Source organism: Tenrec ecaudatus, chromosome 14 (assembly GCF_050624435.1).
Source record: "Tenrec ecaudatus isolate mTenEca1 chromosome 14, mTenEca1.hap1, whole genome shotgun sequence".
Classification (NCBI taxonomy): domain Eukaryota; kingdom Metazoa; phylum Chordata; class Mammalia; order Afrosoricida; family Tenrecidae; genus Tenrec; species Tenrec ecaudatus.
The window spans coordinates 7,899,565-8,039,734 of NC_134543.1; the positions used below are offsets into that span (position 1 = coordinate 7,899,565).

Consider the following 140,170-nt stretch of genomic DNA (forward strand, 5'->3'; position numbering starts at 1 on the left):
ACAGACTCAGCTGGAGGATGGAAGTGTTGGCAGAGGGAGGCTCCTTTAGGGACAGAGTCCCTGAACCTTCGGCCTTACCCAGTCTGCAGGCCTACAGAGTTTCGGGGGGCCACTAGCCTGTTCCCTGCTCCCTGAGGACTTGGGGTGCCCACGATGCCGAAAACCGAGCATGTTGAAGAGTAAGCAGGACAGAGGCCACTGTCTGGGAACAAACACCAAGGCTTAGGCAGTTCGAGGCCTCTGGGGAGGGGCCCCACAGACAGGAGCTGTCCCCCCTCTCTGAGGTCTAGCCTCATCCACCAGAAAGGGTGGACAAGGTCATGGTTACCAGCCCAGCCAGCCCAGAAGTTGAGAAGGGCTGGAGATTGAACCGGAGGTCCCCACAGAGTTGAGGGAGGTGGGGGGAACAAATGGGGAACCCATGTAGTGTCTGAATTGGGGTTGTGGGCACATTTCCCAGTTCCTGCTACACCACCCCACCCCCGGCCCCAGCAGCACACCTCCACCTGGAGAGGTTGGGCAAAAGGGGACAGGCGATCAAAGCACAGCCATCCTGGCCATGGTGATTGGTGCACACATACAACCAGGAACCAGCCCGAAGACCCCCAGCCCCAGGACCCTTACCTGTGTAGGAAGCCTGCAGGGAGGGCAGGATGTGGGAGAGAGAGCCCCCTGGGTCCAGGTTAAAGAGGTTGCTGGCAGCAGATTTGCCCAATGCATTGTGTTGTGTGACTTGATGGCTGTTTCTGTGTGACAGCCATGAGTCACCGCTTCCCTCCATCACTCACCCTTCCAACCACACGGCACATCTTCTCCACCCTGCGTCCCTTCGTGACTCCATTTGTCCAGTTGGCCACCTCCCATCCCTCCACTCACCTCCCACCTACTGCTGTTGGTTCATTGCTGGAGAGGCCATAACCCGACGTGAACATCAAAAGAAACTGGCAAGAATACACAGAGTCACGGGACCAAAAGAACCCGTGGACAGGCCACCATCTCAAGCAGCAGCACGTGAGCAGGAGCCACTGATAGTGAAGGATGAAGCACAGGCTTTCGCCAAAAACAAGGCTCCAGGAACGGAGGGACCCCAATTACAATGTTTCCAATAACTGATGAAGCACCCCTCATCTGGGCCAGGAAATCTGGAAGGCAGCTACCTGGCCAACTGACTGGAAGAGATCCCTGTGTGTACCCATTGCAAAGAGTGGCCCCACAGAATGCGCAAATTACAGAACGCTCTCGTTGATCTCACATGCAAGTAAGTTTGCTGAAGATCACCCAGTGACGGTTACAGCAGTCCACTGACAGAGAGCTGCCCCGGGCTCAGGTCGCATTAACCAGGGACGTCATTGCTGGCGTCCGACGTCAAGGCAGAGAAGACCAGAAAGATGTTTGCTTGTGTTTTATTGACTATTAAAAACGCATCTACTCTGTGACTCATAACTAATGATGGATGACTTTGAATGGGAATTCCAGAACACTTGGTTATGTTCAGGAACCTGTGCACGGATCCAGAGGCAGCTGTGTGAACAGAACAAGGGACTGCTACTGCCTGGTAGAAAACCGGGAAAGGTGTGTGTCAGGGTCGTATCCTCTCACCGTACTCAGTGCATCCGGATGTGGGGCAAATCAGAGGGGTTGGATTCTATGGAGGAGCCTGGCCTCAGGATTAAAGGAAGGCTCGTGACAGCTGCTAAAAGGGAGGAGGACTTGAAGCACCTGCTGAGGAAGCTGAAGGAGTGCAGCTTCAGGGTGGACCACGACTCACTGTCAGGAAGACCCAAATCATCAGAACCGGACCACAAGGTAAACCTGTTGACTGCTCTTTCATGATCAAAGGCGAAGAGGTTGAAGTTGTCAAGGATTTTGTCTTGCTTGGATCCACCATCAATGCTCATGGAAGCAGGCGGCAGTCCAGAGATCAAGGACACACCACACCGGGTCAACCTGTGTCTCCAGACCTCTCTAGGGGGTGAAAAGCCAGGGTGTTCCTTTGAGGACTCAGGGGTGCCTGACTCAAGCTATGGGATGTCAGTGGCCTCCTATGCACGTGAAAGTTGGACTTTGACTCAGGAAGACGTAGAAGACTCACTGCCTTTGCATGATGGCGCTAGCCAAGAACATGACAGCACTGTGGTCCGCAGAAGAACCAGCAAGTCTCTCTTGGAAGAAGTCCAGTTGAAACGCTCCTTAGCAGCCAGGAGGACAAGAGTTCGTTTGGCTCACATGCTTTAGACGTATTAGGAGAGCCCCGTCCCAGGGAGAGGACGCCATGCCTGGGAGAGGGCGAGTGACCAGGCTCCGGAAGGCCTGGACGAGACTGACTGTAACGAGGATGGCTCGGGAGCAGTTGCTGTTTCCTTCTGTCGCACACAGGTCATCCAGCATGAGTCGGGGCCGACTCAACAGCCCCTGACAACATGGTGACCCTATGTGTGCTCCATGGAGTTTCCAAGAAGATTGTCAGCCCCCAGTGTGCCTCTCGGGGAGTGGGTGGCTGGGGTAGTGATAATATTTCAAATCACTCACCAATCGCTGAGCCACAATGAGACTCCTAGTCAACCTCGAACTCATGCACCCACCCTCCTTCCACTCCTCCACCCCCAATCACAGTGCTGTCTTTCATTCATCCCCTCCCCCCCTACCAAGATCACAAGGGCGGGAGGAGGGGGCCTGCATGGAGGGTGGGAGACTAGGAGCAGCCGTGGCCACCTCTGGAACTGGAAAAAGTGTGTGTCCCCTAACTCCCAACAAGTTCCCAGACAAGTGCTCCAAGGTCCTAAGCGCAGGAATGGGGAGAGTGGGGGAGGGAGCCAGCCGAGAATGAGCTCCCTGAGGGGACAGCGGGGCGGGTCTGCAGGGAGCTGTGTAACCCCACCCTGCGAGGTCACGTGCGCCCTGCAGGGCAAAGTCTCCTGTCTGCTAAGCTGGAGGAAGACCATGGGTGCCCTGGGCCGGGTCCTTCTGTGGCTGCAGCTCTGCGGTAGGCCAGGCACTGGGATAGCCCTGGTGGGCCAAAGGGGAGGGGGGCGGCTCCTTGACTGCTGGCCAAGGACCCCCAACGGGGGAGGGTGAGGTGCTGGTGCTCTGGGTACAGGGGCAAGCGTGGCTCCCGCCCTCCGGGCCTGTGTGTACTTGGGCCTGGCTCAGCCCGGCTGGGAGTCTACCTGGCCTCAGGTTCCCTTTCTGGGAAAGCATGGCAGTGGCTGATGTATGCACTCCAGCCCTCTGGGTCTCCTCAGCCCACCCCCCAGTGCCCAGGTCCTGAAGTCTCCCTTCCCCTCAGATGGGAGAGCTGGTCTCCCTGCCACCCTCCGTTTGCCCTATTGGAAGTGCAGTCTGCACAGGACCAGGGACGGCTGGGTTCCTCCAGAGACTGCCCGAGCTCACCACGCTGGGACTGTCGCTGCTCTGGATGGGCAGGGTGGGGAGCAGTGGCAGCTGGCTGAGGGGCTGGCTCTTTCCTGGGCTGTGTGTATCTCATAGGAGTGCCTTAGACCTTGAGATGGCCAGGGCCCAGGGCTGACCCAGGGGCCAAGCTGACCCTGACCAGGGCCACAGCCTGGTGGGCACTCAGCCATCCCCCTCCCCAGCACTGGCCCAGGCTGCCTACAAACTCTGGGTCCCCAACACCGACTTCGACGCTGCCTCCAACTGGAGCCAGAACCGGACCCCATGCCCGGGAGCCTCCATCGTGTTCCCAGCCCACAAGGTGCCTGGGGTCCCCCCCATGGGTCGGGGGAGGGAAGGCTGCGGAGGGGGTCTTGGCTCCTCTGTCGGGCAGGCTGGCCGAGGCCAGCTTTCGCTGACCTTGCCCCTTCTACAGATGGTGTCTGTGCTGGTGCGGGGGAGTCACAGCGTCTCCGACCTGGTGAGGGGGGCTCAAAGGGAGGGGGTAGAAGTGGGCGGACTGAGTCTCCTTGAAGCCCTCTCTGGCGTGGGGTGCACCCCTAGCCTTTGGCCACCAGCAAGGGCTGGGGCGGGTTGAGGCTTGGTGTGGTGGCCCGGGGTGGGGTGGGGAAGCCATCCCCCATCAGAACTCAGGAACACCGTGGAGCGGTGGGTTTCCGGGGCTGCCAGGCGCGAGGCCATCGGTTGGAAATCGCCAGCCGCCCTATGTCGGGAAGAGGTTTCCTCCTCCGTGGAGTTCAGGCCGCGGAAACCCACACGGTTCCCTACAGCGCCGCTAAGTCGAATCGCCTCGAAGGCAGTGAGTTTTCCGGGAACAGTGGTGCCCCTGGAATGATGGGAAATCAGAGGGTTGGTTTGCGGGCCGGCGATCGATCGGGACCCCCGGAGGGACCCTGCTGGCGGCTCCGGCCCAGCCTCGTGGTCCCCGCCCTTGTCCTTGGAGAGCTCTGGAGCTCAGGTCACCAAGGCCAGGCTGCAGGAGCCTCGGGCGTCACCGGGCGCCCCGCCCGGGTCACGCCTCCAGCGGGCGGAGGTCAGTCGGGAAGGTCGCTGGCCTCCGGCAAGGGCCGCAGCGGGAGGAGCTGGAGCCCTGCGTCCCGGGCAGGACCTGCCCTGCGCGCCCACCGTGGGAGCCTGGGGATCCGCCCGGCCCGTCTGCCCAGACGCCGCCTTTCCCACTCAGCCCGGCCGGCCCGAAGGGGACGCGTGGCCATGGTCACCCGGGCAGGGTCCAGAGTGCTCGCGGGGGGCGGGGCGGGGGCCCCACAGGGTGGGGTCAGAAGTGTGGGGTGGGAGGGTAGGGGCGGAACCAGCGGAACTCCCAGTGGGGTGGAGATCAGCGCAGGATTCCTGGGGCTGCAGGGTTCCTGGGGCTTCAGGGTTCCTGGGGCTGCCAACTGCAGAAAGGCGGGGTTTTCTACTGCCTTAGACAGTCAGTCTGGGGTGGGGGCGGCATTCTACCGGTCCGATAGAGGGCCCCTCTGGGCGGACATCGATTCCGGGGCAGTGAGTCAGAAGAGGCTGGGCAGAATTGCTTCGTTCCTTGTACGTTTCTGGGGTCCCTCCAGCCTGGACTCTCCCACCCAGCGAAGCCCCTCATGATAGCCCCTCGCCCACTTCTGGGTGGCTGCTGAGTGACCATTGTGCAGCCAAGCCTCCTTAGAACTCAGTCACTGCCCTTCGGTCGGTTCCCACTCCCGGCGACTGTGCGGGAGAGGCGAGAACTGCCCCCATGGGTTTCTGAGACTGTAGCGCCTTTTGGGAGTAGAGAGCCTAGTCTATCTCCCACATAGCCGCTGGTGGATTCAAACTGCTGACCTTGAGGTTGGCAGCTCAAATCCTAACCAACTGTGCCACCACCAAGGCTCCTGAAGCTCACGTGTAAATTCACTGTGATCCTCACAGCTGCCCTATAGGACAGGGTAGAACTGCCCCTGGGGGAGTCTTAAGACTGTAACTGCTTACTGGAATAGAAAACCTCATCTTTCCCACTTGGTGGATTCGAACTGCTGACTTTGTGGTTAGCAGCCCAGTGGGTAACCACTGTGCCATCAGGGCTCCTCAGGATCTTGTTTAGTAGTGCTTAATTTGTAAATTCTTCATAGGCTTGGTTGCTATTGTGAATGGTGGCCTAAGTGAAAAAGATATATTTTTTTACCATGGGGGGGGGGGAACCCACTGCCATCAAGGCAATTTCAACTCTTAGCGACCTTATAGTGCAGAGTTGAACTGCTCCTGAGGGTTCCCGAGGCTGTCATGCCAGTCTTTAAGGGAGCCCCCAGCCTCATCGTTCTCTTGAGGATCAGCTGGTAGGCTTGAACCACTGACCACATTGTTAGCAGTCCAACATACCACCTCAAAAAACCCTGCTATCGAGGCCATGCCGGCGCAGAGAGTACTATAGGGTAGGGGACTCACTCTTTGGGTTTGCAAGACTCACTCTTTGTGGGAGTAGAAAGCCTCATCCCAAGGAGTAACTGGTGGTTTCAAACTGCTGACCTCAGTTAGCAGCCCGACTTGTAGCCACTTTGCCGCCCAGGCTGGCTCCTAACAGCACTGCCAGAGTTCCTTAAACCCACTGCCTTCTGGTGGATGCCAGCCTGCTCTGGATAGGGCTTCCGGAGCAGACAGCCTCATCTTCCTCCCGTGGAGTGAGTGGCTGGTGGGTTTGAACCATGGACCATGCGGTTAGCAGGACATCGCTGACCCCAGAACCTCGCCAGGGCTTTCTTTGGGTTTGTTTTTTTAATTCTCAAGTTGGTTCTGCTTTTAAATAATTTTCCTTCTTCTACCTTAGTCGCCACTCCATTCAATTCTCTCTCCCCGTCAAGCTCTGATCAGGGCTCATCCATTAATCAGAAGCCAGAAAAGGCTTCGTTCACCCCAGTGCTAAGCAGACGGGATCTCCAGTTATTCTACCCAAAGGACGGGTTGCTGCATAGGAACTTCATCAAGTTGAGGAAATTCTATTCTTGTCCCGAGCTCGTCAGCAGCTTAAAACAAAACAGAACAAAACAAAAAGATAACCTAAGCGGACTGTGGAACTTTCTCGAAACTCGCTGCCATCGAGTCGATTCAGACTCACCGTGACCCTGGAGGACAAGGCAGAGCTGTCCCTGTGGATTTCCCAGGCTGAGTGAGAGCAGCCAGCCTCCTCTTCCTGCCTTTCTCTCCAGGAGCTCCTGGTGGTTTCGAACCGCTGAACTTCTTGCCAGCAGCCCAGTCGATGAGTGCTTGTCCTCCTGTGGCCTGCGAATGAGGCTTCCTGAGGTTGAACTGCCTGTGTGCAGCTCATGTCCTCCCCATACCTTCCTGTGGGTTGCAGAAAGGCCACTTCCTCTTGACACTTCCCAGGGCCAGACCTTCCTTCCTCACCTGGCCGGCCAGATGAGGCTTCCGGCAGAACACTCTCTCTACTGCCATCTTCTGGAGAGTGGATGTAGTGGATTGTGCCACTCTTCGCAGGGTTTCTGAGGCTGCCAATCTTTACGCCGCCGCTTGTCTCTCAGTGTGTCGGACTTGGTGGCTTGTGGGCTGCTGGAAGCTGGGTCACTGGTATTTCAAGGGACATCAGGGTCCCCCCCACGTGAACAGGTTTCAGAGGAGCTTCCAGACTGAAAACAGACGATGAAGACGGACTTGTCTCCCCGTTTCAGGGGAAGGAGCCTCCGAGAACGTTAGGCACAGCTGCCGGACGTTGTCAGCTATGGAAGGCCCGGTGGATGGAAGCAGCACATGGTTGGAGATGGTGCCAGAGGGTGGGCCCCTCAGGTACAAGGGGACTTGCATTGTGACTGTGGAGAAGCCGCTTTCTTGGGAGTGGAGTCTACGTGGCAGCTGAGTCCCATAAAGCCTGCGGCAGTGGAGCGAGCCTTCAGGATCATCCTTGCTGATGGGGCACGGCTTCAGGTAAGGAGGAACAGCTGCACCAGTCTGCTGATGATTGGAGCTTGAAATGTGCAGAGTCTGAATCTAGGAAAATTGGAAGTGGTCAGAAATGAAACGGAACGTGTAAAGATTGAAAGCCTAGGCGTCCGTGGGCTGAAATGGACTGGAATGGGCCATTCTGGGTCACAGAGTCATGTGATTCACTGTACTGGGGATAACACGATCCAGAGACGTGGCTTGGCATTCACTGTCAAAAAGGACATTGCAAAAGCCACACCCATCATGCAGCGCGGTGCTGCCTGTGACGGACTGCCTCTACCGCCTTCAAGGAGACCCGTGCAGCGAGATTTCAAATGCCACAAAAGCTAGTGGTGTCCTGTCTTTCCTGTCTTTCTAATGACCTCCTTTCTTTCCTGTCTTTCTAATGACCTCTTGCTCTCTTTATGAGCGATGGCCTGGATGCCCTCCCACAGCTCGTCGGCCTTCTGTCATCAGTGGCCAATGCATAAATCTGTTCCTGAAATGTTCTCGAGTTTCGGGTGGGAGAGACTCCAGGAGGTATTTTCACTCTTGGGGGACTCGTTTATAATCTTCTTCAGCTTCAACCTGCGCTTAAATTTGAGCCGATTGCCGGTCTGTTCCTCAGTGACCCTGGCCTGGATTCAACTGTTGATATTTAGCTTCTCCGTGGTCTCCTCCCACAGGTGTAGTGAGCTGAATTCTGTGTATTCCATTTGCAGAAGTCCAAGCCTTTTGTGTTGTCAAAAAAAGATACTTGCTATGAGCAAGTTGGTAATCTTCCAAAATTCTATCATTCCATCTCCAGCTCCATTTCTATCACCAAGTCCATATTTCCAACTACCATACTTTTCCTTCCTCTTTGTTTCCAAATTTGCATTCTAATCACCAATAATTATCAATGCATCTTCATTGCAAGTGTGATCAACTTACGACGGAAGCCATCGGTAGACTTCTGCAACTTCATCACTAGATTTTGTGGTTGGGGCATACATCTGAATAATAGTTGTACTGATTGGATCTCTGTGAAGGTGGACAGATAATCTGATCACAGACAGACAGCATTGTACTTCATGATGGATTCTGACGATGAATAATACCATGCCATTCCTCTTGATTGTGTTGTTCCTGGTATAGTAAATCACATGATTTTCTGATTCACAGTGGCCAATACCAGTCCATTTCAGCTAACCAATGCCTAGGATATCAATCTTTATGCGTTCCACTTCATTTCTGATGACTTCCAATTATCCTAGACTCAAACTTTGCACGATCCAAGTTCCAATCATTAGCAGATTTTTGCAGCTGTTTCTCCTTATCTTGAGTCATGCCCTATCAGCAAGGGAAGAACCGGAAGGCTCCCCTCCCACCTGACTCACATCAGCCAGGATGGACCACAGTCTGCGAAATCAGTGTCTCCTCAATCACGTTTCCAGTGCCCTCTGACCCAGTGCCCTCTGACCCAGTGCCCTCTGACCCAGTGCCCTCTGACCCAGTGCCTAGGAGCTGTATCGGCGCCATCGCCAACAATGCTCCGCTTCTATTCCTTAGCCCCTCCGTCTGACAACAGTTTCTAAGCTTCGCATAAGATATTCAGGAGCCCCTTTCTCCAAAATGGGCAGCCGATTCCTTCTTTGTAGTCTGGTCTGAGTCTGGAAGCGCCACCGAAACCTGCTCACCTTGGGTGACCCTGGCATTTGAAAGACCAGTGACGCAGCTTCCAGCATCACAGCAACACACAAGCACCGCAGTGCAACAAACTGGCAGACAAGTGGTGGAGCCTTGAGAGCAGTGATATTTTTGTTGATGTCCTAAACTCCTTAGGGTCTGGGTCTGCTCTGATTTAGCAAGTTCCTTAGTATATGCCCATGTCGTTGTGGGCGACACCTTCCATTTCCATGACAGCTTAGCTTTAGATTTTTCAGCCTCCGCTTTTAAAAGGACAACCATAAGCTTCCCCCAGGTATTCCACCTACCTCCCTTCCCATGATGCTTTGCAGCTTCCGGATTTGTCTCCCTCTTTCTCCAAGGCTTTGTGTGGTAAACTCAGTGCTGACTCAGTGTCCCCTGAGAGGAGTAGAAAGCCCAGTGTTTCTCCAGTGGAGCAGCTGGTGGTTTTGAACCGCCGACCATGTGGATCACAGCCCAACTCGTAATCACTACGCCACCAGGGCTCCATCACACTGAGCAACACCTTTCTCTTTGGCCTGAGGCTATTTTACGAATATCCTTGTTTTTGAAGGACAGTCTGTAAGTAAATATGTAGAATTTCCTCCACCTTTTCTATTTAAAAGATGGCACTCTGGACCTTTTGTATTCATTGTTGAGAAATATGAATTTTAAAAATTCCACACTCCGTTCTGGTGGTGGTGGGGGTTCTGTTCTCTCTCTCTGAAGTTTCCTGACTCTTCTTCTTGTCTTTGATGCTGTATTGGCTTTATTTCCCATTTAATACTCTGAGACTTTTCAATGTGAGGTTTCCCAACTTTTTTCAAATCTGAAAAATTCTTTTTTTAAATATCACAATCATAACATTTTATTTATTTATTTATTAAAATCATTTTATTGGGGGCTCATACAACTCATTGTAGCCCATATCTACATCCATTGTGACAAGCACATTTGTTGCCATCAACATTCTCAAAACATTTGCTTTCTACTTGAGCCCTTGGTATCAGCTCCTCATTTTTCCCTTCCCCCATGAACCCTTGATAATTTATACATTATTATTTTCTAAAATTCTTTTTTTCTCTCTTGAAACATTTCTTCATTCTGGGACTTTCCGTGGCTGAATTTGGGCACTGCAGTATCTCCGCTTGTCGTCCATCTCTCCCTCCTGCTGTCCTCTGGGTGGTTCTTGCTGGGAACCCCATAGCTCATGTCCTTCCCCTGGCTCACTTCCTTAGGACTGATGTCTCATTTTTTTCCATTTTCCCCTTAAGTTTCCTGTCCATGCTGCGAACACTTCCTTCTTCCTGAACATATTTGTAGGGTGGGCTACTGCAATCCCACCTGTCTTCACTCTGCCTAGGTGGTCTCTGGGGGTGGGGTCACGGGGCGGGCTCAGCTAAGAAGTGAAGGGCAGCCATCGTGGTCCCCGATATTGCCGTGGGGTGGGTGGGCATTCCCTAACAGTGCTGACCTGGCACCGAGCAGCCCAGGGGTCAGCTCCCACCCCTATCCCTGAAGGAGCCTCCCTTGAGCGAGAGGCAGTGATCCTGGGCTGGAGAGGCAGGATGGTGGAGTCAGGGGTGGCTTGGTGCTCCATGTCCCTCTTTCACCAGAGGCCTGGGTGGTGGGCTGGAATCTGTGAGCCCCAGGCCCTGGAAGTCGCCCCTTCCCGCTAACACACTTCAGAGGCTCCCGGGATTTAAAAACAGACTTCCTGGCGCTCACCACCCGGTAACTTTTTCTTCAGTGGGTGAGGGAGCGGGGATCAGGCCCCAGGCCTTCCACGCACGCACGGTTCCGGGGTTCCCTGAGCAGTCACCGCACACCTTTCCTGTCTCTCTGCTAGCTGGGGAAACTGGGGGAGCGCGGGCGGGACCCCCTCAGCCTGTGCCTTCGCAGCTCCTGCCGACGGATGGAGAACTTGTACTGGCCCCGGAAGCGGCATTCAGCGCCTCAGTCACCCCCGGGGACCCGGACTGTAGTCCTGGTGAGGCTGGTGGGCAGCAGGAAGGGTCCCCTGGGAGGGCTCCAGGGAGGGACAGGGCGTGGTCACGGGTCGGGGTGGGGCTTGGGTGGAGAGGTTTCTAGGGGTGCCCATCCTGGGGCGGGGATTTAGTGGGGCGTGTCCTTGGTCAGCCTGATAGGAAGGAGGAAGCACCTGGGAACAGCTCCTGAAAGGCAAGGCTTCAAGGAGGGCAGGCTCAGGGACTGGACTAACGGACGGCACAAGGGCGGGGCTTCCAGGAGGCGTGTCCTGGGCGGGGCTCCTGGAGGGGTGTTACCGTGGGTGATTTGCTGGAGGCGTGTCGGGGTGAGCAGCGTCTCACTGGAGGTGTGTTCTGGGCGGGGCTCCCGGGAGGCGGGGCCGGGTGGCTCTGTCTAGGCCCGGGAACCCCCTGGGGTCTCAGGATTGCTCCCCTCCAGGGGCCCCTGCACTCTTCCGAGACCCTGACCGCTTCTCGTGGCACGACCCGCGCCTGTGGCGCTCCGAGGACCCAGCACCGGGCCTCTTCTCCGTGGACGCGGAGCGCGTGCCCTGCCAACAGGACGACGTCGTCTTCCCGGCGACCAGCTCCTTCCGCGTGGACCTGGGCCCGGGCGCCCGATCTGTGCACAGCGTGTCGGCCCTGGGCCGGGTGAGGCTGGGTCCGCGGGCGCCCCGCGCCTGCTGTCCGAGTGCCTGGGCTCCGACTCTAAAGCATCCTGTTCTCGCGCTGGTCCGCAGACATTCACGCGCGTCGACGACCTGGCCGCCTTCTTGGGGTCCCGCGCCGGCCGCTTGCACTTCCACGGGCCAGGCACGCTGCGGGTAGCCCCCGAGGCTTGTGCGGACCCGTCCGGCTGCGTCTGTGGCAACGAGGAGGTCAGCGGGACTGGGGCACGGGCGGGGCTGGGCAGGGAGACGGGTTGGAAGGTTCGCAGTCATGGACCTCGCGGCCCCTGCCATTCCCGCCCGCGCCGCAGGTGCAGCCGCGGGTCTGCGCAGCCCTGCTCCAGCCCCTGGATGGTCGCTGTCCCCCGGCCGCCTGCCATGACGCTCTCCGCCCCGAGGGCCAGTGTTGCGACCTGTGCGGTGAGAGGGGTGCCCCACCTGGGCCTGCTGCGCGCAGGATGGCCAGGTCTCCCTGGCGACCGCGCTGAGCTTGCCCTCCCGCGCAGGAGCCGTGGTCTCGCTGGCGCACGGCGCCGCCTTTGACCTCAAGCTGTACCGCCAGCGGCTGCTGCGCACCTTCCTCGGGGTAAGCGCGCCTCCACCTCTGCAGCTCCGTCCTATCCTGGGGAAAACACCCCCGGCGGGGACCCCTGAGTCGCACTCCCCACTCCTCCCTGTCCCCGGCGCCCCTGTGGGGCCGGCGGGAGTGGCTCTGCCAGCCCTGTTCCCTGCCGCCAGCCAGAGGACCAGGGGGTGCAGGTGGCCGTCTCCAAGGTGCGGCGGCGCACGCAGCGGACCAGAGAGGCAGCAGGTGCGGGGACAGACACGGAGATCCAGGTGGTGCTGGCGGAGACTTGGCCCCAAGCAGGTGGTGCCAGGCGGCTGGTCCGGGCCATCCTGGCAGACGTCTCGGAGCACGGTGAGGCCAGCTGGCCCTTCAGCCCCCATCCCCACGGCCCCGAAACTTAACGGCCTCTGCTTCCTAGGCGAAGCCCTGGGCATCCTGTCAGCGACGGCCCGCGAGTCCGGCGCGCCCATTGAAGGTGGCTCTGCAGGACAGGATGGGCCTGGATACCTCGCGGAGGTGGCGGGCGGCATGGCGACCGCGGTGCTCTTAGCGGCGGCGCTGGCAGGGCTCGTGGTACTGCTGCTGCGCAGGTCGGGGAGGCTCAGGTACAGGCCGCGTGGGCAGCTCAGGAACTCTACTACTAGGTTGGGCTTCGGGGTGGTGGTGGTGGGTGTGTCCGTGTCAGAAACTGTTAGGCAGGCATATTTGCATACACCAGGTAGGGCCAGGTGCGCTATTCTTGATCCCCACCCAGGTGGAGAAGGCATGAGGACCAGGCCCCTGGGCCAGCTGAGCGCCCCCTGGGCTTCCAAAATCCAGTATTTGATTTGGCAGGCTCTGCCGAGCCGGAGCAGGTGAGCTGCCAGCACCCAGAGGGTGGCCGGGGACAGTACTCCTTGGGGGGTGCTGACTCTGCCTCTCCCTGTAGACTGCCACCCCGAAAAAAGACGCTGTGAGCTCCAACTACTTCATCAACCCGCTGTTCTCTGGCGATGAGGTTGAGGTCTGAGGGAGCCTGGCTCCCCACACTTGCGGCCAGGCTTGACCAACGATCTACAGAAAACTGGCTTCCCCGGAACCCCCTTCCCACCCCCAGGTGGAGGCCAAGAGCTGGGTGACCTTGTTCAATAAAGGAGTGGCCAGAAGCCATTATGCTCTTTCAACCCAACCTATCCCCCACCCCACCCCACCCCCTGCAAGGCAGCAATGCTCATGCTTTGCAAACCAGTGCCCATGACGCCTCCTGCTGTGGCCTCTCTGCCTTCCCTCGACTTTTCCCCACTCCCATTAGTTGGCCCCCCCCCCTAGAGGAGAGGTGGGCTTGGTGTGTTTCAGGAGCCCCAGTGGCTGTGGCCACACCGAGTCGCCACCTAGGTGGGCTGGCCGTCCACTCTTGGCGTCGTCTCCAGTGCTGCTCCCCGATCTCTGCTGGCAAACAGGCTGTCCTTGGGGAAGTGACCCTCAGGGCTGGTGACTGTCCCTGAACCCAGTGTCTGGCCTGACCTGGGGAGGGGGTGCAGCTGGGTCTGGGACAGCCGTGCCGCACATGCAGTCAGACCCCGGGGCACATTGGAAACTGCTGGCCGCCTCTTTATTGACAGGTGAATTGTCCAAAGTGTCCCCACGACAATAATTACAAAGACTCAGACCACGTTAGAAAAGTAAAAACCAGAGCCCCCCTCCCCGGGGGGTGCCAGCCCCTCCCCTGCGCCCACAGAATGTGGAGAACAGGGGCGCTATGACGGGATGTTCCAAGCTGGATGACGGCAGTCAGCTGCCAGATAATTACAAGCCTTCAATGTCACAGGGTCACAGCCCGAGTACTGAATGTGGAGACCAGGAGCGGGGGTTAAATATGGGGCCGGCCAGCCGGCCAGCCTGGCCGAGGCTGGGAGGGACCTGGAGTGTATGGGTGCGTCTACGTGATCGGCTCAGGGGACGGATCACGGGGTCTCCATGCGGGGGTCTGCGCAGGAGGGGGGCCCCAGCCCCTGTTGTCCAGCTTCCTGGCCAGGGTGGGGCCAGCAGCAGGAGCTGAGAAACTCGTGGGAGATGGGGCACAGTGGACACTGTAGTAGGGGCCACTGGCGGTCCTGGTCCCTGGCTGCAAGGCTTGGGACAGCTCCTGCAGCTGAGCCCCGCAGCGACTTAGCAACAAGAAGGCCACACAAAGCCCCTTCCTGTGTCAAACCTGGGCAGCGCTGGGGCCCCCAGGTCCTGGACGCAGTCTTGGTGGGCAGCAGCTGCTTCCCAGCCCCACAAGGGGCCTTGGGATCCCAGGGGGGTGGGCGGCATAGTCACCGCCCCAGGCAGACAGGTGGGCCTGGCCATGGCTGCGGCTCCCGTCTCCCCCGGCCCCCGATCCACGCCTCCTGGGACGACACAAGGGTCTGCTGGTCTTGGCACGGCCGGGCCTGGCATGAGCTCCGGCTCAGGCATCGCAGGCGGGCGGCTCCAGGCCCTCCAGGGGGAGCTGGCTCCGGTGCGGGGAGTTGGGACTCGGGGGGCCACTGGGGTTGGAGCTGTTGGACGGCGTGGAGTGCTTGGTGGAGTCCGAGTCCGGCTGTCAACACACGGAGGCTAAGTGAGCGCACGGTGGGAGAGGCCCAGCGGACACCGCACCCTTGGGATGCACCGTCTATATGCCACTGCTGTGGGACAGCGAGGGCAGCCTCCAAGTGCCAGGTCACCGCCGTCCCATCCTATGGGAACCACCTGGCCTATCGGATGCCAGAGCCTGAGAGCTGGCTTCAGGAGAGGCTACTGAGCCCACAGCAGGCACGGAAACGGGGCTGCCCAGAGAGGCCCTGACCACCGTGTGCGCAGACAAAAAGCTGTCCAGTGTGCACACATTGCCGTGAGGTCGGAAGGTGCCCAGACGGGAGCGTGCCGTCTTACCTCTTTGTCGAAGTCTTGGTCCGGGTCGGACAGACTCCTCAGGGGCACAGCCATACTGGGCTCCGACCCACCTGCAGAAAAAGGCGTCTCAGGGGCGTCTCTGCCCACCCACCCCCTTCCACGTGGGGCGGTGGGGGTGGCTCCATACCTGAGGAGGGCCACGAGACGTAGGGCTTGTTCCTGGGCGGGGGCTGCCGGGCTGTGCTGGCGGCTGTGGGGCCGGGCCGCTCTTCTTGTGCAGACGGCAGTGAGCTCTGGGAGAGAAAGCAGCCCCGTGAGCCCCTGCTGGGCGTCCAGACTGAAGCAGGGAGGCCTGGGGGCGGCACTCTGGCCACTTACCAGCGGCAAGTCCATGAGCACCTGCAGCCCGTCACCCGGGCCCATGTGGGCCACATGGTTGAAGTTGGTTGGGTTGGAGATCATCTTGGACCTCAGCTCAGGGTCTCTCAGCATCTCCCTGGGGCAGGGGGAGGAGAGAGGCTATGAGGGCCACACGTACGGCCCCCCTCACAGGAACCCACCTGTGGCCTTTCCTGCCTCCTCAGAGAGCCCGGTCCCTGTGGACCCGCTACCTCTAGGCTGTGCCCTGGTCCGTGCGGACCCCAGGAGCCTACTCGGCACGGCCCTCACCGCCTCTGCTGTAGCCGCTCCTCCTCGGGGACCTTGAACACGAACCACCGCTTGCTCCTCGTCCGCAGCATCTGCTTCTTGCTATTGTCCGAGGTGTCAGGCACGTTCAGGACAGAACCTGGGGGAGGAAAGGGCCCTGGGAAGTAACGCTGGACCTGGAAGCTGCTGCAGAGGGTGGGCCAGGCCAGACCACCGGAAGCCCCGTGCCTCCCGCCCAGAGCATGGCTTACTGGAGAAGCTGCTCTTAAAATAGATGAGGCGTGGCGGCTCACAGCCCAGGAGATTGAGGCTGCCCTCCGGGTTCAGAGGTCGGATCTGTCGGGAGGCAGAGCAGTGACATGGCAATCTGGGGGGCAGTGCCCCCGGGGGAGCCAGGAGCCACCCACCAGCCTTACCCTCCGCAGGCCGATGGTCTGTACCCACTCCATGGTGTGCACATCGAAGACATCAATGCCGTACTCACTGTACACAGTGACATGGGAGGGGCTGCAACCTAGCGTGGACAGAGGGACAAAGCTCTGAGTGATCGGGCGGTAGCCCTCGGGCCTGCTGCCCTAGCCCGGACAGACGCCAGGGCTGTGCCACCTCAAGGCAAGTGCCCTCGGCCCTGGCAGCTCAGTGAGTGTTGGGCCGGAGTGGGTTCTTCCTGCTCCTACTCTGGAGCTAACTGCAGTTACAGTGGTAAAGATGTGGTACCCTGAGGCCCTAACATACGGAGTAGGGGGTGAAGATGACTTTTCAGGGTCACCTTTCTGTTTTTCGGTTTCCCTACAACCTGGGGTTATGGAAAAGCTCAAGAGCTCAGACCCAGTAGTTAGAATCCAGTGGGAGCTGGAGGTTCTAGCAGACGCCTTTTCCAGGAGACACCAAGTGATGATGGAGTCCTGCCCACCCAGGGATCTGGACCTGCCCTGCAGCCGGCCTGTCTGGGTGGACCTTGGAGGACAGACGTTGAGGAAGAGTGTGCCCTATTGGGACCAGCAGTCCCTGCGGCACGGCCCGCCTCTTCCCTCAGAACCCAGACAGCACCGGCCCATCGGAGCACCCAGGGAGGCACCAGCTGGCTCTGGCCCAGTCCAACTTGCCAAGGAGAAAGGTTGACTTTGCTCCTGTCACACCTCACTGGCAGGTCTGCACGAGCTACGCAGCAGCACTGAGTGCCGCAGAGTTCACACGGCTGCCCTGCCCGCTGTCCTCCTGAAGAAGGAGAGGACGGCGGATTGAGGGGCAGACAACCAAGGATGCGGAAACGCTCTGGCCACAGTGACACTGTGAGCATGCCCGGGAGGCCGGCCTCAAGGCCCAGCCCACAGGTTGCTGGGACATTCCTTACAATGGGCTGTATTTGTGGGAAGCTATCTGTGCGGGTGACTGGAGGATAAACCGGGAAACGGAGGCAGTGCTGCCTTGGGAAGAACGGGCATAGGGCCCGGCAGGCCTGAGTTTGAACCAGGGCTCCTCCCGACTGTTGAAACGCACAGCAAGTCTCCTGGGTAGCAGTGCCGGCGCAGCGGGTTAAAGTGCCAGCACTAGGCTTGGAACAAGTGGGCGGGAAAGAGCGCGCGCGTCTTTGCCCCAGGTTAAGTCCCGTAACTCTGTGCCTCCTGGAAGCCCACAGCACCTGTGTTCTGCACAGAGCAGGGCGGCGGCGCCCGCAAAGGGAGCCTCCGAAGTGTGGCATGAACTCGGTGGGGGGTACGGGACGGGACTGAAAAACCTCAGTGCATCTCAGAACCTCCGTGTCCTGCAGAAAGACCCTGAAGAGCCGGGCCTGCCCGGCACCGTGTGCAGAGGGAGGTGGGAGCGTGAGGACAAAGCAGCGGGCGGTGCAGCCCGCCGGGGTGAGCGTGGAGGCTGCTGCAGGCACACAGGAGCACCCCTAGCCGCCAGCCGGAGCCAGAGCACAGCCAGACAGTCATGGTCCAGTTTAGGTAATTCAGAACATGCTCCTCCCTCCCCTCAACCTTCAGACCCTGCAGGCTCCCTAGGGTGGCCCCCAGGTGGCAGCCAGCAGCTCGCCATGGACCTTGGGCCGGGGCCTTCCCTTGTAGAGACCACCCAGCATGACGTTCACAAAAACGCCGCCAGAACCAGCAGCCCACTGGTCCCCAGGGCAGTCCCAGCATAGAGGCTGAACTGCAGAGCCGGGACTGACTGGCCAAACCCTGGATCTTGCCGAAGTGTGGACTAGCGCACCACTTTGCCTTGTGGGGGACAGACATGAGCAGCCCTTCGCAGTTACCACCCCCACCGTGGACCCTGTGCCGGCCAGCCTCATGCTCCCGGGTCGGAACCACTGCCTGGAGGGCGGACCTGGCTGCCGGTGGGAGACACCCATGGGGGAACGGCAACAGAAAAGATATACATACTACAGGCGACAGGGGCCGCGGGCCACATGAGCTCCTGCACGCGTGACCTCCGGCCGTGCGAGTCCACGTAGAGTCCCATGTGGCTGAAGCACAGCAGGAACTCCTCGCTGCCGACCTCCACGGCACAGAGCGCGTCAAAGGGCTGCTGCGAGAGGAAGGCCAGCGAGGGGTCGGCGGGGCTCACCAGGCTGAGGACGTGCCCGTCGCCCCGCGTGCTCAGCAGGGCAAACCCTGATGGGTAGCCCACACAGAGCCGGTCCCCGAGCACGGCCATCCACTGCACCGGGCCGGGTGCCACCAGCTCGCCCAGTTTCCGGTGGAAAGGCTTCGTTCTGTGCAGTTCGTAGGAGAGCACCAGCCGTTTCACGGCCACAAACAAGCAGGTGGCGGGGCTCTTCTTCAGGGTTGCCGTGGCCAGAAGCTGGCAGCCTTTGGTTTCGGGGAGCTTGATGTCAAAACTGCCCTCAGCGCCCTCTAAGGCCGACCACGGGTGGAGGTGGACGTGGTGGTTCCGGCCGCACAACAGGATAACCAACTTCTCACGCGGCACCAGAGCAACCTGGTGCACCTTCTTACAATCGGCCGCTCTGACGATCACTGCAGGGAGGACACAGGTGAGGACCGGGGCCAGCGCACCCTGCCGGCCCGCCCGCCCGCCACGCGCCTCCGTCCTGCATGCAGAGCAGCGGGCCCTTGTGTGGTTCCTGGCACACCTCTGCCCGCTATCCTCACCCCTCCCTGGGCAGCCTGGCCACCCGATTGGGACATGCGGGAAGGCAGGGTGTGCGGCCCTGAAGGACAGATGCACAGCCTCACCCCTCAATCTGTACTTGGGAAACGGGGTGCGCTCTGAAAGCATTGCCGCACACGTGGCCCCCCCTGACTAGAGTCCCCAGGGTCCTTTCTCTGTGGACACACGTGGCCCTGGGATACAAGGTTGCACTTGTAATAGCTCACCTGAGCCCATGAGGAGAAACTACTCTGTACAGCACCCCCCACCAGACTGCTAGGTTGCATCCCCATGCTCCCCTCCCGGCAGCAGTCTTCTCTTCCCTCTTTATGACCCCCCTGCAGGGTGGCCTGGTTTATGGGTGCTCTGACCGCCGGCTTGTCTCCCTCACCATCGCGGTTCAGCTCGATGACATACAGGCCTTCTTCCAAGCCAAGGGCGATCTTGTCTCCATCTGTGAGAGCAGGAGAGGGAGAGCCGTGATCCACCGCCAAATTCACTCAGAGGCACAGCAAACTGGAGGTGCTGCCCACCTTTCCGTGAGGGGCCAAGTGTGCCCACTGCATACTCAGGCTGCTGTGGCCCGCCTACCCGCCCAGTGCAGTCCTCACGCGAGGACGTACCCACTATGGCGGCCGCCAGGGCGCCCTTGATGAGCGGCAGTGTGCTGTCATAGGCCTCCTGGGCCACGTGCACGGCCTGGCCCCGCAGCTGGTTCTTATGCAGGATGGACCGGAGGCCCTCGAGAATCCCAACCCACTTCCTCTTTTCATTCTCGTTTTCTGTTAGGATGAGCAGTGAGCTGGTCTTCGAAGGTGAACCTAAGAGAGAGGCCGTCACCTTCACAGCGGGAAACAAAAACAGACAAGAGGACAGCCGTGAGATGACCAGACGCGCCGGGCCAGGCAGCGCCCATGCAGGGAGAGCTGGCTGTAAGTAACTGCGCTCCTGCCATGCCCAGACCAGCCATGCACTGGCTTTCGGGAGCTCTGGCGGTTCCCTGGACACACGGATTCCAGACCCTGCCCAGGAGAGGCCGGCGACACACACCAGCATGCTTCACACGTGCCCACGGGGCCATTCTTCCTTCCCAAACGCCTGCGTCCCACGCCGTCTCCCTCCACAGACCTGGTTTGTTGCTAAGCCCCAGATTTCACTGCTTGTGACATTCCCACAGGGGTGCAGGTAGCCTGCTTCCGACCCACAAAGGCCAGCACACACGCTGGCAGAGCTGTCCACTAGCCCTTGGCTGGTCCCACCCTGGGCAGTGCTCAGCCAGGCCACGTGTTGTGGCCCCTCCAGCAAGTCTCCCCCCAGTGCTAAAAGTCCCGTGGACAGAGGTGCCGGGGCCCAACCTGGGGGCAGTGGGCTGTGTCAGGGCGCGCAGAGGCTGTGGCTGTGCTCAGGTCCCAGGACACGATGTCATTTTTTTAAATGAAGAAATGAAATGGTCTCTAATAAATAGTAAGAACTGAGGGAAACCATACCCTGAATATACAAGGAATGTCTCGGCGTGTAGCATGTATGACGTCTGAAGCCAGGACTGGGCTCACGGAAAAGTCCTCGTCCCTGTGGAGAGAAGATGCGAGGATGTCGCGCAGGGAACGCTCCTGAGGCAGCCTTGTGTGCTGTCACACACCCACATCCACATGCGCCTCTCTCTCACACACCCACACACAGCGTCCCAGTGTCCAGGTCTCCCTCTGGCCACAGGTGGAGCGTTAGCTGGCCCACACTGCCCACAGACCTGAGGTCCAGGACCTGGCTGGCCACCACGCCAGGCTGCGTGGACTTCCCCTCGGGCAGGTCGTACAGGAAGAGCTTGCAGTCACAGACCACCGCATAGGCCCGCTGCCAGCCCTTCTTCACCCCGGTGGGCTTTGGGACCTGCACAGCAGCAGATACATTTCAATGGGCAGGGAGTCTCCCCAACTGGCCTCCAGTGCATTGAGATCAGCCCCACCAATAAGTGAGGGGCCCCAGAAGCCTGGCTCCAGGGCCACCTCATGACCCCAGAGCTGTGATTGTGGGCACTGGGGTCTGGGGGCAATCAGGCCCCAGGGCACCAAGCAGAGTGGCAGAAATGTCCCTCCAACACCCCCTACCTTGACGTATCCTTTGTAGGCAGTCCCGATGCCTCTCTGCACGTCTACTCCGAGGGGCCTCTTGGACTGCTCCATGGGGATGGGGCAGACCTGGGGGGCGCTGTCCTTGCAGGCCACGTGGCAGGCGAATGAGCACACTGGCAGGGGAAGGAGAGCACGTGATGTGAGCCACCAGCTCCCACAGGCACCGGTCATTGAGGGTACCTGGGGGGGGTGTGGACCCATCACTGTGGACGCCTGGGGGGGGGACGGTCACTGAAGGTGCCTGCGAGGGACCCCAGCAACTATGGGCACCTGGGAGAGGGACCCTAGTCACTACAGGTATCACAGAGGGGTGACAACCAGCCCCAATCATTTCCTGGACAATTAGTTCTGAATGTGTGTGGGTCCCAGGCCTGCTGCAAGTCCTTGCAGGAAGCCAGCGTGCTCAGAGTAAGCCAACAGGAGATTCTGCTACCATGTGCCCTGCCCCCGCCCCCGCCTGGATGAGAGAGGAGGGGGCTCAGACACGGCACCACACTGCGGACAAGCCAGGCCCTGCAGTGTGGGGGTCAGGATCCCACCCCACAGCCCGGCCGAGCATTGGCCAACGCGAGCAGCGCAGTGCAGCGGGTGGGCGGGGCAGTGGCACTCACCCTCGCAGGCGTAGCCCTGCCGCAGGAGCCCGACCATTAGCGAGGTGCAGTGGCTGCACTGGGTGGGGCTGGGGAAGGACTTGATGCTGAACTGGTGCGCCTTCGGCTGGAAGCAGGGGCAGAGCAGCACGGTGAGCCCACTTTGGAGGCTAGGGCCACACAGGCGGGTTCCAGGACACAGATGGCCCGGGGGTTCGAGGGCTGGCCGGGCAGCCACCCGGAGTGGGCTAGTGGACACACTGTGACACGGCCGCACATGGACCAGGGCAGGTGGTCGTGGGGGAGAGCGAGTCGCCCATGAACGACAGGCAGCACGTGTGCAGAGCTCAGACATAAGCAGCTGCAGAGGCGGCAGCCAGCCCTACCTGTGGCGTGCGAGACGCAAGGGAGCTGGTGCGGGGCAGAGCCCGGGCATGAGTGGGAGGGCAAAGGGAACCACAGGGCGGTGGGTGGGGACACAACATATTTCACAACCAGAAACTCCCTGTTATGTAAAATACCACCAGTCTACTGACTCCAACACTCTAAACCCAAAGGCCTCAGCTGCCAGTGGTGGGGCCTCGGTACTCCAGAGTGCAAAGAACGCACACAGGACAGAGCACCTGCTTGCTGCCCCTGCCCCTCAGGGCCGCCCGCCCCCCCGGGGTGCATGCTGGGGGAAAGGGGTGGCGGGCAGCCTGGGCACTCCAATAGAGATAGGCCACTATCAGCTGGCACACACTCGCCCACCTGCAGACCACACACGCTGTGTGCACGTATGTGCGGACGTCAGGGAAGGAGCTGGGCAGAGACATGGGGTGGGGCAGACTGGGCCAGGGCAGGGCCTACCTTGGGTCCGCTGAGGGCGAGGGCTGGTGTGGCGGGCAGTGGCGTGGCAGCGGGCCTGGTCAGGCCCCGAGCCAGGTCCTGAGGGACAAGCAGCAGTTGAGTGCCAATGACGCGGCCCGGGGCCTGCTGGGAAGTCTGTCCTCTGCACCCTTTACCGTGAACAGTCCCGCCCCTTGACTGAGTGCACTGGGAACCTTGCTGAGAGGCCGAGGGCAATCCTAAAACTAAGGAAGGTGTAGCTCTGGCTGCAGGACATAGGCGTGACCCCTGGGGGGCTCTTACTTCTTGCTGATCTACGCCTGAGGGCACAGACATGGACGGTGACACTTCTGGCTTTGGCGTGTGGGCTTCCTGGTCCCCAGCAGAGGCCGTCTGTGGAGAGACAAAGGAGGAGGGATGCGGGAGCATACAGGCTTCTGTGTGGTGGCCCAAGGCCCTGGGCAGGGCTCTGAGTGGGTGACACCTTGTTCTGCCACAGGTAGGACCCATCCCCAACCTCTTAGCCTTCTGCTACTCTGGTCGTGAAAGGACATGTCCCCCTGGGTCATCCTCAGAAGTGACTTGACCTACACTTGGCCCCCACGGTCAGCCTCGATCTGGGGCTGGGTCACCTCCAAGGTAGGAGGACTCCACTGGGGGCACAGGGCTCGCCCCGGGAGCCAGGATGCATCTGGTCTCCCAGCGAAGGACCTGATGCAAATGTCATGAGAAATGGCTCCCGCGGGCTGCTGCTGTCACAGAAGCACATGTGCCCTTGTGTGGCTCACATGTGTGCGCCCTAATGCATGCCCCTACACGTGTGCCCATGTGTGTGCTCCAGGTGACGGCCAGCACACATGATGCTGGCCACGGGAGCACTTCAGACGCCTCCCTCCGCAGCCTCACCCCGCACAGCTCAGCCCAGCCCAGGCCGGGGAGGCGGAGCTGGCGGCACCGCGTGTGGTGTGACTCCGGCCCACAGGGTGGTCCTGGCTGCAACCGTTTAACACCTGTGGCTTTCTTTTCCACGGCAACTTACCCGAAACGTCAGGTCGTGCGCGAGAGGCGCGCTGTTGAAGTACTCAAAAATGGAGTCCTGGAAGTCTGGGAGCTTCAACCCTGTGAGAGGGACAAAGGTGAGGTCAGGGCACCTCGCTCTCAGGAGGGACCCCAGGAAGGGGACTGACCATCAGGATTTCCCAGGAGCCGGACGGACAAGGTGATTGACCACAAAGCTCTCTGCGGAACCTTGGCGGGCTCTTCTCAGCTAGAGCCGCAGGAACACCCCCAACCCAAAGGGGGGCCAGGGACCCCAATAACTGACACAGGAGCCCTGAGTGCAGCCCCACTCAAGCCGCCCAGAGATGCAGGTGGGTAGTGAGGGCTGTCGGCTAACTGTGGCCTGCCACCCACCAAACGTTGCGCAGCCGCCAAGGAAATGGCGTCCTGGGGGCCATTTAGAAGTGCATACGAGATAAGCAGACACCGAAGGACAAGCGCTGTCCAGGGCCGCGTCTGTGGAACCGCCAGAAACGAGAGCCTCCACCAGGAGCCGGGGAGGAAGGGGACGGGGGCTGTTGAGGGGTGAAAGAACAAACAACTAAACGCACGGTGGCCTCGAGCAGGGAGAACTGCCTTAGGGCCACAGACGGAGAGAGCTGGGGCCCGGGTGGGAGGCCGCGCTGCCAGCGTGTCGCTGCACTGCACACGTGTGGGAACTGGTGACTGGGGCGTGTCCTCACAACAAGGAGGTGGACATGGGATGCGAGGGGAGAGTGGTGACGGCTGGGCCCTGTGAGTGTAATTAGTGTCCCGGAACGGTTCCCGCAAACATGGTTGAAACGGCACACGCCCCGTTTACACATACATGTTTACTCACGCACCTGAAAGAGCAACCAGGTAAGAAAACCTCAGGAAATGTCTCAAAACCAAACTCCCTGCCACTGGGTTGAGTCGATTCTGATTCAGAGACCCCATAGGGCAGAGCACAGCCGTTGCTGTGGGTTTCTGAGACTGACTCTCTCTCTATGCTAGTTTCAAACAGCTGGCCTTGTGGTTATTTGCGGCCCCAAGCATAACCGACTACGCCCCCAGCGCTCCAAAACGTAGGGAAGCCTGAGGAGTCCTTCAGAAAGCTGTGGTGAGTGGAGCCCGTATGGACCGACTTCCGTGTGCAGCCTCCAGGACTCAGATCACGTCTCTGGTGCAGGGCCACTGGGAACGGGCAAACACAGCCTCGTGACAAAAGAGACACGTGAGGCAAGGACTGGCCGCCCGAAAGAAAAAGATCAAGCTGGGTGCACCCCACCCTGTACACTCGGGGGAGTTCCAATGGGCCAGCGAGGGAACGATGCCAGGCCTGGCAGCGTCCAAGTGTTGGAGCACACCCAGTGGACCCGCTGTAGGAGGAAGGGGCTGGGTGCTGACTCCAGAGGGCAAGGGCAGAGGGACGGACTCACAAACATCCAGACACTCGAGTGGCAGGGTTTAGACAGACAGACAGAGACACGCGCTGTAGACAACGTCAAAAGACCGGAATCAACATGAAACTATCTGAACGTATGTTCCAGAGAGCCTGAATCCTTGATATATGAAGAACACTTTGGAAAAATCAAGGAAAACGCTAACTGCCTGGTCTTTTCCCAGGGAGCCTAGGACCCAGAGGAAAAATTCGGAGTGAAAAATGCAAGCAGCCTGTGGGTCCATGAAGGCTCGCTCCACACTGCTGAGTGCATGCAGACAAGTCTGCTCTGAGCACAGGGGATGGCGGGAGGGGCTATGGTGGGATGGACCTGCTTCCTGATTTCCCCTCCGACACCTGTCACAGCTTCATAGAGCCAAGAACCAAGTGTCATGACAGCCACGGAGAAGGGGAGACTGTTCTCAAAGGGAGCTGGGGGAGCAGGGAAAGGGCAATCCAGAGGGAAGGTGGGAGGGGTATTGAAGTGGAATACAATAAATGATGACCTGATATGTAAACCCCCCTCATTCACTATGAGAGGAGGGGAGAGGGAGAGAAGGAGGGAGATGGCGGGAGGGGGGTGGGGGGAAGCAGAAGCCCCGGATGTGAAGACTCAGCAGCTTAGGATGCGGGATTTTACCAGGATCAGCTCTAAGTTTTTCTTCCATCTTTTTCTTCAGACTTTCCATCTCTTCTTGTAACTCTCTGTTTCTGGCTTCGGAACCCTTCAGTTGGCTGAAAAGAAGCACAGCAGGCTCAGGGTGTCTGGGAAGAGGCACGCGTGCGAGGGACAGGGCGGCACTGTGTCTGAGCCGGCAGCCCCCATGCTGCACCCCTACAGCGGTTTGGCCAGGCCCCTTGTGCCATCTCCAGCCTGTTTTAAATGTGAGCTCAGCATCACAGGGAAAACCCGAGCTGCCAAGTGAAGGCTCAAGGTGACAGCCACACCTCAGCCAGCTCTCCCCCAAGGCTGTACCTGGTTCTCCAGGGTAGAGAGGCCACGGCTGGTGCCAGGCTCTGCAGCCCCGCTCCCCTCCCCACCCCCCAGGCCCAGCACACCTTTCAAAGGCGAGGTTGGCATCTTTGACCTTCCTCAGCTCCTCCTGCACCAGTTGCTTGGCCCGGATCTCGGCCTCGAGCGCAGACTGCAGCTCCAGGCGGGCAGACATGTCCAGCTTCTGACTGCGGCGGACTTTCCACAGCGGGTCCTGCAGAGGGCGGGGACCATGCCGCGATGGCTCAGCAAGCCACAGAGGCCCTTACCAAGACAGCATGTGATGCCCCCCCACACACGGGCGAGGGCCACTGTCCCTGCGGTCTACCGACTACAACCTAAGACCCTTCGTACAGCGGCTCGATTTCCTGTATCTTGGCGCAGTCTACCTTCGCGTCGTCCTGGGGCCTAAGCTGCGGGACTGCTCAGCCACCGTGCCGAAGAGTGAGGACGAGAGACGGAGACCACCGGGAAAGGGGAGCCCGGTGGAAGGCACCGAAGAGGAGGTCCACCTTGCCATCATCGCCCAGCGTTCAGGTGGAGTGGCAGCGAGTCTCGGAAACTTTTGAGGAGGCTGGAAAACCCCTCCTGGAAGACTTGACCGTTCATTCCCTGAACACAGCTGAGAATGCAGACTTCTCTGTCCACAACACCGAGAGAAGACTACTGTCGGGAAGGCGTGCCACAGTGACGTGGCGGCCAGCGCTCCCGGGACCTCCGGTACACCTGGCTCGGGTCTTTCCAATCGCCTGGTGCACACGAGAGCTGGCCAGGGAGTGAGGGAGCAGAGTGCTCCTCTAAGAAGGGACGGCGTGCCAGGAGGGCCCAGGCCCTGGACAAAGCGGACAGCACACTGGTGGCAACAATGGTCTCAAAACCCCCGTGACGAGGGTGGGGCAGGGGCTCCGACCAGCAGCAGCAAAGGGCAACACGGGGATGAACACAAGCTGAACGGCTCTGACTGGGTCCATCCGTCAGTGGATGAGAATGGCGTGTCCTGCTCCGTTGGGACCACACGTGTCCCATGTTGAAGGATGGGAATGCTCGGGGAGGAGCTGTGCTGCTGGCCAGGGAGTGTGCCAGGTAGCTGTGGGCTGGGAGCCCTGGTGGTGCCACGGTCACTCGGTGGGCGGACGGCTAACCACAAGGTCGAGGTGAAGAAAGACAAGGCTTCCTGCTCCGGTAAAGGTTTACAGCTTCGGAAACCCTGGCAGTCCTGCTCTGCCCTCCAAGGTGGCAAAGGAACTGAATCGCCTTGAAGGCAGTGGCTTGGTGGTCCCGGCCCACAGGGCACGGGGCAGGAGCTGCAACCACGGATGTGTCTAGGTGCCAAGTTAAATCCCAGCTACATCTTTAATAACGTGGGGCTCCCTGTGCCTTCAGCCTTGTTCCAGGAAGGAGCGAGCAAGCTGGATGAGAGCAAAGTGCCAGTGCCAAGTGGGACAGGTCTGGTGCCGTGGTCAGAGATGGGCACTGCCTGCCCGTCGCCCCTGGCAGAACGTTTTGTTTTTCGTCTTCGATTCTTACAGAGAGGCCCAGTGCCGGCCCACCCTGGTAGCTCAAGTCTCCATCACAGATAGTGCGGAATGACTCATCCGTAAATGATAACTGAAACACGAGTACTCCAGCCATCCTGGCCTCCACAAGACTCTTCCCGAGACCCAGACCCAACCTACCAGCGTCCTCGATCCCAGGCTGGAGCTCCTTAACGCCTCCAGCTCTTCGGTCATCTTCGAAGCCAGAGCCTGAAGGTAGCCCCGGGCATCCTTCTCGTCGCTGACCCTGGATGGATGGAGGGAAGCTGACACCACATCCAAACACCAGCTACGCAGCACGCTGCAACCAAGGGCCCCTGAGCGGCCCCTCTGCCTCCCTTTCGCAGGACACAGGCCAAACAAGTTGCCGCAGTCCGGTCTGTTGGTCAGATGGAGAACTGGCCTTCTGCGGCTAGCCCACTGTGATGCCCGCAGGACAAACTGCTGCCTGGACGCTGGGTATCAGGGGACAATCTTGAGAGCTGGGCTTCCTGCCCAGACAGAGTCAGGTGAACTGACTGGTTGGCTCCGGCACTCACCACTGAATGATCTCGGCGATCTGGGCTTCCCAGTGCGCCACGGACTCCTTCTTGGCCACCAGGTCCTGCAGCTCGTCCTCCAGCTGCCTGTTCTGGGCCGTGAGCTTGTCCACAAAGGCACAGAGCTGAAACGCAACCATTTCCACAAGCATTACACTCGGTGGCCCGAGCAGGACGCCGACGTGGCCACAGCGCCACATCCTCCTGCAGCTCTGGGACGTTGCCTGGACCCTTTGGGAGGGCTCTGGCAGGCTCTCCATTACCCCGCACTGCCACTAAGTCTGAACCTAAACTGAGCGTGCTGACGAGGTCAGTAATGGGTGGGGGGTGAGGGTGTGGGACTGGCAGGTACCCTTTCGTTCTCCACGGTGAGTTTCCTGCTTTCCTCACAAAGCACGGCTCGCTCTCGATCGTGTTTCTCCTTCATCGTGCCCACGGCCTCCTCCAGCTCGTTGTGCCTGAGGAGGGGAGGGGAGGGGAGGAGTGTTGAGGGCCCTGTTTGGTGGGTACCGGTGTCCCCTAGGGGCGGGCTGCAGTGGCCGGGGGCTGCGTTCAGCTCACCGCTCCCGCCTGGCCTTCTCCAACTTGTCTTTCAGCATCAGGACCTCCTTCTGCAGGGCCAGCTGGTGGCCCTCGGAGTCGTGCACCTCCTTGCGCACGCTCTTCACCTCGAGCACATGGGAGGCCTCACGCCTGACCAGTTCCTCCTCGTAGAAGAGCACCTTCTTCTCCAGCTCCGACGTGATCCTGGAGAGCTCCTGCTGGTGCTCCGCAGCGGCCCCGGGTCCCCGGCCCCCTTGCTTCATCTGGGACAAACCATGGCGGTCAGCCATGCGCCCCGCGAGAAGCCGACCTCACACGAGCAGCACTGCACCAACACCGCCCACCACCCGGCCCTCAGAGGGACGGCTCCGGCACCCAGTGACTAGTGGGCCTCTGGGCAGGTCTAGGGGGTATGGTGCCCGCCCTGCCCAGGGAACACCCAGCTCTGCCTGGGATCCAGAGTCCTGTCCACATGGCCTGGCTATAGTCCTCACGGCCCAGCACAGCCACATGCAACGCCACATGGCTGCAGTCTGTGAGGCTGCCTTGGCTCCCGTGGCCTCTACCCTGGGCTCCCCGAGCCTCTGCTCCACGTGACAGAGGAGGGACTGACGACGGGTGAATCAGTAAGTAACTGGGACAGCCAACCCTATGACCCAGTTCATGTTGACCTGCACTGGAATGCAGGCTGAGAGAGAACCCAGGGGCCATTGGGGCACTGGGGCAAGGAGCAGTGGGACCAGTTCAGGAAGAACCCATAGACACAACTCGGGTCAGGGCTGCACTTGACAGGCTGAGAGGACCCTTGCTTGGCCCCTGTGCATGTGGAGGGGCCACAGGGAGAGCTGGCCTGAGGCATGCAGAAAGCAGGGAGCGGGTGGTGCTGGCCACAGGGGGATGGGGAACAGCAGACATGGGGAAGCCCTGAGGCCCAGGTCAGGCAGTGGGCTTGCAGGTGAGAGGGGAGGGGAGGCCCGTGATCCCCAAGCTCCACATGAGCACCCTGAGGCTCAGTGAAGGGAGCTGAGGCTGCACCCCCTGCCAGTCCTCAGGCAGGCACACCCTGCTCCTCTCACTCAGCCAGTATCCCTGTCTGCCCCTCCGGAGCCCCAACTTGCCTGGGGCCGGCCTGTTTTTGCTCTCATGGCAAGAGTAGGGGGTGAGCTCTAAGGAGTGTTCCAGAAACAGACCCTGTGCGGGATGCAGAAACCCAGGAATAAAGGAGGCCACACTGTGGGTCGTCCATGTAGGCTGCGGGCCTCACTGCCCCCTTTACAAAAGGGAGCCCCAGAGGTGTGGACAATGGATCCAGCCCTGGGAGTGGTGGCGCAGGAGATAGATCCGGAGGTCCTAGGGAGCCTCAGGGGCAGCCCCAGCCCACCTGCTAGCAAGACCACCACCAACTGGTCTGACAGGGAAACGGGCGCCATGGCCCAAGCTTTGTCTGGGAGACCCCCTGGGGTGAAGGCAGCCTGCCAAGCAGGGGACCTGCGACCGGGGCCCCCGAGAGTCCCTCGGTACACGAGGAGGGCAAGCCGAGCGCTACCTTGAGGGTCCCGAGCTCACTTTCCATTTGCTTGCAGAAGCTCTCGCTGTGTTCCCGCAGCTTGCGCTCCTTAGAGGCCTCGGCCACGGCATCCTCCAGCTGGCCTTCCAGCTGTGGAAAGGAGAGGGGCCAACAGTGACCACCGGAAGCCAGTGCCGGCCTCCCAGTGGATGGATGCGCTCTCCCAGGGTCCTGTGCTTGCTCAGCCTTCAGCCCATCCTGTCCCAGCAGGGCGATCTAGTCACCATTCAAGTGGGTCACTGGGGTTATTCTCCGAAGGGCACGAGAGCCCAGGCACGAGCACAGCTCTTCGCAGGGCTCACCAGCGTGAGCTCAGTCAGTTCTTCCCCACGCCCTAGGGCTGCGAACCCTGACTCTGAGGAGACGCGGCCTCCTGGGGAGCACCGCAGGGCAGGAGCCCGTCCTGGCCTCACAGAGGGCAGAAGCCGGCTCATGGAGCTTTGTTGAGAGCTGGCCGACGTGAAAGAAAACAGCACTTATGTTTAAAAAAAAAAAGTGTTTAGCTGTTTCCACTACATAGTTTTTCCAAAATAGCTATTAAAAAAACAACAACAAAAAACCCTACCCAACTATTTATATCTAAGACATGAATCAAAGAATATGATTTAAACACTATCATTTTCACTTCTGACGTGGAGCATCTACACCAGTGTTTCCACAGGAGCTCTGGGCTAAGGATTGAGCTGCTTAAAGGGGTCAGCAGTTCAAACCCACCAAAGACTCTGCGGGAGGAAAATGAGGCCATCTGCTCCTGCGAGGCTCACAGCCTTGGAATCACGTGTGGGGCCCTGTGACAGTGTGGGGGTGCCTCAGTGAGTCAGTCCTCAGTGTCAGGAAAGTTACAGAACCTCTGACCCAAGGCAGGAGCACGGCATCTATATCCATGTCCACGGCCTTCACGGGTGGCAGGCACTGTACCGCGGTGCAATTCTGCTATAATGGGGTGCACCAAAAAGTAGGTGGGCTTTCTGGAGTCCCCATGTCCCTGAGAAGGAGGCTCTCTTCCCGAATTCACGGAGAGGTGGGACAAGCATGAGAGGACCTGGGTGAGGTGGCCTGGGCCCTAAGACCAAGACCCAGGGTAGAGCCGTGGGCATGATGCAGGCTCGCCTCCTGGTCGGTGCTCAGTCCCGCTCACTACCTAGCCCGCTCCGCTGGGACCGCTACCTCTTTCCTGGACTTCTCCGACCTGCGCATCTCCTGCCGCATGGAGTCGATTTTCTGCATGGCCACCTCCACCTCCTCCTCCTTGTCTCGCAGCTGCCGCGACACCTTCTGCTTCTGGGAGCGGAGCTCGGCCATACGCTCATTGAGCTCGGAGAACTCCTGCAGCGCCAGCTTCCGCTGCTGGTGGGCGTCTCTTAGTTCCTTGCCCTGGGACTTGATCCGCTCGGAAGCTTCCGCTAATTGCTGAAGAGAAGGCATTGGGCACGGGGAGCTTTCACTCAAAGGAGGCTGGGATGGCCTCAAGGCCAGCCAGCCATACAGACCATAGTCAAGCGTCCACGTTCTCAGTAGAGACCATGTCCGGCCCTCAGCCAGCCAGAGGCAACCAGGTCCACCTGGCCCAGCTGCTAAGGCCCACCTGGCACACGGAAAGGCCTTTCTGGCCACGGCAGGATGGCCCCGGAGTCGGTTCTAGACCACCAGCCCAGCCCTGGGGGCAAATCCTGGACATGGGATGCTCACATAGAATCCGTGAAGAACATGATACACGGAATGCGTACATTTTAAATCCCAGAGTGGTCGATTCTTCACTAGGCACGCCCTGTGGCCTCATGTGGCACTGGCCACCCTGTTGCCCACTTCCTCCAGCACCTGCTGCTCAGGGGCTAGCTGTCCATCTGACAGGGTGACTCCCACCAGGGACCCACCAGTGCATTCTGCTGGTGGTAAAAGACAACTTGGGTGTGAACCTGGGGGCAGGGGCTGTGCACTGGGCTGCTAATTGTGAGGTGAACCGTCCGGAACAACCTGTGCCATGAGGGTGAAGGTGGGCTTTCTGCTCCGGTCGAGTCAGTCTCGGAAACCTACGGGCAGGGCCAGCCTGTCCTAGAGGGTGGCTGAGTGGCCTGGGTGTGAGGGCAGGGTCTGTTTCAGGGGGCCCAGTCTAGGGTAGGGATGAGTCAGAGGCAGGGAGTATTTGCACAGACAGCCTGTTATGTTCAAAGCGCTTGTGGGGTCCCCCCAGTTTAACCCCATCTCTGTTGCCCTTCAAGAGAGAGGGAAGAGAGCCCCCCCAGGGCAGCCTGGGGAGGGGGGCAGGCAAGGGATGCTGTTAGAAGCGGGAAGTCCTGGCATCTTCTGACCCCCTTTCTTTTAACACGGGGGAGATGTCGCTGCCTCCTCTGCAGACAGGGGTCTTTCACACAGTGCCCTCGGTCCCACCCCTCCCGACTCAAGATGCGCAGCTACCTTGTGGAAGTCCTCCTTCTCTTGTCGCGCCATGCGGTACTGCTTCTCCAGGCACCTCAGTCGCTGCGCAGAGTCCTCCTGCTCTTGGCGGAGAAGCGCCGAGTCCTCCCGCTGCCGCTCCAGCCTCCCGGAATCTGACAAAGACAACGACTGAGAGTGTTCCTCCCCACATGGGGAGCACCCTGTCTGCCCACCTGCTGTACTGTGGCTGCATGAGCCGGCCCAGGCCGGCCACTGACCGAGTGAGGGGACCAGAGTGGTGAGGCTCAGATGGGAAGTGGGAAGGCGGTGGAGAGAGCTGCTCCAGGTCAGGGACCTTTGGGAACCACAGAGCCCCCAGAGCAAGACAGCCACACAGACACAGAGCCAGGACACCTGCCCAGTGGGCACCATTTAGAGACAGACACACGACCAAAGCAATTCCCCTTGGAGCTCCCAGCAGACAGCCTGCTGGGGTCCAGGGTACCAGGAGGCACAGCAGACCCTGGTTCTGGTTGACAACGATCTCGATGGGGCTTGAGGAGCACACGGGGCAGGGCGGAGGAAGGACCCTCAGCGGGCACTTTCCTTGTTGCACTCCTGTTTCCTGAGGAGACTCGTGCACGAGAGCAGGGCCCAGATCCCAACCCGCCCGCACACCTGCGATCTTATGCTTCAGCCGGTCGATCTCTTCGCGGAGTGCTCTGATCTCTTGGTCACGGTTGGTGTTCCCCAGGGCACGGGTTGAGCTGTGGAGGGCCTGCACGGTCTGTGTGGACTCTGGGATGGGAGAGACACGGATGTAGGTGCTGGCAGGGTGCCTGCAGGGCCCGGGGTGCCCACAGGGCCTGCCTGCCCACCTTGCAGCTTCCGGCTCAGCTCCAGCTTCTCCTGCTCCAGCCGCCGAATCCGCCTCTCGTAGGCCTCCGTCTGCAGGCTGCTCTCCAGGCCCCGCTGCACATCCTCATCCTTGCTCAGGCTGCCACACTGCATCGCACTCTTCAGAGAGCCGCGGTCCGAGAAGGGGCTGCCAGACAGGGTGTCACCAGCTGTCAGCCTCTCAGTTGGGGGCACAGTGCCCACCAGCAGTGAGCATCCTGGGCCATTGCTCATGGCGACAAGAGGAGACACTGCGAATAACCAGTGGGTGGCCAGGGACCCCAGAGGAAAGCCCGTCTGCAGTGGCGGGGACCCACTTCTGAACCCTCATCTACGCTCCCTGGGAAACAAGAGACCCAGCCGTGCGGTTTGTGGGCCAAAGGCTGTGCCCCTCGGAGGGCAGAAGGCAGCCAAATAGCCAGGGAGGCCTGGGTGGTGTGGACATAGCACCCCATCTCTGCGGGCCTCCCCTACTCTATCTGCAGATTCAGGAAGCTTTACTCAGCTACCCCCACCGACACCAGCGTTCTGCTGGCAAAGCACAGCAGCTCCCCAGTGACCAGCTGCTGGGGCCACACACGGGCACCTGGCTCAGCAGCGGACTTGTTGGACCCTTTCATGAGAGGCAGTTCTGTCGCACTTCTGTGACAAAGACTCCCACCAGGGAGCCCACTAAGGGGCCACACACACGTGTACATGTCACATACGCACACACCTGTCCCCCAGCCAGGGGGTGATCAGGGGAGGGAGCCAGGGGTCTCTCAAGAGCACCCCCAAGCTGATGCACGGGAACAGCGAGCCCACACGCCCTCCCTCTGGCATTTCACACCAGAAAGATAATCCAGGCCAGTTTTTCCCATGGGCGACCCCACCCGGGGGCACTGCAGTGGTACAAGGATCCGCTGTAGCCTGCTCTGCATCCTGCACCGTGTGCTCAAGCACTAACGTGGCTGATGGCGGGACGCTGGGGGACGTTTGGATTTGTTTCTTCCCTGAAAGGAGGTCAGTCAGTCAGGGAAATCAGTTAAGAAGCCTGTGGTCTGACGGTCAGTCTCAGCAGCTCTCGGAAGGTAGGGCCTTTCATGACAAGCTCTGGGGGCCCTGCTCCAGTTCACCAGCCAGCCCCTAATGTCCCAGTCCTCTCCTCTGGGGGCCCGTGGCCCACCCTCACCCCCACCCCACCATGGTCAAGGTGGACAGCCAAGACTCCTCAGGAGGACTGTACCACAGCCCGCCACAGGGGTCAACGGGTGGAGGCTGAGGTCCTCACACCACAGGCATGGTGCTGACCAACCAGACAGATATGGTCAGCTGATACCCATGTCGCAGCAGGCCGACAGCACACAGTGCTCCTTCAGCCTGGCGCTGGGAATGGCCGAGTCCTTTTTCAGAGGGTGGGAAACGAGGCGTGCAGGGACCACCGGTGGCTGCAGGGCCTGTGGACGCCCGAGGGGAAAGACTTGTGCGGGAGCCGAGAGCACCCATCTAAGGGCCAGACCTGGGTGGCACGTGCCAAGCAGACAGCTCAGAGGGCAGGAAGGATGAGGGCAGGCGGGAGACACAAAATGAGTAAGAACTCAACGGAAAAGTAATTTTCTTAGTGAACTTTCAGCCGAACCACAGTAGAGTCAGCGACGAGGGTGAAATGCAGGACAAAGTCGCCAGCCAGGAGGGGTGTTTCTGAGTGACCCTTCCTGCAGACCCTACAGGGAGGAGAGGAGCCGGACCTACCTTTCTGTCGTGAAGGTGAAGCCAATGAACGGCAGATGCAATCCCGAAAAGCCGGCGTGTGAGCCAGGAGGTAGTATTTCCTGCACGAGAGCACACAGAGCATAAAGGACACCAGGTTCCCACACAGCCTGGGCAAAGGGCGCCCTAGGACATGTTACTGTCAAGAGCATGTGTGGGGGTGGGGGGGTGTCTGGGCGCTGGTGTGCGGTGCCGTCTGCGTGTGAGCTAGTTCTGGCATGTTTTCAGTCTGTACTCCCGGCTGTCACTGAGCACGCAGGTGACAGCAATTACGACGAGAGTCACAAAGTCAAATCCAAACCCACTGCCTCTCCCTTGACTGTGATTCCGAGTGAGCCTCAACAGGACAGCTACCTCCATCCTCCAACCACGGGCCAGCAGCAGGGTGGGGGGTTGAAGTGCTGACCTTGCCATTGGTTAGCAGTTCCCATGTTTACCCGATGGTGTGACCCGGGATCCTGTGACCGACCACCCGAGGGTAGTGAGTCGCACACAATTATTAAGCTTCAAAGGCCAGGGCTGCAGCCACCAGGGTGAGAGCACTTGGACAATCATGGGGCAGAGAGCCAGGACCAAGCAGGTGCATCTCCTCGCCCGAGTTAGGGAGGTTTGCAGGGTCTCCTAGCCAGGATCAGGCAGTCTGAGAGGAGGCTTCAACTGTACTCACCGTGAATGTGGTGGGACCATCTAGCAGGGGACCCCCCCCCCCAAGCTAACATTGTCACTCAAGTGTAGGCAGCGCCCATTCCAGAGCTCAGAGCACCCCTGGCTTCTTTCCAGGCAGCCTGTAATGAGGTCCAGCTCTTGTCTGGAAGTCGAGTCACCAGCCAAGCCTGTGATACAGGCAGATGCCCTGCTCGGTGCGCTGCCAGGGACACTGGACGGTTTCTCCCGGAGACCCTCTGCTCTGCTCAGAGGCTGGGAAGACCACCGCCACATTCCCCAAGGGTACTCATTTCAAGAGCTCGTAAGCAGCACAGACCCAGGAAGTAAAGGCACCTCCTTAGTGAAAGAGTCTCCCCAGAGGTTTTTCTTTCACTTAGTTAAACCTGTTTCTCTGCCCCTGAGTGAAGTCACGTTTGTACTGAAAAGTTGCATCTGAGGAGGCCCAAATCATCTTGCACACGTGAGCACACTTCTACGGGACCAGGGGACTCACTAGATGAGGTAACCACAGGGCAGAGGCTCTAAGACACCAGGCATTCATTCCAAGGGGAAAGGCCGGGCTTCATTCGAAAGCCCAGGAAACTCACAGGGGCTGTTCTGTGCGTCAGACTGACATGAAGGCAGTGAGTCTGGATTTTTAAGACACTGACTATTGTGTCCCCTGTCTAGGCAGTGCAGAGCAGAGAAAAAGACTTGCCCCAGAGCCAGAAACACCTCTAGAGAACCCAGGACCTAAGCAGCCTGCTTGCCGACTTATGACCCAGGAGGTCTGGATGGGCAGAAGCACTGCAGGCGACGGGGTGGCTGGCGGCCTTCAGGGCTAATCGGGCTAATCGGGCCACCACTCACCGTGTTCCTCAGCACGTCATCGTCCACGTCGAAGTTGGACGTGTCGGAAGGGCTGCTGACGTCTGGAATGTAGGGGGCTTCGAGGTCCCGGATGTTTTCCCAGTTGAGACCTTCAAAGAAGGCGTGCTTTTTGAAGTCCTCGATGCCGTTCTGCCCCAGTCGGCGGTCACGGCTGCAGATGAGCCTCTGAATGAGGTCTTTGGCTTCTTCAGACACGTCTGTGACGTGGGACGGGAACTGGAACCTCTCCTGTGCGGAGACAGGGGAAAGGGAGGGGCGGGGTCAGGAGAACCTCAGCTGCAGGGACATTCAAGACACGGCAGAGCCTGGGAACTCCGACCTCCGTCAGTGCCCCTTGGTTTTCTGGTCCATCCCTTTCACCCCCCACCTCCCCACCAGTTTCCAACTGGGACAAGGTGCTGTCTTCCCACCTCTCCATCACCCCCACCGTTGGAAATGACTCCCCTTCTTGGGCCCTGCGCTCCTGGGGCTTCCTGTCGCAGCGGAGCCACAGGCCTGTTTTATTTCTCAGCGACTGGACCAAAGTGTCTCCATGACAAGGGTGAACACGATTCCTAGGCTTGGGGTTTCTTCAGGGCAGGCTCATAGCCACACTGCGCACCAAGGAAGCAACGGGTGTCCCCAGGGCAGAGGCAGTTTTGAGCGAGTATCAGCTGGTGAGATGTGCCTTCCCTGAACATCTAGAAATGTGTGCCACGGAAACACCCACAAACAGAAAACATGCCGTGTTCATGAGAAGTCTGCACTGGGACAGGAAATGACCTAATGCCTTTCACAGAGGACGCGCACACATGTCCACACACCGGAGGAGCAACTTCGTGTGCTGGTGTGGAAAGACGCCAACTGGACCTTGCTCAGACAGCCCTGGCTGTATGATGTGGGGACCCCAGGGGTCACTGACCGGGTTATTGGAGGTTAAGACCCCCCCAGAAGAAACACCTGGAGATCTACTGCCAAGAACTCAGCTGCTGAAAACCCTGCAGCCGCACTTTGCCATATGTGGCAGTGGCTCCTGGTCAGCTCAAATCACCAGCCACAAGGAGCCTGTGTCCCCAAGCCTGTGTCCCTTTCCCAGGCCTAAGCGGACAACAACACTGCTGCAGGAAGTGTGTGAGCAGGCTGCACGGGAAGGCGTACCAGGAAGGCTTGACGGATACTGGAAGGGGTGGTGCTCACTGACTCTATTTGTACTTAGGGTGGACTCGAGTTTATAGTACGCACATGTTCATTTACAAATAGCAAACCTACTTCTATTTTGGAAAAGTGGATTCAAGACTGACTTGTGTTTTGGTTTGGAGCTACACCTTTAGCATGTCTGGTGTTGGCCTGTTCCCTCCAGGAGCTGTCTGAAGGCTGGGCCCACCAGACACATCTCTGGATGTATGTGTGTGTGGGGGCGGGTGCGGGGGGAGCAGTGCACTTGGGACAAGAGAATGCAAGAGGCACAGTGTCAATGATAGAGGACATGGCCTGGGAAAGCTGCGAACCAGACATGGAGCACATGGAGCGACAGAGGAAAGGGTGTGCAGGGAAAGGAGGTGAGGCGGGCATGCTGGGCTTGCAGGAAGCAGGCCCAAGGACAAGGACCCGCTCTGCTGGGCTGCATGACAGTGTGGCTGGGATCCAAGCTGGTGTCCGAAGATCCCAGACCCACCTACCACCAGTCCCCCCGCCCCTGAAGCCCAGCTGCCACCCAAGCCGGCCTTCTCCTCTAGAGTCCAGGGCTTAGGAACTGGCGTCTCCCCCACCGGATGCCAGGAGCCAATGGCGGCTTCCTCTCTCCACCCTGGCATGCCCCGTCGCGCCCCACCAGTGCCCCACCTCGTGGTTCATGATCTTGCCGTAGGTCTCCACCAGGGACTCGGCGTAGAAGGGCGTCTCTCCGTAGAGCATCTCGTACATGCAGACGCCCAGGGACCACCAGTCGCACTCGGGGCCATACTTGCCCATGCCGTCCTCCATCGCCTGCAGGATCTCCGGGGAGATGTAGTCGGGGGTGCCCACGGCCACTGAGGACTGGACCTAGGAAGGAAGCTGGGCTTAGGGAGACCCTTGTGCCCCCGGAACTCCAAACTCACGACCTTCTCAAAAGGCGAGCCAGAAAATAAAACTGCCGAACAAAAGCTGTAACCACAGCATGACGACCTTTACCACCACGCCACTGCCCCAAGACCCCGGGCTCCCGCCCAGGTGCCACCACATCCCCAAGCAAGGCCACTCTAATGGGCATAGGCAAGGTGGGTACTGGGTGTGGCCAGGGAGTCCTCCCCAGATTGCAGCTTGTGGGGGCTGGGCTGAGACATGGGACCTGGGTGCTGCTCACCCAGTCACCCATGTGCATCACTGGGAGTAGTGTGGGCACAGGAGGCCAGGGCAGGTCTGCCAGGGTCCAGTTTGAGGGGCTGATCTGGGGGAGGTACATGCGGACCCTCCCCCCAGTGCAGGTGCTACTGGTCAGGCCCCAGCAAAGCAAGCTTGCTCCCAGCAGCAAGGGTCTCAAGGCTCCATGGGAAAGCCAGATTGGGCTTATGGGGACACGCCCGCAGAGGCTAGGGTCCGACTAAACTTGGTGGCAGAAGCCCCAGGGCCAGTGGGCATCCTGACTGCGTGACCAGCTCTGCCTCCAGCCCAGGAAATGGCCTCCCACATGCAGAATCCACCTACAAACAGTCCCGGGGTCACACGGACAGCAGGGGGCAGCAGGACCCCAAGGTCTCTGACTCTAAAGACTGAAGGCCTGCCAGGTCCCAGACACACGATCACAACAGGCTGCCCAACCACAGCCTAACTGTGAGCAGAGGTGTCCGGGGCCAGAGCAGCAGCCAGGGCTACGGACACTGCACTGCCTCTTTGGTGGGGTCAACAGGGCCCCTGCCCGCCCAAGCCAGCACCTTGTCCACGCAGCTGGGCTGGCCTGTGGGAGTCCCGGGGATCAGGGAATAACCAGTGGGTAGCAGTGACACAGGTCACATGTCATGAGATGGTGGTGACACAGTGAGGAAGGTTTCACAAGCCCAGTGGGCAGGGAGTGGGGGCCTGAGTGTAGCCGTCAGAGACCTGTCCTTCAGTCAGTCTGCAGTCAAGGCTGGCTTTGTGGGGAGAGAATCAATGGCATCAATCTCCTCGAAAGCACTGCCGGGTGACGCTGCTGTTACCGTTGTTTAAACTCCTACTGCTGCACGCCTGCTTGTGAGATGGGAGCCGCTCTCCCCTGGGGCTACACCTCCGAGCTGCCTGGGTGGCAGGGCAGGCAGACTTTGCGAGAAAGGCTTCCTCAACGCCCAAGCAGCACCCATGAGGGAAGGAAGCACTTCCATGGACCGTCACTGGCCAGACTGAGCAGTCAGGGCAGTCACACCTCGGGCCCCTGGGCTCCAGTGCTGGCCTCCCAGAGGGGACACGGGTCCGGGGGCCGTCCTCGGATTTGACTATGAGAGTGTCAGCCGGCTCTCGTCATACTCTGGTGTCCAGGTCAACACCCAGAGGGAGAAAACAAGGATAGGGAGTCACTTGCTTCTCCTCTCTGTCACTGCCCACCTGGTGGTATGGGCGGGCAGCGGGGGGGAGACCCTGGAGGAAGCTGCCTCGCTCACAGGGGTCCGGTGCTCTCCGCTGCCCGGGGCAAGGGAGCCTTGGCTCTGGCCGTGTTAGAAGGCACCTGTGTCACTACTGGGAATGTAAGAGGCACTGGAGGTGTTTTAAAAGCATCAGAAATGAAACCCCCTAACAAAAGATGCCAGCCGTCTGGTCAACGGATTCATCCTTTCCATTCACGTTAATAAACACGGTTAACTGTACTTCAAATGAAACGTTTAAGGGCCTTGTTACTGCAAGCAAAGCCCAAAACCAAGTGGGAAATGACACAAAATGAAAAAACCGCCAACAAAAATACATACAGTTCCATCATCATTCATCTTCAAACATGATCCAAAGTCGGCCAGGCGAATGTGACCATTCACGTCCAAAAGGACATTGTCAGGTTTAATGTCTCTGTTAGTAAAATAAATACACAAATTAACCATTTCCGTGCAACACATTAGGGAAGTCAAAGCCCGCAGTTAGTGGAGCAGCCAAGGCAGGGCGACTCTCATGGTGTTAATAGCTAGGACAGCCCCGAAGAGAACTTGAACTTCACACAATGACCTGGTCTGCTCTGGCAGGGCCCCCACTCCACCTCCCGCTGCGTTTCAGGAACTCGTGGGTCCCCAGTTACCTCCTGGAGTCACCTAGTCTCGCCCCCTCACCCCGACCTGGCCCCTGTCACTGAGCATCATCTCCGTGCAATCGGCCTGTGTCCTAGGGCACTGCCTGCCGTGGCGCCCAGACTGCAAACTCGCCGAGGTGTCAGTCCTCGTGATGGATAGGCCCGTCACGGGCCACGCTTGTGGGACACCTGCCAGGGAGAGTGCTGACGAGCGAGGTGAGGGGCTGAGCAGTGGTTTTACTGTGAGGAAGGAAAGGAGCCAGGCGAAGACGGGCGGAGGAAGGTCACCGCAGGCTGATCATCACCATGCACCCAACAAACGGCAAACGAGAAGCTTCGAGAAGCCGAGGAACCTGCCCCAAGTTTCTCTCTCTCTCTCTCTCTCACACACACACACCAAAATTGAAACCATTGCTGACTGCATTATCACTAGTAAAATTCTTCTTTTCACAGAACTGTCTGCTCCATAGAGCTAATGAATCTCAACTTAAGCTGGTTTCAAAGGAACAAGCTTCTTTACAGAGTGAGCACGCTGTTCCCCTCCCCGTAACCTTTGCAGGTTTGGGGAGAACGGAAGGCTCTTACGTATTTCCTCAGAAAAGCGGCTCTCCGGAGGACTGTGGAAGGTGCCCTGGGTGCCAGGACGAACACCAGGCCACCCGCAGGGTTTCCGAGGAACGGCTGCCCTGCCCTCCAGAGCCCCTGGTCGTGGCAGCGAGCTGAAAATCCAGCAGTTTGGATGCACCGACACTCCTTCCCGCGAGAAGGGGAGGTGGCCTGCTTCCGTCAAGGTGGCAGCCCTGGCTCACTACCCTAGGGGGCAGCTCTGCTCTGTCCCTTGGCATGGACTCCACGGTGTGCGCTCCATGGAATGCCCTCTGAGTCACACAGCTCACAGCTGAAGCGAAGCATTCCGTGGTTTCAGGACAGTCACAGGCCAGAGTAGGCAGCCAGAGCCAATTCCAGAGCATCTTCATCACCCATGGCCTTCAGCTATCACCTCCCAAGCCCTCCCCTGGCAAGCTGGAGACAACCGCTCACTAGTCCACTGGCGGCCACTATGGCTCTGCCTGCTCTGCACATGTCATCAGTGGGCCTGGTGTCACGAGAGTTAAGTAGCTGGAACCGAGCTGGGAAGCAGTGCGGATCAGTTCTGCTGTCTTGTGGAGTCGGAGCGGACTCAGCAAGCTGGGGGGCTGGGGAGAAGGGAGCACACGTCATGGGACTCCAATCTGGCTTCCACCCGCATGGGGCAGCACGTCCCCAAAGTGCCTCTACCCCCCAGACTTTGGGGATCTAATCAAGTCTCTGACCACGTAGTCTGCATGCTCTTCACAGGAGAAAGAGCAGGCGGGGGAGGGAGCAGGTACAAAGAAGGACAAACCTCTCCCAGGATGCAGACCCAGAACGACCGTCTCCGCACACACCCCCTACCCCCAGTGATGTCGCTGTGTCACACACGTCTGTTAAGAAGGGCATGACCCCATTGAAGTCACACTAACAGACTATATTTGGAAGTTCAGTCAGGCTCCGAGACAGACAGGATTTAAGCACAGGGTTACTGCACCTGCCTGGAGCATCCCTACACCGTGTCTTCACCGGACTCCTTTGGGAACAGGAGGCGGGCAATGCAGGTGACTGCCATCGGCAGGGTTGGGTTTTTTAACTGAGATGGAGGGTAGGGCAAGGAGCAAGCATTCAAGGTGGAAGAACACCTGGCTGTCAATAACCTCTCAGACAGAGATCTTCCCAGGGTCACTTGAATATCTGCTAAACTGGGAGCACAGGCCAGGGCGGGTCTCCAGTAAGGTTCCCCTCCCCATGTAGGCCCTCCTGCTGTGTTCCCTCCCCCAACATCTGCATGTGCAGGAAGGACATCTGGGGCATCCTGAGCAGTTTGGTAAAGATGGCAAGATGCAGTCAGGATCTGGCTGCTTCTGGTGAGGGGACCAGAGCGGCCTATCCTCAAGAGAGCGAGTCAGCAGGACGACGCCGTGAGAGGTGCTCTCGGCGGGCCTCACACAGTGGGGTGAAGAGCCAGAGCCCTCTAATGGTGACAGCAGCTCCGTGAGGAGCGAAGGCCCCATGGCTACCATGTCTACGACCCCTCTGTGGCCAGCAGTGGCCCTCCTTCAGGGGAGTGACAGGCTGGAGCCTCCTCCTGTGCCACATGCACCTGTGGTCCCGAGGTCAGGAGAGGGTGGGGCCGTCAGAGCTACGGGAGACAAGAGCAACCCCGACACATCGAAAGGAGGCACCTGGGCAGGACGCAACCACCATGCCACTGGGGACACCGCTCGTGGGTTCCACCTCCTCCCTGGGATGAGCCTCGTCCTGCTGGAAGCTTCAGGGCCAAGGGAGGGGTCTGGTGTGGGGTCAGGCTCAGCCTTAAGGGCACAGTGGCTGCAGCCAGCCAGTGCTGCCCAGCCACTTCCCCTTCCTCTCTGTACAGACTAGTCTCCAATTCCTGCGCTGCTCTCTGAGTGCTTCTCTGGAAGGTGTACCCGCTCTCTGAAGAAGGGACGGCACCTTTCTCAGCAGCTGTTCCCTGAGGCATCCACGGGAGCATCACAGATGGAGGCGCCGAGGGTTCCTGCCAGGCTGACCCGTGAAGCCTGTAGACAGCGCCTGGGCTGCCAGGGCCTGGGCTCTACTCTGGCCGCTGAAGCACCAGCAAGGCCACTCCTGACCGCAAACACAGAGAGACTCCCTCTCACTCACAAGGTGCCCACCTGAGTCAGGTGGGGGTGGGGGGCTGGCTTCGTGCAAAATCTCACTTTGAACCTTCTGGCAGAAACACAGAACTGGCTTTAGACTGGGACGTTCGAGCACTTGAGTAAGAGCTGTCTGGGGAGAAAAGGTTTTGGAACGACAGTTTAATGTCTCCTCGTGTGCCTGCAAGTCCAGTGACGGCAGACAACTCCTGCAAAGTCCAGTAAGGAAACGAGAAGGAAAACTTCCTAATTAAGGACAAGCGAGGAGAAGCAGCCACATTTGAAAACGGGGCCCGGGTAATTTCCCAGGAGACCGTGACAAACAAGGCTTCTCCCCCGGGGACTGAGGCAGTATGCAGCCGGGAAGACGGGGTCTGGGCGCTGGGAAACCACTGCTGGACTAGGAGAAAAAACCGGACAGCAGCCCGCAACCTGAAGGAGGCGCTGCGTGTTGGTGGGCATGGAGCTGGGGTTGGGCAGGTGTCTGCCTCTCTGGCCCAGGCTTCCTCACCTGCAGTGAAGGCGCACACGTAAGACGGGTGCCTTCCAGGGCAAGGAAGAGAAGCGTCCCCAAGAGAAAGTGACTGGACAGAGGCAGTGTCAAGGTGGCCTGGGCATGCCAGACAGGGGGCTTTCCTGTTACCTCCCAGCGGTGACCATGCCGAGCCTGGCACCCGCCCAGCCTGGTTGCTTCCTGAGGGGCTGGGGGAGAGCCTAGAGGAAGCTAAGGACAGGGGACCTGGGTCATCCTCAGGCTCCTCCAACATGGGGGTGGCTCAGGGTGGGAGGGGCACTCCCAGGGTGAGGCTTCATCCATGTGGCCAGACTAGAGCACCTTCCCCGCAGCCCATGGGTGCAGTGGGAGGCCTCTGATGGAAGTGGTGAGGAAGGAGGCACGCTGGACCAGACCCATGTGGCAGGGACCCTAAGGGAGCCACCCGAGGCGCCTGAGAGGCAGGACACGACACACTGCGGGGCCATCAACTGCAGCGCAGGCCGCCAGCTATGTCCCAGAGCCGGGCAGCGTGGCCCTCGCCTTATCACTGTCCTGAGAGCACAGAAGCAGGTGCCTAGTGGGGGCCAGGCGAAGAGGAAGTGGGGGCAGAACGAGCAATCCTGAGCGCAGCAAGAGGGTGTGGGGGAGAAAGGCCGTGCGTGCAGCCTTCTGCATCCCAGGGCCCTAGGCGAAGTCTTCATCCGCCAGCCCCCCTCCACAGGGAGGAGTCCACGCAGTATGCTGAAAGGCTTCTTCGGGAAGAGACGTTGATACAGAAGGTGGAGCCCCAGACAGAGTGGTCAGAGGTCCACGGCTGGCTGCTCCCTGAGGACTCCTCGCAGGACACACATTGTCTGGCTCTGAAACCCAAGGGCCAGCCAGAGAGCCTCACACGCAGCAGACCGAGAGCGGACAGTCCAGGCAACAAAAGCGGTACCCATGAGAGATGGGAGAGAAGCTGTACTAATTACAGGAGGCTCCGCATTCTGTAACTTCAGAGAAAAAGAAAGAGGCCTTGGACATTGTTCAGAGCAAGTCACGCTTCAAGATGAAACCGGAGAGTTAAGAAACTTTCCCAGAAATAAATGAAGAAATCACAAGAGACGGAGGACAAATCGGATCAGAGAAAGGAAGTGAAGGGAGCCGTTGAGGCCAAGGCTGAGTACCAGGCCTTCAAAGAGCCCCAGTCTCCCAGATCTCAAAGTATCAGTGTGAGATGAAGTGACTAGTCCAATGGCCACTGTGTCAGATGGAGCAGGACAGGTGGGGGTGGGGGGCATGCTCTTGGCAGGATGGCCCCCGTGTCCGGTCCCGCAGTGTGTGGTGGCCAGCAGCTTCCTCGTGCACTGCTCCCGATCAGGAGCTTCTCTAACAGAGAGCTCTTCCTGGGGCCAGCTCTCCTGTTGGGAGGCCCGAGAGCTGCCTCTCCATCCGGGACCAGTGTGCCTGCCTCCCGCCAACACCCAAACCTCGGCCCGCCTGCCCTCCTCTCTGCCCCTTCCGGGTTCTCTCACGCCCTGCCAGCGCATCCCTCATCACGCCACTCTCGGCTAGGGTGAACGAGGCCTTACACTAGTTTTCCTGGTCAATCACAGTGCCATGGCTGTCCTGACGGGGCCCAGGCAGACAGAGGACCTCCAAAACACCGGGATGAAGAGAGACTCCAAAGAGGCCAACCGGACCCCAATGCAGTCATGGAAACCCCCGCGGTCTCAGAGCCCACAACAGTGACTCAGAGGGAGGGGGTAAGAGCCTTCCAAGTCCCGATGGGGGCTCTTGAACATCCATACCGTGTGGGTAAACCACCCTCTGTTCCGTGGGAAAATCTCAACCTTGCTAGGCAGGCAGGGCCTCAGAAGGGGAGCTCACACTTCCTTTCCTGGAGCCCTGGAAGGCGGGGGCGGGCGGCTGCATCAGCTGAGGAAGAGGAAGACGTGGGTTCCTACCGACTGAGAGCTGGGCGGGAACCTTTCCCTGGAAAGGAACTCCAGAAGGATAGCAGACGGCGGTCCGAAGGAGCGGGAGGGAGGAGTGCTCCACGAGGACACCTGAAGAAACGGCTAGGAGTGTCTGAGAGCGAGGGGCTTCAAACATGTAGGAAAATGGAATTAAAAGATAACTTTTCCCACAAAATTCTTGTTGCCCCGTCCTACACAGCTTCCCATTTCAGCCACAATGTGAGCAGCTACACAGAAGGCACAGAATCCTGGGGGCGCGGTGCTGACAGCACGGGCTGCCAACCAGGAGGCCGGGAGTTCAAAGCCACAAGCCATGAGCAGAAGAGAGACGGGGCAGTCTGCTTCTGTGAAGGTTTGCAGCCTTGGACACCAGAGTGGGCAGCTCCACTCTGTCCCTGCAGGGTCACTGTGAGCCAGAAGCGACATCCCCCCCCCTCCCCAGACAGTGGGCTTACGCAGAGGTAAGCTAGGGGGAAGCTAAGAAATGTTAGCTTTTATATCCCGAAAGGCTCACTTGTAATAGTCCTGTAGCCAAATGACAAAGACAGGATGCTGGATAAACCAAAAGTTACTAAGTTACTAATTGGAGGATGAGTGAGAGGACAGTGAGTCTGAGAGTATGTGAGAGGGGCTGAGAAGAGGGGGCGTGAGTGGGCGAAGGAGAGCTGGTGTGTGTGGGGGGCAGACGGGGGTGCTCCGGGCTGTGAGCGCATTGACCGCGGGTGAAGACTGAAACCGTCACCTTCATAGGTGTTACCTAAAACAAGACATGTACAGGAAACCAGCTGTGTATGCCAAGCCTGCTGTGTGGCACCAGAAGAAACCTCTAAGAATTTGCAAGGTCACTCTTGGAGAGTGAAAGAGGGGCTCAAGATTCACCAGTCCTACAGAACTATGGCTTCTTAAAACTCTTAATATAAAATTATTATCAGAAAAATAAAAGTACTAAAAGAAAGAAACAGACCACAGCCTGAAACTTTGGGCCTTAAGAGAGAGGACATGAAGACGCAGGCCCCCTTCAGTTACCCCAGGCCACTTGCCTCGGCTGCCCCTCACCCTGGGACCACACCCTCACCATCACTCAGGGCTGTGCCGCCTGCCTCTACGTGAACCCACTCCTGCTCTGTGGGTGGGTCCCGGGCTGTGGGCTCTGTGGGGGCAGAGCTGGGAGAGTTCACAGTGGGATCAGGCCCTGGAGCTTCCTCAGATGGGAGACTGGCTGGGGGAAAGTCCAATGCCATGTATTAGAAGGCAAAGTGGCTTCCGTTGACCAGAGCTTCACCATCACACAGAGACAATGAGAGCTGCTCTCTGGCAGGTGCCGGGGTGGGCGTTTAAAAAAGGCTGTTTGTGTGTGTTGGGGCGGAGGGGGGGGTGTCAGTCACCCTGACGGTGAGGCACTGGGTGTTTGGGAGCCCAGGAGTTCAGAGAGGAGGAGTGTCTCAGCTCATGAAGCGTAGTTTCCATGGAGATGTGAGCTGCCCAGTTACCTGTGCACATAATGAAGCTGATGGATGGAATCGATGGCCAGCACCATCTCACCAATGTAGAATCTTGCCATGTCTTCCGGAAGCTTGTCTTCAAACTTACTGAGCAAGGTCAGTAAATCGCCACCCACATAGTAATCCATGACCAAATACTGCAGATGGGGAAGGAAGAGGAGAAAGTGTGCTGTCCGGTCACCGAGAGGCCAGACATCCACGCTGGGACGGTCTTGGGAAGCGGGAGCAGTTTGAAAGGGGCACGGGGGGACAGGGGGCAACAGAATCACTTCAGTTTTTCTCCCTCCGGCCACCATGTGGCTAACAGACACCACGCTCTTGGCATTTGCTCTAGAAATCAATTCAGCAGCAGGAAGATCAGGGAGACATGAAGGCAAGCTATACGAGGGCAGTGCAGGTGGCAGACACCTTCTTGTGCCTGCAGGAACCCGAGGAACCCACAGTGGCATCGCCGGTAACATGACCCCGCTGGCTAACAGGAGAGTCCCAGAGGCCTTAGATCTTCCCGGTGTGTCTTCTCCAACAATGGGAGGGGAGACACACAAACAGAACTTCCCTGCTCCTGGTTAAAGCGCACACCCCTAGAGGCCTGTCACTCAGCTCCGTGGGCTGTCCCCACAGTTCCCTCCTACCCTGCCAGAACTGATGAGGCCTGCCGGCACTCAGGGCCTTGGACTAGCTCCCGAGGCTGGACGTCCCTCCTGCTTCTAAACTAGCCTTCTTGGCAAAGGCTCGTGAGCCCACAGCTAAATGCCCGCACGTGTGTGAGCCACAGCTGCTCCCACAGCTCTGCAGTCGGGCTCCAGTGCCATCCAGGTGCTCGCAGCTGTGGGAACTAGGTCAGCAGGGCCCCACAATGCCACCGGCCCACACACTGCCCCTTCACTCATCCCAGTCCAAATCCCTACCACAATCCAGATGGAAGAGGCTGTAAAAGGAGGACAGTCGAGCAGATACAATCAGGCCAGTGGTGGCAGACTCCACAAGCCTCGGTCCCCCTGGGCTAGGCCCTGCCTTTTACCTGGTGGGCCACATGTATCTGGGAGAGAACCAGGTGGAAGCTGGGCTCCTGCCGTGCCCACACCTACCAGGTAGTTCTCGTCCTGGAAGGCGTAGTGCAGCGCCGTGATCCACTGGCAGTCGCCATTCACCAGCACGTCACGCTCCTCCCGGAAGCACGCCGTCTATGGGAAGGGAGGGGAGCAATGGGGTGTCCACCTGCAGCAGGTCCCACCTGCTTTGCTGCTCAGCTGCTGGTCCCAGAAGGCCCAGCCCAGCCCTCCTCTTCCTGTCCCTGCAGCCCACTCACCTGGGGCTGCCAGTACTCTTTTCTCCCAGGAGGCCTTGGGTCCACCCTCCACAGCCTGGCCTGCCTCCCCAGTATCACCTGACCTCCCCTCACCAGAATGACCTCCTCAAGGTGCCCGGCTCTTCCCGTGGTGGCAGTCACAGGCCCAACTAGAGGAGACGGCCGCCTCTTTACTGATGAGAGCCAGCTAGTTTCAAACCACACTTCACTGCCACTGCAGCGACGTGCGGACCGTAACAGGGCCCTCCCACGCAGGCCCGTGGCCAGTGCCCCCGGGGAACGGCGGGCTTTGAGGTGTCTTTGAATGAGTGACAGAGCGAGCGAGGGCTGCACATAAAAGTCACCGAGTCCTGGGCAGGACTGTAATAGCACTCCTCTGCGTGCAGGACACAGCACAGCGTGCTTGGCGCTGGCGAAGCTCTGGGAAGGCACGGGGGGGGGGGGGGGGCGGGCGAGAGCACGCTGCACCGCATTTTGCCCGTTTGTGTGTCTCGGGGAATCTATAAAAACGGACTTTTCTACCGTTTCAAAACCATCCAGATGTGTCCTGGTTCTACCATCTCCAAGACCACAGGCGTCATGGGGCTCACTGGCCAGCTTTGTAAAGGCCAGGTGTCCAGAGACAAACTGCTCCACACCATCACGGCCCCCTGTCAATGACTGCCCAGAGAGCGAGCAAGGGGCCGGCAGAGAGGTGGCTGGTCCGGATTGGTGATGGGAAAGTCAGGACTCAGTGTCAGGATGTCAGCTCAGCGCAATGTGACCACAGTAAACAAAACACTGAGACAAAGACGAACAATGGGGATGCCCTACTGCGTTCAGTTCTGCAACACCGGGAATGGTGCGACTGTGTGAATGGTCTATGTGAATGGTGCGACTGTGTGAATGGTCTATGTGAATGGTGCGTCTGTGTGAATGGTCTGTGAATGGTGCGGCTGTGTGAATGGTCTATGTGAATGGTGCGTCTGTGTGAATGGTCTATGTGAATGGTGCGGCTGTGTGAATGGTCTATGTGAATGGTGCGACTGTGTGAATGGTCTATGTGAATGGTGCGACTGTGTGAATGGTGCGACTGTGTGAATGGTCTAAACTAGCTTCTAAACATGTGAATGGTGCGACTGTGTGAATGGTCTATGTGAATGGTGCGACTGTGTGAATGGTCTATGTGAATGGTGCGACTGTGTGAATGGTGCGACTGTGTGAATGATCTATGTGAATGGTGCGACTGTGTGAATGGTGCGACTGGGTGAATGGTCTAAACTAGCTTCTAAACATGTGAATGGTGTGACTGTGTGAATGGTCTATGTGAATGGTGCGACTGTGTGAATGGTCTATGTGAATGGTGCGTCTGTGTGAATGGTGCGACTGTGTGAATGGCGTGACTGTGAATGGTGCGACTGTGTGGTCTATGTGAATGGTGCGACTGAATGGTTTAAACTAGCTTCTAAACATGTGAATGGTGTGACTGTGTAAATGGTTTATGTGAATGGTGCGACTGTGTGATGGTGCGTCTGTGTGAATGGTTGTCTGTGTGAATGGTGCGACTGTGTGATGGTGCGTCTGTGTGATGGTGCGACTGTGTGAATGGCGTGACTGTGAATGGTGCGGCTGTGTGAATGGTCTATGTGAATGGTGCGATTGTGTGGTGCGACTGTGTGGTTTATGTGAATGGTGCGACTGTGTGATGGCGCATCTGTGTGAATGGTGCGACTGTGTGAATGGTGTGACTGTGAATGGTGCGGCTGTGTGAATGGCGCGGCTATGTGAAGGGTCTGGCTATGTGACTGGGTCAGTGGGGAGCCGTGCACTCTATGGGTGTGAGCAGGCAGAGAGGACACACAGGAGCACATATAGGGACATGTGTGGTACCTGTAAGAGGGTAAGTCAGAAAGTACTGCTTCAAAATCATAAACATCTTAAAGATTTATTTATGAAACAAATATATCGAAATATGAAAAGCTACCATTTCTCAACACATCCTCCTCCTAATTCTATACAACTCTGAAAGCGAGTTCCTAGAAGCCAAGCCATTAACCTCAAGGCTAGCAGTTCAAACCCACCGGCAGCTCCCAGGAGAAAGAGGCGGCATCAGCTCTGGGGAAAATGTGGTTTCGGAAACCCTGACTCAAGGGCAGTGGGATCAAGCCTCCCCCGAAGAGTGGCACACTTTGACACCAAACAGCACCCAGGAACCAACCCACATTCCACTGAGAGTCTTGGAGCTCAAGATCAGGACTACTACCAAAGATCGAGCGAGCGCACTGCCACAATAGAAAAATTCCTTATCTCTCCAGTGCCGTTTCCCACACTCTTAAAAGTTCTTTCTAGGAAAGACAATCTCGCAAGATGGCCGACCCCTCTGGGGTCCCCAAACACAGCTGTCATGCCTTTCTGCCCTGAACGTAACTGACCAAGCAGATCCCCTCAGGAGCCACCATTCTGACTGGACCTTTTGTGTGTCCCCTAATTCGACAGGACAAGTATGTTACTACGCGATCTGGTCCACGGCCTCCCACTGATCCGAGCAGGAGTGGCGTTGATACATTTCGTTTGGGACAAGCACCAGTGCTGGTATGAACTGGAGCTCCGTAGCAGTACTTTTTGACTCACTCAGGTACACAGGTTCGGATATATCGTGTGTATGCATATATGAGGATAAGCACCCCCAAAAAAACCACTGGAAAAAGGCTCTGCAGGGCAGAGCTTCTGTAGTGCGCATTCACCTGTGCTAGCGTACCCAGCATGTCTCCTGGAAGATTCTCTCTGGTCACATTGGTTTTTTTGTAAAAAGTTTCACTCAAACCTCATTTTTTGTGATGGCTGATTTCAGAGAACAGCATGTGGCTTTGAAATTTTGTTTCCTGCTCGGGAAAAATGCTGCAGACACGTGAGGCTGAATGCACAAGGACAGAGCTAAGGGGGAACTCAAGTGTGAGAATGGCTTCCTTGTTTCAGAGTGGGTGGCATGTCGACTGATGACCAATCTCCTTCTGGATGTGTCCGTCCCGAATGGCCAGAAACGTCGACAGAATCCACGCACTTGTCTTGCAGACTGACGTCAATGGACCGTGGAAGAGATGGGGAAGCTATCTGAACTATCCTGGAGCTCGGTTCAGGGAATTGTAACGGATTAGTTGGGAACGAGAGGGTCGATGTGAAATTTGTACTTCAGGTTCTGACTGACCAGCAGAAAGAGCATCGACTGGAAACGTGTGGTGCCTTCAAAGAACAGCTCTGATTGACCCAGACTTTCTCTCCAAGGTCATTACTGGGGACTCCTGGTGACAAGACATGGTGCTATTCTTACAACCACAAAAGCATACATCAATCAAGCCTTGGAAGATGCCATCTTCACCTTGCCCAGTCATCTCAATGCGCCAGTTTTTGGCAAAAAAACAAAAACAACAGCAGCCTATCTCTCTTGCCCCACATACCCTACTCACCTGAACTCGCTCTGTGTACCTTTTTTGTTTCTGTCAATGCAGAGGGACAAGAAAGGATAGTGATTTGACGATGTAGAAAAGGTGAAGAAAAAAAAATGAGGGAGGTGCTGTCAGCCATCCAAACAGATGAGCTTGAAAAAATGTTTCCAAGAATGGAATCACAGACAAATGTATGAAGTGTAATGGAGAGTACTTTGAAGATGATACGGTTGTTTTGTAAAAAAATTAAAAACGTAGCTTTAAAAAATCTGGCTTTTTTGGGTATCCCCTAGTGTACACACAAACACACGATACCTATGTGTCTACATAAAAAAGGAGCTGGTGTCAGTGTGCCACACCCCACGCTCCAGGACACTCCCAGGATGATGAGCGGCTGAGCCCCAGCCAGGCAGGGCCGCTCGGAGCTAGTCTCACGCTAGCAGGCCTGTGTCCACGAGAGAAGTCGACCTCTCGCTCTCAAGCTTTATCTACCACCTTTCACAGTCAGAGCTACCTTAGAGTGAGATTGACAGCAGGGCAATCCAGTCAGGAATCTATGCACTGACCAGTAGTTTAATTTTTTCCAAAACGTGGACAGAAAAATTTTAGTCGTGGTTTTACTGACCTCAACAAAGAAATGAATTAAACAAACACCATGTCAATGCAGGCCACACAGGGCGGGGTGCTGGAACACCGTGCGGGGCACAGTCAGCACACGGGCGAATCATGTGGAACCTCACAGGAAACCACATAGACGGAGACCATTGGCAGGGTGGGAGGAGGCGGGAGTGCAGCCTTGAGCATGATCACAACGCGGGACACGGGAAAGGACAGCGAGAAGGTAGGGATGCCAGCCCGCCCTCTGAGCTGTCACGGATCAAACTGGCCAAGGATCTGGTCTATGTATCTTTACCACACAATAAATAAGTAAATGGAAATGGGTGGGGGTCGGGGGATGGACAGACCCCAGTCTGGTCTACAGTTGTGACCTTTCACTGCTTACAACTTACTTACTCTCCTCCTCTTTGTACTGCAGGTGGCGGAGCTTCCAAAAGGAAAGCGTGAGAGCTGATGTTGTGGAACGTAGTGTTCACAGGAGGAAAAGGAAGCCCTGGTGGGCTCTTAACAGTAAGGTTGGCAGTTCAAGCCCACCAGGTGCTTCTCAACAGAAAGGCTTTCTCCTCCTCTAAAGAGTGACAGTCTCGGGAAACCAGGGGGCAGTTCTACCTTGTCCTATGGGGTCACTGCTGGTATCAACTTGATGGCAGCGCCTCAAAGGACCCAAACAAAGTGGAGCGTGCTGCGGCAGTCAATGCAGACTCACAGCAGGCCCCAAGGATAGAGTCCACCTGCCCTCAGGGTCCCAGAGGCTCTGCGGCTGCATGGAAGTAGATGGCCTCACCTGCCTCCCACTGAACTTTTCCCACACCTAACCCGCTGCGCCACCAGCCCCAACACCATTGCTGATCCAAAAGCATGCTCCAATCCAATAATCACTTTTGCATATCGAGCTGGAATGCTAAAAATACCTAAAAGTTCCATGAAGATCTTCATTTGCCTTTCAGTAAACCCCCTCGGGGCCCAGACTGCAGGGTGAGCCGAGGAGCAGGGGGAAAGGATTGAAGGACTAGGACACGGCGGCTGCCCCACCGCCGCGGGCCACACAGGCTCGCCCCAGAGCTTCAGGGACCTGAAACCCCCTTTCACCTTGCTGTCGCTCGGGGCTGGGGTGGGGGTGTTCTTCCATACTGACCTCTGCTCTTTTAAGCATCTCCCACTTGTTGAGGATTTTCATGGCGTAAATTCGTTCGGTGCTCTTCATTTTCACAACAGCAACCTGGAATATACACGCTAGTTTAACAAAAACTCTCTTAACAGAACCCAACATCTCACATCTTCGCTGCCCGGGAGAGGAAGGCGGCATTCCACAGCCGTGATGAACTGCCCTCCCTCAGCCACAGCGCAGCTTGGCGGCCCTCGTCGGCTCTGTCGATGTGCTCCGCCAACCCCTCCACCCCGGGCAGCCCGGGCTTCACGGGCGGCGATTAGCCACGTGAACTCTGAGTGTAACCTTGGGCAAACTCGCTTGTTGTGGCTCTGTTTCCACAACTGTACCACAGGGACAGAGCCATGGTGCCCTGGTGACCTGGCTGTGAGGATCGAGGGAGACGGCACATTCAAAGTCCTTAGAACAGTGCTAGCTGGCACTCAGCAGGTGAGCTGTCCAGCTGTAGTCCTCCAGGTATTGTCCAAAGGCTACCTCTTCCACAAAGACCTCCTGGCCTTCCCATACCCCCAGCCCACGTCTACTGTGCGTGGCAGCATGTGCATCAGCCCCGACACATTCTCCGCTCTGGGAGTAACTCCCTGACCTCCATCCTCACAACTCCGTGAACACAAGTCACAGCTAGTTGTAATGGGCCTGTGCCGACCCAGGGCCTGAGGCAGCCTTCAAAAGCATGTGCCTGCCCAGCCAGGCTCCCCTCACCGGTCACCCTGTGGCCCCTGTATGGAGGGTCTTCTTGTCACACCTAGGTTGCTGCTTGTCAGCCACGGCGTTCGAAGCGGAGAACCTGGGTAAAGGCCAGTGCCCGCCGTGGGACAAGGGGTGGGAGCTGTGGGGCACAGGCTTCCTAACAGCCTTTTCTCCTGCTTAGCAGCGTCTGTTTCTTCCTGGGATTCGCTGTCCCCAGATGGGCGCAAAGCACTTCCTCCTGGAACCATCTAACTTAGGAGGAATGGCAGAGCTGACAAGCTTTAAGGAAAACGCCAAAATCCAGACAATGACCACCTGATCCCAATTCCAATCCCACTGCAAAGGGGGTCTGGAACGTTCCACCTCTGCTTGGAACAAGCCACACTTCCAGGCGATGACTATCAGGGCCCCGACTGTGCCAGAGGACATGGACAAGGACGGCTGTCAGAGTGCGTGGCGGGAAGAATGGCCCCCAGACCTCGGCACTCTGCACGCTCGGGTGCTAACAGACGTGTGGTGGAGAATCATGTTTGGCTTTCTAGAAACTTCTGCCTGGCCAAGATCTCAGTCTTGTTTCAGGGACAGCTGGTGATCCTGCATACATCCAGTAAGCCCAGGATATGCCCACTGAAGGGGAGACCCGATTCTAGGCTGGAGGCTGCGCTGGGGGGAAGCGAGAGCCAACCAACAAGATGATGCAGTTGAGCAGCGAACAGAACTGGTCCAGGGAGGGCAGAGTAGATAAAGCGCTTCCTGTCCATTTTAAACGTCTTAGTGCTGATGACTTGAGTCGTGGTCACGTGCCACCCATCCCTATTCTTAGAAAACAGAACACAGGCGACTTATTCTCAGTGGTTAAAAGAAATTACCCAGAGGAGGAGGGGAGAGGGGATGAGAGGAAGGAAAGGGGGTGGGGGACAAAAGATAAAGGAAAGGGAGGAAATGTTAAGCGGTAGAGGCTGGATAAGGATAGACCAGTGTGTGCAGTGTTCTGGAAAGTTTACATTGTTTCCAAATAGTGTCAGTTACTTCAAATGATTCTAGGAGACTTAGTAGGAATGTGGAGTAGGGTGGGCTCCAGCCCCTACTTGGGTCAGGCTCCCAGTGGAGTTGGCTACACTGCTGGGCCCCTGGGTGTGAGTTATGGGGAACCCCCCCCACACACACACACATCAGTGAGTCCTAAACTTCTTGACTTATCTCCATAATGTGAGGACAGAAAAAAGGGCAAGACATGGCCCCCCTCCCCGCCGTCCATGCTGTGTCTCCTTGGGGGGGGGGGGGGGGGCTGGGCTGTCAAAACTCTGGAGTTTAACCCACTCTGGTCTGAACACAGAACCACAGCCCACATGCTTCCCTTCCCAGCCTGGTCAACAACAGTCACACAAGGGTGGCCCTTGATGATAAAAACCCAGGCCCCACCGTTTCGTAAAGAGCAGAGGCTGGAATGCTGGGGTGTGCTCCGTGCTTTCTGAGATGGAGAAGCTGCAAACAGGCACAGATCTGGGCACAGGTGGCGGCAGCAATGGTCACAGCTCTGGACGCCCAGCTTCTGGCACGCTGCCTGGTGGTGAAGGGGTGAGGGATGGAAGCAGCAGGCAGGGTTGGGGTGTGTGGCCCAGGCCTCGGGGCTCAGGAGGGTGCTGGTAAAATGGTGGATGGCTCTCGATGAGGCAGGCTGGGGCCCCACGAGGCTCCTGGGCAGGAGGAACTGGACAGGTGCTCAGCAGGCGCAGGGAGGACATATTGACATGGATTTGGAAGAAGTTTGGGAGGTGGGAAGTGTTTTCTTTGAAATTCATAAAAAACTGAGTTTTGCAGTAAGTTCCTTGCAAACAAGATTGCTAAAAATAGACACAAACTTTATTTTTGGTGCCACACTATTTTGGTAAAACAATTATTTCTCTTGTTCCTTCTTTTTACCTCTAACAAGTCATCTCTCTCCTACCTCTCCACCTGCCCCTTTAAAATCTACCTTCTAGCTCCTTCGGCTGTGTTGCCCAGGCTGGGCCTGGGCCATGTGAAAGCACACACTCTGGGCTGGCACACACCCTGGGCTGGCCTTATCGTCACTCCCTCTGAAGAAAGACCTCATCAACCCCCGCTACTGCTCAGAGAGCCCTGGTTCTGTGTGGGACTCCTCCTCCCTCTCGCTTAGCGCGCCTACTGATGGACTCAGAGGCAGGGTGTCTGGAAATGAACAGGAAGGGGTCTTCCTGGGTGACATGGGGAGCTGGTCACACCGGTGGCAGGCATTTGTCAAACGCATCACATTGTACACTGTGTCTTATGTGTAATTACAGCTCAGTAATTGAAAATCAAATCCCTAGCCCCTCCCAGCTCGCCAGGAGCTGAGGAAAACTGAGCTTGGCTGGGGTTCTTTAAGCTGCCACTGGGGAGGACAAGGCAGCCGCCAAGCCGCCACGTCTCAGCCCCCTGGTGACAGCAACAGCACGTGCTTCTCTGAGACCTCTGGGAGACCATGCAAGCATTCTGAAAGCAGGGGCGGGGAGTCGACACATGGGCACAGGATGGACATGTGGAGGCATGCAGGGCCTCAGTGGGACTCCTCGGGCTGCCTCTAGGGAAGAGATGAGGCTCGGTGCACAGTGGGCCCCATGCAGTCACGGTGTCTAGGCTTTTTCCAAGGAGAATTTCCTTTTCCTGTGTCCCACTAAAGTCCTGCAGGGAGTGTGGCTGCGGTGTCTTAGCGAAAGGATCCTCAGACATTTTGAGGGGGTTGAGGCATTAAGATGGGCCTTCTTTCAACTTGGCAGTCATAGTGAGCTACTTTGGCGGGACAGAAAACGTGTGGCCGCACCTGACACCTTCAGGCCACTTCACAGGGACAGCCTGCAGGTTTGCTGTCGGGCAGAGCCAGGGCATCTGCTGCAACCACAGACTGAAGAGCCATCTACTGTTGGAAGCAACGCCAGTACTCAGGTGCGCAGCTCTCCAGCTTGAGAGCCCGCCGTAAACCTACATGCAGGCTTGAGCCACACTAAACCCGCCTGCAGCTCCACGAGGCTGTGAGGTTTTAAAAGAGAGAGCGGCTCTCTGGGTTCGTGACTTCCCCCAAGGGCTTTCAAGGAGCCCAGTGATTTAGCGTGTGACGAGCTGGGCTGCTAACCACAAGGTCAGCCGTTTGAAACCAGCCACTCTGCAGGGGAAAGGTGAGAGGCTTTCTACTCCCATAAAGAGACAGAGGTTCGGAAACCCACAGGGGCCATTCTGCTCCATCTTACAGGGCTGCTGTGAGTCAGAATCGACTCTAACACAGTGAGTTCCGTTTTGAGGAAATGGTTTGAAAAAAGCCCAGGGACGCAGGTAGGGTGTAGGCAGGTGAGACAGAGGGCATTTTGTCTGGGGGCTCAGGAGGCTGCTGCAGCCGCTCACCTCCTCTAGCTGCGGCCACGGGCTCCCCCCACTTTGGCCAGCTGCAACGACGAGGGTAAGTGGACGTGAACTCTCACAAGGTCTTCACACGGGTGTGCACAATGCTAACCATGACCTCACGTGGCAAAGCAATGTCCTTACAGTGGCTGCGAGAGCCTTCTTGGACCCTAGTGGGACAGCCATGGGCCTGGGGTGGGGGTGGGGGAGAGGGGGACAGGTAATGGAGGCTAAGCCTCGGAAAGAGGCAGGCCTATTCCATGGCCTCCCAGGCACCTCTTCTCAGTTCAGACTCCACTGCCCATCACCCCTCCCCAACCCAACGACACCATACCCGAGTGTCCTTATGGAAAAAGGCCTGTCATGCAGCACCTGTCCTTCCTGGTACGAGCAAGCCTGACCTGGTGTCAGCATAAGGACTGGCGCTTGCTCGGTGAGCAGACCATACGGTGAGCAGGGCCAGGCCTCAAACGTCTGGGGAAATGGCTGCCAAGTTCTCCTCTAACCAACACCCTTCTTAAAACCCTGTCTCTATAGCCTCGAGAACCCCTGCGTGGTCCTAACAGTTCCTCAGGTACGTCACCCACCACAAACGGGGGCTACTTTCCTGCTTCTGATTCTTCCAGATTTTGTTCACCAAGGATTTGCCAGTTGGCATCGATTCATCCCACCATCCCAAATGCTGACTGATAGAACCCTACACCGTGAACTGCTGGGAGAATGAGCACACCTGTGTCAGAAGAAGTACAGCCAGAATGCTCCTGAGGAGCGAGGCTGACGAGACTGTGTCTCACGGAATTTGGGCATGTTGTCAGGAAGGACCAGACCCCGGAGGCGATCATGCCTGGTACAGGAGAGGGTGAGTGGGGAAACAGGAAAACGCTCTACAACACGAGCTGACACAGAGGCTGCGCCAAAGGGCTCAGACAGAACACGGGTCATGAGGATGGCCCAGGACCGAGTGGTTTCATTCCATTGTTCAGAACCTGATTCGACAGCACCTACCACCACCACCACCACATTGCTTCTCGTGACCGCCTGTCCCGATAGCCAGCATCTCACGGTGAGACGGCAGTAAAAGATCCACAGTCCAGCTGTGCTGTGCGTTCATGGCACATGCCCAACACTAACAAATGCCACACTGTGAGGGGCCAATAAGGTTGGCTGTGGTGACAAAAGCTATGTGCCAAGTGGGCCGGGCCATGATTCTGGCAGTTTGGCAGTTAGTAAGGCTGTAGCCATTCTCCGGTGGGTGAACTGATAAGCTGTAATCACCCTCCATTTTCACAGGTTCCTGACTGTCTCTGGAACCAGCCCCGTGGGCAGGGAGGAAAGAGTGTAACCGAGAGGTGCTGCTGTTTGGACATTGGGGCCAAACTGGACAAACGACAGCCTTCTTACCTCACCAAATGCCCCTCTTCCAATCACTTTAATTATTTCAAAGTCTTCTCGGTGTAGTTGCATCTCCTTCACCAGCTGTGTGAACGGTTTAGCTACAAAGTAAAAGGGAGAAGTAACAATTTAGTCTAATGCACGGAACTCTAGAAGCCTGTGGGAGAGAAACGTGGAGGTATGCTGAGCCCTGGTAGTGTAGTGGGTGTGTGCTGGGCTGCTAACCGCAAGGTCCACAATTAGATGAGCCTTTCCGGTCCTCTAAAGAGTTAAGTCTCGAAAACCCACAGAGGCAGTTCTACACCATCGTATATGGTCACTATGAATCCACATAGACTGGATGACAGCTAGTCTGGTTTTCAGATACAAGGTTTTGTCATTAGCAACTAACTATATTTCAGTATCTATTACAACAAACTCAGCACACCTCCTGGTAGGGAATGATGTGCAGCCTAGTTGGGCTTACGTTCCCCGAGCAAGCCCTGGCTGGCAGCCATCCTGGCACCCCATCACAGTGGGGTATACCCTGTACCCCAGAGCTGTCTGCAGCGTGGGAAAATCCTCCAGGATGGTGCCATTCTCCACAGCGCCAGCGGTGCCCCAGGACACTGGACTGCCCTCCGTGCGCCTGGGGGCTGGGAACAAAGACCAGCACTTCATTCACACAGACTGCACACACATGCCTTGTGTGAGAAGATGCAGCCAGGTTCCTGGGGGAGACGGGTGACCGCCCCCCCAGGAACGCACAGTGAGGGGCAAGCCCTGGCCTCAATCCCACAGGCCTGACTCCAGAAGTAGCACTCACTGGACCACCGGACACCTGGCCTTTGGACAAGCACCTCTGGGCCAGCAAAGTCTCCCACAGCTCTTTCCACGCTCACTTGCAGGCCCAAGACTGTATGTTGTATGCTACTTTTACTTGCCCCAGCTAGATGTTTCTCAAATCCTGTTAAGTCAAATACTTTGGAGTTTGGCATATACATTTACTTTCTCTAAAAGCAACTATAATTTTACATGTCCATTTTCATACACAGTTCTCTTCACCAAACCTTAGTGGTGTAGTGTTTACAAGTTGGGATGCTAACCACAAAGTCAGTAGTTCAAATCTACCAAGCTCTCTGTGGGAGAATGATGAGGCTTTCTACCCCTGTAAAAAGTGACAGTATTGGAAAATTACAGGGGCAGCTCTACCCTGCCCTATGGGTCACCATGCATGGGAATTGACTCGGTAGCAGTTGAGTTTGGTTTTTGGAAAGAGGATTCTCTTAAAAGGAGCCCTAGTGGCATAGTGATTACATGGTGGGCTGCTTACTGTGAGGTCAGCAGTTTGAAGCCACCAGTTACTCATTCTACTCCCGTAGAGTTACGGTCTCAGAAACACACTGCGGCAGTTCTACCCTGCCCCACAGAGTTGCCATGAGTCTGAATCGACTCAATGGCAGTGAGCTTGGTTTGGGTTTGGGTGGTACTATGGGCTATGTATTGGGCTGCTAAGCATGAGGTCAGCAGTTCAAGCTCAACAGCTACTCCATGGGTGGGGGTGGGGTGGGGGAAGTGAAGCTTTCTACTTCCGTGAAGGAGTTACAGCCACGGTAACCTAGAGGGAAGTTCTATTGGGTTGCAATGAGTCACCTCAGTGGCAGTGAGAATCTCTGTGTTCTGCTGGGCACATTGTCAACAACAAAACCAGAGCCTGCTAGACAAACCGTCCACCTCGAGAGCCCAGCGCAGAGCACGCACAGGCTGCATGTCGTCTGGTCCTGCCTTTCCTGCCCTCTTGGGCCTCGGTGCTCTCCTCTGCAGAGCAACCGTGCTCCTGTGCCCAGGGTGCTGCGGCAATGAAAGTGGAGGGTGGGTGCTGAAGCAAGGTCCTGCAGCACGTGCGCTCGCCACAGACTGGTTGTGGGGACAAATGGCACTTTGGGGCAGGGAGGGAGGAACAGGTAGGAAGGAGCAGCACAGGAGGCTCAAAGGTGACAGAACTGTCCCGTACTTGGTAGCTGTGTCACCTCAGAGAAGTCCAAGGACCCTGTGTGACTACACTTCCTCATCCCTAAGTAATCAAGGGCTCTGCGGCCATTAAGATGCGAAACGAAGGGTTGGCAGTTCGAACCCATCCAGCCACTCCATGGGAGAAAGATCTGGCGGTCTGCTCCTGGAAAGACGGCCTCCCAACCCCACGGGGCAGCTCTGCTAGGTCCTACTGCATCGCTGTGGCTTAAAATCCCTCCTCACTACAAAGCAGCCAACCCCAGGCTGCCGCCAGAAAGACCGGCGCAGCTCGGCCCTGCGTGGGTTCGGAGTTCCAGGACCCCGTGTGGCAGGGACAGGTGGGCATGGCCGTCAGGAGGACACCCGAGACTGGACCCTGGCTCGCCTTGTCATGCCTTTACACTTTGTCCATTTGCTTTCCCTACCAGACACGAGAAAGGCCAGTTCTGAGTTCAAGGAATAGAAGGCGCTGGGGAAAGGCAACAAGGCCAATGAGACAAAGTCTTAGCAGGTGAATGTACAGTCTAATTACGAGAGGGCGCAGAAGGCCAGCAGGTGCGTGACCCCAAGTATATGAAAGATCCACAACAGGCAGGTGCAGAAGAACTGCAGGTTGACCAGACGTAGGTGGACGTGCGCGCGCGCGCGCACCTGTGATTATAGCGGAAGGCGAGCTGGCTCTGTCTGGTGGAGTCAAACTTTGACAAATGGGCTGTGGTGGCGCTGCACAGCAGGAGTTTAGTGGTTGCTAAACAGCTGCCATGTGCTTTATGGAAAGTCCCTGAGCTTGACTGTTTACTTGTTCATTACGGAGCCCTGGGGCCGCAAAGGTTACCAGCATGCCTGCTAAGGAAAACACCTGCCCATCTGCTGTGGAGATAAAGATCTTGGCCCCGCACACCATGTAGGATCAGTTCCGCTCTGAGTCAGAATCGACTTGGCAGACAGAACCAAGTTTTGTTCATCAATCCTAATTCGGCATTAGTATGAAGGGTGGATTTAATACTTTTTAAAATCAACCCTTTTTTTCCCCTGCAGTTGTTGAGATCCACGGTTTCCTTTTCAACCTGGTAAAATCCCTCCATCTAGTTTCTGATGTTTAACCAACCTTGCATTCTTGTGATGAAATAAAATTAGAACTGCTGTATTATCTTTTTAAATTTATTCCTGGACTGAGCTCGCTGACCGTTTGCTTATGGTGTTGACATGCTCCAGGGTGGACATAGCCTGCAATCGTCTGTGCCTGTACTTCCTTGTTGGGTCTTGGCACCATGATCAGGCCGGGCTCGTAAAGAGGCTGGGCGTGTCCCCACGCTTCCCGTGCTCTGGGAACCTTTGGGCAAGGCTGGGATGACTTACTCCTTGAATGTCTGGCAGAACCTGTTGGGAAAACTATTGGTACCACAACTGTCCTGGGAAAAAAATCTCTTTAACTTTTGACTCCATTTCTTTAATAAATATCTGAGTACTTTATTTCTTCTTACCTCAACTGTACAATTTAGATATTGTAAAAGATGGTATGCACCATCTGCATTCAATAAGTGGACCAGCATGAAGGTGCTCACAATGTCCCCAGCACTACTGACAATGGCACTCTTTTGAATTCCTCAGATGGTTTCTTTGTCCCATCTCAAAGCTTTTGTCCTCGATGAATCTTGCCAAGAGGCCAATCTTGCTATCAGTCATCTTTAAAATTTTGTTTTAAAACCATTTTGATTGTTAACTCTTTTGCCTGTTTCCAGTTTTATTAAACTTTGTTCTCATCCTTCAAGTTCCCGCCTTCTAGTTGGTTTTGCTTTCTGCCGTTCTCTTGAAAACATCTTAAATTGCTTAGTCTATGGTAAACCTTCCTTTCTAATATAAAGGAGGCCTAGTGGTGTAGCAGCTATTCACTGGGCGGCAACCTGCATGGTCCAGAGTTTGAAACCACCAGCAGCTCCACGGAAGAAAGACTGGGCTTTCTACTCCAGCAAAGAGTTACCATCTTGGAAACCCAGAGATCGGTCTACTCTGCCCTAGAGGGTAGCAGCTGAATTGACTCTGTGGCAGAGTGAGTTTCTAAGAGTTGTCTACAGGACACAAATCCCTGTGAATCTATAAAACCAGCTTTATGACTGAGCATAGTTCTTTTTAAATGTCCAAGGTGCATTTGAGGAGGGATGATTCTGCATGTAATGAAGAGGGTGCGTATTATTTTACAATTATTATACACAATTATTTTACAATAAGCTGATAGTGTATATCTATACTCTTACTAAATTTTGGCCTGCTTGAAAAGCATGTTTAATTTTTCTCTGCCATTGTAAGTCTGCATATTTTCTCCTAAGTTCCTGTCAAGTTTTGCTTAAACTACATTACCATATCTAGAATAAAATTAAGTTCTGTACATTATTCTTGAGCCCTGTAAATCTTGCTAAGCTCACTTATTAGTTCCAGTAAGGGCTTTTATTTTTCTCCTTTCCCTTTCTGTACAAATGCTATCTACGCATCCCTGTAACACTGCTAGAGTGGGCGAGTTGGTAGGCTTTGCGTGCAAAATGCCTGCAGTGGAGAAGCCGGGCAGTTTTCCTCCTTTTCTTTTTCTCACTTTGTCCCTGGTGGCTGGAGCTTCCAGTGAACACGAGCTCCGTCCCTGGCTGACCTTTGGGGAAGGGAGCTCCAGAGTTCACCGTGGAGGAGGAGGTCCACTTTCAGTTCTCTCAGACGTCTTTTCTTAGATAGAAGAAGTTCCCTTTCTTCCCTAGTAAGGCTTGGTTTATTCAAATAATACATGAATCCTGGAAAGCAAAGGGGAGCGCTAACTTACCAGGGGGAAAGCAGAGTTAAGAAGCAATTGCCACTCCCGGGGCTCAGAGATGAAAGGAAGAAGTCAGAACTGCTGACCCTTGAAGTCCTGGGAGGAGGGGCCTGTAAGAATGGATGGGCCTCAGCCCTTTTGAGGATGGCGGCCTGGGGCTGCCAGCAAGGCAGGGCACACAGAGGCTGTTACTAGGGGGTTCGAGGAAAGGGTCCTGAGGTTGGCTCTACAAGGACTGGGAATAGGGTTTATGGACTCCATCACTAGAAGGCATGTCTGACACCAGGATGGAAGAGGGTTACAGGAGCAGGTGGGAAGATGCCTTCTTCCTCCAGCCGTTTGGCTCCCATGGGTCCCCCTAGCAGGTGGCAAAGCAGAGACCAGAGTCCCCGCCACAGGAGAGAGAACTGGCAGAGCAGAGGTGACCTTGACAGGGGCAAGTGAGCTTGAAGCAGGGAAACACTAGCATTGCAGTTCAAACACTGATCCTGCGGTGGACAGAGATGTCTTGCACAAGACACAAGCATCAAGAGGAGATTAGTGCGTGGTGTCGAGAGAGCATCTGGGGGACAGGATCATGATGTCATGGCCATCCTGGTTGCCAGGCTGAATGGCGTGGTTAGTCGCCTTCTGCGTGGTTGGAAAAGGTATTTGCAATAGTCATTTTGGTCTTGCCAAATTCTAGCATGTGATCTTTAGCTTCGTTTCAATCACCATGGCCAAACTTTCTGATTACAGTTTATTCTTTCATTTCCAATGTATGCATTCCAATTTCCAATAATCATCAATGGATCTTGATCGCATGTTTGATCAATTTCAGCCTGAAAGCATAGTTTAAATTCTTCTGCTTTTGCATCACTAGCTTTAGTGGTTTGTACATAAACTTAAGTAATAGTTGTAATGGGTAAACAATAGTTGCATTGGGTAAAACTGCTGCATAAGATCTCTTTGAAGTGCTGAAGACCAAGGACGTGACTTTGAAGACTAAGAGGCACCTGACCCGTGCCATGGTGCTATCAATCACCTCCTGTGCATGTGAAAGTTGGACACAGAATAAGGAAGACTAAAGAATCAAATTATATGAATTATGGCACTGGTGAAGAATATCCAAAATGCTATGCACTGCCGAAAGAAATAACAAATCTATCTTGGAAGAAGTACAGCCCGAATGCTCCTCAGAAGCAAAGGTCAGGCTTTGTCTCATGTACTTTGGACATATTATCAGGAGAAGGGCATCATGTTTGGTAAAGCACAGGAGCTGTGCAAAAGACAAGGCCCTCAAGAAGACAGACTAACACAGTGGCTGCAACAATGGGCTTGAGCACAGCAACAACTGTGAGGATGGCTCAGGACTGGGGCTGTTTCATACACAAGGCTGCTGTAAGTCTGAACCAGCTCCATGTACCTAACAAGACGTGCCCGGGGTCTTAAAAGCTGGTCCCTATTCGCTGGAAGCAACAGAAAGGAGAGTCCGGCACAGCAGGTGGTGATGGAATGGGGGCTAGCTGCCTGCATGAACAACGGCCTCCCGTGCCTTCGTGCTTCTGGTTGGGCTATAATGCAAGGTCAGCGATTCAAAGCTGCCAGCTGCTCCACTCGAGACAAACGAGGCTTTCCTGTCCTGTAGGAGTGGTTACAGGCTCAGCAACGCACAGGAGCAATTCTACCCTGCCCTAGAGGTCACCGTAAGTCAGAACTGACTGTGAGCTTGGATATTTTTTGTTTTGGTTTTGCAAAGGAGACCAGAAGAAATAGCATGCCTGGCCACTTTCATCAAAGGTTACACAGAAGGATACTGATCTAAAAGGGGAAATGCAGAGATGAATGTAAAACTCTCTTGGAATCCAGACTTACTGGAGCCAAAGAGGATGAATTAACCCCTAAATTATTGCCCAGAGATCATTGCTCAAAATTAGAATCAGTTATCCCATGCAAACATCTTAAAACCAAACAATAGTTGAACTAGTAAAGAATGTCTATTTTGCTTGCTAAAGGACAAACTAGGATCAAGTGGACCATGGCAACTGTAAGGACTCGATGGGAAACTTGGGGGCAGTGAGTTCATGTTGGTGGGGGAAGAACAAGTCGGAAAAGGAGGGTGAGAAAGGCGGCACAACCCAGAGAATGTCATCAATGTCACTGAATTGTACAGGTAGAAAATGCATGTAACTCAACATGCACATAGTACCTGTGCATGGTATAAGTACACGCAGAAACTGTATATTTCAACAGCAAAATGCAAATAAATTATTTTTAAGAGTCAAACCACAGTTAAAAAATGAGTGCGAGACTTGAACAAAGACCTACGGATGGCCGACAAGCAGCCCATACAATCCTCAGAGAGACACAATGGACAGCAGCAAGGGGTGACCAGAGGAGCCCTAGGAGGCAGCTTCCACGACGAGACCGGCCAGCGGCTGTTGTCCTGGCGAGGCTGTCTGCCGTCCGGGCAGGCTCGCCCACTGCTGGGTGGAGTCCGATGGCACAGCCAGGTGGAGAGCACTGAGGACCATCCTTCCGGCCCCAAACCAAACCCACTGCCCTCGAGTTGATGCCGAGGCAGTGACTGTATGGAACAGGGTAGAACTGCCCTTGTGAGTTTCTGAGACATTAACTCTTTATGGGAGTAGAAAGCCCCACCCATTTTTCTCCCCAGGAATGGCTGGTGGTTTTGAACTGTTGACCTTGAGGTCAGAAGTCCAACTCAGAACCACTCTGCCATCAGGGCTCCAGCAAGTCCACCTCTAGGCGTACAGATGCACAGGGGAGTCCCACCAGGGATCTCAGAACCTGAGGGGGGCTGTGGCACCCCTGGAGTGTTAGAGCACAGGGGGCCTGTGTCTATACCTCAGTGGGGTAAGGAAGTTCTCCATGCTGTGGGCGCGGGGTGAGAGAGTCCCAGCAGGCCAAGGAGAGGGCTATGTGACATAAATGCATGTGCACCAACGCCTTCTTGGTACAGACATGCTCACAGAGGGAGGGCACAGCACAGTACGCAGTGATAGCAGATCTGAAAACAGCTGCCCTTGGGTCCGTTCTGAGTAGAAGTGGGCTCCACAAGGACTGCACAGCTCTGACCTTGAGGAAAAAGATCGCCAGGCCTTTCTCCCAAGGTGCCCTGGGTGGTCGCCAGCCTCCAAGCTTTCAGGTAGCAGCCTAGCGCACTACTAACCATTGGTACCACCCAGGAATGCCGGGAACAGAGCCTAACCCATGAACTAAGAACCAGGGGACCAGAAATCCAGGATGTGTCTGCAGCTCCACCCACGACACGAGACTTCACAGCTACAGTGGAAGAATAGGGAGGGCACAGAGACGTCTGGAAGAGGAACGTCACCAGTAATGGGACAGTGAGACCAAGACAGGAGGAAAGCGCGGCTCCCCTTCCGTGATGTTCCTGCCACACCTGGCCCCAATCAGGAAGAGCATCAGGGAAAGCCACTAGAGGGGACCTGGAACACAAAGGGCAAGGGATCTCAGGGTCAGGGTCAGGGAGGGGACAGAAGGGCTGGATGCAATGCAGAGGGTTGGAGGATCTATGGGTGTCCAGGGCTGGGCAGGTGAGAGGCAGTTCCACACCACTGCTCGGTTCCTGGGCGTAAAGGCAGTGAGTGGGTGACTGGTTACAAACTACACAGTATGTCTGGCAAACTCCTCACTCATTCTTCGGGGCAATAGGAGTTTTCCGTGCTACTATCTGCAGCTTTGCTGTAAGTCTGAGAGGGTATCAAACATTTGGGGGGAAAAGCCTTTTTGAACATTTTATCTGTTGCCATTTAGAAAGCAGACTGTGGTAGGGAGCTGGGAGGTGAGAACAGCAGATGAGGTGGTCCCCGGCAGGAGGTGACAAGAGTGGCTTAGGATGACAATAGTCAGAGAGAGGTGGAGGCTCAAGCAGGCTCTGGAACTTGCTGACTGGCTGCCGGGATTGGGTGAAGGGAAGAGGTTCAAGGAAGAGAGTGACAGAGAAGACACTTTCTTGTCCCCGGAAACCTGGGACAAGCTGGCAGGGGTGGGCAGGGCAAGGTGGCTGGGGAAATACGACCAAAGACGTAACACTGCCACAGCGCCCGAGTTTGGGAAGAGACGAGATCCCTTTCTCCCTCTAAGAGTTGACTTCCTGTCTGTATTTTCAATAAATGACCCATCAGCTCCATGAGGATAAGGAAGGACCGGCCTATTTGCAGGCAGTGGCTGCTGTGGTGGTTGTTCGGTGTCCCCGAGTCAGTGCCGGCTCAGAGTGACTCTACGTACAGAGAGGCTGACACCGGCCAGCGCTGCGCCATCTCCACATCGTTCTTGTGTTTCAGCCAGTCTGTCTCGTTGTGTTTATGTGTTTCAAAGGTCCTGCTGGTGCTGTGGGTTAGGCCTGGAGCTGCTAACCACTAGGGAGCAGTGGTTCAAACCTGCCAGCCTCTTCTCGGGTAAAAGAGGAGGCTGTCTGCTCCTGTAAGAGTGATTTTTATCTCAGAAACCCTGGACAGGGTGGCTACGGAGAGGTCAAAATTGCTGTCATTCCACAGACATGGCGTAGGCACCTAAACTGTTACAAGTGAGATGCTCTCAGAGATATAAAGCGTTACAAAGTCTGTCCAGTAGGGTGTGACAGTTCATCACACTCTCTTAACACACCAGGATGCTAACAAGCAAAACCGCCACAGCGGAAGCCCCTGACACACAGTCACTCTGTGTGTTACTCATGTTCTGATTGTCCTGGGGAAGCAGGCCATCAGGGGAGAGGGGCCAGGCGAACACCAGCCCATTGCGATGTGGGGACCCAGACGCAATTCAAGTACCCTATTACAGGTTTTAGAAAGAGTGAAACGACCCTCCCTCATGTGCCATCAGCAAACACGGCAGGTCACTGAGTCAACAAGCAAACCTCACACCATCGAGTACCTGCCACGGGCCAGCCTGGCGCCAGCATGGTGAGACAGAGGGAGGCCAAGGGGAACCCTGCACCCCGAGGGGGGCCTTTACCTGCCCATTCAGCAACAGCATGTGGGCATATTCCCAGAGCACTTGCACATGCTCAGTCCATCCTTCACCAAGCCACCTCTCCTGTCCCTGGGGCCAATGCTGTCACCTCTGCCTCGTCCACCGCCTGGCTCTGTGAGCACCACTCTCGGCCTCCTGGCCTCCCCGCCCTCGCCCTGGAGCCTCCCCCACTTCTGCCAGCTGCTCAGGCCATCCATCAACCAGTCCTTCAGAAACAGGCCCCCCACCTGGACCCCTTCACCCCTCCGATGGCCAGGTCAGGAAGCCAGCCTTTCCTCCATGCCTCCCCACCTCCCAGTCCCTCCACATGCCAGGGACCACTGCTCCCGGGAGACGACTCGTTCACGGAGGCCGGCTGCAGCGGTGCCACCCACCAAAGGATCTCACTGTCTCCAGGAAGTTCGCCATTTCCCAAGGTGAGGCAATCCAACATCTTGGGCTATTTTGCACCAAACAAATAAACAAATAAGTAGTTGGCCCTTCAGGTACCTAAATTTTTATTATTAGGAGAAATCTCCTCTCAAACTCTTCATTCCTCCACAGTCCAAGGTGACCACTCCTATGACACCCACCAGCAAGCCCTGAGCATGGCCCTGAATCCACACCACGGAGACCTGGGCTGAAGGGAGGAGGGGGCTCCACCATCTCCTCCACAGCAGCTTTTCCCGCAAGAACCGGGGGCAGGGCCTTTTTCCGCACCGGACAGAAGACCCTGGGGAATGAAGAGAAGAAGGCAGGCAGAGCCGCTGGAGGAACAAGCTGAGGAAAGCAGGCTTGTCACCAGCAAATCACGGGCGGCAGGAGGAAGCCAGCACAGGAAGTGGACATAGAAAGCAGATGGGGAAAGATACAGGAAGCAGACACAGGAAGCAGGCAGGAAACAGGCAGCGGAACTCCCACCTCTGCCCTCTCAGGCTATGCAGCTCAGCCCGCCCTGTGGAGGCCCTGGCCACTCTGTCCTGAGCCAAAAATGCCCTCAGAGGGGACCAGGTTTAAGATCATCCAGTGCAATGAGTCCACAGAACCAGTCAGGAAACAGAGTCCCAAAGGCCCAGTGACATGCCCAAGACAAGCAGGGCAGGCCGATGTTCACCCTCCAGATGTGCAGTCAACCCCAGGCGGTCTCGTGGTTCTCCATCCTCGCAACAGCCAGTGACATACGCGGCTGCCCTGAGCGGCCGCTCCACAGCAGCTACTGGTCGGCCCAGTGGTGGGGGACGACTCAGAGAAGACACCTGGAGCACCTACCACTGCCCCTGCTGTAGGCCAATCCCCTGTGCAGCACCCCACGCCGCAGGGCCTGGGCCGGCGCCAAAGCAGTAGAGTGGGCAGAGCTGGGACCCAATCTGTAAAGACAAGCTTTTCTCACAAGGACCGGCTCTGAATGCGTGTACAGCTCGAGGCTGGCCTGGTTCCTGGCGGCCAGCCTGCTGAGAGACCACCAAGGCTCTGCGACGCCTTTAAAGCACGCAGAGAAGCTGGGTAGGATGTGCCAGGACGTGCAGGCAGGGGTCAGTCAGGAGTCTCCCAGAGCCATTCCCTGAGCCCCCGCCCCCTCTCCCCATGCACTAGGGTCCTCAGGGCAGGGGCCTCAGAGGTGGACAGCATGCCACTTTACTGTAATGCCGTGTCAGACTTGGGAGGATGAAGAAGGAAACCCTTTAGTAACGCCCTGACTCAGTGCTTCGTCAGTCAAAGGCTGAGGGGTGGGAGGTGGGGGTACCCGGAGTCAAGGGCAGGCCAGGAGCCACCTCCTTGGACAACAGGACAGGGCGCTATAGCAGGGAGGGGCTCACCCACTACCCCAAATGTGCTCACACCTCAATTCAGGGACAACTCCAAGTTGTCCTGACACCTTCCTGTCCCCTGTCCCCACCCTCCAATCACTACTGAATTCACTTTAGTCCTGTGCCTTTGGAGATGTCTTACTGTCCTGCCACCCCAGACCCCCTGTCCCCACCCCAGTCCTTACCATACTCTCAAGCCCCTAACCCAGGAGGAAGCAGTGATCTGGGGCAGCAAGTCTTCCTCAGAAGCCACCCAGATAGGCCTAGGGGAGTCCCCCTCCCCAGCACAGAGCCTTCCCAGTGGGCATCTCTACTCCCTCTGGCCTCCACCCCTTGTGAACACAGACACAAGGCTTGGGTGGCTATTCCGTTTGTTGGTTTGCTTTTAATTATTTAGCAATCGCTGCCATGACTCACAGTGACCCTATAGGACAGAACAGAATTACCCCTGTGAGTTTCCAAGACGTCGACTCTTTATGGTCTCCCTCGGAGCGGCTGGTGGTTTTGAACTGCAGACCCTTGTGGCTGCCAGCCCAACCCATAACCACGATGTCACTAGGGGTCCTCACTCAACAATAATCTTAAAAAACCCCAAACCACCATTTTCCACAACAGTTTGGGTAAGTTCACAGAGCACATTACTTTTCCTCTCAAGTATTTGGCTGAAAGCTGACCACCCCCTGCCTCCCTCTCTCCCTAGGGTGGGTTCAGTGTCAGGCTTGAATGACCGCAGTGTTGGGGTTTTACTAGCCACTATAAAATCAGTAAGCCTGATGTTGGTCATGTTTTTGCATTTGATTTTACTTCTGTTTTCCTCCCTCTCTCAGGACTTTCCACTGGGATCCTGATCCCAGCAGTTGCAGTGGTGGCTGGGCACCATCTAGCTTTTCTGGTCTCCAGGTAGAAACTGTGGTTCCATGTGGTCACGAGTCCAGATATCCATTTAAAAACCAAGGCAGTGCGTGGAAAGCGCAGTAAGCTGGCAGGCTGGTGGAGTCACAGAGAACCCCTCACAGGAACGCTTCTGAGACAGAGGGTGCTAGTGTCCAAGCATGCACGTCCACACCCAGAACGAGGGCAGGCTACCCAATGACCACAGAGCCCAACACTTTCTAAGTAAGCGGTGATTCCTAATTGTTACTACCGCCCAGGGCTCTCATGGTGGTCCCCTGGGGGCACACCTACCAGAGCAGGGGCTCTCCACCTTCCTCATGCCCTGACCCTCTCCTACAGTTCCTCAAGTGGCGGTGACCCCGTATGTGGGCGTATCTGCATGTGGGCGTACCTGCCTGGAGACGGATAGAGGAGCCGTGTCTCAGTTCCAAACCATCGGAAATAAGGTCTTACACAACCCCTGTGAAAGGGTTATTCGACCCTCAAAGGGCTCTCGACCCACAGGTTGAGACCCTCTGTACTAGAGTCTTCCATTCGCTATCCACCCTCTTCCAAGTGGGGAAGATCCTTCAGGTATATGCCCCACTCTGTCCACAGGACCCTATTCTGAATCATCTCTCCAGTGAGCTCAAAGGACCAAACCTTGTTCTGCTAAGGGACCGATGGGCTTATCCAGTCTGCACACTAACTGGTCCTTCAAGTGTGGTGCTCCAATTGGCAGCAGCAGTGGGCGGAGATCCTGATCCACATCCGACCTGTGATTTGAGAGGCAGTCTTGTTGCCAGGCGCCAGAGTGGAGTCCGGCTCACAGTGGGCCCCATGCCCAACAGAATGGAATGCGGCTGGCCTGGACCTCCTCATCCTCACACTTGTGACCTAGGCCAACCATGCAGCCACTGGCAAAGGGCCTTCCTCTTTTTTGCCGCCCCTTCAGTCTCAGGAGGAACAACTAGGCAAAGTGAAGTTCTCTCAGGGCCAGCACTGCTCAGCAGAGGGTGAGAGCCCTGCTGTTGCAATGCTTAAGCGTTAAGGTTGGCAGTTCAAATCTGCCAGCCACTCCATGGGGAAAAGACAGGGCGTTTCTAGTCTGTCCTAGTCAGCCACACGCCTCGGACAGCAACTGGTTGTGTTTGTTTGTGTTCTGGATTAAGAAGACGGCACATTCTTTGGACCAGGGTGCTAAACCCAAACACTCCTACCACCCTGTGAGTCTGGCAGACTAAACAGAAGCTATGGCTATTGTCTTTGGATGGCATTTGGATCTTGTTTTAAATACATTTTACTGTTGCTCGGGCACCCTGGTGGTGTCATGGTTGCAGGTTTGGCTGCTAACTAACAAAAAAGTCAGCGTTTCTAAACCACCTGCGGCATTGAGGGAGAAAGGCAGTGACAGTCACAGAAACGCCAGGGCCAGTTCTACCCCGTCCTGTGGGGTCGCTGCGTTTGATTTTTTTGGCTTTACTGTATTGGTGGAGGTCTGCCCTACAGCGTGGTGCTCATTCAACGAGCTGTTCAGCGGTGTCCATTATACTCGTCACAAGGTGGGAGCACCTGTTCTCCCCTCTGGTCAGTCCAGTCACGCCATGCATCTTGTTCCCCGGCTCCTTCCTGCCTCGGTGTGTCAGTCTGGGTAGAGTAGAGAAACAAATCCATGGACACACATCTGTGTATATGAAAGAGACGTATGTACAAGAGGAATTGAGCATTGAGAAAACATCCCAACCCAGTCCAGGCCAAGGCCGTAAGTCTGATATTAGCCCATATGTCTGATACAGACTCTCAAAACACATGTAATGAAGCCAAATGCAGGACGATCACAAGCCAGTGAACAGAAAGTCTTTGGATCCAGTGTCATGGAAAACATCTCAGCACTGGCAGGGATCTCTGAGGCTTCTCTGGCTACTGCCTAATTCTGGTCTCAGGGCAGACAAGGCGGTGACTTCAACAGTCTGTGGCTTTGTAAACAGCTTTCTCCTCTGGGTCTTTGCTTCCTTCCTCCCTTTCGCTCAGAAGCCCTGGTGGCGTAGTAGTCACGCATTGGACTGATAACCGCAGGGTCAGCAGTTCTAAGTCACCAGCCGCTCCTCGGGAGACAGATGGGGCTTTCTACTCCATAAAATGTTACAGTCGTAGAAACCCACAGGGGCAGTTCCCCCTTGCCCTACAGGCTCACGCGGAGTCGGCGTCCACTAAGCAGCAGTGAGTTTTCCAAGCTTTGCTGGCATTCACAACTGACCAACCAGCAAAACCACCACCCGTGCTCTAGAATGCAGAGCAAGCCCCAACCAGGAAGCCAGCACCCCTGAACTGCAGGCAGCCGTGCAGCCGGGGGTATTGGACAGATATTAGTCGGCCAGTCCTGGCCACGCCGCAACGGAAAGGTGGGATGAGGTCAAAGGACGGAGCTCTTGCTTGGCGGCCACCCACCGTCATTCCCATTCTCATCCATCCCAGCTCCAGAGGGCGCAGTGTCCCCAGTCCCCAACTTCCGTACTCTCAGGGAGCACCAGAAGCAGTGGCAGCCTGAGCCAGGTGAGCACCCCAGGGCGTGGCCCACCAGTGAGTATTCCAATGGCCTCTCCGCATTGCCACACTGCTTTTCGTCTGTCACACCCAGTTTAAGAATTTCTTTATAAATATAAATCACAAAAGGTCAATTAAGTGACATTTCTGCCCCTGGCAAGTGGCATAATGGGCCCCCGCCCTGCCTCACCTTCCAAAGCAGCCAGGGAGTTCACTCAACCCACAGCATCCCTGGGGGGGGGGGGAGCAGAACCACCCTGGGGTGCCCAGACTAAGTCCTGATGAGCAGAATTGAGATGGAGGGATAGGAAGTCACGCTAAACTGCTGTACTGGACAAAGGGGAGAGAAAGTTTGACAAACACCTTTTTTCCTCTCTGCGGTATGTAGAATACGTTTCTAAAGGGAAAGTTTTCTGGCACTAATTTGTTTGACTTCCTTTTAATAGGGTGAAGTCTAAGTGGTATAAGAAATCAAAGATGCCATTTTAGTGTGCATGTCCTCGTACCCCCACCTACCCCAAGGTCCCGTCCCCCCCCAGTCAACTCTCTGACATTTCAACTCAATAGGGCAAGGTAGAAGAGATCCACCTGGACTCCCAGGAAGGAGACTTTGTGGAAGCAGATTCAAACCCAAACCAAACTCAATGCCGGCTCATAGAGCAACCCTACAGGAGAGGGCACAACTGTGCCGAAGGGTTTCCGAGACTGACTTTTCGGACGAGAAAGCCCCTCTCTCTCGCCGGGAAGGAGCCTCATCTTATCGCACTCTGTTCACTAGTCTCTGAGTCTCAGCAAGCAGTCACTGCTGCCTGAGCAGTCTATACAGGAGACAACGGGAGGGCCCCTTGGCGTGGCTATCAAGTGGCAGTGGTACTGCTCCCTCCCCTCCTCGCCTGTGCGGTCAGCACCGTCAACCCCATCTCACAGATAAACCTGGGGTCAGAAAGTGAGGAGGGCATCTGTCAGTTGTGTCTGCTACCCAGGTGGCAGTGGGGCCTACCTCTGCACAGCCTTGGTTGGCCTGGAGAATGGGAGTCGGGTGCCTGTGACTGCTAAGGGAGAGCTAAGGGCTTGTCTGAGGGCTGCCTATCAAATCTGCCCCTATACACGAGTTCCAGGATGACCCTAACGAGGACCTCAAAGCCACCTTCTTGCTTCAAGGGTTTATGCTGGCAACACACACACACAGGTGTCACTCAGTTGATTTCCTTTGTGGGAATTAATGGTTTTAACTCACTGGTTTTTCTCTGCTCTTTCTCTGATGAACTTCAGTTAAAATGTTGGTTTTGATAAAGGACGCTTATTTACATATATGACCACACAAGTCACTGTGGGTGTATCCAGATGCATGAGCTCGATGGCATCACTGCTTGGCCAATGCTTTTACCCTGCTAACTAACTACGTGCCCTTGTCCTCTGAGCACCCTGCATAATTACTCTGAGGACACATGCAATATAAAACCTGAGAGATCGGTGGCTGCGGCCACTCCAGCCAGCAGGCCAGGCCTGATGACCACCCTTGGAGGGCCACCCTGAGGCCAGCATGGCCCCTCGCAGATCCTGCCTATCACCCAGGAGGTGCAGCAGTTAGTAAGGAGAGCCCGTGGGGCATAAGGAAGGAATCCCTTCACCCCTGCCCAGCAGGAAGTGAGGGTCTTCCTACCCACCCTGAGGGGATCCCGTTCTCGGGGGCTGAGATCTGCCAGGAGGAGAAGGAGGGTGTGGGGCACAGTGAGGAAGGGAACCGTCTGCGTCTGCGTCTCATTCTCACAGAGGGCACGTGTGCTTATCCGTGAGCCTGCCCGAGGGCGGATGGGTGTGCATGTGTGCATGCCTACGCTTTTCAGGGTGGAGAAGCAAGAGCCACTGGCCACCAGGGGCTGGAGCAGCGTAAGGCCACCGAGTCCTGGTGCTCAGACCTGCTCACACTTCTTTAAGACTAAACCAAAACACCAAACTCATGGCCATCAAGTAGATGCCAAAACGTACAGGGAAGAACTGCCCCTTCCCTGAGGGTTTCTAAGACAATAGTTCTTCATAGGAGTAGAAAGCCTCATCTTTCTCCCGCAGAGCGGCTGGCGGTTTCAAACTGCTGACCTTGTGGTTAGCAGCTCAACACATATCCACTCAGCTACCAGGAGTCAAGAAAGGGCTCTGATGAACGAGACCAGAAAGGAGAGTGTAACTGAGAAGAATGGGGACAATAATGCAGGAAACAGGAAACAGCAGCAGGGAGTCGGGAAAATGAACACAAGGCCCAGGCAGGCAGCCTGACCTCAGAAATTGCCATGTTGAGTAGCCAAAGAGAACGTCCCCCTGCCTTCTGACCATACAACCCATTCCAATTCACAATGCCATCCTCTTTCGGATACAAGAGGCAGCTAGATCAGGACAGTGGTGCCTGATGGCTAAAAGTTGCCTTTAATCCCTCTCATGCCCCCACGCATTGGATAAGACAGTAAACCGCCCTACTGGCAGGGAGCCCTGATGGCGCAGGAGTTAAGTGCTCAGCTGCTAAACCCACAGGTCCCACTGGCCACTCTGCAGGAGAAAGATGGAAAGACTCAGAGCCCCAGAAGCCCTGAGAGCCAGTTCTCCTTAGCCCTACGGGGTAAGAGTCAGGCTTGCCTTGAAGGCCATGAGTATGCTAACAGCAGTGACCACTCAGACCTTCAACTGAACCTAATAGACGGCTCATTCCCCGAAGACACAGAAGCTGAGAACACGTCAGTCCCAGACTCACAGGCATCTCCACAGCTCTGTGAATACCCCGAAAACTACTCGATTATCCCATCAAAAAGTAGTAATAGAACCAGGCACAACAACCCTGTGAGATGGGCCACGACAGGACTTACTACAGCGGGAGGGGAAGAAGGGGGGTGTCGCTGTGCTATTCATTCATTCATTCATTCATTCATTCATAACTTCAAGAGAAAGGCACTGGTGGGACGAAGCACCCTGCTTTGGCTCGACTTTGCACAGGAGAAGACCCTTGGACTATATGCTGGTCTCCTGGGCTTTAAACTGGGCACAGGCCTGGGCTGCAAGTTATTGGGGGTTACAGGAGACGACAGCTGTGGACGAGGCGCACCCGGCGGGCCCTGAGACAGAGCCTCGCGGCCTAAAAGACACCACACGCCTGTCACAGGAAACCTGACTTTGACTTCCCGGCGACTCCCTCACCCAGAGAGACCCAGGGCCTTGAGTCCTGCTGCCCCCCACGCCCACGCCTGGTGATCTAGGCACAAAGCCCTTCCTGCACCACGGTGCTGTTAGCTGACCCCAAACAGCCAGGGCTTCCCTGAGGGCTGCCCCGGTCCTTCCCAGCATCCGCTTCCTTCACAAACAGCACTCCCGCCGCCTCTCCCTGTGGGGGTCACGTGCTGGCCTCATTTGACTCAAGCAAGACCCACGGTTTCCAAGGAGGCGGGCGGCTCACAGCCATCTGCCAGCCCTGACCTGTCCAGCCACCCGACACATGCTACTCGTCAGAGAAGTGCTGTTTAACTGGACTTCTGCTCGTTCAAACAAACTCCCTCAACTGACAGAGCCATCAAAACACACTACAACCCCGTCTTTCGTCTGGGGTGTTTCTTTCCTTCCTGATTCCAGCGTGAGTGCTGAGATTCGTTGAGGCTGTTTGCCTGCAAGCTCAGGGCCTGGGCCAGCGATTAGAAATGGCACCCTAGCCTGCCGGGCACTCTCTACACCAGAGCCAGCTTCTGAACCCCTGCCTGGCCCACTGTGCTGCAGGGCAAGCTCTGCATATCCACCCGGGTACCGAGGTGCCTCTCCAAGAAACACCAACCTTCCACCTCCCCCAGTGAGAAAAATAACGTTGCGAGGAAACAATCCGTCCACAGGGCAATGGGCCTCCTGGAGCCCGGCTACCACTGCTGACCAGAGGGCCCTGGAGCAGATGGGACTCATAAAGCAGATGGAGGAGCTCCCAAGGCCGTGACCCTCAGACCCCTTCAAACCCAGAGTGGAACCCTCCCCGGGAGTCACCTTGCAAGTGAAAACAGACCAACATAAAGGAGGCTAACTGGGTGAGAAGGCAGGGAGGGCGGACACCGGGAGCGGAGAAGGCAGCGCCGCCACGGCAGGGGATTACAGCAAATGCAGCAATACAAAATCTCCCAAAGTTGTTGAATGGAAAACTCATTTGCTCTGTAAACTCTCACCTAACACCACCCCTCACCCCCAATCCCCACACAGAAAAATGACATGGAACTTTGACACCTGCAGCCACAGAGTCTAGCCACCCCTGCCCGTGTTCAGACAGGTGGTGAAGACAAGAGTCAGGCTGTGCTCCAGCACTGACCTGCCCTCCAGGGAGCCGGCATCACCCTGCGTGGGGCAGGCTGGGCTGGGAGGCACCAAGTAGGAGCAGAGAGGAGCGGGCCCACGAACCCAAGCCAGCCTCCAGGACGCGGTGCCGTGGATACACCAGTTACAAGTCTAAGGTGGAAATGGGACTCTTTCAAAATGCTTGTGGCCATACGGAAGAAGCTAGAGGTTTTTTGCTCTTTTTAAATTTTTTTTAAATGAGGCTTAAGTCGTTTGAAGGGCATAAAAATCTTGGCTGTGATAACCAGCGGGATCTCACGGAGCCTCAGCAAGTAGCTGGGTGCTGCGCTGTCCCCCTTGAATACAATGCCTTGTGCTATCCAACCCAGCGTAGGCACGTTTTCCTGTTTTCTTTACACTTCGCTTCTGTGGCTGCTGCTGAAGCCAGGCACAGCACACCAAACACCAATTCCATGGTCTCTACGCGCCCGAAATCTGGTAACACGGTGCCCGTTCCAGGAGCGGTACAACTGTCATTCCTTCCCACCCTCCTCTTCGGAGCTGCCCTCCCACCCCCTCCACTGAGGAAACCTCACTGCTACTGGGCTTCCTATCTGATCTTTCCCGTGGCTGCATTCCATTGGATCCCATAGAGGGTTTTTAAAAAAAAAAAAAAATCAGGATCATATAGTTAGGTGAAAGTGTCATATCTTATTATTTGATCTCCCTTTTTGACCCATTTTAAAGGTGTTTCAGTTTGTTTGTTTTTTTAAGGAAAGCAAGGGGGGGGGAGAAAATCACAGAAATTAAGGTGAAGGGAGACAACTGTGTAAGACACGAAGTAACAACCATAATATAAAACTGATCACAGCGTCCTGAGGGTGAGAGGGGGAGGGGAAAGAGGAGCCTTGATACATTTTGGAAATGTTGATGGCAACCTATGCTCAAGTGTGCGTACTACAACTGAATGATGGGTTCTTCTAAGATTTGTGAGTGATCGATGCCAATTTAAAAAGTGAAGGGAAACACGGGTGATGGGGCTCTCCGTTGAGTCCCCTCTGACCACAGACAAGGGATGGAAACAGCGTGCACTGGAAAGGACAGTAGTGGAGATTCCGCTCCCTCTTAGCCCATTTTAAATTTGTTCTTGTTTTTATATGTTCTGCTTTCTTTCTCATCTAAGTTTTTCTCAGTTTTACTTTGCTACAGCTATTGGTTTTTTGTTCGTTTGTTTCGAGTGTTTTTTGGTAGATGAAATCCAGGGTCCGTAAATCTGGAGGCAGGGACTGGATTGATGATTCCCTGGGGGCATGGCCGGGGAGGAGCTGGTGGGGATGAATACAAGAGCGATGACAAAGCTCTAAAACCCACTGTGGTGATGATGTACAACTCTTCTTAGTGTTGAGTTGCACACTTTGTGAATTATTTGCCAACAAAACTTAAAAACAAACAAAGCCTCACGTTCCAGGTAGACTTTCCTAGTGAAGCTGAACCAGTGGTTTTAAGAAGCCTTCAGGGACATTCTGGGCTGAGGGTTAAAGATGCTCTCAGGTCAATCATTTCAGGGGTTGTCCAGCTTCTCTGCTTTCAGAAAGTCTGCTCTGAAACCTCCTCACTCGAACAGGATTCTTCTATGGATGACTTGGTCAAAATGTCCAGCAATGGCAGCCAGGTCCGAGGTGTGTGGTTTGGGGGGCTTGCATCATTTTGTTTAAACAAGAAAACACAGCTCCTGTGCCTAGTATTGCCCAGGAACTTAGAAACATCAACATAAAGGAGACAAACTACCACACAAGAGTCCAGATATCACTTAGAAAGTGTGGTCAGGTCTTCTTGGTGGAGCTCCTCTCAGCTGCTCAGCAGTTCAGGACCAGCCAGTGGCTGACTTGGGACGAAGGGCCTGCTGATCCGCTCCCGTGAAGATGCCAGTCTAGAATAACCCCATGGCATCAGAACCCAACACCACCATCACCACCACCACCCCCGCAAGGCTGTTTTGTGTCAGAAACTGTTCCAACAACGATGCTGGCTTTACACAGCCACTGGCCACCAGCGGGAACTGCCCCCTGCCTGCCACTGGGTGCCTGGAATCAAGGGGATGAAGAGAATCTTCTAGATAGTCAATTTCACCACCCGGTGGCAGGATGGTTATGGGTGTTGGGTGCTACCTGGAAGGCAGGACAAAGGTGAGGCTTTCTACTCCCACAAAAAGGTTCCTCTTGGAAACCCACAGGGGCAGTTTTATCCTGACCTACAGGGTCACTGAATCGGATGTGAATGGATGGCAGTGAGTTTGGCTTTTTATTCCAGAGGCTGTCAGCAGCTTAAAACTTCAACGGAGGGCACCTAGCCTTGGGGGGCCCAGAACTTCCTTTCACAGACTGGGAGAGTTGTCAACATGGTCTTCTCTGTAAACAAGTGCTCAGGAAAACTTCCTATTTATATAGTAATGGTGATTTGATAACCAAAGCCCTACTTTCACAGAATTTCTGCAGTGTGGGGTGCACACAATGGTCAACCCGTTCCCCGTACTGCTCTCTTCTCTGGGAAGCTGGCCGCGCAGCACCGTCTCGAGGCTTTCCCTGCATTGTGAACGCCCGACTGTCTGACTTTTTAGAGCTGGGCTTCTTTCTAAGTAAGCCCCAGGTGGACCGGAGAGCAGAGACTAACGCTCAGACACAGAAGGACAGGAAGGAATGGATTTTGTTTTAAGTTCAATGAAAACATCAAGAAGTTTCGTCTTCAGAGCACATTTTAAAAGGTGGGTCCTCACTAACACTGACTGATCTGGGCGAGTCCCAGGGGAACTCCGTTGTCGTAGTTAGGTGCTGCCCTGGGCACCCGCACAGCTGCTTGTAGCTGCAGCCACTGTGCCGACCCCTCTTGTTGGGGGGGGTCTTGCTCTTTCCCCAGAACTTCGACTGTACCAGACACGTTGTCCTTCCGTAGGGACTTCCTGGTAACATGTCCAAAGCATGTGTGTCGGCATCTTGCCATCCTGGCTTCTCAGGGGCGTTCTGGCTGCACAATGCCTAACACAGGCCTGCCCGTCCCTTCAGCAGGTCACGGGGTAGTCTGTTTTCTTTGCCAAGACCCTAATTCAAAGGCATTGCTTCTGCTCCATGGGCATACGGCCTACCTCGTGTTCTTCTGAGTGGATAAATGTTTTCTCGGGCCACCTGAGGGCCACCAAAGCTTCAGAAGCACGGACAGCCAAGCGAAGCAGTGGCTCCGACAGCGACCTCCTTCACCTGGAGCCGCCGTGGAGGGCAGTGACACAAGGGCTGGGCGGCCTGTTCACCCACCTTCCATGCCTCCTTCCTCTCCATTCTGTCTCAGGGGGTGTCTGCCGCCCCGCTCCAAGTGACCACCTCCAAAAGTCCCACACCTCCTCCCAGCCTGGTCTGAGTTGAGGAGTGACCTGCCCCTCCTGGTTGTTACAATCTCCACACACCAACCCATGAAACCCAAAGCCCCAGACACCTCTGTATGGGCTAATTTGTCCACTGCCTGCCTTGTTCAGCCAGCCACACACCAGAAGCAGTTAAACCTCTGGGAGCAGAGGTGACCTGCTTTTCTTCCCCCAAAGAAATGGCACCTGGACCACAGTGATTAAAAGAGAACTAAGAGCTGAAGAAATTCAGAGTACATAGTTGATGGTAGTTAGGAATTACTGGGTCCCCCCCCCTTCAGCATTGTACACGTTGGCATAGTTAGGGTTTTCAAGAGTTCCTATCTTTCTGAAACACATACTGAAACTCTAATGAGTGATGTCTGGATTGACTTCAAAATAACCCTCCCTGGGAAACCGGACGAGGAACATGGAGGGCACCCAGCCGTGGGATGCCGTGTGCTGCTGCGGCTCCTGGATTTCACAGCAGATGTGAAATCCTGGCCACAAACAGTGCCCAGGTTTCGAAAGGCAAGGCTATCACAATAGACAAGTTCCAGGGAATGAGCTGTGACATTTTCACACCCAGGGCCCCACCCCCGCCCCCTGTTGTTATTACATGAGGGTGGGGCAGGAATACTGACGGAGACCTTGAAAAACTTCATTTTCATTGACAAACACAGCAAAGCGGAAACCAGCACCCAAGTCACTCTCTGGGGCCACAGAGCCCGACCTGGGCCTTGAGCCCGCTGGCCCGGATGGAGCAGCTCCGAGCAGGGTCAGGCTGTTAGGAGCTGCGGCATAGCTTTCAGTGCTCACATTCCTTTGTCCCCATAAAACCAGTTTGATGAGCTGGTAAACTTTAGTACAGGCTCGGCACTGCTGACAGTGAAAGATGATTTCCAAATCCAGCGTAAGAGAGACGTGTATCTGCGGAGCCTGACAGGCATGACTTTGAACTCCATTTTCAAAATGGCCACGGAGATGCTCGCCTTGAGCTGTTTACTGAAGACTTCCTTAAAATGTGGCACCGGTGCATGCGGTCCGAAACTAGAGCTCCATCCGCTGCACCCAACTTCATTTCTTAAGGCCTTGATTGCTCTTTTTACTGGAAAGCATTTTCCCTGGGGAATAAAGGCGTATGACCATCAACAAGAGTCACCGTCGCAGGGAAATGTGACTCGGGTCCTGGGTATCGATTCAGAAGGATGTAGGTTTCCGCAGTTCTTTTCCTAATGTTAGACAGGTTGTTTGGTTTTCTTTTGTTGTCATCATTACCAATCAACTGTCCTCAAGAGGCTGTTCTCTCCACTCCAACTCTGAGCGGCCCTGCAGGACAGAGTGCACCGCCCGAGACTGTCGCTCTACCAGCAGAGTAGAAAGCCTCGTCCTGCTCCACAGAGGCTGGTGGCTGTGAGCAGCTGACCTGCGGTGCTACCATCCCAACCGGTGACCCACTGTGCCACCAGGGTGGGTCCTCCCAAAATGCCACCGGAGACGAAAACGGGTCAGATGTGATCACTGCAAGATCTCGAGAGAGACGAGTCACTCTATCTCCTCTTGGCGGCACTTTTCTAAGAGACGAAGGGCTCCAATCTTTTGAGGAAAATCCACGGTGGACGAGGAATGGCCTCGAGCGCAGAGAAAGGCATCCTCCAACTAGGATCCTCAGAGAGACAGCTACAGACACCAGCCTCCCTTCCACCCACCTCCTGCTCCCCAGCAGGTCTCCATCCAGAGGGAGAGCGGGCACTGAGCACAGAGAGAGGCTCCTGTTTGGGTTTCACTGTTTAGTTGTGAATTTGGGGGGAGTTTACATTCCAGATCATCATTTTGTATTCAACAAGTGAGAGTAAGCTGTTTTTAGGCAGATGGTCGACCACTCCTGTTCTCTATATTGAGTTGGGGGTGGGAGGGGGAGTGTGTGTGTGTGTGTGTGTGTGTGTGTGTGTGTGTGTGTGTGTGTGTGTGTGTGTGTGTTTTGAAAACAGGAATCTAAAAAGCAGTGCGGGAGCGAGCACAAGAAACAGTGGCCTCCAAGTCTCACCCAGAAAACCAAAAACCAAACTCACTGCCCTCAAGTGGATGCTGCCTCATAGTGACCCTCTGGGTAGGATAAAACTGTCCCTTTGAGTTTCCAGAGCTGTACTTGTTTACGGGAGTAGAAAGCCCCATCTGATAGTTTCAAACTGCCAACGCTGTGGATAGCAGCCCAATGCTTAACCACTACGCTACCGTTCTTGAGGAGCAAAGCATGATGAGAACTTTCAACAAATTAGGAACAGAAAAAAACATTCTCAACCCACTAAAAGGCATCTACGAAAACCTCATGGTTAGCATACTGCGAAAACTAGATGTTTCCTCTGAAGATAAGAGCTCCAGAAGATTCCACACAAGGCAATTAGACAGGAAAAGTGGGATAGAAGGCATCAAGACTGGCAAGGAAGAAGTTAATCCCTATTTGTAAATGACATGCTCTTTTGCAAAGATAATTCTAAGTAATCCATTGGAGAAAGGAGAAAACAACAACTATAAACTCTACTGGAAAGTATAAGAATCCAGCAAGGTTGCAAGATACAAACTAAATATTGTTTTAAATCTACATATTTATAACACATGCAACCAACAATCTGAAAATGAAGATAGCAATTCCGTTAGCAACAGCAACAGCATCAAAACAACAAAATTCCAGGGTAAAATTTACAAAGGAAGTACAAAGCATACTCTGAAAATGATCAAACCTTGTTAGAAGAAATTTAAGATCCAAACAAACCGAAAGACATCCTATGTTTGTTGAAGAGAAAAAATTGCTAAGATGAAAATATTATCTAAATTGATCCATCGATCCAAAGCAATCTATATTAGAATAGCAGCTGACTTCCTTGGAGAAAATGACAAGCTGATCCTGAATTTTCCCATGGAAACTCAAGAGACTCAGAATAGCCAAAATAATCTTGGGAAAGAAAAACTAAGTTGAAGACTCACATTTTCAATTTTGAAATTTACTACTAAGCTGAAGTAATCAAGACTACGAAGTGGCATTGGCATAAGGAGGGACATACTCTGTGCGTGGTCAACAGATCTCCAATGAAAGTACTAAGACTACTCGATGAGGGAAGGTGGTCTTTCCAACGAGTGAAGCTGGGCTGACTGACAGACCACATACAGCAGCCTGAAACTGCCCCTGGCCAACGGTAACGCCAATGGATCAAAGACGTAACTGTAAGACCTAAAACTTTTACATACCTATAAATCTTCATCACCCTGGGTTTGGCAATGGATTCTAAGATATGGCATCAAAAAACACAAACTACATCAAAATAACAGAGAGGCTTTTTTGTGCTTTTTATGGTGGCTTGTGTGTGGGGCGGGGGGCCTTCAAGGAATATAAGAAAGTGAAAAGGCAACTGGCAATATGGGGAAAATTACTGGCAAATTTTAAGAGTGTAGAAAGAGTATTTAGAATTCACCAAGAAAAAAGCAAACAAATGAAAAAAGCGAACAAAGGATTTGAATAGACATTTATCAAAAGAAGATACACAATAAATGGTTAATAAACCCATGAAGAGATACTCAACATCATTAGCCATTACAGAAATGCAAATAAAAACTACAATGGTCTATGACCTATAGCCTCTGAAAGGGTTATAATCAAAAAGTCAGAAACGAAGTGGGGGTGAAGAAATCAGAGCCCTCTAACACTCCTATTGGGAATGTAAAATGATGAAGGAACTCTGGAGAACAGGCTGGCAGTTCCTCAATGAAACAGAGCTACCAAACAACCCACTCCCAGGAATAGGTCTGCGGTGACTGAGGTCCTGTCAGCTTGGCTAACTATGGATCTCAGTGATGTGGCCCTTATGCTTGGTCCTCCCTTGTTTCCTGATCTGGTACAATGTAATCACCTCCATGACGCGATGTGCGGTGAGGGCGTTGGGGATGTGGCCTGTACCAATACACAGGGACATATACATGTGGCAGGGCTCGCTGGCTTTTGACTTCCTCTGGATCCTACATCCAGCCTGGCATCACCTATCTGACCTCTGGTTCTTTGGACTTGAGCCAGCAGCCCCCACCTGACCTGCTGATCTTGGGTTTGTCAAGCCCTGCAGCACTATGTAAACCAGAAGCCTCCAGCCCTGATGTGACCCATGGACTTGGGACTTGTCAGCCTTTATTACCCCATGAATCATTTCCTTGAAATAATTACTTGCAAGCAGGTACGTACACAGGGATTCAAGTCCCATAATTCTGCTTCGCGGGAGAAACCAGCCCACGACAATGCCCAAGAGAAATGAAAACAGGGTCTGACCAAAAACGTGTGCACGAATGTTCATTCAAGCATTATTCCCAGTAGCTAAAAGATAGAAACCACCCAAATGTCTATCAAATACAAAGGTGTCTATCCCTACAAAGGTGTCCTGTTCAGCCAGGAAAAGGTGTGAAATACAGATACATGCTAGAACATAGGTGACCTTGGAAAACATGCTCGGAGAAAGCCATCAGGCACCACGAGGGCTGGAGCAAGGTGAAGATAGGGCCTGGGGTACCTTTCTGAAGTGGTGGGAAACAAACTACCTCAGCTAGGTGTGTCGTAGAATGTTGCTGTTGTTAAGACGCCATCGAGTCTCACGGGACACGCAGCCACCCTAGGAAAACCAGAATGAGACCAAGCTCACGCCCGCTCCGTGGGAGCCACTGCTGCAGCTACTTGCTGGGCCTTCCTCTGTCCACCTTACCAAGCATGCTGCTGACCTCTAGGGCCTGGGCTCTCCCGAGGACGTGTCCACAGTCTGCGTGAAGAAGTCTTACCACTCTCTCTCTCAAGGGGCAGTCAGGTGGTGCTTTCTCCACGACAGGTGTTGGTTCTTTTGGCGGTCCATGGTACTGACAGCATCCTTCACCTGCAACCTCGTTCAAATGCACCCCCTCTCCGTCAGTCTTCCCTGCCCCCCCACAACTGACAGACACAGGTTATGTCTAATAATCCTCTTAACATGTTATTTCACAGAGATTATTGGAGCTTTGTAAATACAAAACTTGCTTTTAAAAAAAGTTAGATATTTGTAGAAGGAACTGTATTCAAGCTTATCACCGCAGTGACATAAAACAATGTCAACATACGAGGTTATGAGAAGTCTTTCTTGTCCTCTTACAATTTAATAGAAATACTATCCCTGTCGCTTTAAAGAATGTTACACAGTAATAGACCATTTCTAATTTACCCAGATAATATTCCCTACATAGTTTAAAGGAATGACTCATTGACATTGTCCCAGATTCAGTTTAAAGGTACAACAGAAAGCTGTTTTGTCAACCAACTTAAAGATTTCTTAGCAATATGATTTTAAATACTGGGGGTTAAAAAAAGGATGAACTTGTGACATCAGGAGTCCTGGTGATGCAGTGGGTTAAGTGCTGGCCCACTAATAGCAAGGGTCAAGGCACGCAGTTGCTCTTTGGGAGAGGGGTGAGGCTGACTGCTCCCGGAAAGATGTACGGGCTCGGAGCCTCTGCAGCAGTTTGACTCTACCCGACAGGCTCGCTGGCACTGCGTTGATTTTGGGATTGTGACAGAGCTGCAAAACGAAATCGTCAGAGGATTGCTACCAGCCCACTAACTATAAAGTCAATGTCTTTCTCAGTCCTTAGGGATCTGCACAGATGCTGTTGCAAGTAAGATTAAATTATAAGCTTAAATATATGTATATATATGTACATTTATTTATTTCAGCCGGTTGACTTCATTTATTTTTAAAACTAAATGACAGGCTAAATGAATTTCTTGAATTTGACTGTCCACACTCACAAGGATGGTGCTGGAAGCACTGGCTTTGGCCAGCACGGCAGGGGAGGCTATGCAGGTTTGGGCTTCACCGCGTGTTCCTAACAGTAGAAAAGCAGGAGTCGCAGGTTGCCTTTCTGCCCGTGTTTAAGTTTGTGACTAACTACACAGCAAGCGCAGTGGCTCCCACAGAATCTGCCCCATGGGGTTTCACAGAAAGTGTGTACAGGAAGCCCTTGCCCAATTACAAGCCAGTCCACAGTCCACACCCACTGTCTTGGGTCCATTCCAGCCCACAGGACCTCACAGGAGCAGGAGAAACTGACCCAGAGGGTTTCCAAGACTGCAATAGTGTTAGGACTGGATAATTAAAAAAAAAAGAAAAAAGGCAAGAACAGAAAGATAAAGTGTAATGGAGAAAAGGCAAGAACAGAAAGATAAAGTGTAATGGAGAAAAGTAGAAGGCAATTAGAAGACCTTTTGGGCTGTGATCCGAAAGGTCAGCAGTTCGAAACCACTAAGCCACTCTGCTGAAGAAAGATAGGGCTTTCTACTCCTGTAAACAATTACCGTCTTGGAAACTCACAAGGGCGGTTCTACCCTCTCCTGTAGGGTCACTATGAGCCAACACCCAGTTGTCTGTCTGTTTGTTGAGGTGTTCTGACATCTGAATAACAGGAGTATCAAAAGGCCTTGTAATTGTTGTGAGCTATCAAATCTACTCCGACTCATAGCAACCCTGCAGGACCAATAAACAGGCTGTGACCCTGGCAAGAGCAGACAGGCAGGTGAGTTCAAACTGCCAACCTTTTTGGTTAACAGCCAAGCACCACTTCACCACTGAGCCAACAGGGCTCAAGAAGGGTGGGGAAATCGCAGAAATAAAACAAAGTCAAAATAAAATTTAATTTGCTATAGAAGCAATCATTTCTCAGAACAGAGCTAAATCTCCATATGATGAAGATTCATTCACCCAGGAACACAGAGGTGCATCCACAGCGTTCAGAGAAAAAAAACCAGTCACAATGAGCGCGCGCTGCCCGAGGAGCCGCGATAGCCCCGTTCAAACATGTGCGGGAAAACACTTCTAGGGTCTTGTACCAGGCAAACTGTCACTAAGTGTAAGTGGAGGGAGGCAGTTTTTACACAGGTATGGTCTCAAAAATCTTGCCTCCTGTGAATGCTTTCTCAAGACGTCACAAGAAGATATGGCTTCACCAAAAGAGAACGACCTGGGACCCACGGAAGAGACTGGAGTGAGGAGACTGGGAATCTCCATCATCAGGAGGAAAAGAAAGCCTGAGATGCCTATTAGGTAATAGGCCCAGGGAACAGACAATCTAGACTGGAACAGGGAAATGGAAGGTTCTGGAACGGATGGCCCCAAGGAAAAGAATTAAAAGTTGCAGATTATTAGAGGGTCTTGACTGTACTAAAAAATTCTATTGAAGTTTGAAACTAAATTCTTGAGTGGCCCTTGAAATTTACATTCATGAAAAGATAATTTATTCTACTAGGAGACAGAAATTGATTGTAGCTAAGGATCCCTGGTAACATGGTGGGTTAGGCACTGTCTTGCTAACTCAAAGTTTGGCGGTTCAAACCCACCAGGCGCTCTGAGGGAGAAAGATGAGGCTCTTGCCTCCAATAGAGATTTACAGTCTCAAAAACCCTACACAGAGTTGCTATGAGTCGCACTGATTCCACGGCAGTGGGTTTGGTATGTAATGTAGCTGTGAACATGTGATAAGGTAAATATTAAATAGCAATTTAAATTAAATTATACAGCCTTATCAGGGAAAAGGAAAATGTTTCCAACAATGGGAGAAAAGAGGAATGCAAACATTCGAGAGTGACGGGAGGAAGCCAACAGATAGTTTCTAAACCAGAGAAATCTGAACTTACCAGTCGTTGCTATTGGTAGCTACTGATGACTCATGGCGAGCTTATTCATGTTTAAGTCCACTGCGCCAGCTACTTTGCCCCTCCATCTCCTTGAGGGTTCCCTTCATCCTGCTGACCCCTACTCTACCAGCCACGATGTCCTCTTCTAGCAGTTGGTCCTTCCTGATGTTACTGCTATGAGGAGGCGAGTTGGCTCCACCCCGGAGCGATCTTATGATGGACAACAGAGCGAGACACTGCCCGCTCCTGTGGCATCCTTGCAGTTAAGTCTCTTTGAGCCCACAGTTGCCGCCACTGTGTCAGTCTGTCTCACTGACGATCCTTTTGTACAGTCAAGTAAATACTCTCGATTGCCAGCTAAGATCCATCTGACATCAGCAATGACCGCATTCCACGGACTCTTCTGAATCCAGCTTGAATTTCTGGCAGCTTCCTGTCAATGTACTGCTTCTACGGATTCAGAATGATTTTCAGGAAAATTTTACTTCATTTGATGAGAATGGCATTGTTAGGGAATGGGCACAAATGTGGAGCTCTTCCAGTCAGTTTACCAGCCTGCTGTCCTGCAGATTTCTCGGCATAAACTAATGCCAGGTTCCAGCCCTGCATCCATTTTTGGGGGGCACATTTCAACTGGTATCAATTCCTGGAGCTTTGGGGTTTGTTTGTTTTGTTTTGTTTAACCTGCAGCATAGCTTTGACTTCTTATCACTGGCTCTTAATCATATTCTACCTCTTGAAATGGTTGACTGCCAAACGATTCTTTTTACTCCAGTGACTTTTGGAATTCCTTCCCTCTTCTTTTCATGCTTCCTGTATGGCTCAATATTTTGCCCACAGAATCCTTCATTATTGCAGCTCCAGGCTTGAGTTTTTTCTCCAGTTTCTTGAGCTTGGGATACACCGAGTACCCTTCCTTTTGGGTTTAATAATGCTGGTCTTTGCACGTTTCATTTTCATGTTTTAATCTTGTCTTTTCACGCTGTCTTTTGAAATTTTGGGTTCAAGTCTTTCATCACTTCCCATAGCTTTAGCTAGTCTATGTTCAGGACCAAGTTTCCTATTTTTCTCTGCTACCCACTATGTGGTCTTACCTTTCTTTCCTGTCTTTGTCATGGGCTTGATGTCGTCTCACACCATGCCTGGCCTTCAGTTACTAGTGATGCAAGTAATAAAGCTGTGCTAAAGATGCCTTTTCAATTTAGATGGGATATACTCAAGGTGGTATTTGGGCTCTCCTGGACTTACAGATGGACATTTAGTGGCCTGTTCCACAGCCAGGCCCTGCCCTTGTTTTGGCTGCTGATATTAAGCGTCTCCATGATCTCCTTCCACTGACCTAATCAACTTGATTCCTGGTTTCCATCTGGCAAGGTCTGTGTGCACAGTCAGTTTATGCTGCTGGAACACGGGATATGCACTGAAGAAGCCTTGACAAATCCTATGGTGTTCTCCGGTGTTATTTCTGTCACCAAAGCTGTATTTTTCCAACTGCTGACCCTTCCTCTGTTTCCAATTTTTGAATTCCAATGCCCAGTAATTATGGATGCACCTTCATCATATGTTGGATCAATTCCGCATTGAAGAAGTTAGCAGAATTCTTCAATCTCATCCCCGTCGACGGTAGCGGTTGGTGTGTAAATCTGAACAGCACTTGTATTAACTGGTTTCCTGTATGCTTACAGATATTATCACAGACAGAATGGTACTTAAAACAGATCTTAAGGCGTTGTTTTGATGATGAACGTGACACTATTCCTCTTAAATCTGCCACAGGAAACCGTCTGTCAGATTCAAATGGTCAAAACCAGCCTCTTTCCGCTCACGGGGATGTCGGCTTTTATGCATTCCATTTCATTTTTGACAACTTCCAATTTCCATAGATTCAGATTTTGTACCTTCTGCACTGCAATTACTAATGAGTAATTATAGCATTTGGGAGCATGCATCATCAGCAAATGAAGGTCCCCAAAGCTTTGCGCCCCCCATGTCATCAGTCGACTATGCAGCCAGCTCTTGCCCAGTTGGGTTCTGAGCGCCTTCCACCTGCGGGCTCGTCGCTGCTCCTGCAGTAATCCTAAGTGTTCACTGGCCCTCTCTTCCAGAGCAGATCACAGATCCTCTACCTAGCCTTGAGTCTGGAAGCACCCCTGACACCTGCCTCCTATCAGTGGTCTGGCTTGTATTAAAGATAGCAGAAGAGTCGCTTCCACAACAGGATGACAAACAGACAGGTGAGTGCTGGATTTCCTCACAAAGATAACAAAATCCAAATCCCCCATAATAGAGTCTATCCTCTTCACACACACTTCAATCAAAAAGCAACCCCACTGTCATAAGTACCTACCGATCAATAAAGGTGAATAAAACCTAATTCTCCGCACAGGTTGCTGGAAGGCAAGCTGTTAAGAAAACCACACCAAACCGGTGGCGGCTGAGTTAATTCCAAGTCACAGCGACCCTACAGGACAGGGCAGAGCTGCCCACCAGGTCTCCAAGGCTGGCCTCTTTCCGGAAGCTCGCTGATGCATCTTTCTCCTGTGCAAAGCGGCTGGCAGGCTTGAATCACTGCCCTTCGGCTAGCAGTCACGCGCTTTAATCATGGGTACTGTCTGTTTTACTGGCAAACCCACGTTTCCCTTCTTTATGCTCAACTAAAGTCTTCCAAGGATTCCCATATTTGGTCCAGTGTCAAAACACTTAGGATTGCAGTTTGAACTCAGTGCCTTTTCCCCTCATCGGGGACAAATTTAAGGGACTCAGTGCCCAGAGGAGCCCTGACGGCATAGAGGTTAGGCACTGGGCTGCTAACTTCAAGGTCAGCAGTTCGAAACCGCTAGCTGCTCTCCTCAGAAGAAAGACAAGGACTTCTAACCCTGTAAAATGTTAAGTTTCTGGGAAACGCACAGGGGCAGTTCTGCTCTGTCCTATAGGGTCTCTATGAGGCAGAATCGACTCCATAGCAGTGAGTTTCAGCCCTATGATTCCATGCCACCCAAGAATAGCAGAACAAACCCTCCCCGAGGACAGGGACTGACACTGGGGCTGTGGTGATTGGGAAGAGGAGGTAAGATTACCGCTGAGCTGTTGTCTTTTTATTTCAAATATTCCTTTAGCTTTATTTGATCCCCTTTTCAATAAAAAGGGAGGAAACAATACTTATCCACTCTCCACCACCCGTGTCCTTTGACTGTCATTAGCCTCAGAAAAGACTGTTTACTTCTTTGAGAAAAGCATCCAGGAGTTTCCGGTCTTGAACAGTTAGGAATTAACAGGCCTACGTGCCCGCGTGTTTAGCCAGCATTGGTGATGTCAGTGCAAACAGTGCCGACATGCTCTCAGGGCATCGGCCTCTGCACAGGGAGGAGGGTTGTCTGGCAATGCCTGGGTTTGGACAGTTTGCTCACTTATGGGGCCTCTGAGAATGTGCTAGAAGCTCAAGTTGCTGCCCCTTGTTCAGGTGACCATGGAACATCACCCATTCCAACTACACTTAACTTCAAGTCAAGACTTAACTGGCCGCCCTCAAGCCCAGCTGCCCATGACAAAGGTTTGTGGAGAGAGAACACGGTTAATGGTTTCAACCATCCCACCCGGGGCTGGGACATGGGCAGCAGTATGCATTTCAAACAGCCAGCAATCAAAGTGATCCCCGCTGGCCTGAGTTTCCTGGTACAAGCCCCGAATTCCCCTCACAGGCCCATTCCCACAGGAGGACAACACAGAGATGACAGTGTCTGCCGAGGCGGCACACCTTCAGTTCAGCCCCAGTTCGTTCCGTGTGGGTGAGGCGCTGCCCCAGTCTTCTCACACATATCTCGGACAAGGCATCCACCAGGGAAGGGCCTCTGCCACTCTCCTTGACCGTGGGCATCAGGAGAGCGCCCGATGTTGGAAATACAGCCAAAGGCAGGGAGGCAAACTGTCTTCAAGATACACAGGCCGCGCATCATGAGTACCCAGGATGGGGGCCCTGCGAGCCGGGTCCACACCAGGCCCTCTAGGCTAATGGCCTAGGGTGCAGTGGCCACTGCAGTCCCATCCTAGGCCAGCAAGCTGGGGTTCCCACCCCAGTTCTGTACCAATGTGACACAAGGCTTTCAGATCTGAGCCATGAGCACACGCACACACCATCTTAAAGCACTGAATCCAAGCTGCCCACCTGGACGGCCAGACGTGTTGCTGCTTACTCGACGGAACCTTTAAGTGTGTCCTTTGCTCCGCTTCAAACGGTCTCAAATTTGCATTGGAAAAACAACAGCTTACAGAAATGTACATGCAGCCCGGCACTTCCACCTTTTAATTAAGGCCTGGGATCTCAAAGGGGGGAGCCAGTCCAAGTATAGACACGATCGAGGAGGAATGGAAGACAAAACCCCGAACTGAAGGCGAAAAAGCACCTTGTTCCACGCCTGCTTGCTGCCAACACAGCCGCACGAGCCTGCAATGCTTCTTGTACAGCCGGGGAGCTTTCACGACTGGGGTTTTCTGCGTTTCCTCGAGGATCTCACAGTTAGGTCTCAAACTCTGGGCTGAGTCAGCAGCCGCTTTTCAGCTTTAAGAATTCCACCTCGCTCTTAGTGGGCAAGAATTGGGAGGTGAGGAGAGGCTGACTCGCCGTCACAGGCATGTCAGGGGTCAAACAGGAATGTGTGTGAATCCCCAAACTCCGGGAGCCCAGGACCGTGGGCTTACATGTGTGCATGTATGTGTCACAGGCCTGGGTGCGCACACACACACAGGCCCACAGTGAGCAGGGAAGAAGGCACTCCGACTGCAGCTGCTGCCCGGCTCCTGGCGACCCTGGAGCGCCAATTAAGAACCACTCCACAGGGTTGAGACTGGGACCTTGTGGGAGCATAGCACCAGGTCTGCCTTCCGAGGCGCCTCAGGGTGGGCCGGGGCCACCAACCATTCGATTCCTAACTGAACACTTGCCATGTGTGCCAGCTGGGGTCTCCGTGTTTTAGTGCCGGGTCTTGAGCAATGTGCTACAGCTCAAAAAAGCCCACGTGGGGCTCTGGGTAAGCACTGGGCTGCTAACCACAAGGTTGGCCCTCCCAACCCCCAAGCCTCTCCAGGAGAAAAGAGGCGGCTCCCCGCTTCTGCAAAACCTGACCGCCTCACAAAGCCTATGGGGGGTTACCGCAGCCAGGATCAACTGGATAGCAGGGCTGGGATTTTCTTGGTTACCAGTACAAATGGAGTACTGGTACTCCATTATTCCCAGGAACAAACACAAACTCACTCACTGCCACTGCGTCATTTCAGACTGATAGGGATCCTAAAGTACCCACTGTCACCCACTCCATCCCTCCTCACGGCACCCCTACAGGGCAGGGGAGAACGGCTCCAGAGTTCCACAGAGTTCAGGGGGCGATAAAACTTCACGGAAGCAGGCTGCCATAGCCTATAGCTCAGAGTGGAGCTAACCCTGTGGCTTTCCAGAGCGGTCACGCTTTATGGGACAAGAAAGCCCTGCCTTCCTCCCACAGAGCAAACACGAGCTCTAGTTTCCCAAGAAAGGGCCCTAGTGGCATGGTGGGGTAGAAGTTAGGCTGCTAACCCTTAAGGTCACTGGTTCAAGCTCCAGATAAGGTTTGATCTTCCCTCCCAAAAGATTTCTTGGAAGAGCAGTTCTTCTCCATCCTATAGAATCTCTACGACCCTCCTTTTCTTGGCAGGGGCCGGGTGTGCAGTCCTGGTCCCCGTTATGTACGGAGGCAGAGGGAGCGGACTCCGGTCCCCTCAGCATCATGTCTTTGGTGCCAGAGGCTGCCCATCCGCTGGTTCTATCCTCAAGCGCGGGACAAGGACCCGGGAAAGCAAGCCAGAAACGAGGCTCCGCTCCGGGCTGCTCACTTCGCCCTCTTTGATTTCAGGGTTCTGGACGCCACCTCGGAAGCGGGAGCGGTCATACCCCCTTGTCTCGCCATTACCGATCAATAAAGACTCCGAGCCACAAAAAGAAAAAGAAAAAAAAAAGAATCTCTACGAGTTGGAATCCACTCAACGGCAGTGGGGGTGGGTCCTTTTCCTAAGAACTTAAGGGCTCACCAACAATTCTACCTGCACGTCCATTCTTGGCACTCCAACCGCAGTAGCCGGGACAGCCTCTGACAGTGATGGTAAGCGCACACAAGATGAAGTGCCACTTCCACAGCGCATTAATATTTCATAGAAGTGCCGTCTTCAATCCAGTCTATTTTTCTGCTCCGCAACTCCAAGCTGACACTTGCGTGCACACTGAGTTCGTAGGCAGAGAACGGTGTGACTTATTTGTCACTGCAATTCCACAGAGCCAGGACACAACTGTGGAAACCATGTCTAGCACACCAGCTTCTGCTTCAATTTGGGTCAGATCTCAAACCCTGGCCCGCAAATATGCCAAGAAGGGAGCACATCCAGCCAGCCTGGTCCATGGTGTGGATGGTGAGAGGCGGGTGCACTGTGACTATCATTCCAGAGGGTACCCTAACCCACTGTCAACATTCTGGTAGCCCTACAGGGCAGGGAAGAACTGCTCCGTAGGGTTCCCAAGGCGATAAATCTTCACAGAAGCAAATTGCCACATCCTTCTTCCGTGAGCTCGCATCAGTGACCTTTCAGCTAGCAGCCCGATGCTTAGCCTATGGCTCCTTAAGGGAACCCAGCTGCTGGCCAATCCCCACGCCCAAGCCAGAAGGCAGCCCAGCCCACACATCCTGCAGTGGCCACTCCAGGCTCCAGGAATAGTGGTCCCCACAGAAACCAGGAGTGACCCAGTGTCTGGCCAAGTCATGGCCAAAGAGCAAAGAGGGAAAGACCGCTGAAGGGTACAGCAGCAGCTGTTACTTCTTCAAGAAAACACCACATTCCAAGCGAACATTCTCAAGACCGGCTTTATCTGTGGCAAAGAATCGAAGCTACTGGCCCCAACCTCAGCAGCCCCGGCCCAGTGACGCAAACGACCCAGCGATAAGATTTTTATGGTTTGACACTGCCTCCTCCACCTCGGCTGTTTCGGCATTAAGAAGCCCAAGAGGCCGAGGGTGGGTCTAGGGACAGAGGAAATAGAGTGTCACTTTACACTTCCACGGGTCTTCAGGGCTCTCTAGTGATCATTTGGTGGCTCATTCCAAATCTTTTTTTCCTGGTACAGCACACAGGTGATTCTGTCAAGTTACTCTCGAAACAGCACGGAACCTGTTACTCTGGTATGCACAGCATGAAACCCATTGTCATTGAGTGGATTCTGACTCACAGTGACCAGGGGCAGGGCAGAACTGGCCCGTAGGGATTCAAGGCTGTAATCTTTAAAGAAGCAGGCCGTCAACCCAGTCTTTCTCCCGCCAAGCAGCCCCTTCGGTTCAGCTGTGGAGCCCTGCGCAGGTGTTCCTTACACACAGCAGTACAGGGCCCTAAATGGTCACAGCATCCCCAGGTGGCTTCATCACATCTTCTCCCAGTAAAGCACACACAGGTAGTGGTGTCAAGTGTCTCTTTGGGGAGGATCACAGATCCTTAAATGACACATTCTCCAGAGAAGCTGGCACCAGATGAAGTATGCAAATACCACATGAAGAACCTTTTGACAAGGCGTCAACACACGGGACAGTTTCATCCCGCCCAAATAGGGCAGGTCCCACGAAAATCGATGTGCTCTTTACGGGGTGGGTTCGAGACGGCTGGAGGTGCCAGAGCAAATGGGGTGTTCAGAGCCCAGACCTCCCCGCCGCCCGGGGATGGAACCATGCTGTCACATAGTAGGAGGGTCAGTTCGAGCTGGGCTCCTAGGGGATGTACAAGACTGGGGGGGGACGACCGCTCACGGGGCGGTGGGCAGCGTGGGGAGGGAGGGCGCCTCAACCTGCCTGTGGACCCTAGAGCCGAGGTGTGAGTGTGGGGCGACGGATATCCCAGGGAGTGCTGCAGGAAATGATATCCAGATTGAAGGGTGGATCTAGGAAGCGGCTGGGGCGACGGCCCGGCGGGAGGGGGGACTGGGATCGGAGGATGTGATTCCGAAGGGGCAGGATGAGGGGGCGGACCGGAGGACTTGGGTGCGAGGACGAGGCCGCACAGAGGGCCCGGGGAGCGGGTCCAGGGGGAGGCACTCGGGCCGCCCGCGGGAGAGGAGGGCGCGGCATCCCTGCGCGGGGCGGCGGGGTCCGAAGGCAGAAGGGGTCGGGCTGGCGCACACTTACCCCACTCGAGGAACTCGGCCACATACTTGTCGCGGCGCAGGGCCGAGTGGCTGCACTCGGTGTACAGGCAGATGAGCACGTCCAGCAGCGTCTCCACGCTCAGGGCGCTCTCGTTGCGCCAGGGCCCGTCCAGGAGCAGCTGCTCCAGCTTCTTGAGGCGCACCTTGGCCGACATGGTGCCGCCCGGCCCGCTCCCGGCGCGCCGGCCTCTCGCCGCCCGCTCGGCCAGTCCGTCAGGGCGAGCGCTGGGGAGCCCGGCGGCCGCGCGTCCAGGCCGCAGCGGCGCCTCGTCGCCGCCCCGTCCGCGTCGTCGCGCCCCGGCCTAGGCCGACATCTTGGGCTCGGTCCCGGCGGAGCAGCGTCTGGGGCGCCGGGCCCCGCGGGTCCATGGGCCGGTCCCTCCCCTCGGCGCCGCCGCCCTCCCGCCGGCCCGCCCTCGCCGAACCGCGCCCTCCCTGCCCGCCGGCAGCCGCGCCCTCCCGTGGACCCCGCCGTTCGCCGCCGACCGCCGCGGTGCCGAGCCGAGCGCGGTGCAAGCCCAGCCGGCGCCCGAGCCCCGACCCCAGCCCCGACCCAGCGGCCCAGCCCCGCGGCCCGCAGCCAACCAGGGCGCGGCCAGCGCGGGCGCAGCCAACCACTGCCCGGCCGGCCGCCGCCCGCCGCCGCGCTGACCTCAGCGCGCTGCCCCGCCCTGCGCTCCGGCTCCCGACTCCCGGCGGGATAGGGCCTCGCCGCTTGCCGTAGGGCGGCCGGGATGCTGGGAAGGCGGGGGCGGGGCCGGGGCGGGGCGGGGCCGGACCGGGGGCGGGGCGAGCGCCTGGGAGTTCGCCGCCGAGATTGCAGCGGCGCGTGCGCGCGGGGCAGCGCCCGACGGTGGGAGCCGTCTGTCCGCCTCCTAGTCCGTGCGGCCTTGAGGCTGGGGTCAGACGTGGACCCCGAGGCCCGCGGAGGCTTAGTAGAGGCTTTGGGGACGAGGAAACACAGGGACAGTGGCCCCGCTGTCCGCAGCCCCCCACCCCGCGTCGTTTCTGCTGGTGGCGCTTCAGGCCGCAGTGGCCGTCGGGGGCCGCACTGTGACCTCCATTGCTTTAAACCAGTGCTTCTCTGCGCCCGAAGCAGCTCCGGTTCTCGGACTGTTCAACAGGGAGACAGGTCCAGGGCGGTCCGGGGACCTGCCCAGGCCACACCCAAACCTCGGTGTGGGGCATCTGCTGGCCAAGGCTGCGACCAGCCGTGGGTGCCCGGTTAATTCCCAACGCTCCAGGTAGCGGCCATTCAATTTCCTCCTTTTCAGATGGCTAGTGTGGGATTTCATAGGGTTTACTTAGGAGACACAAAGAGCCCACGTGGGTAGTGGGTTACGCATTGGGCTGCTAACTGCAAAGTCAGACGTTCCAATCCACCAACCATCCCGGTGGAGAAAGATGAGATTTTTACTCTTGTAAAGAGCTAACAGTATCGGAAACCCACAGAGGCAGTTCTACCCTGTCCTACAGCGTCGCTGAATCGGAAGTGACTTGGTGGCAGAGACATAGACCTAGGAAACGCTGCATTTATTGGGGTGTTAAGGTGGCTATGAGTCTAACGACTTGTTCCTGGGGTGGTTGGGGGGGGGACTTTGGTGGTGGAAAGAGCTAGGCACTGGACTAGGAGTGGAAAGGTTGGGATTTGAACACACTGAGGTACCTTGGAAGAATGTCCTGTCAATGTGTGTCCAAAAGCTCACCAAGCCAAAACCAAACTCCCTGCCTCCCAAAAGGTCACAGCTACTGAGAAATCCTAGGACGGTCAACTGTACCCCGACACACATGGGCACAATGACTCGGAGTCTATGCCACCCCAGCTGGTTTAGGTTTTGTTTGTCTTTTCACCCCTGAACCAACCCTTGGCTGAAGAGAAGGGACTGACCAGAGCTGGCAGGGACTCTGAAGCCAGGAGGCTAAGTGAGAGACCCAGACTGAGGGACCTTAACCCAAGGCAAGTCAGAAGTGGGCAACTGCTGGCTTCAGCCAGAGCAGGGTTGCTAGGTGAGCAGACGAGAGGTGGAGGTGGATGAAGGCTTTGGGGTGGGAGCTAGGTAAACCCCCAGCTTTGAAGAATAGGTGTGGCAGAAGTAGTTGTGGGACTAGAAGTCGGAATTGGGGCTGCCTCTAGGGGAGTGGCATTGACCGGCCGTTGGAAATGTGCTTTGGCTTGATTTGGGAGGTGGTTACCCAGGGATACCCAGAAGTAAACAATTCTCAAGATGTGCATTTAAGATTAAGATTAAGTGCACCGTAGTCCCTGGAGAAGGACAACATGCTTGGTAAAGTGGCCCTCCACGAGATCCACGAGTTGGATTGACACGGGGGCTGCAACAACAGGCTCGCACATGGGAACAAGGGTGAGGATGGCGAGCAGGACCACGTGCTGTGTCACGCTGCTGTGCACAGCGTTGCTAGGAGTCGAAATCGACTCGCTGACACCCGACACCCACAATAACAACTGTGCATAGATCACAGCTCAGGTGTGGGGTACAAGCAAGAGTCTTTTTGGTTGATAAAAGAGTACTGGTTACCTTTGGGGGGCAGGGACTAGAGGGGCCCTTTGGGAAAGCAGGGAGCATTCTGTGTTATGAGCTGGTAGCACATGAGTCTGCAATGGTAAAGGCAAGTCAGACTGTTGTAGAAATATCTGTCCTTTGCTGCATGCGTGTGCTTTCAAAAGATAAAGATGGGTGGGGGTGGGGTGGGAGTGGGGGTGGGAGGACTGCAAAGCAGATGGTCTGCCTCCAAAGCAGCAGCGTTCTGATCTTAAGAGACTGGATTCTTTACCTTGACCTTTAAGGAGGGTGACGAGATGCCCCAGTTTATCTGGGCCGGTTTCCATTTTATGCTTTTGTCGCAGTGTCCACCTTAATCATGTCCTTCACTCCCACAAGCATCCTGTTGGGACAGTGCATTCTCTCATTTCCTGACCAGCAGGCACTGCCTGGCCCTGTCAGCCCTGCAGCCCAGGGACCAACGATCTCCATTCCTTCAGGTCTCTAACCCCTGTCTCACTGGTCTCCTTGCTGCCCCTCAGCTCTTGTGGCCCCTTCCCCCTTACTTCAGGGTCTTTGTACTTACCTGGCCTTCCACCTTGGGTCCCCATGTCTCCCTCCGCACTCCCCAAGACTGTCTATTTCAATCTCAAACCTCTCTGCCATCTTTCCCCCCCAGTGACTCATTGCCGCACTCCCTGGGGGGACTCCCAAGGTCCCACTTCTCTCTGTAGTTTTCCTTCTTGGCTTTCAGTGCAACCACCACTGCATGCAAGTCTTGCTCACTAGCCTGGAAACTCCAGGAGCGGAAACTCTCTGCTCAGCACTGGGTCCCCCACCCTTAGCCCAGCAGCTGGCAGGAATAGCCACATGAGGGACCACAGAGGTGGGCCTTATGGAATGCATGCCTCTGCCCACAGAGCAGTGCTGGTGATGTGGGCACTGCGCTGGCGGATGGCATGCAGGTGCAGCCGTGTACCAGGGCTGGCAGAGGTATGGGGCAGAATGCCAGGCTCACCCAAGGGCCCACATCCACTCTGACCTTGGCAGTGACAGGTGAGATGGAAAGAGGTGCTAGGGCCCTGCCTGCCTTCTTGGGGCTCCCATAGCATCAGTGTCACTACTTGGCTCCCCCAAAGGGACCACAGGCTGCAAAGGAGTCTTGGTGTGCCTCACCCCCCAGGCCATATATTTCCTCCAAGGTCAGGGCTTAGTTGCATGGGACCCCACATGGTGAAAGGTGCCTGCAGATGTGGAAGGAGCAAGCTGAGGAAAGCAGGTACCCAAGGCTGGTGGCAAAGCCCTGAGCACCTACTGGAGGTCTGGCAGCCTGGGTGGCCCAGAGGGGAGGATGGGATGGGGAAACCAAGTCTGGGGCACACTTGTAAGAGGCCAGCAAACCCTCTCACCACACTTACAGCATGCCTGGTATTACATATATGAGCTCGTCCAGTCCTCACAAGAACTATTACCGGCCCCATTTTGCAGATGAAGAAACTAAGCCACAGGAAGGCAAGTGCTCTACCCGTCAAGGATTTACTCAGACACAGCAGTGTGATGTCGCCATGACCCTAACATCTCCTTCCATCTCCTCTGTCACTGCCAAGGTCAGAGTGGATGTGGGTCCCAGGTGAGGCTGGCGTTCCGCCCCACCCCACTGCCTTGGTTGGGAAGATTTGAATGTCGAGGGGCTGGGAACATGTTGTTTGCTGCTCTCACAAGTGGGAGCTGTGACGCTATGACATAAAAAATGGACCGACACTGGGCCTGGGGCCTCGGAACCACAGTCTTTGGACACCAAGGCCAACTGGCAGAAGATGATGTTCTGCATCCTACGTTAGAGAGTAGTGACTGGGGCCCTGAAAGCATGTGAGCAGCCACCTGAGGTGCCATGACTGGTCTCTCCCCATCCAAAAGAAAAGCACTCCAAAGAAAACCAAACTATTGCTCAATTGATGTATGTACAGACTGTGATAAGAGCCTTATGAGCCCCAATAAAAAGATTAAAAAAAAACAAACTCACTGTCGAGTCCATGCTGACTCACAGCGACTCTATAAGACAGGGTCGAACTGCCCTGTGGCTTTCCAAGACTAACTTTACCGGAATAGAAAGCCTAGATGATGAAATCCAAAACAATTCATTTAATGGGCTAATAGACCAGGCAGACATCAGTCTTCACAACCCAGAGGCTAAAGGAACTAGATGGTGCCCAGCTGCCGCCACCAAGTGCTCTGCAAAGAGTCACTTTAGAAGGTCCTGGGTAGAGCGGGAGACTAAGGTGGAACAAAATTCCAGACCATAAAATATTAGACCGAGACTAGTGGGACACCCCCCCCACACACACACACACACAAGACTATGGGTCTGAGTCACCCTTCAAGTCTGGAACTGAACTCACCACTGGGCTGGAAGAATCAACCGCGTCAGATGGAAAGACAACCTTGACCCAAGGACAGCGTTAGGGAAGAAGGAGCAATAGGCACAGGAGCCATGTGAAGAGGAGGGTGCATCGAAACGGATGAGTTTAAACTAAGTGTGTGCCCGTGTGTATGTTATACATACATGTATATACATCGACGATGGTAAAGCTCATGAGTTGTTCGGTAAACCTTCACCTAACTCACAGTTTCAAACTCTTAAGAGAAAACACAGCAAAGACTGATCTCGCAGGGGACTGAGGGCTGGAACACGACCTCTCTCTCTGTGGAGCTTGGGCTTGCTCACTGCATGGTGGCCTCAGAAGAGCTGGGCTTCTTCCACAGTGGCTCTGATGGCCAACAGTGAGTTACTAGTGAGCACGCCTCGCTATGTGGCTTTTCTTTCTTTTTTAAAATGAGGTATCATGCAGGTAACGGACGAGTCACCATTTTAAAGTATATAATTCCGTGACATTCAGTGTATTCAAATGTTGTACAAACACCACTTCTCTGGAGTGTAAAGCTTTTATCATCCCAGAAGAACACCCTGGACCCATCAAGGACTCACTCCCCATCCACTCCTTCGGCGTCTCTTGGTAACCGCGCATCTGCTTTCCATCTCCACGCATTGCCTACTCTGGGTATCCCACAGAAAAGTAGTCCTACAACACTAGCTCTTTTGTGTCTGGCCTCCACTTAATGTTTTTGAAGGTGCCTCCTTGTTGTTGCGTGAATCAGTGCTTCCATCTTTCACCGTGGCTGAATACTAATCCACTGCATGGGTAATCACAGTCCTTTATCCATTCAGCCCTTGATGGACACTTGGCTTATTTCCACCTCTAGCTGATCTTCATTTCATCTAGTGCTCCCTTGTCCGTAATATCCCAAGGGGGGTGTTTTAACAAACAAACTTATTTTCTTGCTGTTTAGGAAATTGGAAGTAAGAATTCAAAGTGCTGGCCCTAGGGGAAGGCTTTCGTACTCTCAGGGCTCTGGGAGAAGGCCCCCATATCTGGCTTTTATTCCTTAGCTCCTGGGTGATTTTACATCGTGTAGCGTGGATCTCCGTCCACGTCTTGCTTGTCCTAATCTCTTTTGAGATGTCAAGAAATGGAGCTCAGACTTGTTTTGGATCAATCCTGTTTCCTTAAGATACCAAACAAAGCCCATTCTCACACCATAACCACAGGTATAGGGGCTCGGATTTACAGCATATCTTTTGGGGGACTGGTGGGCAGGGGGGAGAGGATACAATGCTGCCAGGAACATTCCCATAGACATGGCCTCCCATGACCGTTCTTTAGCAGTGACCTAGCATCCCTGCCACCATATTCCATTGGGTACAGCGGAAACAGGCCCGGCCAGGTTCAAGGGGAGGGGACATAGGCCTCAGTCTTGAAGAGAGGAGTGCTGAGAGAAATGGCATGGGGGCCATATCTGACCCCCCTCTAGCTACATGAAGGGGAAGGAGAATCTCACCACCAGCCCAAGGTGGGGGTCCCACAAGGCAGAGGTCAGATGAATCCATCTTGGATGTTTCTTTCTTTTCTGATACCACCACCACCACTCCTCCCACCAGCACTCTCCTTCTCTGCTGGGTTTCAGAATCCATTACAGTGGTCACCCAGAATTCTCAGACAACACTCACGATGATGGGGTTTATTAGTCTGGGTACATTAGAGAAACAAATACACAGAAATTTATATGCATAAGAGAGAGTTATATAGACAGGGTAAGTACACATCAAGAAAACATCCCACCCAAGTGCTGCCCAGGCACACAAGTCCATATGTTTGACACTGATCTACAAAGTTCTCCCCCATCTCACAAGACACAAACTATTATGCCAACTGCAGGAGGAAAACCAAGTCAGTGAATGTATAAGCATCTCAGCGCTGGCAGGGGTCTCCACACAGCTGCTCCAGCACCCAGGGCTGCATCGGGGTAGATTCATGCGGCTTCTCCTTGGGGATGTCTTGCAGGAAGTCATCCTTGCAAGCTGAAGCAGCGAACTGGCTAAGGCAGCTGCACCCGGGTCTGGCCATCACAAAGCAAGAGACTGGAGAACTCAAAAGGCGAGGCTCACCGAGCCATGTAGCCCTTCCCCCCTTCAATTAACCCCATATGTATTTATCGACCAGGTTGGCACAATAAACTAACTACCTCATGGGGTTTATTAGGGAAGCTAACATGTTACAAAATGTCAAGGATACAGTTCGTTTTAAGGATACAGTTCGTTTGTCCACAGCGCTTCTCAGCCATGTTGGCAGACCCATCTTCCCGGTCCTCAGCTTCTGTCTTCCCTGGACATCTGCCCTGCCCAGGAAAGTGTTACAAAGCGCTCGGCGCTGCTAAGTGCCCAGGGGCACCCTACTCCACAAGCCAGCCTTCTGCCCAGAGGCACCCAGCTCGATTCCTTTCTGCTGTTCCACCTCTCCGTCCCCAGGCTGCGACCTGACCTTGGGGCCTCACCTGCAGCCTTGGCCCCTCCTCTGTGCAGGGATCTTCAAGGTGCTTCCCTCCTGGCTCTTCTTCCTCGCTGGTCCTGAGATTCTGTCTGCCTCGTTCACTTCATACTCAGTGTGATGACAAACCGGGCCAGTCCTCTCATACTTGCCCCTACACCCTATTTGCCTGCTCACACTCAGTCACTTGGTGGGAGTCACAAAGACTCGACAGAAGCGCGGAAGCAAGGTTCCAACATCGCGTCGGAACGACAGTGAGGGAGGAGCAGGTCCAGGCAGTGTGTCACTGTGTTGTACACAGAGTGACGATGGGTCGTTAGTGACTTCTCAACAACGACGACAACTTGTCAAAGAGTTGGGGGCCACAGGAGGGCAAGCGCAGGGGAATGAAATGGTCAGATGGGTAGCCAGGTTCAGGCAGGATGGCCGCTAGGAGGCAATGGAAGTCCTCGCGCAGCTTGTGCCAGCCAGGAACCCCTTGGGGGAAAGCACTTTTGGCATTGGCAAGGAGAACTGAAAAGGGGTCACACCTCCTGACCCAATGTGCTGGACCCGAGTAAGGGTAGTTCCGCTGCTCAAGAGGTTCTGCTTCCGGGTTCTCAGAAACGGGCCGCAGCACACGAAGGCTGCTCTCATTGGCTAGGCTCTAGGCACGCCTGGCCACAGCTGATTGGTTCAACCTGACCCAAGCCAAACCAATCAAAACCCTCCCCTGTGATTTTTTTTTTATTTTTTAACACAGATGCTCCTGGTCACAGAACTTGAGGCTGAGGACATTCACAGAGGTGCTGAGGGACAGTGAAAGGAGGAAAAACGGAAACGGAAGAGAGAGGGAACCCAGAGGAATGCCAGTCCCGGTTTGTGGTGTGAAAGGCCGCCTCCAGGGAGGTACCTACAGGTGTCTATGCCCGGATGCCTGCACGCATGAAGGCCTTAGTTAGCTACTACTAGGTGCTGGCCAGTCAGTCCCAACTCATCGCAATCCTATGAGTTGGAAACATGAAGAAAAGAATAAATTAATTCAAAGGAAAAATGATAAACAATGAAATGAAACCACGCCTGGTCCTGCACCATCCTCACAGTTGTTACTAGGTTGGAGACCATTAGCTGGTTCTCCCATAAGGGAAATACCACAAGTGGGTCTTTGTAAAGAGCAGAACGTGATGCTGACGAATCACTGCCATCCAAAGACCCGTAGGACAGAGTAGACCTACCCCCTCCGACCTCCCAGGCCCCCATCTTTAGAGAAGCCCGCGGCCCCATGTTTCTCCCGACAGGGAGCTGGCTTAGCTTGGTCTGTAGCCCAGCGTTCAGCTCACTGGTCACCAGGGCTCTTCTGGATCCAGGAGGCTGGAAGCCATCATTCAAGGCACTGGCTGTAAGGGAGGCTGTGTCCCCTCTGTTTCAGCCTCCTGCTGACGCTGGCCCGCCGTCCTTGAGGTTCCTAGGCTTGTAGGCCATCTGCTTCCATCGTCTTCAGATTGTATCTCTCGTCCCCTAGAGTCGACTGGCTTATCCTTGTGCCTAATTTGCTCCCTTTCATATCTGAAGTTTAAGAAGTGCTGAAGTTGAAGAAGACTGAGGCGGCTCCATTAGCACAACAAAGAGAACGCTCGTTGCAAACAGGATCCCATCCATAGCTATCCCAAAAAAACAAAAGCAGAAAAACACAAACTCACTGCCATGGAGTCGACTCTGACTCACAGTGACCCCATAGGACAGGGTAGAACTGCCCCTGAGACTGTAGCTCTCTACAGGAGCAGAATGCTGCATCTTTCTCCCTTGTAACAGCTGGTGGTTTCGAACTGCTAACGTTGCAGTCAATAGCCCAATTTGTTACCCACTAAACCACCAGGACTCTATCCATAGGAATAGGAACTCAAATTCAAGCATCTATTTTAGGGGGGGAACACATTTCAATCCATAACACAATAAGAATAAAAGAAGCCCCCCCAAAACAAACCACTATCAATAAACCCTGGGCCAACTTCAAGTCACCTAATCTCTTGAATTCCTGAAGAGAAGTGGGAAAAAGATGGGGGAGGGGGACAGGGAGACAGAAAAAAATGGAAAAAATAATAGCAGAAACATTTTCAACCTTAATGAAAATGATAAATCCACAAATATAGGTGTAAGAATTTTTCTCTTTTTTTAGTTTTTAAAGCCCCAAATCCAAGACCACCTCTCATTTTGCTGTGCTCCAGCAGTTGGTGTGAAGCGCTCACCCTCTTGGCTCTGTGGCATTGAGTTCTGAGGTTACAACACGGGAAGCTATGCCACTGGTAAGTTCTTTCTTACAGAGCGGGCCTTAGCTTTAAATTCAGCCATACACACACATTCTGATGCAGCTCGTCCCTGGCACCTCCTCAAAGGACCTTGGAGAATCCTACGTCCTCCCTGTGCCTCCTGCTTCCATTCCTCCTTTCTGAATAACAGCGCGGTCCGTGAGGAAGGGCTGGTCTTAAGGGGCTGACCATTCCAGTGTGGAAGCAAGTTCAGGTCTAGACCAGAAGGGTAAGGACCATAGTCGCGCGGGGCGGGGCGGGGGAACATCCTCCCAGTCTCTTTCCTACTGTCACCAGTATGTCCAATACCAGGAGGATCACGCATGGTGGATCACGCAATCTGCTTCTGCAGAATGAGCCAGTGAGAACCCTGCGGATCTCGCCGGAGCATGCCCTGAGGTCATGCCCAAAGGTGAGCACCGGGGTTGGAAGGCCCCTCGCACCTGTCCATGGGCATGAAGATGGCGCAGGCCAAGGCGCTGTAGGGGAGGAAAAGTGACCTGCATTCAAGCGTAATGTATAGAGACGCTTTCACTGAGTCTTCAGCTGGACAAAGACAAACCAAAGACAGATCATCTAGGTGAGCGACTCCATCAGCGGGAGCCAGGGTGGTGTCTGAGGATTCGCAGAAACACCGCCACCCAAGTAGAGCCCCTCACAGTCATGGTCTGTGGCTGATCCACACATCATGGTAGCAGGTGGGAGACCCGCTGTGATTGGGATCCGTACAATTACACACTCTCCTGTCAACTTGTGAAGGGGTGGAGTCTAGCCTTTCAATCAGGTTGTAGCTTGATGACCTTATTTGGGAGGCAAAAACGGAGATAAATAGCTCACTGGAGGCCAGATACATGCTTACTCCCTGTGTGACATTCCTGTTGACAAACAATATGGAGCAATGCGGATGCAGCCAGAGCCCTGGAGCTGGAGGAGCCACGTGGAGACTGAAACCAGCACTGAGATTCCACCACCACTGGATCCACAAGACTTTCCACCCACTGGCGCCTGGGATCTTCCTGCATTCGGCGTCATTGCATGGCTGTGGGAGTCTAAAGAAGAATTTATGGACTGGTATCGACATATGGGGAATATCAGACTTATGCCTTGATCCGGACTGGGCTCGGATGTTTTTTGACTGTACAATTGCTCTTTGATATAAAGTTCTCTCTTACACACCTATGAGTGTCTTATGAATTTGTTCCAGACTAACGCAGTTGCAGATTAGAAAAATTTACAAGATTCGTTCAGGGTCCCCCAACCCAGAAAGTTAGGGTATGACTCATGATTGCGTAACCTTATCCCCCAGTTTCCATCCAAGGCACACATCCAGGCAAGTCCCCGAGAATGAGGTTGCCCCACCTGGGCTGCCCAGGGAAGGGGTAGTGCAGTCCAATTCCAAACACACTCTGCTTGAGGGACCAAGCTTTCCCTGTGGCTGGGCAGTGGTCAGAAAGGAGTTCAATGGAAACTGGATCTATATGGCGACTCAAAAATTCATTTCGGGCCCCCACTGTGAACTATCACTCATGGGAGCAGCAGCCAAGAGGTCGAAGGACACCTGGCATTGGGTAAATCTGCCGCGCAAGACCTCTTTAAAATGAGAGTAGTGTCACTTTGAAGATGAAGGTGCACCTCACCCAAGCCATGGTGTAGGCTCAATAGTCTCAGGCATGTGAACATTGGACGCTGAGTAGGGGAGACTGAAGAAGAATCAATGCATTTGGGCTATGGGACTGGCGAAGAACTTTGAAAGGACCGTGGACTGCCAAAAGAACAGACAGATCTGTCTCGGAAGAAGTACAGAGGGCTCCTTCGAGGCAAGGGTGGCAAGACTTCATCTCACGGGCTTTAGCCATGGTGTCAGGAGAGACCCGGCCCTGGAGAAGGACATCATGCTTAGTAAAGTGGAGGGCCAGCGTGAGAAAGACCCTCGACAAGATGGATTGACACCGCGGTTGTGGCAGTGGGAGGCGCGGGCAGTCTTTGTGCCATTCTCAGGGGTGCTCTGCGATGGGACCGGGCCCGGTGGCACCAAGCAACAAGAACCACTGCGAAGCATAGCTTTCTGGAAACCAGTGCTCAGGATGTGAGCTCTGATCCACAGGCACTGTTGACACTGACACACCAGCTTCTAACAATAGTAACCTAAGAGCAGTCCCCTCCTCCAGAATCAGCTGGCCCAGAGAACAATGGCCTGCGGGAGACTTGACCAGGGTGCTGGGTGAGGAACTGGCCCCCAGTGGAGTTGGGGTTGAGGTGATGTCCTGCAGCGTGAAGGGTGTTCTCTGAACCAGGAGGCGTTCCACAGGGCCATCTCCCCTGTCACCAAGTTCTGTGGGTCCAGGGACCAAATGCCACACCTAATAGAAATGTCCGCCTTCCTTCCTGCGACCTTGGGCTAGTGTCCAAGCATGGAATGCTTCCATCAGGAAATGAAAATGAGGCTGCCCTCCCTGAGGCTGTTCCTGCTTCCTCATACCAGGGAACCAGCAGCCAGGTGGAGGAGTAGGGCTCCCATGACTGGTCAGTTGGGACGGTGGGTGGGGATGGGGAGTGGGCGGTGATTCCAGTTAACTGAGGGATTGATCAAATCTACATCTGGGATCACATCTGGACCCAGGGGTCACCGAGGGACTCCTAATGATGTCCTGGCTCCATCATCTGTTTCTTAGAAAAAGGGACTCCTTAAAGACAGGCCCACGAAAGACCCAGGACCTGAAGAGGAGACATTGGGTGCCACTCATCAGGTGAAAGATAAATAAGGTGCTGTTGGGGGGACCAGGAGGGACACCTGGGATGGAGGGACATGGGGGTGGGCTTCCCAGTTGACACCTCCAACCACCCGGCTCCCCATGAAGGAGGGACAGCACGGACTGGGGTCACACAAATGGTTCCTTTCACGATCTTTCCTTCCTGCCTGCTGATCCAGAAGCACCCCACGATCTCACTGCTGTCACCCCTTGGCAACAGCCCTGAGCTGGGTGTGTCCTCAGTGGACAAGGAGATAGTGGGTGGTGCCAACAGGCCACCTGGCCCTCTGGCTTCTGGATTTGACCCCCAGGGGGCTCTGCATGAAGCTGGGAGCTTCAGGTGCGGGTGGGGGAGAGGAAACAGGCATTTCTTCCCTGGCTCTCACTTTAGCAGGGTCCTCAGGTGGCTCGAGCAGTCAGTGCTCCTTGCTGCTAACCGAAAGGTGGGCAGTTTGAATTCCTGCCCCTTCCCACACAGGTGCTGGGAAAGCAACCGCTCAAACCCTGTGGGTTACAGCTACACACACAGAGGCTTGCACATCTGGTTGCCATGAAGTGGCATCCTCTCAGCTCCAGCTGGAGCTCTGTTTCCCTTTCTAGCTGGTGTTGCAGCCACAGCTTCTGCCTGGGAAGCTCTTAGCTCCATGTTCTGGCCACTCCCCCACCCTGCCGCCCCCCCCCAAAAAAAATGGGACTACTCTGTGATGCTGTCACCCTTAGGGTGCTGCTCCAGTCCCTCCCCTTCTCTCCTCCATTGATCTGTTCACTCTGCTGCCTGCTGGGACGGGGACTCACGTGTGAAATGTACAAAGATGCCCATGATAGTGCCCGCTGTTTTTTACCTTAGAAAGATCTCAGTCTGCCCATAAGCAGGCGATTATCCTGCGGAGCCATCAAGTCACTTGTGTCAATGCGTCTGCTTGAGTGTCTTCCTTATTTTTTATTAAAAGGCACATTCGTACCTGTGTTGCCATCGTCATTTCCTAAACATTGTCTTTCTACTTGAGCCCATGGTATTGGCTCCTCTTTTTTCAAATGTGCTTGATATCATTGATGTATGGATTGTTACAACAGCTGTAAGAGCCCACAATAAAATGATGAAAATAGGGAGGGGGGAGCGGGGAGGGAGGGGAAAAAAAAGAGGACCTGATGCAGAGGGCTTAAGTGGAGAGCAAATGCTTTGAGAGTGATTAGGGCAAAGAATGTATGGATGTGCTTTATACAATTGATGTATGTATATGTGTGGATTGTGATAAGAGTTGTATGAGCCCCTAATAAAATGTAAAAAAAGAAAAATAAAAAAAATGCTGAAAATAAAACATAAGCCTCTTTAAACTGCAAAGAAGCTGAGATGTCCGTGGCAGGACCCAGGTGTCCCTGGCCCAGCCATGGTGTGTTCACACCTCCCATGCAGGTGAAATTGGACATGAAAAAGGAAGCTCCATAAGGAACTGACAGGCTTGGATAACAGAGCCGGTGGCGACTGTTAAAAGTGGTCTGGGCTGCCAGAAGAACCGGGACATCTTGGAAGACGTACAGCCACAATGCTCCTGAGAACTGAGGATGGCGAGACACTGCCTCACTTACATGACAGCAGCAGGGACCGATCCCTGGAGAAGGACGGTGTACAATTCCAGTGGCAGCGGACCAAGGTCATGAGGGGTTATGCGGATCAAGATCAGTCTTAGGCTAGAGGTCCGCTCTCCGACCTCTACCAATTCTGACATCAGCCATCCCTCTCAGGACCCTCTCTCCTTCTCCTTCGGGTCTGGCAAACTGTTACAGTGGCTCTGCGGGACTCACAACCGCGCACAGCGAAGTGGCTCGTGAAGGAAGTAGCGGGAGACAACTAGGGATCAGTTCGCATGTAGCAAAACCCCCCTTCTCCAGAGCAGGATGGTGCTCTCAGCGCCTCTGAAATCTGCAGGCCTCTTCTGGGCCCTTTCGGCCCCGCTGTCAGTCTTCAGAGTCACACTGCAGCTCTGTTAGGCGTGTCCTGACCTCTTTAACCTTTCTTCCTCCTGTCTTCTTCCCACTTCTTTCGGCTTCAAACATCTTTGGGCGCCCCAACCCAACCCAACCCCCGGCTAGCATGTCGATTCTGACGCAGAGCGACCTATAGGATGGGTTTTCGAGACTTGTAAAATCTTTATGGCAGTAGTCAGCCTCATCTTGCTCCCAAGGAGCAGCTGGTGGATTTGAACCACTGATTTTGTCATCAGCGGGTCAATGCATAGCACATTCCACCGCCAGGGCATCTCTTTGCAGGGCAGGCTGCTCAAATATGCAAACTCCTTGGTGGTTTCTAGGCATGCCCCGCCCAGGGGCCACAAATGGACCAATACTCTCTTCGCAGGCCAAAAACACTTCATTTTCATAGTAATGCGTAGTAGCAAGGCCTCGCCTCCTGTGCCTAGTCAATCCCTACAAGGTGCTTACCAGTCACAGGTGAGCCTGCAACCTGGAACCAGACAGAAAGTATCAAGCCATCCTTGCTTACAGCTTACCCAGGAAACGCCCATCAACCTGGATACAAGTAACAGTCCCTCTGAGTTAGAAAACAAGGGAAAAGGTAACTGCTGAGGGTTTAGAGGGAAATGTTCTCAAATTGCTTTTTGAAAGAGCCAAGCCAAAGGTCCTCATTTCCTCACACGCAGCATGCTTGCTGAAGTCGAGTCAATGAAAGAAAAAAAAGGAAGGGAGGTAGAAAGGGGGAACCAATCATAAGGATCTACATATAACCACCTCCCTGGGGATCAGACAGCAGAAAAGTGGGTGAAGGGAGACGTCGGACAGTGTAAGACATGACAAAATAATAATAATTTATAAATTATCAAGGGTTCATGAGGGAGGGGGTGGCGGGAGGGAGGGGAAAAATGAGGAGCTGATGCCAAGGGCTCAAGTAGAAAGCAAATGTTTTGAGAATGAGGATGGAAACAAATGAGCAAATGTGCTTGACACAATGGATGGATGGATGGATGGATTGTGATAAGAGTTGTATGAGCCCACAATAAAATGTTGTTTTTTTTTTTAAAAAAAGGAAGACTCGCTCCAACACTGTGATGGTTGTGAGGGTGGCCACCGCTACCGCCGACGGGGCCACATTCTGTTCTGCTGGCAACAGTGTTAAGGGGGTCCTGGTGGTGTAGTGGGTGCAACTTGGGCTGCTAACCACGAGGTCAGCAGTTTGAAACCACCAGCTGCTCCATGGGAGGTCAGCAGTTTGAAACCACCAGCTGCTCCATGGCTTTCTACTCCCGTGAAGAGTTACAGTCTTGGAAACCCACAAGGGGAGGAGTTCTACCCTGTCTAGTATGGACTCTATGAGTCAGAATTGACTCCATAGCAGTGAGTTTATGTTTTTGTTTTTGAGGTATCCATGGGGTTGCTACAAATTGAAGCCAACCTAAGGGCACCTGACAGCAACCAGATGAAATTCTGTAAAGCCCACTCATGGTGGATTGAATGGAGACCTCTGAAAAGGTGCATTGGGATCCGAATCCCTCTGCCCGTGGATGCCAGGCTGTTATCGGCCCTGTCCACGAGGTCATCCAGTGTACCGTGTGTCCTGAACCTAATGGCTTCTGAGTTAGAAAAAGAGACAGACACAGAGGTGGAGGCACATACTGGGGAAAACAGAGGTCACGTGAGAGCCACCAAGAGCCAATCAACACCCAGGGTGACTTACAAAGTCAAGACTCTTCTTTGAACTTTTAGCCACCAGAACTGTGAGAAAATGCAGCCCAACAGGCATCAGAAGACCCCAAACAAGCAAACAAATAAAATATTGTTGACAATGAGGAGGGTCAGAGCAGAGACCTAAAACCCATCTGTAGATAGTAGGACATCTCTCACAGAGGGGTCACAAGGAAAGGATAAGTCAACCAGGACTCAATATAGCACCAATGAAACACACAATATTACTCTGGTTCTTGGAGGCTTCCGCACTCCCCCACTATCAGGACCCCAGTCCTGCCTTTCAGTTCTGGCCAGACCGGAGCATGAGTACTGGTACAGATAAGAGCTGATGACACATGGAATCCAGGTCAGATAACCCCCTCAGGTACAGAAATGGGAGTAGTGAAACCAGGAGGGTAGAGGGAAGGTAGGGGGTGGGGAGGAAGGGGGAACTGATCGCAATGATAGACTCATATAACACACACACACACACACACACTCACAACCCAGGTGAGGAAACATGGATGAAGGGAGACAGTGGTTGGTGTAAGATATGGAAATAATCATCATTTATAATTTATCAAGGGGTCACAAAGGCGGGAGGGGAGGAGAAGGAAAAAAGAGCTGATATCAAGGGCTCAAATACAAAGTAAATGTTTAGAAAATGATGGCAACATATGTACAAATATGCTTGATACAATTGTTGTATGCATTGTTATAAGAGCTGAAAGAGCCCTCCAATAAAATGATCTTTGAGGGCATACATAGAAGCCTAAATACAGAAATTATATATGTAAATATATTTATGAATATGGGGGAAATAAACCTAGGTGCATATATTTATAGGTTCAGAAGTAGGGTAGCAGGTGGACATTGGGCCTCCTCGCGCACACTCCCTCAATACAATAGCACCTTGCTCAGCTAAATGGTCATTCCATGATACCCACTATCCCAACGTGATCACTGAAGACAGACGTATGCATAAGCAAACGTGGTGAAGAAAGCTGATGGTGCCTGGTTATCAAAAAGATATAGCATCTGGTGTCTTAAAGGCTTGAAGGCAAACAGGTGGGCATCTAGCTCAGAAGCAACAAAGCCCACAGGGAAGAAGCACACAAGCCTAAGTGAATCCGAAGTGTTGAAGGGATCAGGTAGCAGACACCAAGGAACAAAAACCATCATTGTGTGATCACCTTCCCCACATAAACGCTGAAGATGATTGTGTGCATAAGTAAGTGTGGTGGAGAAGGCTGATGGTGCCCGGCTATTGAGAGATATAGCATCTGGGTACTTAAAGGCTTGAAAGTAAGCAAGCGACCAGCTAGCCCAGAAGCAACAAAGACCACATGGAAGCAGCACACCAACATGTGTGATCATGAAGGACCGAGGGGACCAGGCTTCAAGCAACAAAGGTGGGGAAAGAAAATCATATCGTGAATGGGGACCCAATGCCCATCTGTAGACAACTGGACATCCCTTGCAGAAGGGTAATGGGGAGGAGATGAGTCACTCAGGATTCAGTGTAGCAATAATGAAACTTACAACCTTCCTCTAGTTCTAAAAAGCTTCCTCCCCCTCAACTATCATGATCCCAATTCTACCTTGCAAACGTGGTTAGACCAGAGGATGGACAGTGGTACAGTTGGGATCTGGAAACACAGGGAATCTAGGACAGATGAACCCCTCAGGACCAATGGTGAGAGTGGCAATACCGGGAGGGAAGGGGGGGTAGAAAGGGGGAACTGATCTTGGGGATCTACATATAACCTCCTCTCTGGGGGATGGGCAACAGGAAAGTGGGTGAAGGGAGACGCTGGGCAGTGTAAGATAAAATAATAATTTATAAATTACTAAGGGTTCATAAGGGAGGGGGAGCGGGGAGGAAGGGGGAGGGAAAAAAGGAAGATGAGCTGATTCCAGGAACCCAAGTGGAAGGCGAATTTTGAGAACGATGAGGGCAACGAATGTATAAGTGTTTTACTCAATTGATGTATGTATGGATTGTGATAAGAGTTGTATGAGCCGAAATAGAAATTAAAAAAAAAAGAGTTGTATGAGCCGCAATAAAATAATGTTTAAAAATTATCTTTGAAAACAAAACACACAAGAAAGAAATGCAGCCCAGAGCAGTTGATACAGGGAACTGGGGTGGGGCGGGGCTCTGAGGCTGCTTACAGTGAGCTCCACCCCATCACCCCAGTCGATGGCCTCCAGACATACCCTGGGGGTGGGGGCAAGGGGTACACTCCTGGCAGTTTCCCTTCAGGGTCCCTGCTCTGGCCACATGGAGCTTGCCTCTCCTTACTCCAGGGCTGGTTAAGAATGGGGAGAGGCACTGTGGGGAGGGAGGGAAGGGCAGGTGGCACAATGGCATGAGGTCGCAATGGTCTCTGGGTCCATGTACAAGTTCCTCATGAGCATACCAAAGTGTTCTGGAATCCCCAATCTTCTCAAGGTGATCCACAGTATGTTATGATCCACACAGTGGAATGTTTTTGCATTGTCACTAAAACACAAGTAAGCATCTTTCTGCTGTTCTTTGCTTTCAGCCAACGTCCATCTGACGTCAGCAATGCCATCCCTGGTTCCACGTCCTCTTCTGAATGCGGCCTGAACCTCAGTGTCCTGCTGCAATTGCTCCTGGATGATCTTCAGCAAAATTTTACTCCCTTGTGATATCAATAATACTGTTCTAGATTTGGCGCATTCTGTTGGGTCGCCTCTCTGTGGAGTGGGCACAAACATGGATCTCTTCCAGTCAGTTGGCCAAGCAGTTGCTTCCAAATTTCCCGGCATAAGTTGGCAAGTCCTTTCAGGGCGATGGCAGTGAGTTTGGTTATTATGATGATTGTTTTGGCCTCGCAGGGCTGTGCAGATAAGCTGAGCTGATGGGAGGGGAACCCTGGTGGTGCTGGCAGGTGAGCATCGCACTGCTACTGGTCAGCAGTTCAAAGCCACCCGTGACTCCTGGGACAAAGAGCCGAAGGAGAAAGATGAGGCTGTTTGGTTCCGTAAAGATTTACAGACAGCTTCAGAAACACTCTACAGGAGACTCTGAGTCAAAATTTTTTTGAGCGATTTTCTTAATGCTTTGAGAACAGTGGGGTAAGAGGGTGGGCACCCCATGGCCTGAGTCCTCACTGTAATTACTGTGATGTTACATGATCTACGCAGACGCGCATCCTTCTAACCAAAACCCAATTCACTGCCATCAGGTTGATGCCGACTCATGGCAATCCTGCAGGACAGGGTAGAACTGCCCCGTGAGTTTCCAAGACTGTAACTGTTTACAGGTGTAGAAAGCCCCATTTTCCTCCCGAGGGCCAGCTGGTGGTTTCAAACCCAAGGAGTAACCATGATACCACCTAGGGCTCTTCCAACCCCCCTTACAGTGTTCAAAAAAACAAAACAGGCCGTTGCCTGTGCTCCATAGGCTTCTCAAGGAGGATGTTTGGGAAGTGAACTGCCAGACTTTCCTTCCACTCTACCGTTGGTGCATGTGACACGCCCCCGCCCCCCAATCTTCAGTAGCCAGCATGTCCTTCCTGGGACTCCAGCGCTCAGAGGAGAGCTGTGTAAACTGGCCTTCAGGCTGCTGGTGTTCTGCATGGCCCAGAGTTGAGCTCTGGGACCCCGGACCCCTGCGTCTACTCTCACCGCCCAGCCACCCCTCCCTCTGTGCCAGCACACCGTCAAGAGATGGGTTTTCCCAGATGCTCAATCTGGGTGGCTGGATGTGGGCGGAAACAGAAGCCCCAAGACTGAGGGATATACTCAAGGTCTGGGGGGAGGGGCAGGGGGACCCAGAAAGGGATGGAGGCCATAGAGTGAGGCTGGCCTATCTCTCGGGCTGCTCCTGACCTGAGAATGGGGATCTGGCATGCGAGGGTCCCCCTTTGAGGTCCCTGCAGGTGTTGGTCACCAGCCCAGTCATCCCTTCCAGCTCTGTGTAGAGCTTGGGGCCAGAGGAGGGTCAAGAGGAGGGGGTGGATCTCAGTCCTCACCCCTGCTCCGCCCTCCTTCAGCAGGTGACCCTGCAAGTCTTCACTGTAGGGGAAGGGGGAAGATTGGGGGAGTAACAGATGGGTTAGGCCCCAACTGGGCTTCTCTGGGCCTGGAGACACCTGTCCCCCAGACCCACCCCACAGGATGGCTCCAGGAAGGGATTTGAGCTCCCAGAGAGGAAAGGAGCCAGCCCTTATGGAACTGAGGTTCAGGGCAGGGGTCCCAGGACTGTGGTCAGAGGGTGGAAGAGTTACTCAGTCTGGGCCTGGGGGTTTGAGGGGGTAGGCTGGACCAGGACCGCTGCCAAGGAGAGGGGAACTATGCTACCAGGGCCACCATGTTCAATAAGAAGACCCCTCCCACCTCCCTTCCAGGCCAGCCCCACACATGTGGACAGGAGGTGCCAAACTCTGAAGGGTATGTAAGGGTGGGGGAGTAGCCTGGGCCCAGCCCAGCCTCCATCTTACTTGGTGAGCACCCCCTGAGCCTGTGAGTCCTGGGATGGTTGCCCTGAACCCCACTCCTACCCACACACAGGAGGCTCTGTCCTCTGCTGCTGCACCTGCACCCCTCCTCCTCCAATGCCCTGCTGGCCTGGCCTAGGCACTGCCCCTCCATCAGGGGCCAGCCTGCCAGAGGGGGCTGCTGCGTGCTCTTCCCATTTCCTGCTGTTAGGAACCTCCTGACCACTGCCTGTCAGATGTGCACAGCTGGCCCAGGAAGTGGCCGCCCATCTGACAGTCTGAATAACAAGGCTTGACTTGGGGATCAGTGGGATAGGGGGGAGGCGCAGGACTCAAGGGACCCTGGCTCTCTGGATGCAACTGACCCTGTTTATCCTTAAATGGGGTGTGGGAGCTTGGAGAAGACAGGAAGCCTGAGCCTGGAGATTACACTCACTGCCTTGCGCAGCAGCTCCCAAAGGGCCAGGACTGAATGGGCAGACCCCAGGGAACCCTTGGGGGGTTGGAGGGGTGTGTGACATGTTGTAAGTGCTCCATGTGCATAAGGAAAAATCAGATGGGGTGCATCTCCCCCAGACCCTGCACCCTCGGGCCTCAGAGGGGCAGCACAACAAAGTACCAGGAAGATGTTTCCAGAGTCCACTCTGAATTGAATAGAGCTCAGTTGGTCACTCAGCTCTGTAAGCCCGTGCCGGTTCCTCCGTCTTCCCATGCCTGACTGTGCCCACCTGTAGAACAGGATACTCACATGCCACTGGAGTCCTGGTGGCATAGGGATTACAAAGTGGGCTTCAGTCCTCAAGGTCAGCAGCTCAAAGCCACCAGTTGCTCCTCAGGAGAAAGATGGGGCTTTCTACTCCCATATACCATTAAGTCTCAGAAACTCAAACGGGGCAGTTCCACCCAGTCTGACAGGGTCACTGTGAGTCTTTAAGGTGGCATTCTCCAGGGCTGACTGAGGCTCAAATGAATTAATTGTATGCCAAGTGCCAGCGAAGCCTCCCATAGTAAGGGCTGGAAGCATCTTTATTCCCCAGCGAGCACACTCTGTTGTGTACAAACTCAAACTCTCCCTGCCGTCGAGTCCATGCCGACTCATAGCAACCCAACAGGACGGGGTAGACCTGCCCCTGTAAGGTTCTGAGACTGTAACTCTTTAAAAAAAATTTTTTTTGAGACCGTAACTCTTGATGGATCTTGAAAGCCCTGACTTTCTCCCGAGGAGAGGCTAGCATTTTGGAACTACTGGATGTACGGTTAGCAGCCTAACTCATAACCACTGCGCCACCGGGCTCCGTGGTACAGACTAGGTAGGTGGATGTTCCCCTTGGCACAGCGCTGCCCAGCCCACCCCTTTCCTCAATGTCTGTCTGCACACCTGTGAGCAGTTCTAGTGGGGTAGGTGATGGCCACATGTGACAGGATCAGGGTGACCTCAGGAGTCACCCCCTAAGTCCTGTCCGCCACCACAAGCCATTGACCCTTGAAGTGGGTATATCCACAGGGTGCTGACTCCCAGCCAAGCCAGGCTCACCAAACACACAGGACTGGGGTAAGAGCAAGAGGAACTGCAGACTTCAGGGGGTGTCAGCCCAGGGAGAAGCAGGACAGGACAGAAGGAGGCCCAAGAGGGGATAGTTCTGCCAGCAGGGACCTGGGTGGGGTACCAGAGTACTTTAAGGGGCTCACCTCGGCTCACTTTCTCCTCCCTGAGGCCCTATTAAACTGCAGCAGTGGGTGGGGGGCACCTATGGACCCTAAGATCACCTGTTCATGGCTGCCTGGACCACTGTTTACAGACCTGGGGTGAGCTGTTGAGCCCTCTATTGTCTAACTGACCCAGACTCCTGTCCCTCTCTCCCACAAGTCCCTGTGCATCCCCCACTAAGGTCCTGGTCACCCTCCACCATCCAGGGTCTCAGCTTCCCCACCTGTGCAAAGGAGAGAAGACATGAGTGGGCAGGTGTCAACACCGCTGGGCACAGGTCCCTAGATCAGGCTTTGCCTGCTTACCCACCCTGGATTGGCTGGCTGTAAGAGGGGTAGATGCTGATGGCGGCGGGGCTGAGAAGGGACGGATGGCAGCTGCAGTTCTTCCCAATCCCCACCTGAAGGGGCACCCAGGGCAGGGACTCGGAGAGCCACGGACCATAGGGCTCTCAACGGTCCAAGGGGACACACAGGGGCATGGCAGGGGCTCGCTGCTTCCCTCAGCCCCCTCCCCCACCCCCAGCCCCACCCCCATTTCCTGAGCGAGAAGCCCAACGAGTGTTCCAGACGCTGCCTGCCCCGCGCCGCAACCGTCCCCTTCCAGGGCACCGGGCTCCAGGTAGAGGCGCACGCTGCCAGGCTAGGACAGTCAAGACCCCCCGCTGTGGCCCCCCTCCTCTCCAAGCAGCTACCAGGTGGGCTGATCCCAGCCTCAAGTCCCCGAACCAGACTCAGTCCCGTCAGAGGTAGCCTCAAGTGTCAGGGGACACGCCGGGCTCCGCCTCTCCCTACCAGTCCACGCCCCCAGGGGTCGAGGTTGGGCCTGTCTCTCCGCCTGGTGCCGGGTCCCAGCATTGCCCGGGCAGAGTCGGCTGATGGCCAGGCCAGCGGGCCTTCGGGGGTCCCTGGAAGCGCACCTTGTCTCGGCTGCCCCTGCTCCCCGCCGCCGTTGGGCCCATAGCATAGGGTCATTAGTTACCACACCTGAGGCGCCAGGGGTCGGAAACCACTCCACCGCGACCGGTTTGGGTCGGGAGAAATGGTCAGAAATGTAAAGCAGCCGCCGTCCCTGTTCTGGGGCGGCGGGGTGGGGAGATGGGGGTGGGTGTCAGGGATGGAAACCCCGTGCCTGGGGACTGGCAGAGGCGTAGAAGGCAGGCGCACACACCCCTTTCTCCCCCAGGTCAATGCGCCCCAAGCCCTCCTCTTCGCCCCACAGGACATTTTTGGAGGCCCCCATGCTCCTCACCCCTGGACCGTAACGTTCCAGAGAACCCCGTGATTCGAAAATGGTGCGTAGAGGCCGACACCAACCCCCCCTCCCCCAAGTGCCATCCCCAAGTGCCATCTGGGCTCTGCCCTTCCGCTCAGAGGGATTTGCAGTGTTGTAACCCAGAGTGGTCACCAGAGGGCGACAAGAACAAACCTCTACGGTCACAGCCCTCACTGAAGGGGGGGGTGGGGGGGTGGCGAGAAGTCCCAGTCTCTAGGTGGCTGGCCATCAGCGATGACTGGTGCTGGCCTTTCTCATAGTGCACCTCCCCCGCAACTGCACTAGCAGGAAAACGGAGGACCAGAGGGGGGAGGAGGGGCTCCTAAGGCCACCCAGCAAAGGCTGGGCCTGAGGGTGCCTGCCTGCAGATCTCCTGTAGATAAAGGAGTTTGGGGGCTGCGGGAGGGGATAACACAGAATCTGGGGCTGGAGGCAGAGGTGGACTCAGCTAGGGGCTCCTGACCTATGCACCTATGCACTCAGATAGGGGCTTCTGGTTTCCTACACACACACACACACACACACACACACACACACACACACACACACACACCCTCCATACCGACCCTCAGCTCCACCCACAGAGCTTCTGCATTAAAGGCCTTGAGCTCTTCCAGAGAGCAATCCGAGAAGCTGAGAGGACCTTGTCAGCTAACACCTCCAATGACAGCCGACACCTTAGGTGACAGCTAGCACTGCATTCACAAGTAGGGAGTGCAAACCTGCCTGAGTGGAAAGTGATGGGGTGGCCTTTGGGGGTCTGGGGTGGGGCAGAGGGGGAGCATGCCAACACAGACTTTCCTGATGCCAGGGCACGAGGGTGTTGAGACAGGGCTGCTGCACTCACAGGGCCCAGGCTACCAGGGGTTCTTGTGGGACCCCAACAAGAACCCGTCCTTCTAGATCAGATTCCAGGAGTGGAGAGGAGTGTGTCACTTGGAAGGGGGGGGCCTTCCTCAAAATCTTAACTGACAGGGTGACTTGCCTACCTAAGCCACCCCCCTCCTCTGCCCGCCAGCTCCTCATTGTCCCCATAGCCCTCAGCCAGGGAGAGGTTCCCAGCCTTGTGTCATCTCTGCTAACCTTTCTCCAGTATCACCTCTTTCGACCTAGTCACACCTCCCCCACCACAAACTGCCACATCTCCCAGGATATCAGGCCTCTGCATATCCTGCTGGGAGCTCCCCTTCTTCTGGAGAACATAAACAGGGGCTCCACCCATGCCAGGTCGGTGAGCTACCATGCCTCCAAGGATCTGTGCACTGACATTTCTTCCGACTGGCTCGTGATTTCATCAGATGATACATTTGAAAGAGATCTTGATGATCCCAGCCCCCAGCATGAACACGAGTCTGTCCAAGTTCACGAATACATGGAAGAAAAAATGATGGGAAGGTGAATGGGAGGAGGAATGATGGAGACAGACGTTGAAGCGATGGAAGTGAGAATGTTCATGCATGTGGACAACACAGGGTCTGATGGAAGGATAATGGATGACTGTGTAGTAAGATGGTGGATGTAGGTTGGGGATGACAGATACATAACTGGCTGGGTAGGTGAATTAGTGGATGAAGGATGGATGGAATGGTAAAATGGGTGTGGGTGGGTGGACGAACAGTCGATGCATGCATGGATAATGATTGATGGTAAGCATTGGGTTGTGTTCCTCCCAAATGTGTTGTAGAGTCCTGGTAGTGTAGTGGTTAGGTTACACATTGGACTGCTAACTGTCAGTTCAGCAATTGGAGACAACCAGCAGCTTTTCAAGACAAGGCTTTCTACTCCCATAAAGAGTGACAGTCTTGGAAATCCACAGCAGTTGTCCCACCCCATCCCACAGGGTCACTATGAGCTGGAGCTGACTCGATGGCATTGAGTCTGGGTGTGATGCCTGTCGTCGTGATTGGTAAAATAGAAGGAGATCAGAAAAGAGGAAGACCCGCGTGAAGTGGATGGACACAATAGCTGCAAGCACAGATTCAAACACAACAGTTGGGAGGATGGCGCGGGACCAGGCCATGTTTCCTTCTGTTGTGGATAGGGTTGCTATGAGTTGGAACCAACTCGATGGCACCTAGCCACAACAGAAACCTGCATGAAAACAAACTCCTATCTGTTATTTTGTGACACCTGTATCATAGCAGCACTAGGTAATTAGACAGGTGGAAGCATGAGGGCAGTGGGTACCACAGGATGGACGAACATCAGGTGATGAGTGACGGCTGCATCTACGGGACACTAGTTGACTGTGAGGTTGAATAGCTCATAGACTGATGAATGACGGGTGAGTGGCTATGGATGCTGGATTGATGAATGAATGGCTAATGAATGAATTCATAGAGAGTGGATGAATGACAGGAACCAGGTGGTGGACAGTGTATGTCTGCTGGGTGGGTGAATAGTGATCATGGGGGTATGAATGGCTGGTGGACACATTGTAAGTGGATGATTTATGATGGATTCATTCATAGTGAGAGATAGACACAGATTTGAGCGAGGATCACAAATAGTGGAATGGTACATGGTGGCTGGTTGCTGGCTGGCTGGGTAATGGGTTGTGTACTGTGGATGTGCAGATGGGGGTGGATAGATACTCGGTGGAGGGATTCTGGGTGATAGATAATTGGATGAATGGTGTTTAAGTGTAGATGGTGACATCTTAGACAATGAAAAACTAAAAAGTGTGGATAGATGAGTGCTATATAGTAATGTCTGGCTGTCCAGATGGATGGGTGAATGGATGGACGGATGGCTGGGGGTAGCTGGATAGAAAGTAGATGGTAAATGGTTGAGTGGAGGTGGAGGATGGCTGGTAGGTGGAGGATTAACAACCAGATGTAGAGTAGATGGGTACCCGCATGGAGGATGTAGAGATGGTTGTTAAATAGCTGGTGGAAGTCTCTTAGAGAGTGATGGGGGGCTGGCGAATGGGTGGATGGGGAACGACCGCTGGACGGATGGGCATTTTCCTAGTATTTTGATGCTAGGTGGGTGGAGAGGAACGCTGGGGGTGTAGTGAGCAATGCACTGAACTGCGGGACCAACAGTTTGAACCTCCCAGCCGCTCCATGGAAGAAAGATGGAGCACCTGCTCCCGTACAGATTTGAGGTCTTGGAAACCCCCAAAGGCAGTTCCATTCTGTCCTTCAGAGTTGCTATGAGTCCGAATCGACTGGATAGCAATGGGGTTTGTTTTGTTCTGTGAGGTGATGGGCAGATGGGGAATGGGGTGGAAGCTTAACGGATGTTAGCTGGTGGACAGTAAATGAGTACATGGCAGTTGGTGGGCAGTGAGTGGATGAATGATGGTGGGCAGTGATTGCTGAAGGTCAATGCCACCTAGAAGCCTGTTGATATTGCTGGTGGTTGGATGGTGATTGTCGAGGTTGGGTGGTCGTTGGAGCATGGATGTTGGCTGGGGGCAATTGCTCGAAGATGCTGGCTGCTAGAAGATGGAGTGTTGAGTTAGAGGTTCAGCGATAACAGACCTGTGCACAGCACGAAGGAGACTGGATGTCCATGCTGGGGATGAGCCTGGGGGTGGAGATGAGAGAAGCGGTGGGGTGACGCCACCACCACCCCCAACACCCCCTCTGGGGACCACCTCCACCTTGTGCTCTTCACTCACGTGTCCTATTGTCTCTATTGGAGGGATTTCTCTTGCCATGAAATCCGACCCCACCAAAGTTCCTGAAGCCCCGGCCGGCCTTGAGGTTCGGGTATCGGGAAACCGGTTTGCGGGGGCGGGGGAGGGCGAGAAATGGCATCAGTCGAGTCCAGCGAATGGAGGGTGGGGCAGGCGCTCCTCAGGGCTGGCCCTGGAGGGCGACGGCGCCCCGCCCGCCGAGGGGCGTGAGTGTGACTGGAGGCCGGCGCCGAGCGCGCGTGGGCGGAGAGCGCGGGGACCGAGGGCAGGCGGCTGGGGCAGCGCAGAGCAGAGCGGAGTCCGGCGACCCGGCCAGCAGCCAGCGCGGGCGGCTGGCGCGAGTCCCGAGCAGGGCGCCCCCTCTCCAGCCTGCCCCGCCGGCTTCCGGAGCGTCCTGGAGGCCAGGTGCAGGGCCAGTGGGAAGAGGGTGGGGGCAACTGAGAGGCTTTGAGCCCTTGGGAAAGGGCAGGGCGCCGGACTACCGCCTGCCCCCCCGCCCCTCCCCCCGCTGCAGGACTTAGGGCTTTGTGCACTGGCCCTAAGGGTGTGGTGCAGACCCTACCTGGCTCTGCACACCTGGGTGCCAGGCATGTGCGGGTGGTGGGAGCTGTCAGGGTGGGATGTCCTGCTGGCTCTGGGTCCCAGCACTGCCCCGGTCTGCCCCTGACCTGGGGAGGGAAGTCCATCCGTGACTTGCTCTCCAAAGCCCCAACCCTGGCAGAGCTCTGGAGCCAACTCCTTCCTCTCTCCTCTGTAGCCTCTTCTGAGTCTCTCTGTAGTTTGACCGGCTCCTCCTGACTCCTCTCCCTGTTTCTCCAGGGTCCTTCTGAGTCTGAGGCCACTCGAGAGGACCCGGTCGGGCTGCCTGACGCTCTGGCCCAGGTTTGGGGACACTGATGGGATTCACAGAGGGACAGAGGCTGGGCGGTGGGATCTGGGAGGCCTTTCCCAGGCTTGGGACTTGGACTTGGCTGCAGCTTGCAGCCCCTCCCAGCCAGCCAGCCCTCAGCCTGGCACTGATCTGAGCTGGCTTTTAGGTGAAAGAGATCCCGTTCCCCAGAATAGCAGCCATGTGCCCAGCTGGGTACCACAGGCATCCCACCAAGTGGGGCACACCAAGCTGCTGCCCCTCTACCAGCCCCTCCCAGCATGTTTGCTAGCCTGTTGAGGGCCAGCGATGCCCTGTGATGCTGTCCAGGGTCTCAGGCAGACTTGGGCAGGCTGAGCCTGGACTTTGTGGGGCTCAGGGACAGGACCTCTGTGCCTCTGGCCCCCACCTGCTGTCCTCCAGGTGGTATGGATGTTAGGTCTCCGCTAGCAGACCTGGGCCATTTTGCTGCCTCTGACCCCAGAATCTACCTGGGCTGAGTGTGGGTGGGGAGACTCAGGCTGGTGTGGGGTCCTCATGGGAGCTTCTCTTCCCAGGTGGGCATAGCCAGGTACCAGCAGGCTTGGGAGGCTGAGCAGGGGGTGGACAGGATCTCTCTCAGGATGAAATGGGGCATGTGGCCTCTAGCAGCTGACTCAACCCTGTGCCCCTGCGCCCTCCAGCTCCACTCCTAGGACCCCCTGAATTCTTCAGGGTGCTCCGTGCCCCTTCCATGGTCCCTACCTCCCCACCCTGCCAGGCTGGAGGCCACGGACCCTCCTTTGGGGATCTTTCCAAGATACCATCTCATACCCAGTGGAAACACAGGGTGAAGACTGTTCAGTGCCCCCCCCCCACAATGGTGGGCTCAGTGGGGGTGGTGGTGGCAGTGGGCAGGACAGTTAGGAGGGTTTGAATGGTCTGAATCCTGTGTCCCACTCTGTCCCAGACACCGATTCCTGGCCCTGTCCTCAGCAGAGCGACAGCATGAGTGACCCCCAGCCCCCCATGCAGGAGCTCAGCTTGGCCAAGGCTACAGGAGGAAGTTCAACAGGGAAGGTAGGTGACCGACCGGGGCCAAGGAGCTGCAGATGCTCATGCATGCAGGGGGTCCCCTGAGCCAATGACTCTGGCCTTACTTCTCAATGTGGCCTCTGTTTACCCATCTGGGTGGGAGGTGGGGCGACTGCTTTTCAAACTAGAGAAATCTGTTGTCAGCAGCAATCTGTACTTCGGGGCACCCTGGGTCATTCCCCTACCCACATTTAGTCCTCTGTTGGGGTCCTGGGTTCAGTTCTGTGGGGGAGAGTTTGTTCTCACAGTCAGCAGGTGAAGTCCCCAACAGGGCACAACCTTGATGTGCACAATTCCAGAACTCTGGTGTGCTCCTTGCGGGGAGTGGACTGTGACCAGAGTGCACTGGGTTTTTGGACATGGCCACTTCATCAGGGCAGCTAGGGTGGGGATGCTACCCCAACCCACCCGGCTGTCCTTATCTCAGCAGATATTCTCTGTGGACCTCCGGGTGAGATTTGTAAGCCTCCTGAAAGGGGGTAGGGAGAACAGGATAAGTGGGAGGGGCTCTGGGGTGGAAGGAGGCTCACTGCCAACTCACTGCCAGCAAGTCCATGCTGATTCATAGTGACCCACTAGGGCAGGGCAGAACTGCCCCTGTGAGTTGCTGAAACTTTACTCTTTATGGGAGTAGAAAGCCCAGTCTTTCTCCTGAGGAGTAGCTGGTGGTTTTGAACTGCTAACCTTGTGGACTACAGCCCAACTTGTAACCACTATGGCAGTGGATGGGAAATATGAGGGAGAGGGGCGGGTCCCAGAAGACCCTGGGGAGCAGGGCTGGAGACTCAGCCTGACACCTGTCCCTACAATGCAAGATCACTGGTCTGACTTGGTTAGATTGCTGATTCCTAGGCCCCCATCCTGAGGGCGGTGGAGCCCCAGGAATATGCATTTCAACCCACTGTCCAGATGGTTCATGGACCACTAAATCCTGTGCACTTGGAGCGAGGCCCTCCCTTGGGCCCCTCATAGCCAATACAGAAGATGGATGTGACCCAGAGACCGCCCTGCTAGATCAAACAGGGGGCTGCAGGAAGCTGAGCCCTGGTTTGGGGTGCTAGTGGTGCCCTTGGACAGTGCTTGGTCAGCCTGCCTGTAGAGGCAGCTCAGCATCTACTAAAGCCATGAATGGGAGGCGGAGAATCCGTGGGCATGGAACAATGAGCCCAGAGTGAGGAGGGAGGGAGGGAGGCAGAGGTTGCTATGGCAACATCTTCCTGGCTTCTTAGAGAGGCAGGAGGGGGCCCTGGCCCCAGCAGGGAAAACTCCAGGAAAGGGCTGGGCCCTGGGGTCAATGGCTTGGCCTCTTGTCCTTGGGCTCTATCTGTGAAATGGGCCTTCTTGGGGTGGGGGGGCTAGAGGTTGAGTCCAGCTGTTGCCCCCATACCCGATGAGAGCTGCCACCGCAGGGGTGGGGCCAGTGCCTCCCTTAGGGGTTGGATGAGGAAGGGGACAGGGGACACACACACACACAGGCACACACACACAGGCACACACACTGGAACTTCCTCCCTCCCTGGGGAACCAGGCAGGAAGAAGTGGACCCTCTCCGCCCCCTCTGACCCTTGCCCACCCCCTGCAGGCACCGGCGGGTGCCCGAGAGAAGGTGCCCCGGAGCCAGCGGCTGCCCTCCATCGTGGTGGAGCCCACTGAGGTGGGCACCGTGGAGAGTGGGGAACTGCGCTGGCCCCCTGAAGGTGCCCAGAGGGGGTGCCCCCAGGGCCAGGGTGCTGCCGGTGAGTGAGGGCTGGTGGGGAGGTCAGAGAAAAGAGGGGGTGGCTCTGGCTGTCTAGCCCTCATCCCAGAGGGGGGCTTCAACCCTCAGCCTGCTCATACCCCATCTATGCAGCCTCCTGCCCTGCCTAGGTGTGGTGTGGTGTGACCTACACCCCCTCCACCCTACAAACTGAGGTCCCCTCAGCTACCCTCGAGGCTGCAGCCTGGCCCACATGTGCAGAATGAATGACTGCACCCTCTCACCATCAAGGTCTCCCGTACCCCCTCCCACTGTTTCTTTGGAACACGGGGTGGGGGGTAGTGTTGGAAGTCCAGGCTGGCTGAACCCAGGTGTGTGGTATGTGTGTGTGTTTGGCGGGGGTGGGGGGCACTGCTCAGGCCCCTGTGGATCCTGTTGAAAAGCCCAGGGGCTGCTGGAGCTCTGGAGGCTTCTGGGTAAAGGGCATCCAGGAAGTCCATCAGCCCAGGCCACACCTGAAGCACAGAAGAGACAGCCAGGTGGAACTGAACTTAGGGACCTGGGGGGTGAGTGATACCCGGGAGCCTGGCCTTCATGAGGAAGAACTGTGCCCAGCACTCCCGCCGCCGACCTTGTCTGGAAACAGTTCCCCAGCAGGGCTCTGTCCATGTGCAGGGTCCTGTCCTCTCCCTGCCACCTGTCAGATTTTGCACAGGACCCAGGGAAGAGTCAGGGGCTGCTCCTTGGTGATGTGGGCCCTGGGAGGTCCCTGTCCACGCCCACTGGATCACCACAGGATGGTGGCCCTTGCTTCTTGCCCTCCATTCTTTGCACAGATCACCCATGGTCAGCATCCTCTCCCTCTTGCCAGAGGCTCACCTGGGGCCCCCAGGATTGCACCTCTCCCACAAAGTCCTTGCAAATAAGTCATGGACACAGACCTCCACCCCCACGAAGGCCCCTCTGCTTCCACAGCCTCCTGGCCGAATCTACCCGGAGCACCAGGAGATGCTGTGTGTGGCGCTGGCAGAGAGGCCGTGGGCTCCAGGGATCAGGCACCCCCGGCCCAGTGATGGAAAAGGACATGACCCGGCCCTGCTGCACTTGCTCCCCGACAAGGTGGCCGGGCTGAGGCACAGAGGACAGAGCCTATACAGGACACCAGGGGGGCAGAGCTGAGCTGCCCGCTTCCTCCTGCCTTGCTGGCTCTGGCCTGGAGTACAGCCCTTTTCCTTTCTTGCTCACCGAGCAGGCCGTCCTGAGCCCACCCCTCCTTGTTCTGTGGCTTGAAGCAGAAATAAAGGCGCTTCCTGGGGCCAGGGGTGGCGCTCTGTTGGACTTCATGCCAGGTACTGGGTTGGGAAGTGGCAAATGGCATTGTTGAGATGGCTGGAAGTTTCCAGATGTGGTCCCACCATGGCTGTGGTCACCATGTCCTGCCTGTGTGCCCTCTCCAGGTGGCCTCACACTCCCCCAACTCCCGGCCTTGCTCCGTACAGCAGGCCACGGAAACTGTACATGGGCTGGGGGGTCCCTACGAAAGGCACTCAGAACAGATGAAACTGTGGTGTGACCGAGGTGCCCAAGGCCAGTCCGGATTGGGGCTGTGAAGGGATGGCAGAGGCTGGGAGGCCTGCCATGGCCAGCTGCCCCTTCCTGCTCCCCCCACCAAAAGGTCCCTGACAGTGTCTGCTGACTCAACACCAGACTCAGCCACCTAGCTCTGAACTCTCCCTTGGTCACCCTGACTGGGCACTGGGCACTCTGCGCCTGCAGGGAGTCTACAGGCCAGGTGGGGGTGGGGGTGGGGGAGCAGGCTCATGTGAGTATGTGTGTGAGTATTATATATATGAGTGTGTGTGTGTGTGTGTGTGTGTGTGTGTGTTTGAGAGGGGGATAGGTGGCTGGAGACACAGGCCTCCTGCCCTTCCCTGGACCTCATGACCTCCAGGAGGAATACCATACTGTATCTAGCTCGCCCTCCTTAAAATAGCACCCCATCCCCAGGCTGGAGAGGTGGGAGGTGGAGGTGGGAAGTTCACTGGCAGCCGGCTTTCTTGCTAAACCCTGAGCCCCTAGACTCTGGGACAGCCCCCAGAATACCTGAGTTGAGCCCTTCCCAGGTTGGTGGCTTGGGAGGGTCTGGCCCTCCTCCTTCTATAGCCCCTCCTGACAGGCTGGGGTGGCCACAGCAGGGGGTGACTTGGGCCCCCATTTGTTATGAGCACCCGGAGGAACCCACGAGTGGGTGGGGGGCTGGATATGCTGTACCACGGCAAAGAGATGGTGGCCACCACACCCGCTGCGCACCCCCAGCCTGCCCCTTCCTCCTCCCTCCCCCTGAAGCAATGCCTTCTGCCTCTGTGCTTGGATACCTTAATCATCCTTTCTTCCTAGAGGGATAGGAGCCCTGGTGGCATCATGGGCTATGCACTGGGCCGCTAACAACTGCAAAGTTAGCAGTTGGAAACCACTAGCCACTCCGTGGGAGAAAGAGCAGGCTTTTGGCCTCCATGAAGACTGACAGTTTCAGAAACCCACAGGGGCAGCTCTCCTCTGTCCTATAGGGTCGCAGTGAGTTAGAATCGACTCACTAGCAATGAGTGAGGTCCTGCTTGGTGCCTGGCACTAGGACCCATGGGAACCAGGCAGGCAGTGGCCTGTCTTGGTAGAAGAATCTAGGGCAGGGAGGCAGACACCACCTCCACCCATGACAGGGCTCCCCATGCTCCGGGCAGGGGCCCCTGGTGGCACAGCAGTTGAGCTATCTGGAGCCAACTGGAAGGTGGGCGGTTCGGATCCACTCAGTGCCTTTGTGAAGACTTCGGCCTAGAAAACCCTTGGGTGGCCCCGACACAGGGTTGGGGGTAGGGTGTGGGGTTGTGGGCCTGGGTGTTGGAAGGCTGGGAGAGCCCAGCCCTGGTGGCTTATACTGTGGCGGGTCAGGGCCACCTCCAGGACACACAGGAGCTGCTCCAGCAGATGTGCGGAGTGGTGAGTGAGCTGGGCACAGGTGGCAACCAGGCTTCTGCCCTGGTACCCTACCAGGGAGTCTCTAGCTCTGACGACTCCTTGTGACAAGAGAGCAAGCGAGAGCGAGAGAAAGAGACAGAGAAAGGGAGAGAGAGCGAGAGCGAGAGCGAGAGCGAGAGCGAGAGCGAGAGCGAGAGCGAGAGCGAGAGCGAGAGCGAGAGCGAGAGCGAGAGCGAGAGCGAGAGCGAGAGCGAGAGCGAGAGCGAGAGCGAGAGCGAGAGCGAGAGCGAGAGCGAGAGCGAGAGCGAGAGCGAGAGCGAGAGCGAGAGCGAGAGCGAGAGCGAGAGCGAGAGCGAGAGCGAGAGCGAGAGCGAGAGCGAGAGCGAGAGCGAGAGCGAGAGCGAGAGCGAGAGCGAGAGCGAGAGCGAGAGCGAGAGCGAGAGCGAGAGCGAGAGCGAGAGCGAGAGCGAGAGCGAGAGCGAGAGCGAGAGCGAGAGCGAGAGAGAGAAACCTGCACCAGGTCCAGGGCGGGCACCTGGGAGGGTCAAGGGAGTGGGTCTTTTGCTGGAAGAGGTGCCAGGACCTGCTGACACGTGGGGTGTGGGGGTAAGGGAGCCACCAGGAAGGGGCGACTCCCGAGTCCTGGAGTTTAGTGAGATGTCATCCTCGCCTTGCATTGCAGCGACCCTGTACAACTGCCTGGAGGCGTTTACCAGGCTCCAGCTTTCCCAACAGTCAGACCTTTCTCCGACTCCTCCCTCGGGGCGGGCCCATTAGACCAGTAACGCAGTGCTTCACGGAGGCGAGTGAGACCCAGGTCCCTCACCTGGGGCGGGCTCGGGGGAGGGGCGGCAGACAGTAAGTATCGCCCCCATTTGGGGAAGACTTTCCCTGGTGGTGTAGTGGTTATGCGCAGGGGCTGCTAACTGAAAGATCAACATTTCGACCCCCCCCCCCCCAAGCAGCTCTGGGGAGAAGACGGGGCTTTCTATTCCCGTAAGGAGTTGCAGTCTCTGAAGCCCACAGGGGCAGTTCTACCTCTTCCTCCAAGGTGTACATCGGCTCCGTGGCAGGAAGTTTGCCTTTGTTTTTTTCCCGACCTCCCACAGCTGAACAAAACGCAGCTGTGACGCGAAGCCAGGCTAGCCTTCGACCTTAGCACGCGCAGCTCCCAGTCCCAGGAAGGGGGCGCGGTGACACGCGCGGTCCCCACCTAGGGCATTGCGCGGGGAGCTGGGATCCAGGGCCACGCGGAGGTCTCCGGACCACGCGGGAAGGTCCCACCGTGAGCTGGGGGTTCGATGGAGGGAGGCTGCCCTGCCCCTGACTGCTTCTCTCCCAGGGCCTTTGAATCCGGTGGGTCCCCAGATCGATCAGCTGCTGCCCGACACTGCGAGGCTAACCGCGAGAGAAGCTCCGCCCCTCCCGGACCCTCCCCCCGCACGCAGGTTCTGGGGGCGGGGACTCCTGGGGCAAAGTCCAGCGAGAATCAACCCGCGCGTGCCCTGTCATTGGTGGGGGTGGGGGGGTGTGGTCACAGCTTCGTGAAACTCGTTGCCCCCGGTGAGCAACGGAAAGAAGCCACTGGAAGGGCGCGATTGTCGCCTGGGAGAAACGGCGGCTGGGGAAGTCTCCGTCCCTGCTCAGGTCCCACAAGGCAGTCAGGGGCAGAGCTGAGGCCCCCACCACCCTGCGTTTGACTTCTGCGACATTCCGGGGCTCGGTCTCCTGTCGCCTGTGGAGACCAGGCCCTGGAGAAGGACATCACCATGCTTAATAAAGTAGAGGGGCAGCGGGGGACGAGGAAGGCTCTCTGGACAAGATGGGGTGCCACGTGGTCCCCCCATGAGCCCAAACAGGACAAACTGGGAAGACAGTGCAGCACCGGGTGGTGCCATCTGTTGGACAAAGGGTGGCGCTATGAGTCGGAACCAACTTGGCTGAGCCCAACAACAACATCTTCTGTCAGGAACCCCTGTGGGGGAAGGGTTGGGCTGCTGACCACCACACCAAGGGTTCAAACCCACTATCCACCCTCTGGGAGAAAGATGAGGCTGCCTGCTCCCGTAGACTGGCAACCTTGAAAACCAAACCGTGTAAGAGTGCCTGGGAGCCACGGAGCAGAGTGAATTGGGTAAGGGCAGTGCTGTGACCCCAAAGTTAGCCTTTGCCACCCAGGGGCAGCATCCTCTGCTTCTGGAAGGGTGGGGGCTTTGGGGAAGTCCCCCCCTTGTCTGCCCCCACCACGCCCATGACATCCAGTGAACGGAACCAGGATGGGTCTAAAGTACACAAGATGTGACCACCTGACTTCCATGGGACTCTCTACAGACAGGCCAAGGGCCAGGGAGAGGGACCCAGTTCCCTGGGGGCTCTGGGCTTTCCACTGCGGGGATTCGCCTATCTACTGCCCCCGGTGGTGTAGTGATTAAATACTTGGCTGCTAGAAGTTGGCAGTTCAAATCCACCAGCAGTTCATTAGAAGACAATGACGAGGCAGGCAGCTTTGGCAAAGATTTGCAGCCCTGGAGACTGTAGGATACAGTTCTGCCCTGTCCTGGAGGGCCACTCAGAGCTGGCATCGACTTGATGGCAGTGGGTTTGTGTGGGATCCAGCCACATCCAGATGGGTCCTAATGGACAGTTGTGTAATTGAAGGGGAGAAATTGAGAGACAGACAAAAGTTTCAGGGTGCTCACCTCCATGGTATCAGGAACCAGGTCCAGGAGAGAGAGAGAGAGAGAGAGAGAGAGAGAGAGAGAGAGAGAGAGAGAGAGAGAGAGAGAGAGAATTCTTTACATCAGTTTAATCAATTTAGATAGTCTTGGGGCATGCAAGCCCCCCTAATTACAGGTAACCACAGACATAACAAAGTGGACTGCACCCTAACCCCAGAGGCCCCTGAGTTCATTGGAGGAGTAAGACCACCAGGGCTGGGGACAGGTAAGGGGAGTGACTGTCCCCTGAGCAGGAAGAGCAATAGCAACATCTCTGCTCCTATAGATAAGGCTGCTGGCTAGATAGCAATCAGCTATGTGCTAGTAAGAGGTAACTTTAAGATAGCACTATTAGGGGAGGATATTGTGAGGATTAATCTTAATTTTGAGAATGTGATTGGGACTCATCTCTCACAGTGTGAAGACCTCCCTCCACTCGGAACCCTGGCCTCCCAGGCTTCTTAAATATGAAAATAAAGAATTTGCCTGCATACACTCTCTTCCCCTTCCTCTGTTTCCCACAGGTTTGTTTTTTGGTTTCTCCTACTGAATACCAGCAACAATCCATTACCAAGGAGTACATTGAGGCTCAGAGGCTTGGCACCTCTCCCGAGATCATGCAGTGCACGTGGGAGAGCCAGGATCTGTAGTCTCCCCTAATCAATCCCCCCCCCCCCCGCTCTGCCCTGACCTCAGGCTGACATGCCCTGGACCCTGGCTCCTCCAAGACAAGGCTGGGACTTTCTAAAAGGGATTTCACGCAGAAAAGTTAGAGGAAATAACCTGGAAGAGGAATCCAAGAAACCCCCGCAGGCATGACGTGAGTAGCAGAGGTGCAGATAGAGTTGGAGAGGCTCAGGCCTAACCCCCAGGCTTTGTTGCCCACCAGCCTCCAGGGACCCATCTCCTTAACTGGGAGCCCCTGGCCACTGATGTGACTAGAAGCAGGGTCATCCCATCTGTGAGTCTGCCCCAGGGGACCCAGGGCTGCCAGCAGGGCTGAAGCAGGCTCGGTCCACACTATGGCTCTATGCTGCCCCCTCCCACCTCTCAGTGCTTCTGTCTGCAGGGAGGGATGGTGGTCTCCCTGTGCCTGGAGAGCTGGGACCCTCAGCACCCACTTCGAAGAGGGGCTCAGAGACTAATGGGCTTCTGCAGTTGAACAGAGGTCTTCCTGGAGGTGTTCAAGGTGCCTGTCCCAGCTGCTGGGTGTGGGTGTTGCAGTGCCTTGCATCTGTCCTTGTGGCCCTGTCTCAGGAGATGACAGGCCTGGATTTGTTCCCTGGACTTTCCCTAGGATGCTTATGGTGGGATTCCCCGCCCGCCCCCCCCCTCCCCGCTTTCCGCCCTCAGGGTGGGAGCTGGCTCCTTTGGGCAGTCTTGGTGCCCTTCTTATCCCATTGCCTCCACCTTCTACCTGAGTCCCCCATTCACCAGTTGGGGTCCCACCTCCCACCTCTGCTCAGGTGCTGATCATGCCCGGAGTGAGGAGTGGTCCTGGTGAGGTCCGTGAGCTGCTGTCCCCCTAACCTCAGATTGGCCCAGTCTAGTCTCAGCTGCTCGGGGCCCCAGCCAATCACCCTCCCCTGTGAGCCAGGAACCAAAGGTTGTCCTCTGCCAGCTGCCAGAGCAGCAAGACCTCTGGAACCAGAGAGGGGCGGAGCGCTGCACAAAGTGAAAGTATGGGGGCTGGTGAGGGTGGGGCTGGTGAGGGTGGGGCTGGTGGGTGCAGGGCGGCGCTGAGCTGACCACAACTGAGAAATCACAGCTGCTGGCCACTCACTCAGCTGCTCTGGAGGCCTGGCCAGGCTCTGAGAACCCCCGCTCAGCCGGCCATCTTCTCTCCGGGGCCCCACTGGGTCTGCTTGGGGACATAGTGCCCGCCCATTCAGCAGGTATGTGCCTGGTAGGTGGAACCAGAGGGCCAGAGGGCTGCTCTGGGCAGTGGGTGGGGTTTGAGAGACTGAGGCCACTGTGGTTCTGCCAATGTCCTTCTGGGCCAAAGGCCTTGACTGGGAGGCCTGCTGACCAAGTCAGGGGCCCATCCCGAGACACACGCAAAGGTGCACACACAGGTGCACACATGCAAGAAGCAAAGGGAGACATCCGAGACGCAGAGACAGACCGGCACACACACTGGGCCTCGGCACACACGCTCACCTCGAGATGCTCAAGGGCCCACACTCATCCTCTCAGTCAGTGGTTCTCAACCTTCCTAATGCCTCAACCCTTTACTATAGTTCCTCACCTAGTGATGACCCCCAAACTACAACATTATTTTCATTGCTACTTCATCACTGTCATTTTGCTACTGTTATGAATCGGGCGACCCCTGTGAAAGGGTCATTCAACCCCTCAAAGGGGTTGTGACCCACAGGTTGAGAACCGCTGCTCTCAGTAGACCAACATCCAGATGGCCTAGCAGACACAGCATGGACGTGGGCTCACGCTAACACAGGGCTGGTCAGGCCACTCCTGCTGCGGGAGAAGGGCTGGGGCTCAGGTGGCTGAGCCCTGAAAGAGGTCACGCCAGAGAAGGTAGAGTGAGGGGAGTGGTCCTGAGTGGGTGGAGAGGGAGAGGAAGCCAAAGTGGTGTGTGTGTGTGTGTGTGTGTGTGTGTGTGTGTGTGAGAAGGGGGGCAGGGCCTTGAACTCCAAGGCAAGGTGTCAAAGCTGGGAGGATGCTGGCAACTCAGAGGTGCGTGTGTTGTGTTTCGCTGTTTTAAGTTTTATGTGGTTGGCGGCGAGAATCACTCAGCAGCCAAGGGCTGATGTCGCCTCCATTCTTGGGGTTATGCAACCGCTCTGGGAGGGGGGTCTGTTTTGTTCTTGGAAAAGGAGCCTTTTCCATGACTTGTTCTCTCTGCAGTGGTTTTGAATTGGGCTACTATCCTCAAGGGCAGCAATTCGAAACCACCAGCAGCTCCTGGGGACAAAGCAGAGGCTTTCTACTCCAGGAAAGAGTGACCATCTCAGAGACCCACAGGGGCCGTCCTACCACGTCCTATAGGTCGCTATGAGTAGGCAGTGAGGAGAGAGCACGGAGAGTGAGCGAGGGCATTTGGCATCGTGTGTTCTTGCCACCAACACTCGGTAAGGACTGAACTCTGCAGCTCCCACGTTGGTCTTTACACCTCTGTATGTCTTTCTTACCTTCTCACCTGAACAAGTTCTCCCAGTAGACGTTGACAGACAGACAGAGGTGGAAGCACATGTCTGAGTGGTGCACCCAACATTCCTGGGAGGTGACAAGGGGGGGGTGTTTCTGTTCTGGGAAGAACCCCTGACTGCTCTGAGCAGGGATCCAGGAAGGAGAGGAGAGGAGGGGAGAGCTGGGGTCAGGTAATGGTGGGGAGCGGGGGCAGAGGGGAATAGGGACCTTACCAGGGGGCAGTGCCTAGACTACGGGGGCTAGTTTTGTGTTTTGATGGCTGGCACGATGGAGGTCAGTCTGTTGCAGGCAAGGCAGAGGGGGTGGGAGCTGAGACTGGGGAGCTGGGTGGGTGGGGGGGTTAGGGAATGGCTGGAGGAAGGGCACCTGAGACGGCCTGCCTTTGGTGCTGAAGTCCTCATGCCTTCCTCCCCTTGACCAAGCTTCACCTCAGATAGGCTGGCCCAAGGGGATAGGTCCCAAGGACTATGGCTTTTGGGTGGGCCAGGGTCTCCAGGGCCAATTCTGAGGGTAGGCTTTCTGGAAAATTCAGGGCAATGGGGACCAAGTGACAGAGAGTCGTCGAGTCAGAGAGAAGCCCCCTTTGCCAGGCTATTCCGAAGAGGAGTCTTAATGCTTGATGGATCACCCCTCTTTCAGGCTGGGTTTGGGAGCGATGGGAGGGTCAGTGCAGGGTCCCGAGGGCTACTGGTACATTTTGAGGATTCCTTGGAGGTGGGGGTGCCTGCACCCCAGGATCTTGATTCCTGATCAGATATGGGGAATAAGGGCAGCAGGCCAGGGTGCAGTGGGCTGAGAAGGAGGCAGGGGCCAGAGAAGGCTGGAAGGTGTGGTGGTGGGTGTAGGTACGGGGTCAAGGGGGGATAGAGAAAGTGGATCCAGGGCCTCAAGGCAGTGGTGGCCCCTCTGGACTTGGGCTTTGGGACGGTCATGGTCATGAATGACTGGAGAGGTTGCTAGGAGTAGGGGCAGGCCGACAGCTGGGACCTTGGTAACCCCTCAGAGCAGCTCTGAGGTCAGGCTGTTTGGCAGACTGGGGATGAGGTCTTCCATGGACTCCACTACCTGCAGTGTGAGCCCTGGTGGCATCATTGTTACGCCCCGGGTTGCGAGCCTCATGGTCAACAGTCTGCAGCCATCACCTCTCCGAGTGAGGAAGACGGGGCTTTCTACTCCCATCAACAGTGTCCGTCTCAGGAACCCACATGGACTTGATGGCTGTGAGTCTGGTCTGGTTTGGATCCCACCCCTGGCCTCTGGGAGCCACCTCCCTGGGGACCTTCTGTGGGAGAAGCAGATCCAAAGGCAGCAAACCTAAGTCCCCAGAAACACAGGCTGTCTCTGCTCCCCGCTCCTGAGCTCTGTGGCCAGAGGCAAGGCACTGCCCTTCTCTGAGCCTGTTTCCTCCTCTATGACATTCCTGCCCCGGGGTTGTCAGCAGGATCTGATCTGCACCTGGCGCTTACTAAGTGGGAGCTCTTCCCCCATCGAGCCAGGGCCGGCCATCCCTGTCCCCTGTACTGTACAGGAAGGAGTCCCTTTTGCCTTGCTAGTCCCATGTTGAGTGTGGACAGGGGAAGGGGCTGGGTGGACGGCACTAGGACCCTGTCCAGCTGCGTGAGCTTGGGCTGGTGCCTGCTGGGACACAAAGTGACCTGTGGTCAGGGAGGGGCTGATAAAATTCCATCAATCACCTGGAGTGCCTTCTTCCAGCTGCACTGGCCCCGGTCCTGTCTAGAGAGGTAGGCTCCGTTGTCTGGGGCCGGACACACTGGGTGGTGGGCAGGTGACGGTTTGGGACTGCCCGTCATAGTGTCATTCCATTACAGGGAAGCTGAAGCCTTGGGGAGTGGGGGTGGCACAGCTCCTGTCCACGGTCACTGTGTGTGTGCCTCTGTGTGTGTGCCTTGCTGGCTCCAGCCTCTGCTTTGTCCTGGGACCCCAGTGTGGGGGTGAGGAGCTTTGCCTCTGCTTGACTGGGAACTTCAGTAGGTCTAGGCCTTCTTCCAGGCTCAGTTTCTCCACGGGTAAATTGGGATCTGGCTGACTTAATTTGACCCCCAGCCCCGTTTGCACAGTGGAGAAAGTCCCCTAGTTGCCAGGAGAGCAAACAGACACCTCTTTGCCCGAGAAGGGGTGGGTGGAGCCGTGTGTGTGTGTGTGTGTGTTTGTGTGTGTGTGTGAGCTAGCGGGAAGGCTCGTTGGGAGCCCAGCTCCCAGTTAAATATAGAGCTGAGTCTGCTCCCGCTGTCTCCTCTGTGGGCTGTGTAACCTCGATAAGCCACAGGGTGACCCGAAGCAGGCGCCCTCCGCCCCCCGCCCCCACCGGCCTCCAGCCCTGCAGCCTCTGAGAGGAGGTGGATGGTGCTCAGAGTGGAAGAGGACTGACCTGGTCAGTGGAATGTGGGCTGAGCTGGGGGCTCTGAGGGTGGCAAATGGACAGGAGGGGGGGGGCGTGGGTG

At 55.3% G+C, this 140,170-nt stretch overlaps 3 protein-coding genes and 1 non-coding gene across 4 annotated transcripts; 3 read left to right on the forward strand and 1 right to left on the reverse strand.

Moving 5' to 3' along the window:
- The first annotated feature begins 2,940 nt into the window (after positions 1-2,940).
- Positions 2,941-13,218, forward strand: AMN (amnion associated transmembrane protein). The gene is made up of 12 exons (XM_075531624.1): positions 2,941-2,983; positions 3,594-3,712; positions 3,827-3,871; positions 10,835-10,975; positions 11,397-11,624; positions 11,714-11,851; positions 11,953-12,061; positions 12,148-12,227; positions 12,380-12,560; positions 12,628-12,814; positions 12,964-13,063; positions 13,138-13,218. Exons 1-12 carry the CDS (start codon positions 2,941-2,943, stop codon positions 13,216-13,218), a joined length of 1,452 nt encoding a protein of 483 aa, XP_075387739.1.
- A 556-nt stretch (positions 13,219-13,774) lies between these two features.
- On the reverse strand, positions 13,775-98,420 carry CDC42BPB (CDC42 binding protein kinase beta). The gene is given in 38 exon segments (XM_075531951.1): positions 13,775-14,741; positions 14,743-14,772; positions 15,108-15,178; positions 15,256-15,361; positions 15,447-15,564; positions 15,738-15,855; positions 15,968-16,052; positions 16,133-16,230; positions 18,107-18,703; positions 19,228-19,290; positions 19,460-19,676; positions 20,324-20,405; positions 20,584-20,723; positions 20,942-21,078; positions 21,577-21,682; positions 22,405-22,482; positions 22,687-22,776; positions 23,423-23,502; positions 25,485-25,579; positions 25,904-26,052; positions 27,515-27,620; positions 27,913-28,037; positions 28,265-28,370; positions 28,474-28,718; positions 30,002-30,112; positions 31,190-31,432; positions 32,438-32,571; positions 33,077-33,196; positions 33,277-33,443; positions 35,027-35,106; positions 36,560-36,808; positions 38,402-38,602; positions 40,477-40,570; positions 47,443-47,591; positions 48,543-48,638; positions 53,939-54,022; positions 59,456-59,547; positions 97,995-98,420. Coding segments are annotated over 38 exon segments (5,421 nt in total). The 5' UTR covers positions 98,170-98,420; the 3' UTR covers positions 13,775-14,357.
- Positions 95,476-95,623, forward strand: LOC142427086 (small nucleolar RNA SNORA57). The gene has a single exon (XR_012779915.1). It is a non-coding gene; the product is annotated as a small nucleolar RNA SNORA57 (small nucleolar RNA).
- A 28,613-nt stretch (positions 98,421-127,033) lies between the features above and the next one.
- Positions 127,034-130,155, forward strand: LBHD2 (LBH domain containing 2). Its single transcript, XM_075532130.1, has 3 exons — positions 127,034-127,136; positions 128,734-128,887; positions 129,823-130,155. Exons 1-3 carry the CDS (start codon positions 127,065-127,067, stop codon positions 129,918-129,920), a joined length of 324 nt encoding a protein of 107 aa, XP_075388245.1. The 5' UTR covers positions 127,034-127,064; the 3' UTR covers positions 129,921-130,155.
- Positions 130,156-140,170: the final 10,015 nt, after the last annotated feature.

Coding starts and splice junctions, on each gene's coding strand:
- AMN (XM_075531624.1), top strand. CDS start 2,941: ATGGGTGCCCTGGGCCGGGTCCTTCTGTGGCTGCAGCTCTGCG. Junction 3,872..10,834: donor GTCACAGCGTCTCCGACCTG/GTGAGGGGGGCT, acceptor TCTCTCTGCTAG/CTGGGGAAACTGGGGGAGCG. Junction 12,062..12,147: donor CCAGTGTTGCGACCTGTGCG/GTGAGAGGGGTG, acceptor CCTCCCGCGCAG/GAGCCGTGGTCTCGCTGGCG.
- LBHD2 (XM_075532130.1), top strand. CDS start 127,065: ATGAGTGACCCCCAGCCCCCCATGCAGGAGCTCAGCTTGGCCAAGGCT. Junction 127,137..128,733: donor GAGGAAGTTCAACAGGGAAG/GTAGGTGACCGA, acceptor CACCCCCTGCAG/GCACCGGCGGGTGCCCGAGA. Junction 128,888..129,822: donor CCAGGGCCAGGGTGCTGCCG/GTGAGTGAGGGC, acceptor CTGCTTCCACAG/CCTCCTGGCCGAATCTACCC.